Source organism: Malania oleifera, chromosome 5 (assembly GCF_029873635.1).
Source record: "Malania oleifera isolate guangnan ecotype guangnan chromosome 5, ASM2987363v1, whole genome shotgun sequence".
Taxonomy (NCBI): Eukaryota; Viridiplantae; Streptophyta; class Magnoliopsida; order Santalales; family Ximeniaceae; genus Malania; species Malania oleifera.
This window is the reverse complement of record NC_080421.1, coordinates 15776005-15920183: the sequence shown is the minus strand read 5'-3', so window position 1 is coordinate 15920183 and position 144179 is coordinate 15776005. Positions and strand designations below refer to the sequence as shown.

General features: G+C 36.4%; 5 protein-coding genes across 11 annotated transcripts; 4 read left to right on the top strand and 1 right to left on the bottom strand.

The window, feature by feature from the left end:
• The first annotated feature begins 9714 nt into the window (after positions 1-9714).
• Positions 9715-15710, top strand: LOC131156051 (protein disulfide-isomerase SCO2). 2 transcript variants are annotated; one of them, XR_009136916.1, is made up of 4 exons: positions 9755-10226; positions 11780-11906; positions 14263-14812; positions 14903-15710. XR_009136916.1 is itself a non-coding variant. In XM_058109502.1 (3 exons), exons 1-3 carry the CDS (start codon positions 9798-9800, stop codon positions 14334-14336), a joined length of 630 nt encoding a protein of 209 aa, XP_057965485.1. In that variant the 5' UTR covers positions 9715-9797; the 3' UTR covers positions 14337-15710. The 2 variants fall into 2 exon arrangements, 1 of the variants encoding a protein (XP_057965485.1); XM_058109502.1 differs by having other exon boundaries at positions 9715-10226; positions 14263-15710.
• On the top strand, positions 14873-15710 carry LOC131156052 (calmodulin-like protein 30). The gene has a single exon (XM_058109503.1). The coding sequence runs from the start codon at positions 14873-14875 to the stop codon at positions 15431-15433; it is 561 nt and encodes a 186-aa protein (XP_057965486.1). The 3' UTR covers positions 15434-15710.
• A 9486-nt stretch (positions 15711-25196) lies between these two features.
• LOC131155384 (protein CHROMATIN REMODELING 25) lies at positions 25197-61545 on the top strand. Of its 2 annotated transcripts, XM_058108470.1 has the most exons (22): positions 25309-25507; positions 26145-26525; positions 26801-26887; positions 27038-27278; positions 27344-27469; positions 27593-27649; positions 27763-27849; positions 29061-29156; positions 29405-29455; positions 30012-30086; positions 30197-30283; positions 43157-43248; positions 43327-43459; positions 45206-45325; positions 45503-45616; positions 45720-45803; positions 45913-45990; positions 46121-46179; positions 58880-59066; positions 59254-59352; positions 60211-60478; positions 61097-61545. In XM_058108470.1, the coding sequence occupies exons 1-22, from the start codon at positions 25335-25337 to the stop codon at positions 61105-61107; spliced, it is 2706 nt and encodes a 901-aa protein (XP_057964453.1). In that variant the 5' UTR covers positions 25309-25334; the 3' UTR covers positions 61108-61545. The 2 variants fall into 2 exon arrangements, with proteins under 2 accessions (XP_057964452.1, XP_057964453.1); XM_058108469.1 differs by lacking the exon at positions 61097-61545 and having other exon boundaries at positions 25197-25507; positions 60211-60671.
• Positions 61546-88907: 27362 nt separating this feature from the next.
• Positions 88908-90147, top strand: LOC131156369 (uncharacterized). Its single transcript, XM_058109999.1, has 2 exons — positions 88908-89453; positions 89669-90147. The coding sequence occupies exons 1-2, from the start codon at positions 89010-89012 to the stop codon at positions 89720-89722; spliced, it is 498 nt and encodes a 165-aa protein (XP_057965982.1). The 5' UTR covers positions 88908-89009; the 3' UTR covers positions 89723-90147.
• Positions 90148-90816: 669 nt separating this feature from the next.
• LOC131155349 (autophagy-related protein 2) lies at positions 90817-136637 on the bottom strand. 5 transcript variants are annotated; one of them, XM_058108409.1, is made up of 14 exons: positions 136168-136637; positions 134043-135136; positions 133038-133186; positions 118999-119174; positions 115638-118880; positions 115429-115541; positions 105457-105658; positions 104930-105043; positions 101948-102055; positions 101724-101856; positions 94172-94374; positions 92188-92384; positions 91777-92104; positions 90817-91185 (listed from the first exon to the last, which is right to left on the bottom strand). In XM_058108409.1, exons 1-13 carry the CDS (start codon positions 136363-136365, stop codon positions 92032-92034), a joined length of 6003 nt encoding a protein of 2000 aa, XP_057964392.1. In that variant the 5' UTR covers positions 136366-136637; the 3' UTR covers positions 90817-91185; positions 91777-92031. The 5 variants fall into 5 exon arrangements, with proteins under 5 accessions (XP_057964392.1, XP_057964396.1, XP_057964395.1 ...); XM_058108413.1 differs by having other exon boundaries at positions 92188-92293; XM_058108412.1 differs by having other exon boundaries at positions 115638-118877.
• Between the last annotated feature and the right edge of the window lie 7542 nt (positions 136638-144179).

Here is a 144179-nt window from a genome sequence, read left to right as displayed (position 1 = left end):
CCGAAAAGCCCTTGGAGCCGTGAGGATGACGTTGGCAAAGTCTGTTGCCTTCAACATCAAGTACTTGACAACCACCAAGTCTCTTATGGATGCGCTATCTAACATGTATGAGCAGCCATCAGCCGCAAAAAAAGGTACATCTAATGAAGAGATTGTTTACAATGAGCATGTCTGCAGGTAAGAGTTTCAGTAGGCATTTGAATAATTTCAACGAGTTGTCAGATCAACTCGCTTCGGTCGGGATTACCTTTGACAATGAGATCCGTGCCCTACTAATTCTCATTCAGCTACCTGAGAGTTGGAAAGGTATTGTCACTGCGATCAGTAGCTCTGCAGGAAAATTGAAGCTGAAATATGACAAGGTTATCAGCATGATTTTGACAGAGGATATCAGAATGCAGTCGAACAATGACTCCACTTCAAGTTCAGCTTTAAATGTGGAAAGCCGAGGAAAGGGAAGCGGGCATGGACGATCTAACAATCGTGGCACATCCAGTACCAGGCGGTCCAAATCCAGAGATCCCAGAGGCACTCAGGACATAGGTTCCTGAAGCACAAAAGTTATTGAGTGTTGGAACTGTGGAAAGACTGGTCATTACAAGAACTAGTGCAGGAGTCAGAAGAAAAAGACGAGGGCAAAGATAGAAGCAAATATTGCTTTTGAGATTGATGAGATGTTGATCTGCTCTTTGGAGAGCAAGCAGGAGTCTTGGGTCTTAGACTCTGGAGCCTTATATCATGCCACATGCTGCAAAGATTGCCTAGAGGACTACACACCAGGTGATTTCGGTAAGGTGTACCTTGGCAACGATCAACCTTGCGACGTAATTGGCAAGGGAGTTGTGAAGATCAAAATGAACGGGTCATTATGGAAGCTAAAGGATGTCAGATATATTCCAGACCTGAGAAAGAATTTGATCTCAGTTGGTCAGCTGGCAGATGAGGGATGCACGACGAAATTCATTGACGATGAATGGAAAGTTTCAAAGGGTGTACTTACGATTGCACGAGGTAAGAAAAGTGGAACTCTTTTTCTAACCTCCAATGCCTCCATGTCTATTTCAGTTGCTGCAGGAAATGACGACAGCAACACCTAGCACCGACGACTTGGTCACATGAGCGAGAAGGAACTCAGGGTGATGCACTCAAAGGGAAAATTGAGTGGCCTACAGTCAGTGCAGATTGACATGTGTGAGGATTGTATGGTCGGAAAACATAAGAGGGTCAGTTTCCAGATAAACACCCATGTCCTAGAATGTGTCGGGACACAACAACAGAATGCCGAGAATCCTCAGGCGGAGGAACCAGTGGAGCAGATTGTCGCACCACCATCTCCTACTCCAGCTCTAGAGCTTAGGAGATCTATTTGACCTCATATACCAGACGGAAGGTATATGGATGATTTACTTCTTACAGATGGAGGAGAGCCCAAATGCTATGATGAAGCATGTCAGGCAGGAGATGCAAGCAAGTGGGAGCTTGCAATGAAGGACGAGATGAAGTCCCTCACCTCCAACAGAACGTGGAAGTTGCCTAAAGGTAAGAAGGTCTTTCACAACAAGTGGGTGTACAGAATTGAAGAGGAGCATGATGGCTCCAGAAGGTACAAGCCTCAGTTGGTAGTCAAAGGCTTTGAGCAGAAGAAAGGGATTGACTACACCAGCATTTTTACACCAGTTGTGAAGATGACAGCCATCAGATTAGTCTGTAGAAATCTAGCAAACAGGAAGGTGGTGACTAGAGAGAAACTGAAGTTGTGCTCAATTTCAGTTGGTCTTCATGCTTGAAGACAGACATGAGCACATCATTCGTTTATACACTGGTTGAGATGCTGCCTCCGTCTCCAAGTGGGAGATTGTTGGGAATTCTGGTATGGAACCATTGGCAGCAGCACCTCCCCATGCAGCCTATGTTGACGTTGAAGAATGGTGGCCACCTGCTCTGCAGACAATGCTGAAAACTACAGCCTCCTTCTTTGAATTCTTTGCTCCCCCTTGAGTATATATATATATATATATATATATATATATATATGTGTGTGTGGAGTTGTGTGCTGTGATGTAAGAGAAGTGCGAGTGTATGTGAGAGTTGCAGTGTGCAGAGAACAAAGAGTAGAGAGTTGTAGTGAGAGAGAGAGAGAGAGAGAGAGAGAGAGAGTAGAGTTAAGCAGTGTGGCTCCTCCTCCTTGTAATATTTCTCCCAATTTATAGTGCAGTTGTGTGTGCTCCCGTGGATGTAGGTCAGTTTGGACTAAACCACGTAAATCCTGTGTTCCATTGTGGATGTGCTTATTTATTTTTCTTCGTGTGTGATTGTTGCTCCAGGTTTAATAATCCCCAACACTGTAATCCCAGCTCTTTGACTAAACCAGTAAGCCATAAGGCTTCCTTTGTAGCATCAGCAACTGCCATATATTCCACCTCAGTCGTGGATAATGCTACTAGAGACTGTACCATAGATCTCCAACACACCGGTCCTCCTCTAAGGGTAAACACATATCCCGTTGTAGACCTTCTGTCATCCATATCTCCAGCATAATCAGCATCAACAAACCCCATAACTGAAGGACAACCCTATTGTTTGTTGAACATGATATCATATCCCAATGTACCCTGTAAGTATTTAAATATCCATTTGATGGCTTCCCAATGCTGCCTTCCTCGATTAAAGAGAAACTTAGTTACTACACTTAAGCCAAATATGGCCTCGTACACACCATGGCATACATCAAACTCCCTACAGCACTAGCATAGTGGACCTTTGACATGTCCCGAATTTTCTCATCCGTACTTGAGCAATCTGCAGTAGACAACTTGAAATGATTCGCTAGAGGTGTACACACCGATCTTGCATTAGCTATGCTAAACCTCTCCAACATCTTATGTACATAACCACCCTGAGATAGCCATAATCTCCCTACAGTTCTATCACGGTGAATCTTCATCCCAAGTATTTTTTTGGCCGAGCCAAGATCCTTCGTGTCAATTTCTTTATACAACAGGTCCTTTAACTGATTTACCTCAGTTAAATCTTTTGCAGCTATCAACATATCATTGACGTACAATAATAAGAAAATAAGAGAACCATCCTCAAGCTTGTTCACATATACGCAGCAGTCATACTCACACCTCTTGTAGCGTAAGAATTAAATCTTTTATACCATTTCCTTGGAGACTGTTTCAGCTCATAAAGAGATTTATTCAATCTGCAATGTAAGAACCCGATTTGTGTTGTACGGGTTAATTATTTAAAAGAGGGATAAAAAGGGAATTCTGTAGACTTTGTCGATGAGGCCCTAATTCGTTGATGAAGGCAGAAGGTTTATCGTCGATGAAATTCAGAGGTTCGTTGACGAGGAAAAGCCGAGAGGTCCAGGAAAATTTAAATATCAAGGTTCGTCAACGAAATTGCTGCCTCACCGATGAAATCTCTAAAGACTTCATCGACGAGGACACCAATTCGTCGACAAAGCCTCTCGGGTCAAAGGTTTATAAAAGGTGTTTTGGGATTGCTTTGGGGCTAAGTTTCCCCAAAAGCTCTCTCTCTCTCTCTCTCTTTTTCTCTTTCTCTCTAGAACTCTCCCTCCACTCTCTCTCTCTAGTTTTCTTTGTCGTTCGTTGCCGGATTCCTAAATCCAACAAAACTGCGAGGATTAGTAAAGGATTCTCTACATTTCTACTGGATCGGAATCTCATTTCGAAGGATTTCGGGTTTCGGGCCAAAATCGAGGTAAGGCTCAGTTTTCATTTCTGATTCAGTATATGTATAGTAGTACAGATTGTAAGTATGTTTTGTATTATGGTTTGTAGATTTCAGAGTCTCGGTTCGTAGTTTTGAGGATCGTAGAGTTCGTAGTTAGATTTCGGGTTAAGGTAAGGGGATTCTATTTATATCAGTCCATTTTCGAAATCAGGATCGGTAAGCCTGTAGGCTACGATCATATGTATGTTTTGGCTGCTTATTTGGGGAAATCTATCAGGTAAAAATGTGGGATTACAATTTTCGGGAAAATTGAGGATTTTGGGTATCATCTCTATTTTGCTTAGAAAACTGTTGGTTACATTAAAACTTTATTATTGAGGTGATCGTAATCCATATTTGCATAAACTGTATACTTGAAATTGTAATTGATATGATTTGCCATAAACCAAATAAGTGTGGTATGTATGAATGCATGTATTTGTTCCAGATATTTGCAAAACAGCTATGTGGCGGCTAATTACCGTAGGCTGAAATGTATAGGGACGTGAGTTCCAAAATGATTCCAAGTTTTGTGAAATCGGCTAGGGGTAGCTAATTACCGTATATCGAGAGTGACCTACTCTATATCCGAGGGTGTGAAATATCACTAGTCTAATTCTGGTTGGTCACCGAAGTGGTGTGAGCTATATGCTACATCGTATGTTGCAATGGATTCACTATTGGGCCTAGGTTGTCGCAGCATAGTCGTGTATATGGCAATGTAATCGTGGTGAGACTAGGTGACCTTGTGTAGTTGCGTATGTAGCAATGGATTCACTATTGGGCCTGAGTCATAGATCTTCGTAGTTGCATATGACAATGTAATCACTGTGAGACTAGGTGACCTTTATGTAGTTGCGTATGAAGCAATGGATTCACCATTGGGTCTTGATCGTCACAGCGTAGTTGCATATGTAGCAATGTAATAGCTGTGAGACGAGGTGACCTGGTGTAGTTGCGAACTAGTGTGACGACACTAACTGTATGTATGTTGGGTATCGTATGAACTGGAATGGTTTTGTGAAAATACTGGAACTGTATGGAATATTATGAAACTGTACGAATTGTTTCAAACTGTATCGTATGTATAGTGTTATGAAGTATGTAAAATGACACTGGTATGCCACACATTGATATAAATTGTTTTCTTCCACACTGAGAGGTGTCTCACCTCGAATGTACGTATAATATTTTTAGGGCCTTCAGGTAGTGGTAAGCAGCATCCTAGCATTTGGGAGCAAGGGTGTCGTAGCTACTGCTAGTACCTTTTTAGGTATGAGTTTTGGTATCTAGGTTGTCGGGTTAGTTTTGTAGACACCTGGGGTATGTTTTGTAATAGGGGAATGTATATCCTAGCTTATATGGTATAGACTCTGGTATGACACTAGTTAGGTATGAAAGACCGTTTTTTCACTGTGTATTCTGATGAGTATGGATGTTTGTATGTATGTATATAGGGTATCCGTTCACCCCACGGGGTCGGACCCTTTTTGTATGTTGTTTTATGTATGTTTTAATTGATACAAAGACAGGTTAAGTTACTTAATTCACCCCTGGGTCTCATTTCCGGGTTCAGGGCGTGACATGCAAACTAAATTTTCTTCTCCTGGTTCAATGAATCCCTCCGACTGTACCATATAGATTTGTTCCTCCAAGTCACCGTGAAGAAAAGTCGTCTTCACATTTATTTGTTCCGAATGAAAATCATAATATGCTACCAGTCCCAACACAGTTCTGATAGAAGTATGTCGGGCCTCTCAAAGAAAAGATCTCATCATAATCTATCCTTTTCTTCTGTGAGTATCCCTTTGCTACTAATTGTACCTTGAATTTCTCTTTTTTTTGTTTTTCTGAAATTGCTTCCTTCTTCCTATACACCCATTTGCAACCTATCGGTCTTTTCCCATCTCGAAACTCCACCAAATCCCAAGTTTGATTCTTATGTAGTGATTCCATCTCCTTAATCATCGCACCCATCCATCTATCTTTCTCCTGACCATGCACTACCTCTTGAAATGTAGTTGAATCGTTGCAACTAGTAAGGAAAACATAAGATACTAACTCTTCAAATCCATACCTTGGTGGAGGCCTGATAGTGCATCTGAATCTCTGTATAGGAATATCGTTGACTTGTTGGTTTCCCGAACTAGAACTCCCTGCAACCATAGGACCATGATAATTTCCATTGCCCTAAGCTTCCAACTCCACCTGCACAACATGTTCATCACTGCTCCAGATTTCTAGCTCCTGTTTCTGTTCATCATACTCTTAAGTACGCTTCACTGTAGCCTTTTCATCAAAGACTACATCCCTACTGATCACTACCTTATTTGACATTAGGTCTCATAGCTTATATCCCTTTATACCCTCTAAATATCCCAAAAAATAAATGCAACAACGAGACTTTGGGTCAAGTTTAGACCTCTCCTTACTAGATACGTGAACATAGGATGGACACCCGAATACCTTCAATCCGGAGTAGTCTACTGCATTTCCTGTCCAAAGCTCTCCTGCCACTCTACCCTCTAGTGACGCTCTTGACGATCGATTTATCAGAAAACAAGTCATAATCACTACCTCGGCCCAGAAGTTTTTTAGTAGCCCTGCATTTAATTTAAGACACCGAGCCCTTTCAGAAAGAGTCTGGTTTATCCGTTCTGCCACACCATTTTGCTGAGGTGTCTGGTGAACTGTAAAGTGTCTTTTAATGCCTGCTTCGCACAAAACTCCATAAATCGAGAATCAGCGTGCTCAGTCTCATTATTCGACCTTAAGTATTTGATTCTCCTCCCTGTCAAAATTTTCACTTCAGCCTTCCAAGTCTTAAACTTGGCAAACGTATCTGATTTATGACGCATGAAGTAAACCCAGACCTTCCTTGAGTAATCATATATAAAACTCACATAATACACATGTCCACCCTTTGATGCAACTCTAATCGGACCCCACACATCTGAATGCACATAATCAAGAATACATTTTGTCTTGTGTATAGTTGTTTTAAACTTTGCCCTGTTTTGTTATCCAAGAACACAAATCTTGCAAAATTCCAGTTGACATGATTTCAAGCCCTTTAACAATTTCCTTTTGTATAGTTCTTTCATGCCGTGTTCCCCCATATGCTCAAGGCGCATATGCCACAAGACGGTCTCATCTGATTCAACATCTATGGCTGTAGCTCCATCTACAATGATAGTTCCTTACAATGTGTAGATATTCCCATCTAGTTGATGCCCTTTCATTACAGTCAGATTACCTTTCCATATCGTCATAACTCCACCTTTGGACTTGTAATTAAAATCATTACAATCCAACGTTCCAAGTGATATCAAACTCTTCCTCAATTCTGGTATATGTCTCACATTACACAACGTTCTTATAGCACCATCAAATATTTTTATCTTTACATTTCCTATGCCAATGATTTTGCAAGAAACATCATTACCCATAAGAACTGGTCCATAATTCACTAACCTGTAAGTGCTGAACCACTCCTTGTTCAGAGTCATGTGATAAGAACATGCTGAGTCAAGTATTCAAAAGTCTGTTAGATTATCCGACCCCGTTGAAACTGATAGAACATCACCATCACTGCACGCTGAACCTCCTTCTTAAATAACATTCACAGATTTTGAAATACCCTCATGTTTCTCAAAATTTCCCTTCTTTCAATCCAGATACTCCGGTTTCACATGCCCCCCTTTACCACATTTACAACATCGGATTTCTTTCTTCTTCTTGAATTGATTTCGGGATTGCTGACTTGATTCATGTTTGGATTTTCCTTTGCCTCGCTCGTTATTACCTTTTACCACAAGTCCTTCTCCTTTATCACATATCTTCAAACTTTGATAAAAATTTAGCAAAACACTTGTTACTTCTTCTAGATCAAGATTTTATTTTCCCCACGCAAAAGTGGTCACAAGATTTTCATAGGAATGAGTCGAGGGCAAAGAATTTAACAATATCAAAGCTTTGTCATCCTCATCAAAGTTAATATTAACTCTCATCAAATCACTAATAATTTGATTGAAAGTATTAATGTGTTGATCTAAGCTTAATCCTTCAACCATCTTAAGCCAATACAAATGTTTCTTAAGAAAAAGTTTATTTTTGAGAGATTTGAACATCTACTGGTTCTCTAAATTTTGTCACAAAGTCATTGGAGAATCCTCCTCCATCACCCGATAGAGTACCTTGTTGGCCAAACATAAGCGTACTGTAGAAGCATCTTTTGCTTGCAATTCTCACCATGTTGCCTCATCCATTCCATCCGGCTGAACACCAAGTAATACCTTTCTCATTCCTTGCTGTACAAGAATGTCTTTCACTCTCCTCTGCCATAAACTAAAGTTCCCAGTTCCATCAAATTTGATGATGTCAAATCTTGCAGAAGATGATCCCGATGACATGAAAACAATCACTCCGATACCAATTTGTTGTGATATGGATGGGATAAATACGAAGTACAACAGAATATATATACAAAAAGTAAATGAAACACAACCAGAAATAAGAACAACAACGAGATTTATGTGGTTCGGCAAAGCCTACATCCACATAAATAATGACACAAGAATTTCACTAAAGAAATCTCAAAGTACACAATACACTTCTCAAATGATCACTCTCTTTATCAATATATGCCCAGAATGACATATATATTAGTCCATCGGAGGTTTCCCTCCGATTATTCAATCACCCAACGTTCTAAATTCAAAATTTAGAAAAACTGCTCGCAGCCCAGGCACATTCGTCGACGAGTAAAGGGGATTCATCAACGATCCATAGAAGACCATTCGTTGATGAGAACAGGGCATTCGTCGACGAGTCTAGAACTCTAAGATTTTCCTACTCTAGAGATCTACTCGTCGATGAGTACTGGGCACTCGTTGACGAGTCCCTGCTATGTTGCCCCTTTATGTTTTTCTTCATCCTTCTTTGTTTAAAAAAACCAAAGTATAAGAGTCACACCTCAAACAATAGATATTGAGAAGTAAGGGCTTGTGATAAACTCCATAATCCATGTAGCAAAAGGATGAGTATTAATAGCAATAAACTCTCCATAGCGAAAATGTTATGAATAGAATAAAAAACTTTTCTCAAATCAACTTTAAGACTAAGCATTAGACATCCTTTGCAAAGATGATAGTTACGAAGCAACACTTAAGGGGCAAATTATTCTAAATGTATCAACCTTTAACAAAAGCAATTTGGTTAGGACTAACAAAGTAATAAAGACAATTTTATAACCTTCTAACAAAAAAAATGGTGATGTACTTATTTCTTTTACACAACTAGGCTCATCTAATCATTGAAGATTGGTTTACAAAATTCTTTCATTTTTCTGGAAAGTTGGGTCTTTCAAATTTACAAAAATGAATATCTAATCCTTTTTGCATTAATGATGATGAGTTGCCTTTAGGAGTAAAGGGACAAGATTTCTTCTATGGCGAAAAAATAAAAGGATAATCATTGTATGGTGTTGGCCAAGGTCCTCAGAACTCTCAAGGAGTTTAAGAGCATAGGTTCATGCTTTAAACTCTTACAAAAGACTAAGAATAAGGATAATCTTCCCAAATGAGAGTATTCACGAAGGTTAGATCAAGGTTAACTTTCATTTGCTTTTCATCCTAACAGAAGCTCTGTCACTCATGCGGCGAAAGATCATAACTGAGATCATATCTTATCTGCCTTTAATTAGTGTTATTTATTGATCATTGCCAAATCAAGCCCTTGCAATGATATTACCAGCATATTGTTCAAAGAGAATAAGTCGGAATAAAGTCACTTTAGTGTGTTATGATGGAGGCATTATTAAAAGAACTTTAAAACAAACGCACCTTTATAAATTTGTTTTTACAAAAAAAGGAATCTTGTTGGAATCAAATCCTAGCAAAATACGACGCCGTTTTCACTCCCATGAAAGTTCTTCGCGACATTTCAATTTTCTCCCGGGAGCAATCTATTGTATAAACACGACGTTCTTTCCCATCCCTTCGGATTCAGATAATCGGATCCTCTCTCTCTCTCTCTCTCTCTCTCTACATTATCATATGAAAAGTGAAAACGGTCCATTTTGCCGCATGTTGCCGCTAAACCCTAGCAGTGCCATCTTCTGTTGCTCAAAACCCTCATTCCTCTCGTTCCATTCCCCTCCTCTCACCGTTCGCTGCCACGCCTCCGACCTCCCGTCTCGCCCATCGTTTCCTCGCTGGTTTCAGCTTCCTGCGCCCGCCGACGTCTCCAGCGGCCTCCGGGTCGGCCCGGACGCGGACTCCTCCGCCGTCGACAGCTCCTCCAGGCGGAGCAGTGCAAACGGCAATGTGAAGGTGAATGCGAAGGAAAAGCGATGGTCCCGCGACCGAGAGAGCTATTTGGCCGACGACAGTGATGCTCTTCCACTTCCTATGACGTTTCCTGATTCATCTCCGGTATCGCAGGACGAGATCGATCGTCGACTCCGTTGCGACCCGCAAGTTGAGGTATTTTTTCCCCCCTCTGGTTTCTTGAGTCATTTAAGTTCAAGTCTTTAGATTAAAATACCTTTTGTTGGTCCTATAAAATAATGGAAAGAGTGAAATTATTGGAGTAAACTACAGGTGTCTCTTCGGAGATTTTGACCGTGACTTTGAAAATTCTTTGATTCGTCCAAAAATGCTGGGTTTATTATGCGTGCAGTGCTATTGTCGATGCTAATGACACAGTGATATGAATTCCTTCCGGAAATTAATGTGGAAAGTGTGGAAATGTCGTCAGTGTGCGTGGGAATTCTCTGATTGTATAACATCCTACTGAACGAAAATTATTTTGTTCCTAGTTAATATTTCATTAGTAGCATGTGCATTTGGTTGATTCATTGTTCATCTAGAGACCCATTTGCTTGATCAATACAAATCAACTATGCCACATTATATCTCAGTCTTACCTGAGTTCCACTTTAGGTAGCATTTATTAACTAGGTTATATGGCTACTTGTAATTTGTTATCATGTAGCTTTTTAGAATAATTAAGCTAATTCCTTTTGCCAGTGGTAAGAAATGAGCCATCAATGCCACCTCTCTCTCTTGATGCCATGCCTGCATCCTTTGCTGCAATTTTTTCAGCTATTTTGTTAAAATAATATCAGCTAATCAACTAATATGTGAACACCAGTGCTCTGGTCCAATAACTTATGATCTAGCCCTATGGTAGCATCCAGGGATCAAATTCTTTTAGGGGAATTTTTTTTGCGGGTGCACAACTGCACGCCCTATTTACCTATCAGAAAAGAAAACAGAAAAGTTTGTGGGTATGACTCACATAATCTTTCGACTTATCTACTCCTTGTTTAAAGGGCATGTGTATAAGGTTTGAGCTTGCTTGGGGGTCCTGAAACCAGTGGTCTAAAGTCTTCATATATTTCTTTTAATATAGTTTGTTTAATGTGCCAAAAGAAAGTATTTATATTGCATATTTTAGTTTTATTGATCTTGTCCTGGCCCTGCTAGTTTCACATAATGTGGAACTGCATATTAGTTAAATAAGTTTTTTTTATTTAAGTGCTACATGCCGTTTTGCTACTTCTCTATTTTATTTTTAATATTTTATTTCTGTTTTCTGATTTTTATTTTTTGGCTGGAACATTTTTTCCCCTCGTTTGTAAGTGGATAAGCCATTGTCATTTGTTGTTCCTAATTCCTAAATAAGATATCTATGAGTTGGAAATAAAATAAAATAAAATAAGGATGACCATATAATTTTGGACCATGTTTGTCTTGTTATTTTGGCATTTAGGGATTCTTTATAAAAATACAAAAGCTTGATTGCCACTTCTAATTTTGTTAGCTGGGGTTGAATATAGCCTAATGATCCTACGCACTGGTGGTTTTGAGACTACTGTGCATGCATTGGTTGTGTTGGATGATGCTAGATAGTTAGATGTGAATCTGATGGGGTTTCTGTAGTATATACTTCCTCGCTGCCCCCCTTTCCCCAAAACCACTTTCACTATTTGGCCTAATTTTATGGTTTCGATTGTTTTTTTGGGGGGTTGCAGGATTGTAACGAAATGGTTTATGAATGGACTGGAAAGTGTCAGAGTTGCCAAGGATCAGGATTTTTCAGTTATTACAATAAGAAGGGGAAGAAAAGTGTCTGCAAATGCATACCATGTCTTGGAATTGGTACTTTTCTTCTTCAAGGCATTGATACTTATGCAGCTTGAGTTGTTAACTTGGTTTAGGTTGCATGAAAATATAGAGATGCATGTGCCTGTGCAGAGAAGCACACACTTTGTCTACATATTGCACAATGCTGCTCCTTTTATTTTAACCATAAATCCTACTGCAATACTTTTTGGGAATTTTAATTAACAGAATCATTAAAGGACTTGGGAAAGCTTAATAGCAAATGTCTTTGTCATGTACAAATATATAAATTAGAGAAGGAAAGAAGTTTCTTGTCAGATTGGGAATCATTGTTTTTTTTTTTTTTTTTTTTTTTTTTGTATTTTCTATAAGATGAATTGTTTATTGTAGATTATACTGCATGCATATTCCATGAGCTCTCTGGAAGCAAAGGCTTGATAATTGTTTTGTTACTAAAAGTTGTATAAGTATGTTCTGTAAAAGGCTTACAGCATGGAACAGTGAAGACCCTAGATCCTCCCTTTTATTTTCAGTTTTGTCATAGTGAATTAAAAACTCATGTCAATTTGTGTATATTCCTCTCCCTCTCTTTCTCTCTCGAAAACTTTTAGCATACATCATTCTGTGTGTTTATTAGGATTTTGACAAAAAAATTCACCTTAACTCGTGGAGTAGGTCCAATATAACTTAATTCTTAATTTGAGCAATGCCCCCCCTCCAAAAATGGCTGAAATTGCTTACATGCAAAAATAAGAAACATTTGGAAGAACTTTTCCAATACCTATAAAAATACTATGAAAAAGTCTATAGATAAAAAAAAAAAATTCCCTAGTTCTTGGGATTGTTACAATTTAATTCCTTAAATATTTTTAGATGTTTTTGTTGCCTTCCCCTTGGCTAAACAGCATATTTTGGTTATAGCCCATTTTATTTTCCCATAATTGCTTTTAAATTGATTCTAATTGCCAATAATCAAATTGTGGGGGTCTATCTTGTCATAAGATGATGTAGTTTGACATACACGCACATCTATCCAAGTGATCTCAAAAACTTCTCACCATGAATACTTGCCAATATACAAAACCAAACAATGTCGTCTATTCCCTATATGCAAAATCATTAATAAGATAATACAATTGAATAATACAATGTCCAATTAAAGGGGACATTGCAACTACCCAAAGAATTAAAGGGGATTGTTTTGTCAAAATAATTTAAAATTCTCTAGGGATAGTATTGGTGTTTATATAACAGAATGTTTCACATGTGGCCATAAAATTTTTGATTGCATGAGAAGTTCAAAAAGCTAAACTACAGCATGTGTATCTTTTGTTGCCTTAGCACTCCTCTTATTGCCCTAGACATAAATGGACTAGTTGTCACCCAGCCACCTTGACTCTATTTCCAAGGGATTATACTTTTCATCAGCTTCCATTTATCGATAAAAAAATATGCACATTTAATGAGCCCCTATGTCCTACCAATATGGCAGCTGTGTAGATGAGCTTTTATGCTTATGGAATATTTTTAGAACAGACTTTGGGGGACTATTTGGTATCTTTTTTATTTTGTTATTTTTATTTTCATTGTTGTACCATAAATAATGAGAGTGCATTTTTTAAGTTATTAGTTTTCTCTTTTTGTCAATTTTGTCTAAAATTGAAAACAGTTTTTCAACTGTTGCAGCAACTTGTTGCTACATTACTTTGATAGATAGAGCTGAGTTTTGGGGATTAAATTATTCATTCTATACAAAAAATTCAGTTAACTTTAAAATTGAAATTAAATGACCTTCTGAATTTAAAATATAATAGAATAGAAATATTTATTAATTTCCTAAAATTTGAAAAAAAATAATAATAAAATTCTTTTCAAAAAATTGTTTCAGCCATTTTTCAATTATCATGTACAATATAGTTGTTCTTGTAACACTGAAAAATGATTTCAAAATAATAAAATAATTATAATTAATCTCTGTTTTTTTACAGTAATTTGTGTTCTCTTGCATTTGTTATTGTTTTATTCATATTTAAAATTGTTATTTGATTCAAGGACAAATATGAATGTAAGTTTAATTAGGTCTGCAATTTGTTTTAGTTCTGAAAAATATTAACAAAACCCATGGCTGGTTTACAGTTCTTCGTTTGTATTTCTGATTTTTAGTTTTCATTTGCTTAATATTTTATGTCAATACAAAACAGCTACTTAATTTTCAAACTTCTTGGACAACATCTTCAATTGTCTTGAATGTCGTAGAGAAATTTTCCAAAATGACTAATGCAACATCTTTATGGCATGCTGCACCTGATATCTGTTTCTTCTTTCCTCTTATGTAGTTGGATTACATTAACCTCAAACCTGGACTTCACGCTTGATACTGTCATCATTGCAGGATATGTGCAGAAGATAACAACCCGTACAGATGTTGAAGTGATGGAGGATTTAGATAATGGGAAACCGCCTTGACCCAAAAAAACATTGACATTCTTTCCTAAACTGGAATATAATTATAATAATTTAGATGAGCCCGATCTCCTTTTTGTATTCTCTTTATGTATCATTTGGCCTCAATTTTAATAAAATTTAGCTCCAAATAATATATTGATATTGTAATGTACTGATGGATGTGGAAGAGAGCAACCTACCTAAAAGCTGATGTTGAGGGATTCCTTCTAATGTATCCATGGAATTTATTCTTATCATCATGCATCCCATCTTTCCTTCAAACACCTCTCGTTTTTTATTCTTATTTGTAACTTTGGAATACTTTGTTCCATATGTGGCGAGGAAAAGTACTTCGCCTCCATGTCCCTTATTCCTTATTCCCCTTGCTTCAGAATCAAAATATCTCACCTCTTTTGTTTCCGACTCGCCCAAATAGAGGATATAAAGGCGGAAGATATCTGAGTCTGCCATTCTAAGATAGAAGCCCAGGTGCACTGGTAATTTTCATTCTGACCCAGTTTTTTTTTTTGTTTTTGTTGTGATCATCTAACAGAAAAATGCGGCACATGAGTTTTCTTGATTTCCAGTACAATATTTCAAGAAGGAGCTTCTCAAGAAAACCATCTCGACTGTTTTCCTTACGTGATAGACAAAATTCTGGTTTGACACCACCTGTTGTCCAGCCAAATTTGGAGGAGCTAAGGAAAGTTTTTGATAAATTTGATGCAAACAGAGATGGGAAGATATCCCGAAAGGAGTACCAGGACATACTGAAAGCACTGGGAAAGCCTAGCACTGCAAGAGAGGTGGGGAAGATCTTTGAGGTTGCAGATCTCAACGGAGATGGTTTCGTTGACTTCAAAGAGTTTGTGGAAGTACACAGAAAGGGAGGCGGGGTGCAGGTGGTGGACATACAGACTGCTTTTCAAACGTTTGATCTTAACAACGACGGGAGAATAAGTGCAGAGGAAGTGCTGGAGGTGTTGAGGAAGCTTGGAGAGAGTTGCAGCCTGGAGGATTGCCGGAGGATGGTGAGAGCAGTGGATACAGATGGGAACGGAATGATTGAGATGGATGAGTTTACTAACATGATGACCCGCCCTGTGGAGCTCCATTAATGGCTTTTCCTTAAAGAGTATAATTTCGTCTATTTAACCCGCAGATGTTCTAGTTTCAAGCTCCTTTCTTATATAGTTTTATCTATATATACACACGTCTCTTTTGAGCATGTGTACCTGTAGTCTATAGGCTCCATGCTATTGTATGGATAATTATCGAGGCTCAGTTGTGTGTGGGATTATAGGTTTAAGTCTTGAATTTGAATGAGCAGGTATGTATTCGTGAGCATGACTGTTAAAAATTACATTAAAAATGAGCAATTCATTCTTGGAAATATAGAGGGAGCTGTCTTTCGTGAGCATGCATGTGAAGTTGGGTTTGCTTGGTGCATCCATCATACATCAAATGGACATTCAAGGCCTATCCACTTGCTTCCACCTAATACTCAGCCACGCAGGGCATGCATTTTACCTTAAGCCTTGAGGATTCTGCATTACTATCTAAAATTACAAATTCTACTTTAACTTGATCTCTTAATTTGTAATTTTAACATAAGTTTTGAGTCTCAAATTTTATTTTATTTTCAACTGTCTTGATAAATAAGTCCTATAGTATCTCTTTGGCTTTGACAAATTTAAGTTGAATTTCTAATTTATATTCGAGTTTCCTACTAAAGAGATGAGGTAATTTAGGGGTTGTTTGGTATTACTGTTAAAAATTACAGAAACAAAAAATTAGAAACAAAAATAAAAAATCAGAAATAGAAACTAAAAATATAAAACTAATAGAGTTTTAATTAAAAAAATGTTCATTTTCATCTTTAAATCAAAATATTATAAAATATGATTAAAATAATAAAATTACAAATAATGCACATTAAAAATTACTATTATTTTACTTAATTATTCTACTTTCAAAATTTACTCTACAATAAAAATTTTATTGAACATGACAATTGAAAAATAGTAAAAGTACTTTGTAATTGACTTTATTATTATTTTTTAAAATTTATGTATATTTTTATTTTTATTATATTTAAATTCATATGATCATTTAATTTTTATGTTAATTTAAAAGTGTATAAAATGAATAGTTTAATCCAAAAATACTATTTTTAGATATTAAAATCTCTAAGAACAAGTTGCCAAAGCAACTAAAAACACAAAATCTAGTTTTCAATTTTTTGGCAAACAACCGAAAATCAGGAAAAAAAACACAAAAAATTAATAACAAAAACAAAGGCATTTTTATAATCTATTTTTTCACTATAGAGAAACAGAAACAAAAAACAGCAACAATACCAAACCTACCCTTAATATCATACAATAAATAATCGTGGGAACATTTTCTATTTGTTGTACGTCAAAAAATACTAATCTTAAACATACGATTTGCATTCTCAAATATTCGACTTATTTGCAGTAAAATACGCATCATAAAGTGCTCTTACAATCATCATTGAGTCTGCCCAATTCATTTTCATATTCGTATAATGTAAAATTCTAGCTCTTTAAAGGAGTAATATTGTTAGGTTGCTGCATAAATTTTGGAATCAAGTTGACTATATAAACAATATATTAAGCAAATAGCTAGGCTTATTTATGTCTTTTCATCAATCTTTGTTGTTCTCATTTGCTGTTAGTGGGGTAGAAATTGGACTTCAATCCTTACAAAACTTTTTGTATGTTATTGCGTTATCTTCTTTTCGGATAGGCTTCTTCTTCCAATTTTCCATTATCAAATGTATATTTGATAAAAATTGAAAACTAATATTTATTCTTTGAGTTGCCAATGTATATATGATATGAAGTTGAAAACTAGTATTTCGTGTTGAGTTGCCAAGGTAATAATTATTTTTATGGTCTCTATTCGAGCTACTAATGCAAATTTTTTATTAAATTATATTTGAGGTTGTTGTGAATAGCCTATTACAAATTAACGAATCTTGTGCTTTTCAATTGTGACATCTTCTTTATACTTAATCTCACAAACCCATTTTGCTCCTACATTACTAATATAAAATTACAAAATATATTTTAACATGCAATATTTCGAAAGCGACTCACAAAAAATATAATACAATCTATTTTTTTCACGGCACAGAAACAAAAAAAGAAGAAGAAGAAAATCAATAACAAAATTGATATTGTTAGCATATCTTCCTAAGTTATCCTTGTATACCCTTATAACTTCCTAAGTTACCCTTGTAGTCTGCCTCCTTTAGCTATAAAAGGATGGCCCCTTGTATAGTGTTTAAACAATCTAGAGTTTCTCCCTTTTAACATGGTATCAAAGCCTAGGGTTTTTTAATCCATTTTTTTTCTCGTTGCCTCTATTCCTCCTTCTCCGACATCTATTCATGTTCCATTCTCAGCAGCAGCTCTCCTCGGCTCTCTCCTTCTCCGGCATCGTCTTCGTTCTCCGACTTCTTATGGACTCTATTGCTGCAACTCTCAGTTCTTAGAGGTCTCGGTCTCGTGGCCTTCTTGACTTTCCGGCGGCATCCTTCTTGATTCTCCAGCAACGTTCTTGATTCTCCGGCATTCTTGATTCTCTCGTCCATCAGTGTCGTCTCATCGGCTTCGTCTCTCCAGCAGCAGCAGTACCTCCGCATGGCCGGCTGTGAGCCACAGCAACCCCACCGGCACTAGAGAAGCGCCCCCTTTTTTTTTACTGTGCTTCAATTTTTTCAATATTGTCCTTGCCTCTTTTTTTTCTACATGACCAGTAGGATATAGTTACCTCTCCACGCAGTGAGCTGCCTCACCTCTCAGTTCCGTATTCGGCTCTCTCTCGCAGCATTTTTTTTTCGGCGTGGTATCTTTCAGATTCGTCTCTCCGATTCCGTTAATTTGCTCTATGCTCTACATCGTTCAGTCTTATCCATTTTTTTAATGGCGTCTTTAACTGATGTTGCTCGCCCTATAGAGATTGTTTTGAATTACTTCAACTACAATGTGTGGGCTCAGCAAAAGTTAGCTTTTTTTATTGGTCGGCGATTTTGGCGTTTTGTCACTAGAACAAAACCAAAACCCACCAAAACTGCCACACAATCTACAAAGGAATTTGAAGAGGTTCTTGATGAATAGGAAAGTACTCACTGTAAGATCCTTTCCTAGTTTATTAATATATCAATTCCTACTATTTAGAGTCTCCTTCCTAAGTTTCGTAATGCCCAACTTGCTTGGGATTTTTTCGCAAAACGATACAACTTTGGTAGTGATGCTGCTTTCGAGTTTTAGTTAGAAACTAGGCTTTCTTAGATGCGTCAAGAACCTGGACAGTCTATTGCCGAGTTTCATGCTCAGGTTAGTGGCATTTGGGATCAGCTTTCTCAAGCTGACCCTACTTTTTCTAATGAGCAGTCAATTAAGCTTTTTGCTGCATATCGAGATCGTCATCAATTCCTATACTTTATGATGCATATCTGGGATGAATTTGAGAATGCTCGAGCTTCTTTGTTACATCGATCTCCTCTTCCTACACTTGAGGTTGCTCTTGCGGAGTTCATTTCTGAGGAGACACGACAACAGACTCATCGAATTTTGGCTACTGCTCCGTCTAGGTCCTCTACTCCTGTTGCGGCTGTTACTTCTTCTAGACCGCGTCGTTTCAATGGTCAGTGTCACTATTGTAAGGAAGACAGTCACCGTATTTCCGATTGTCCTAAGAAGAAGGCCATGAATGCTAGGGATGCTCTCAAGGCTAAGGCATCTTCCTCTTTAAGGCCTGTTGTTGCTGTCTCCACTAGCTCCTCAGTTTCTGCTCCATCTTATGCACTTCCTTTGTCGTCTCTTTATGCAACTGACCTTAAGGCAATTATCACTTTGTTTCTCTCCCGCACTTCTACTACCTTATCAGTCTCCATAGGTGCCTCTACACCTTGGTTTATTGATTCTGTCTATTGCAATCACATGGCCTCTGATTCCTCTTTAGAGACGCGTAAGCAATCTTTAAATCTTGTTCCCTTAATTTGTACTGCTGATGGTTTGCATATGTCTATTAGTCATCTTGGTCATGTTTCTACTCCTACTTTTTCTACCTAACATATATGTTGTGTCTAAATTGTCTCTCAATCCCCTTTTTGTTGGTCAACTTGTTGAAAGTGGTTTGATCTTAACCTTTTTCTCACAAAGGTTGTGATGTGCAGGATCCAAAGACGGGCCAGCTTGTTGGGACTGGGCATAAAGTTGGTTGCCTTTTTGAGCTCATGTCTCTGCATTTGCCTCGTTCGTGTTCTCCTTAGTCTCATTTTTGCTGCCGTGTTTTCCCGTGTTTGGCATTCTCGTCTCAGTCATACCTCTTTGTCTTATGTTTAGTCTTTAGCTTCTAGTGGTTGCTTAGGAAATGTTAAGTTTGAACCTTTTGATTGTATGCCTTATCAACTTGGGAAACAGAAAACTTTACCTTTTAATGAAAGTAATTCTTTGTTTTCTGCATCTTTTGATTTGGTTCATTCTGATATCTGGGGACCTACTCCTGTCCTTACTAAGGGCGGGTCTCGTTACTTTGTTATTTTTATCAATGATTACTCTCGATATACATGGATTTATCTTTTGCATTATCACACTGACTTGCTTAATGTTTTTTGTGACTTTAAGCAAATGATTAAAACTCAATTTGATCGCACTATTAAAGTCTTTCGGTTTGACAATGCCCTGGAATATACTTCTACGCCTTTCATTGCAGAACTTCACGAGGCCGACACCCTATCCCATCGATCCTATCCATCCACCTCCCAACAGAATGGTCGTGCAGAACGTAAGCATCGCCACATTCTTGACACTGTCTCTGCCTCTGTAACGTCCTTAATTTCTTAATATGAAATGTAACATAATAAATGGAAAATGGTCAACCCGAATCCGTGGGTAACGGGGACACCTGTCAATCACAGTGGAAACCTAAGCAGCAACAAGCATAAAATCCAAATCATCCATCAATAAAAACATAATACCAGAGTTATCTACATTCCTAAAATACTGTATTTATATACATTCTCATAACATCAAAATAACTTTAGGATCAAACAGAAAATAATTCTGACCCTAGTAAAAAATCTCACCCTCCTAGCGGGGTAATAACATTGACTCAACGGCGGCCACGACCCGCCGGTCACTCAGGGTCTCCTAAAAAATACATTTAGTTTGGGGGTGAGACACTTCTCAGTAATGGAAAATAAACTAAATACAGCTGTGTGGCAACATGAACATTTAGTGCAATTATACATATATAGTACATTTCATATATCGGTGAACATTTATCATAACATACTAAATTCTCATAAACTTTCATATTTATTAATAAATCATAACGTACATAAGCATCTGTTATAACTGATAATACTGAAAACATACCCAGGATGAATAGCTAGCTGGTGTCATGTATTACGCCCCATGACGGTTTGTGTAGCCCGAAAGCGGGACCCGACAATGGCTGGTCGACCACTGCCAAGTCAAATATGTCTGTAAGTACGATGAGACCGCCACACCCTGGTCCGAACTACTAAGTGGATGTCCACACTCTACTGAAAGCCACATCAACTATCCATCTCCCACCCTCTCGTGAAGTGGTTAGCACTAATCTGAACATAGATATCTTATCTATATAGCTACGGTATCGAGCTCCTGAACTGAACTAAACTAACATCCGGGTTCTGAACATATAGTACATGATTATATAGCATCTTTCATAATTACAGCCTCATGCCAAACATTTCATAATTACATCTCATGCCGAACATATCATAATTACGGCCTTATGCTGAACATATCATAATTACGGCCTCGTGCCAAACATATCATACATATCATTTTGAAAATAAATCATTTATCATGTAATTCGACATTGTAAAGTACTGTATTATTTCATAATTTCTCAAAAAAAATTTCATTCATATCATCGTTGTATCATGATATTGTTTCATGGAAAATAACATTCATGCCACACATTTGTTGTATAAAACAATACATTATATTTTAAAAATCTTAATTTCTAGCATCTCATACATATATGTATACTATAACGACCTGCTCCTTTTTCACACACATATATATATATATATATATATATATATTTTATAAATAAATTATCATCACATCATACATTCCAACTCAGCAGGTCACAATCCACCTAGGCCCGTGAGCACCAAGGATATAACAAAACATACAGCAGAAGCCTACGCAGCAGAAAGTATAAAATCATATACATCTCATCATAATGTGCATAACATATACCAGAGTCACTACAATTACTATCTCACAGTATATACATCTCAAAAATGAAATCTAGGGACAATCCCCACAAAACCTAACTGTCCCTACCAAAAACTTACCCTTCCAAAGAGGGCAAACAACTGATCTAGATCAGCGGTACTTTTCCCACTCTCCTATCAGGGGCTCCTAAAAAATGTATAAGATTTAGGGGTGAGACACCTCTCAGTAAGGGAAATAAACTAATACCAGTGTGTGACAACATGAGTATTCTGTATTCTACATATATCATACATAACATATTCAATACTGTTTATCAAATATGGGAAAACATATGCATATCAAAACATGGCAGAACATACTGCATTTTCATAAACATTTCTCATCTCATATCATAATAATAATAACATAAAAACAATCCTGGTAGGTTAGCTGGCTGTTGTCATGTATTACCCCCACATGACTGGGTTGTGTGGCCCAAAGGCGGGACCTGACAATGGTTGGCCGACCACTGCCAAGTCAAACAGTAGTCCGTAGGTCCGATGGGTCTACCCAGACTGGTCCGTACACCAGGGGCGATAACAGCACACTTCTTGAAAATAACTACATCGACCATCCAATCTCACACCACTTCGTATAGCGGTGTTAACACAGATATCATGATCACGAGGACCATGGACACATAACAACGGTACCGTGCAAGTGCTAGCTTAGACCAAGCCAACTAGGTTCTGATATCATATATATATACTAAAATCGTGATATATGGATATCTCATATCAATAATTATCAAATCAATCATATCATTTTTTACATATACATATTTCATGAAAATCATCGGCCCGTACGCCGGAATTACACATTTTATCATAGATCGGTCCGTATACCGGCAAATCACATAACACAGCCCGTATGCTGGCAAATCACATAACTCGGCCCGTACACCGGTAAATCACGTAGCACAGCCCGTACGCTAGCAAATCTCATCCACATAGCATGGCCCGTACGCCGGCAAACATATCCACATAGCACGGCCCATACGCCGGCAAATCACACACACACATATATATATATATATATATAAATATCTCAGCCTGTACGCCGGTTTTCCATCATAGAAATCCATATCGTCCCCATTCCCAGAAAACAGTATTTCACAACATTTTTATACTCATGCCACACTAAACAAATTTTTCACGTATTCAACATATCATTATTTAAACAGTATTTTTCAAATATAAATTATATATATAAATATATTTATTTTTCCTGAAACCAGATGCTACATATATATATACATGCATTTTCTCAAAACAAACTAGCTTAGTTTATCCCCTTACCTGATTCCTGAAAAGCCCCTAAGAAAATCTTTCCCGTACCCACAAGGTTCTCAACTCAATACCCTGAAGCAGAATTAAAATTTAGTATTTTAGTACGTACAACATTTTCTATAACTACCACTAAGTCAAATTTGACTTAAAAAGTCTTACCTCAACTTAGGGATGATTCCCAACGTTCCCAATCAACACCCCTTGAACTGAAAATTTTCAATATTAAAGTTTAGTATTTTTATGCGTATATCACTTTCTTCAACTGTCAAAAATCCAAATATTAAATATAAAGTTTTACCTTGGATTTGGGATGAAATCCAACTTCGTTTCCCTGACGATCCGCTCCGGCAGACTTGTAGAGAACTTCGCCAGGAGTGTCGTGGTGGCTTCGGTTTGTCGATCCGGCGTAAAACTAGCCCGAAATCGAAGAGAGAGAGAGTCATAGGAGAGAGAGAGAAGAGAGAGAGAGAGAGAGCACTTCCAAAAAATCTAAGCAAGCTTCTTGAAGAAGCTTAAGTTATATTTTATATATAGTAATCATTAATTAAAGTAAAGCTTCTTGAAGAAGCTTTCACACTTTCTATATATATATATACCTTTAACCTATATATTAAATGCATATCATAATAACTTACTTATACACACACACACACACACACACACACACACACACACACACACACATATATATATATATATATATACATGCTTTAATATTTATATATATATATATATTTTCCTTATCATTCTATTCATTTTACTTGTTAATTTAATTAATTAATTTTATTTTATTATTTTATTTTATTATTTTATTTTAAATTTTATTTTTCCCGATTACTACATATACATTTCATCACATTAGTAATATTTTTCTCAAACGTACATTTATTCCATAATATTCAAATACCGTAAATACTTTCAGAAAATCAAGTTACTCATAAATAATAATAGTTTGCATGAAAAGTAACTGTTTTAGTTTATTCTCTTACCTGACTACTAAGAAAACCCCTAAAATATCCTAACCTAACCCCCGTAAGATTTCCTGATCAATACCCTGAAACTGAAAACTCACAGTACTAAACTTCAGTATCTTCATGCATACATCATTTCCTATAATTATCATAAAATCAAAATTGACTTAAAAAGCCTTACCTTAACTTAGGGATGATTTCCAACTTACTTTCACCAACGATCCGCTTCGGCAGATTTGGAGAGAACTTCCCCATGAGCGTCGTGGTGATGGAGTAGAGGTTGAATTAGAATTATGGAGAGAAACTTTGGAGTCTAGAGACTTTAGAATAAGTAGAAATAAAACAGAATATATGAAATGTAATTTTAGTAATGTTAGGAGGAATATTGAAGACGAAATTAAACTTGATGATAAAGAAATAAATAGCACTTGTAGATTTTGATACCTTGGATCTGTTATGCAAGCTGAAGGAGAAATTGAAGATGATGTAATGCATAGAGTTAAAGTAGGATGGTTAAAATGGAGAAGTGTTTCAAGTGTGCTATGTGATCGTAGAATACCCTTAAAATTGAAAGGGAAGTTTTATAGGACAGCTATAAGACCAACTATGCTATATGGATCGGAATGTTGGGTGACGAAGAAACATAGCATCCAAAAAGTAAAAGTTTCAGAGATGAGAATGTTTAGATGGATAAGTGATATAACATTGAAAGATAAATTAAGGAATGAACATATTTGTGGTAAGTTAGGTGTAACTCCTATAGAAGATGAGATAAGGGAGAGACGACTCGGATGGTATGGACACTTGCAACGTAACCCTTATAGTGCACTTGTGAGGAAGAGTGACTTAGTTATTATGGGGGACAGTAAAAGGGGTAGGGATAGACTTAAAATAACTTGGGAGGAGATAGTAAGTAAGAATTTAATATCCTTGAATCTATCAAAAGAAATGGTCCATGATCTCATAAATTGGCGGAAAATGATTCATATAACTGACCCCACTTAGTGGGATTAAGACTTGATTTTGTTATTATTGTTGTAGTTACGAAAACAAATGAAAATTATAAAATTTGATTTTTCGATTTTTCTGCAAATAGTTGAAAATTGATAACAAAAATAGGTAATTGGAAATATAAACGTATTCATTTTTTATAATATGCACAGAATTAAAAATAGAAAAAAATAGAATGATCCTAATTTTTTTTTTAATTATCTAAATCAGAGTATCCAAATAAAGAATTTTAACAATATCACATCTTTAATACTTTAAGTTTTTACAAATGAAATACCAATGCCAATTCAGACGTTGCCTTTTTTGTTTTTGGCTTAGCTTCTTCACGAAGCCGCTTTAGTTTCCCGCTACATTTGGAGATTTAAAACCGCAAAGCGCAGAGCGCTCTCTCTCTCTCTCTCTCTCTCTCCTCGCACTGACTGTCCGAAGGAGGTTGTCATGGAAGACGACGAAGTTCATTCGTCTCCTGATAGTAGCGACTCCCGAGATGACTACTCTGGAGAGATTGACAATGAGGACAACTTCGTGGACGACGGCGATGAAGAATACACCCTCGATTCACCTCCGTCGAGCGCTCATACAAAGTCGCAGAATGTCGCTGCTCTGGTGAGGTACCTTGGATTTCTCAATCAAATAATTTTATACTTTGCCATATTTTGCATACTTCTGCGCCCCTTAATATGTAAGGAAAGTTCTTTCAGTTCAATTTAGGGTTTGGAATTCTCGCAAGTATTATCACGGTCTTGTATGCTGTATTCTAAATTATGTGTATGTAATGATTGCTACTTACAATTGCTTACATCCCGTTTAAAAAAGATAACTCAACCGAGCTAAATCGTTGCACTCTTCTGACTAAACAACAACAGCAAAACCAAGCCTAAATTCCCACTAGGTGGGTTGGGCTATATGAATCCTTTTTTGCCAATTTGCTCTCTTCTGACTCAGGTGTTATTAATTTCCTGGTTGCATCTGGCATCCTTAAATAAGTAATTAGAAGTTCAATCCTCAAAAATGAAATTTCCAGTTCCTTCATTTGATAATTTTAATTTACAACCGGCTAAAGCATTGGTTGAATCTATGTATTCATGAAAATTTTCTTACAATCTCCCGTGCTTCATTTGTCCAATAATTACTGTTAGTTACAGGGATAAACAAAAGGTTCTAGTCAGTATCATTTGATGGATAATTTTTTTCCTTCTCAATTAGATCTGCATGAATTAAAATGAATTTATTGTTGCAAATTATCAGAGGCAATCTAGTTGTGAAAAGACAGTCACTTCTTCCTCGAGTGCTTTCAGTGACAGATGGAGCAGCTGTTGCAAGAAAACCTTTCAAATCTCCATGCCTCAAGGGCTACAGTGATCACAACGAACAGCTTGTTCGTCGTCTCTGGGCTCGCAAACGATTTGTCCCATGGGGCTCCTCAAGGCCAGCATTGGTTGCAATAACCAATAGGTTCAATGTCCCTCTTGAGACTGAGAAAGATGTGTCTGAGGAGATTGTGAGTCTGCCACCTGGGATTGATCCTTTAGTGTTGTGGGAACCCGAAGAGCCAGAAGAGGGAGCTTGTAACTTGACACCAATTGTGGTGGACCCCTTGCTGGTTCGTTTCCTCCGACCCCATCAAAGGTATGCCTGTGAGATAGAATTTGGAACACATGTTTAATATTTGTTCAATGCAACTTTTATTTATAGATTCATTGCCGTAAGCCTGTTAATTAATCAAATGGAACTACTCCTTATTTTATTATATTTTCATTGAATTATCTCTATCTTTTTTCACCTGGTCCAATTTGGATCTAATTTGAATTTTTAGGAGTTAGATATTCAGTAATTAAATTTTATATATATATATATATATTTGTTTTATTCACTGTCTGAAGTTGACCTTTATTTTCATGCAGAGAAGGGGTTCAGTTCATGTTTGACTGTGTTTCTGGGTTATGTGGCTCTGCCAATATCTTTGGATGCATTTTGGCCGATGATATGGGGTAAATATTTCTTTGTTTATCACTTTTTATTTATTTATTTATTTTAATTGGGATGATTTTTGTTAGAGGGTGCCTGTATTTTTTTTTGTAAATATATTTGCTTTTTTGAGATTGTTTTCATGGTTTTTGTTCTTCATGTTATTTTTGCAGTTTGGGGAAGACTCTGCAGTCAATCGCATTGCTGTTCACTCTTCTTCGCCAGGGCTTTGATGGGAAACCAATGGTTAATAAGGCAATCATTGTCACTCCTACAAGTCTTGTGAGCAACTGGGAGGCTGAAATTATTAAGTGGCTAGGAGGAAGAGTTCAGGTTATTGCTCTTTGTGAAAGCACCCGAGATGATGTTGTCTCTGGAATTGATAGTTTCACAAGGCCTCGGAGCCCTTTTCAGGTAAACTGGCATAACTATTTTGGCAATTTCTGAGAACATTTACTGATTCACTCTATATTTCTTAGGTATTAATTGTTTCATATGAAACATTCCGAATGCATTCATCAAAATTCAACCAAAGTGGTTCTTGTGACCTTCTTATATGCGACGAGGCGCATAGGCTGAAAAATGACCAGACATTAACAAATCGGGTAAGGCATTTTGTAACTTAGATTTTCCTTTTCAATAGATGTGCATGTATGCCTGCACTCAGATTTATGTTTTTAATGTAAATGTCTAATATTATTCTGAGATTTTTATGAATTTTGGTTCAGGCATTGGCCGCGCTCCCATGCAACCGCCGTATACTATTATCGGGAACTCCAATGCAGGTGAGAGGCATATGTAGATCTTTTTTTTTTTTTGTGCCCTATGATAATATATTTCTGGTTCTCTAGCATAATGCATTTTTCTTGTTCTCTTTCAACTGTATTTTGCTCCACAGAATGATCTAGAAGAGTTCTTTGCAATGGTTAACTTTACAAATTCTGGAATCTTGGGTGATGCTGCATATTTTCGCCGTTACTATGAAGTAAGCTGTTTGCTTTACATTAAAGTGTTCTTCTTCGTCAGTGCCTATATGTGTATCTCTGTGTGTGCTTATTTGGTGTTTGTTTTTGTGCTGGAGTGTGTGTGTGGTTTGATATCATATAACTAGTTGAAATTTAACTTTTTAATGGACTTTACAAATCCTGGAATTTTGGGTGATGCTACATATTTTCACCATAACTCTGAAGTAAGCTGTTTGCTTTACATTTAGGCTTCTTGTTATTCTTCTTCTCCTTCACTCTGTGTCCATAACTCTGAAGTAAGCCGTTTGCTTTACATTTAAGTGTTCTTCTTCTTGTTCAGTGTCTATATGTGTATCTGTGTGTGTTTATTTGGGCTGAGGTGTGTTTTTGTGCTGGAGTGTGTCTGGTTTGTTTTAAAACTAGTTGAAATTTGGAGTTGTTCATCACCATTTTGAATGCAATGAATGTGAGAATTTGTTAGCAATAAAATGATTGAACTAGCACATAAACATATGCTGGAAATTTAATAGCAGTTTGATCTGTTGACACACAGTTTAAGGTGCCTCTTGCTGGCTTGCTTCTTCCTCTTTTGGAGCCTCATCTGCAATTTTTAATTTTCCTGATCTAACAGAATCCTTTTATTTTACCAAGAAGCAATCTGTATCTGCTGGCATGTAATTTCACACTACCCATTTGTTTTTTGCTGTCATTGATTAGGTTAGTAAAGCAACATTCCTTCTTAACCAAGAAATATCTGCCAGACCATTCCTAACACCGTTGTTATTCAATTTTTTGAGGTTGCCATGTCTGCCTTTGATGTTCCAATTAGTGCCCTTGCTACTTTCTTTATGGGAGCGCTTATGTACATATGTGTGTATGTGTGCGTCCGCGTGTTTGCACACATACGTATGATTGCGTGCTGGATAACTATTATTTTTGATATTATTTGTTTTAAGTAACTAGTTGTTGTTTATGGAGTAGAAATAGGGATTTCATAAGTAATATTTATATTGTCGACACTAAATCTTTTGATAGAATAGTGAGGTCTTAAGAAGGACCATCTCCAGAATATTTCTCTCCTTTACAAATCTTTTTTCGAAAAAAATAGTTATTTTCCATATTTTGATAGAAGTATCTTCAATGATAAGTTGTTTTTATTTTATTCTATTTTCCTCTTCATTAACACAAATTTAGTGCCCATTATATTTTTCTAAATTGTTACAAAATGAAGGCACCAATCATTTGTGGAAGAGAACCTACTGCCAGTGAAGAAGAGAAGCAACTGGGGGTTGAACGCTCTTCTGAATTAAGTGCAAAAGTAAATCAGGTAATATTTCTTTCTTGCGAGGATGCATTTGTGGAAGCTGGCTATACTAACTTAATGCTTCAGCCTTCGGGAGAGTGACATGTTAGCCACAGAAATACAGAATTAAACATTGTTCATAATGAATAATTGGCCCAATGCTATTCTTTTGTCCTTTGGAAGTTGGAAGTGACAAGTGACTACTTATGAGAACAGCCAGGTTTGCATTAAATGTATTTTATTTCCTTCTAACTTGTGGATTTGTTTTTCAGTTTATATTGCGCAGGACAAATGCACTTCTGTCGAATCACTTACCACCAAAGGTATTTATTTTAATCCATATGCCATCATATTGGTTGAAAATTGAGACTAAAGCAGTGCTTGCACAATGTATCTACATAATTTGCAAGGCTGATCTGAAAAGTGAGGTGAAAAATTTGAAATAGGAAATAAAACTGTTTTATACAACTGGCGGGCCCTTAAGTATACAAGATGTATTGTGTATTTTCTGCCTGATACAGATGTCAAGTTGTTTGTTGCTCTCCTTTTACATAGCATACTAATTTTTTTTTTTATATTCAGCTATCAAAAGTATAAATAAGCTCTTCTATTCAAGATATAATTAAACCCCTACATTCAGTTATCATATGATGATTCATATTGACCATCTTGATACTTACACCTACTTTGCACTGCAACCAGACAGTTCATTGACCCTAATAGGATGATGGTCAGTTCTTGATTGATAGTTTGAAATTTTTATACAAATTTAATTTCTTCCAGTATCAATGTCAATTGTTGTGCTGTTTTGATCAATGTATGGTTAATATTAATAGATTTGGGACTGAAATTTTGCCATTCTGAACATTGCTGTTGCAGATAGTTGAAGTTGTTTGCTGCAAGTTGACTCCTCTCCAGTCAGAACTTTATAACCACTTTATTCATTCCAAAAATGTAGGTTCTCTTGTTGATTTATAAGGGGTATCTGTAGTGCCAATCAATTGCTATTGCTTACAGTGAGATTGGTTGACTGGATGGATCACTTTATTTGCTCTCTAGTGCAGGTTAAGCGTGTAATTGCTGAAGAAATAAAGCAATCAAAAATATTAGCTTACATTACAGCTCTTAAGAAGCTCTGCAACCATCCAAAGGTATAATTCTTTGCTGATCCAACTTTGGGTTACGTGATCCTATGGATCTATTTTGAGGAAATTTGGTACATTCTAGAAGTATTGGTGGTTACAAATTTGTGAAATAGTGAACTGTATACATGTTCTGTAAAGATGATTTATTCTACTCTGGTAAGTATTGAAAGGCAGATAATTCCATTCAGCAATATGCATATAGTTCAGATAAAGCTTTGTTACATTGAATTGAGAGTGAACTGAAGGTAGAAACATTTGTCTAATTGTTTCCTTTTTTAAAATAAAAGCTTATGGATTTTCATCAGTAATAAACGAACTCATAACTGCTGCCATTCTTAGGCCAGTAGATTTCGGTCAGAACTTCTTTATCTTGGTTTGGTGCTTTTTTGGATTCTATAAAGTGAGGAATTGCTGATGATAGATAGGCTGACAGTGCGGCGGATAGACGTTTTGTGAGAGGGTTAGGTGTGGGAAGTGGGGGGGTAGACTGGGAGTGGTGTCTCATCTTCAGTTTGCTGATAACATGAATTTTTTTTTTCTTAATGATCATGAAAAGTCTTTTCCACATGTGCTATCTATCTTACAAAATTTTGAGAAGATGTCGGGCTAAAAAATACATTTGAGTAAGAGTGGGATGACTAGTATTAGCTTGAGTGGCTCTAGATCTTTGTATTTTGCCTCTTTAGCTGATTGTGGTATTCTAAGGTGGGTTTTGACTTATTTAGGGGTTCGTTTTGGGGGTAATCCTAAGTTTGTTGGGTTTTGGGTTCCTATGGTGGAGAAGGTCTCTAAGCAGCTTGATGCAAATGTGGGGATAAGACATTCCCCTGAGTCCTTGGAGGTGTATTTCTCAACTTTACTCTCCTCTTATCATGTTCACTAAATTTGTTCTTGGTAATGGGTCTCTCATATTCATTTTTGGGAAGATATTTGGGTGAGTGATTCTGCTTTCTTCATTTCTTTTTTCCTCGTTTCTATCGCCTATCCTCGTTCCACAATATAAGATCAAGGTTCTGCAGCCATGGAGAGAAATTAGAAGAAGTTGAAGAGAAGGAAGGGAAAGAGAGGAGAGAGGGAAAACTCACGTTCACTTCAAATTCAAATTCAACAACCAACTTTTACATGGTTTTCACACACTATTTATAAGAAAGCCTATACGCATTGAAAAATTATATTGGATTTTTTCTTATCCAAATCTAATACAAATCGAAATTCAAGGCCCCTCCAAACATAGGGTTAGTATAAATGGAATTTAGTTAGTGTAAATATTGCATAATTTCAAAATCACGAGAAATTAGCTAGGTTTGATAATTTTGAATTGGAAAACCCTTTTTTAATAAGCTAATTATGTATTTGGTCTTTATACCCCTAAAATCACATTAATTTAAAATTATACCCCTCATATACACAAAAATTGCAAACAAGCCCCCCAAAAATACATAATCCTAATACAAACCAACTAAATACACATAATTAAATGACCAACTAAGTAAGAAAATTTGGGTTTGGGACCCAATAAACCATTGACCCTATTCTTTGACATTGGCCTCCAAATTGGGTCAAAATGATCCATCCAAATACCTGCTTCTTGTCTGGCATTAGGTTCTCTCCTCTCTTTTCATCATTAATGGGGAAAACCTTTCTTGGGATTCCATTTTCGTAGGTCTCTTAATAAAGGGAGGTGGATGAACTCTTAGCTTTGTTGGGTTTGCTTAAGGGTTTCTGCCCTTCTAATGGGAAAGTCACTTAATTGTGGACCCTTCATTCTTAGGAGGAGTTTTTTTGCAATTTTTTTTTTATTTTTTGATAATTTGAATTAGTTAAATGTGCTATTTGAGCTTATGGTTGTACTCGGAAGGCCAAAATTCCCCTGAAGATTAAAGTTTTCATTTGTTTGGTTGTTCTTAATAGTGAATGCCAACAATTTTTTGAAGAGTAGGAGGCCTTCTAAATCTTTATCTTTGGATGTGTGCTCTTTTCATTTTGTTAGATCCTGTTTCTCATCGCTTTTTGCACAATTTTTTTTTTTTTTTCTTGAAGGGTTTGGAATCAACTTTTTTGGTATGTTTGGGGAGAGCTGGGTGTGTGACTATGTTTCTGTTGGTCCAAGTGGCAACCCAAGAGAGAGGGGGGGGGGGGAGCTTGAATTGTGTTTAATGAAAATTAAATGCATGATACAAAATCTAAACAAATTCAACAAACCAAGTAAATCATTCAAATATTAAAGCAATTTAAAAGGGTAGGGAAGAGAGATGCACATGCTTTTTATAGTAGTTCGACTATGTTTGCTTACGTTCACTTTCTCAAGGCCAACCACCTTGAGGTTCCACTAATCCTTTGCTTTAATAGTGGCAAGGATACCAATACACCCCGTATTCTATACAGAGACAAGGTAACCAATCACACCAATTACTTACAACAAAAATTATCCTCATAAGGATTGATTTACAATTTGAAGCACAAGAAAATAACTCTCGAAGAAATATGCAAATGATGACACAAGATTTTTGGAGAGCTCTCTCAAGAGTGAGCAAATTGAGGCACAAAATAGATTAAGAGAGAAGAAAGAGTTTGAGCACTTAGAAAATCAATATCAATAGCTTCTCTAACATTCCTTGGGCTTAATATGGGCATATATGTGGAGTTAGGAGCAAAACCAGCTGTTTTCTGCTTGTTAGAGTTAGTTCTCTATTCAGACTGGTTGACTTGTGTCATAGGCTAGTCGACCAAGCACTAGCCATTAGAGTGCAAAACAGACTGTTGGAGTCTCTGAAAAGCAAGACTAGTCGACCGCTTTCTTTGGCTAGTCGGTTGCTTGAGCTTTTTGCCTAGGTTGGTTGACTTGCAACTAGGGGTGGTTGACCACTTGGCAATTCTGCTAGGACCAGTTGATGCCCTTCTAGCTGTTGACCAGTCGACTGCCATAGTAGGACAACCCGGAACAATCTATCTATTTTGTTTGTTTTTCCCACTTAAATTGCTTTTGATCCATGACCTTCATATTCTTAGAGATATACAAGTTATAGATCAATACAATATGAGAAAAAAATTATATAAATACAACAAATAAAGTCTTCTAATATTCTCCCAATTCTTCAACTCTAGTGGTTTGAAACCTTGTTAAAAAACAACTTAAACACAAAGCCATTAGTATAAAGTAGTTTGTTATCATCAAAACTAGGTGATGCAGGGGCAGCATCAAGGTTCTGCAGCCATGGGAGAATTTAGAAAAAAATAGAAGAAAGGAAGGAAAGGGAAGGGAGGAGAGAGGAGATACAAGGGGGAACTCATGTACAATTCCAATTCAAATTCATCAATAATTGCTTACATCATGGCTTTCACACATTATTTATAAGAAAGCCTCTAAACGCATGAAATTACAAACATACTCCTAAAACTACATTGCATTACAAACATACCTGATACCCCTAGAATACACAAATTACAAACAAGCCCCCAAATATGCATAATTCTATCTTAACTAAACTAAACAAATAGTAAACTACTAATTAAACCCAACAATTATCAATCCAATTCTTCTTAAGTAGTCTCCAGCATGGATCTTCCCAAGGACTTGCTTCTTGTCCTACATCAACTCTCCCATAGTTAGGAAAAAATTTGGCCTCAAATTTTGAAATGTTGGAGGATAAAAAAAAAGGAGAAGCAAACTTGGACTTTTTGAAAGCCAACGCTTGAATGAGGTAAGAAGTCATGTTTTATTGGCAGCACCATAGATTTGAATTGAAAATTAGCATCAATGAACAATTGGTATGTCTAAAAGACATTGGATATCTTCATTTACATTCATTTCCTTCTTTGTAGTGTCTCCAGGTTGAGTAATTGTATCTAATTCCTTTTCTTGGTTGATTGGTAGAGCGGGCTTCAAAATGATCTTCTTACCATTTTAGTGGAAGACATATTTGTTCTCATGCCCTTGAGTCACACCCAAATCATCCAACCAAGGGGTACATGGCCAATCTTCATAGGTATGATATTACACCATACACTATCGAAAGAGTCGCCCATTTGTATAGGAACCAAACATCTTTCATAAACATGTAAGGTAGAGTTATCAACCCAAGATATCACATAAGGCTTTGGGTGAGCTTCCGCATGAAGCTGCATTCAAGTGACTCCATTATAGAAACCACATTCATTGGACATCTTTTATCAATTATGCTTTTGTAAATCTTTTCTCCGCATTTGAGAAAGGTTTCGAAAAGATTGAAATTATACCCAAAGTTCAGCAAATGGCATTCCTTTTTCTCCTATAATTTGTCACCATGTTGCTGAATTAATGCATATATATGCTGCAGCTATATATCACAACAACCCTTTAACACAATTTCCCACAAGTCTTACTCCTAGTTTCTCAAAAACTATCTTTAATTCACCTTGATATTGATTGTCCTGCTGAAATGAAACAAATTCACAAATAACAGCAACAAAACCTGATTTTTTATGCTGGCAGCGACAATTTTTTCTAGGGTTTTGTGTCAAACTATTGCGCTTGCTTGCAGTATATTATGTCCACAATCAATATATCACTTTGCAGGTCAAATTGTGGATAAAACCCAAAATCGCCTGGCTGAAGCAATTTTTTGCGAGATTGGAAATAGCAGAACACTGGAAGTTTCCCAGTCTCAGACGCCGCATGTTGGGGCCTGTGCGCCACTGGTGAGGCACCTTTGGTGATGAAACTTTGGTCGAGGGGAGATCAGGGGATGAGGAATTTATTGGTAGTGTCCAGTGTGTTAAAAAAATCACCAAAAGTAAGGGATTCAAGGGGGCCGATGGCTGGAATCCTTTTGGCCGGTGCATGAGACTGTTCTGGTGATCAAAAGGGGATGAAAATATAGGGGAAGGGGCGTTGGTGTGTTCTGTCTTTGATGGTGTAGGTGGTGTTGCAGGATGGTGGCTGGAAAGTGGTGTTCAAACAAATGGGGACATGGCTGGAATTTCAGAAAAAAGTTCAGAAACTGCCTTTCGTGTCTTTTTTTTTTAATACTGAAATTTCAGAACAAAGATGATGAGGTGAGAGACTAACAAAGAGGGAGAGTGATTAGTGGAGAGAATGGTAGATGAAGATGAAGAAGAATTGAAGGAGAAGCAGCAGCAGCAGAGGGACATAGAAGTTGCAGAAAATTGGGGGAGGAAGAAGAGAAGAAGGGGGGGAAGAAGAAGATTGAAAGGAAAAGATGGGGGAATTGAAATGGAAGAAATATATTTTGGTTAGTCTCTGATACCAAATGATGCTGGGCAGCATCAAGGTTCTGCAGCCATGGGAGAATTTAGAAGAAATATAAGAGAGGAAGGAAAGGGAAGGGAGGAGAGCGGAGATACCAAGGGGGAACTCACATTCAATTCCAATTCAAATTCATCAATAGCAGCCTACATCATGGCTTTCAAACACTATTTATAAGAAAGCCTCTAAACACATGATATTATACACATACCCCTAAAACTACATTGCATTACAAACATCCCCATAGAATGCACAAATATTACAAACAAGCCCCCAAATACACATAATACCATCTTATTAAACTAAGCAGATAGTAAACTACTAATTAAACCCAACAATTATCAATCCAATTCTTCTTAATGAGTCTCCAACATGGATCATCCCAAGGTCTTGCTTCTTGTCCTACATTACCAGGTTAATAAACAAGAGTTTTTCTGTTTATTCAATGTTGAATAGAACATGAATTAAGCACCTTGGAACATTAATTTGTTTAGAGATGTATTGTTACTATCTCACTTTGTTATTAAATTGATAAGAATTTGGAGGAATTGTTTAAATAGTAATGTTATGACTTTTAAATCATGTCCTTCTATTCCTCTTGGTATTATTAAAGAAGAAATTACACGCTGGCTTATTAGATTAAACGTGAGACTTTAGGATTACTAGATGGATTCCTCCAATAGGTAATTTAATGAAATTGAATTTTGTTGGATCAAAATATGCTATTAAATCAAATAAGCTTGGTATTATAGTTCATGATTGTTTAGATCGACCTTTGATTGCCCAAACTCAATGGAGAATATGAATTGTTTTGTTCCTTATTTGGAAGCTTTAGAAATGAGAAATAGTATTGTTATTACTAAATGCATATAGTTAAGTAACTTGCATATTGAGAGATTCTCAATGGATTTATAGGACTTGGGTATCTTGGAACATCTATAACATGTCATTTGACTCTGTTAAAGGTTATTTATATCCTGATTAGTTTTGATTGTTCTTCTTTGATATTGGTGCTGTTGCTGATTTGTGAGTGTTTTATGGAATCTATGAATCCTAAAAATTTGTTTCCTACATCGCTGCCACAAATTATGAATCAAAAGTTGGGTGGAAAGAACTATGTTCAATGGTCTAAAGCTGTTCAGGTTGATTTAGCAGGATTAGGAAAATCTGACCACTTGTTCCAATCTAATCCTTCTGATGAGAAGAGAAAAGATGTGTGGGTTGATTGTTGCCCTCTTATAGAATTCAATGGAGCCACAGATTGCACGGACGTGTATGCATCTAGATACGTGCAAGGAGATTTTTGGTTATCTCAAACTTCTAAACTCTAGTAACATTATATGTATATATGATTTATCCCAGAAGTACTTTTAGCTACAATAACGAGATAGAAGGGAGCCTTAGATTGCACGGATGTGTATGCATCTAGATACGAGCAAGAAGATCTGTGATTATCTCAAATTTTTATACTCTATTAACATTACATGTGTATATGATTTATCCTAGGAGTACTTTTAGTTACAACAAGGAGATAGGAGTATTGCAGATTATTTTGGAAAGATGAAGAATATTCATGAGGAGCTTAATGTCGTGTAACCTATAACTGTCGACGTATGTGAGATGCAGAAGCAGAGGGAGCAAATGATAGTTCTGTGTGTTCTAGCAGGCTTGAGACCCGAGTTTGAGGCAGCCCAGTCCCAGATACTTAATAGTGCCAAGCTGCTATCTTTTACAGATGTTTATTCTCTTTTCTTTGTGCTTCCTTTAGCACGCATTCTCTTGCTCTTGCATCTAGTTTTGAGAGGACAGCCTTTGCTTCATATGGTGATTCTAGTTCTTTACCAAACAACCACAAAAGTTATCGAGGTGGTTTAAGTGGTCGTAGTAGTTGAGACAGATGAGGTAGAGGTACTCCTCGTAAGTGCATTTATTGTGGATGGAGTAATCATAATATTGAGCAGTGTTGGGATCTTTATGCTAGACCTTCACCACTGCCGATTTCACACCTTTGGGGGCAGCCAATGCAGCCATCATCGACTCCTTACCCTTGGGGCTGAGTGGGGGGTAACATACTGTATTCATGTCAGAGAAAGAGTATTCCAAGTTCTAGTAGTATCAAGCGTCACAACAAGCTTCTCTTTTCATTGCATCTCTTGCCCAAACAAGTAATCCCGTAGTATGCCTATCATCCAGTACTTCTCGTCCTAGTCCTTGGGTAAAAGATTCTGCACAGGTATACCTAGCTTCTTCTCCACTCTTCAATATCCAGCAAATTTACCTTATGTTACTCTTGATGATGGATCCACCATTACAGTAAATGGATTTGGGGCTGTAAATCCCACTTCGTCTATTTCTCTTCCTTCGGTTTTATATATTCCCAATTTTTTTTTCAATATTATGTCCTTTAGAAAAATTACTAAATCCATGAATTGTTAAGTGACATTCTTCCCTGATTCTGTGGTTATTTAGGATTTGAAGATGAGGAAGACGATTGGCAGAGGGCGTGAAGATGGTGGTCTCTATCACTTTGAGCCGCTATCTCCTTTTGTTGCCTACACTACCGCTGCCACACCTTTTCAAATTCGTTGTTGCATGGGTCATCATTCATTGGAAAAGTTTAAATGTCTTGTTCCTACTTTGAGTTCTGTGTCTAGTCTCGATTGTGAGTCTTGTTAGTTGGGAAAGCACCGTCGTGTTTCTTTCACTTCCCGAGTCAATAAATGGGCTGCAAGCCCTTTTATGTTTGTTTATTCAGATGTCTGGGGTCCTAGTAGGGTTGTTTCCAAGTTGGGTTTTCAGTACTTTGTAACCTTTGTGGATGATTCTTCGTGAATGACTTGGTAATGTTTACTAAAAATTGTTTTGAGTTATTTCATGTATTTTGTGCCTTTTCTTCTGAAAATAAAATTCAATTTGGTTTGCTAGTTCGTATATTTCGAAGTGATAATGCTAGAGAGTTTTTCAGTGCACAATTCACTAATTATATGACTCAGTTTGGTATTGTTCATCAATCATCTTGTGCCCACACTCTCCAACAAAATGGGGTTGCAGAGTGGAAAAATAGGCATGTTATCTGATCAATCATCTGTTCTTAGTGATAAAATTCCCTACTCCATTCTCTTTCCTAATTCACCTTTATTTTCTCTTCCGCCTCGTATATTTGGGTGCGTGTCCTTTGTTCATCAACTAACTCCTAGGGTGGATAAGTTGGATACTCGTGCTGTAAAGTGTGTCTTTCTAGCTACTCATATACTAAAAAAGGGTATCGTTGTTATAGTCCTGTGCTGAATTGCCTTTTTGTTTTTGCCGATGTTACCTTCTTTGAGTCTACACCTTACTACACCTAGTCACTGAGTGCTTCTGAGCTCAATGAGTCTCTTCCTTGCCTAATCTTCTAGATTCTATGTTGCTGTCCTGGTCCAACCAACCATTTGAGTCTCCATGTAGTTTGAGTCCTTCTCATCGCCTAGATCATCCTAATTTGTAAGTGTATTCACGATGGCAGCTCCAAGGAAGAGAGTCCCCTCTAGCTTCTACTACCACACCTTTGGTTTCCTTGTCTGATGATTATACTTTCCATGATGTTGATACTCCTATTGCTGTTCAGAAACGTAAACGCACATGTACTCAACACCCCTTTTCCAACTATGTTTCTTATGACTCCTTATCACCCTCTTATTATTGTTTTGCCACTGCTTTATCATCTACTACCCTTCCTAAATTTGTTTCGGAAGCCTTAGCCCATTCAGGGTTGAGGCATGCTATGGTTGAAGAGATGAATGCTTTATATGACAATGGTACTTGGGACTTGGTACCTCTTCCTTCTGACAAGCCTGTGGTTGGTTGTCGCTGGGTTTACACTGTGAAAGTCAACCTTGATGGTTCTGTGGCTCATCCAAAGGCTCGTCTTGTTGCTAAGGGATACACTCAGGTGTATGGTTTAGATTTTTTTTTTGATACTTTTTTTTTGATTGCCTAATTTACGTTAGTACATCTATTCATCTCCTTGGTTACTACTTGTCATTGGCCTTTTCATCATTTAGATGTGAAAAATGCCTTCTTGCATGGTGACCTTGAGGAGGAGGTTTATATGGAGCAACCACTTGGGTTTGTTGCTAAGGGGGAGTTAGGCTTAGTGTGTTGACTCAAGAAGGTTTTATATGGTTTAAAACAGTCTCCCATAGCATGGTTTGGTCGTTTCAACGCTATAGTACTTGAGTTTGGTCTTCGACGGTGTGCTATGGATCATTCCGTGTTTTATTGTCATACTTCATTGGGTAGGATCCTTCTGGTTGTTTATATGGATGATATTGTTATTGCAGGTGATGATGACAAAGGTATTAAGAGTCTCAAACTTTTTCTATAGACTAAATTTTAGACCAAAGATATGGGACCCTAGAAACATTTCTTGGGTATAGGAGTTTCTAGATCTTGTATGGGAACTATTTTTCGGAGAGGAAGTCTGTTCTTGATTTGTTGGATGAAACTGGATTGTTGGGATCTAAACAGGTTGATACACCCATGGATCCTAATAGCAAGTTAGTACCGGATATGGGTGATTTGCTACCTAGTCCTGGACAATACGAGAGACTTGTTGGAAAGTTGAATTATCTCACAGTCACTTGGCTTGATATATCTTTTGCAACAAGTGTTGTGAGTCAATTTTTAGATTCTTTGAGGACAAGTCATTGGGATGCAATAATTTGCATCTTGAGATATCTCAAAGGTGCATTCGAGAGAGGTCTTTTATATCATGATTAGGGTCACACTTATATCCATGGATACATAGATGCAAATTAGGTTGGATCGCCTTCCGACTAGAGATCCACAATCGGGTACTGTATCTTGGTTGGTGATAATTTGGTTTCTTGGAAGAGTAAGAAACAAATTGTGGTGGCAAGGTCAAGTGCTGAATCAGAATATAGAGCTATGGCTCACACTGCTTGTGAACTTGGTCTGGTTGAAGAACATGTTGGAGGAATTGGGTATTTATCATTCTCCGCCTTTGAAGTTGATGTGTGACAATCAAGCTGCTTTTCATGCTGCCTTCAACTTGGTCTTTCATGAGCGGACGAAGCGCAGTGAAGTTGATTGCCACTTTGTTTAGAAGAAACTTGTGCAAAAGCTCATTACTATGGCTTATGTGAAATAGAAAATGCAGCTTGCTGATTTGTTTACCAAAACGTTGTGGGGTGCTTGTGTTAAATTCATTTGTAACAAGCTAGATGCATGTGACATTTATGCTCCAGCCTGAGGGGGAGTGTTAGAAGTTATTTATGTCTTTTAGTATTATTATTATTATTATTATTATTATTATTATTATTAAGTGTGTTAGTATGTTAATTAGAGAGATTTAGTAAGGGTATTATTGTCATTAGAATGTGTTTAATTTGTATTATAAATAGAGGGAGAGACCTATCTTCAAGTTAGGTCATTCATTTTAATAAAATCTTAACAGACTATTAAGGATTTACTCCCCGATTGGTTTGCTTTATTGGAATTGAAGTAGGAAAGGAATTGAGGGAGGAATCAAGGCTAGAATGTAATCGCTGTTGAAATGCAATTACTGCTTTTGGTCAGTAATGCAAAATGGCTGTTGTATCATAGTTTTGATTCCTTTCAAACTTTTAGTATTCTTGAATGGTGGCTATAATGGAATGAATGATAATTCATTTTTCAAAAGTGCCTCTAATATGGAACTATTCTGTAAGTTTTCATATATACGACTTCAATTTAACATTATATTTTAGTGAAAATGATAATAAAAAGTATAGATATTATTTTGTTTTCTTTGTTTTTTATTTTATTTTATAACAATGATAGTTATTATTTATTATTATTATTATTTTTGTAATATTATTATTCTTTCCATTGTTGTTGTTTTTTATTATCATTTTTATAACCATAGTTATAGTTACAATTACAATTACTATTACTATTATCATCATCATCATCATCATCATTGTTTTTGTTTTTATTGTTGTTTTATTATTGTTGTAGTTTTATATTTTTATTTTTCTATAATATATTATTGTTGTAATTAGTATTGTTGTTTTTTATTTTTATAATAATTATTATTATTCTAATAATTATAAATGTAATTATTTTGTTGTTGTGATTATTATCTAATGTTGTTACTGTTTTATTTTTGTATTATTATTGTCAGCATTGGCGTTGTCATCATCGTCATTATTCTTGTTATTTTTATTATTATTATATAGTGGTAGAGTCTGATGGTCAACTTTTTTTTTTGGGGAACTTATTATTTAATGAGGTTATAATTGTCTTTTAAAATAGAATTAGGAATGAAATTGCAAATCAGCATTCAGCCACAATGAGATTCCATCTCACTTGTGCAAACCTAACATGGGATTGGGAATCAGTGTCAGTTTGTCAGAATTTTGATTCCATTCCAGCCCTAATTCTGTGAAGGTGTGAACCAAACCCCTGCTGGGGGGTGGGGGTGGGGGTGGTGTTGGTGGTTGGGTTTGTCAAGTAGGAAACCCAATTATGTTATACATGTAGAACATGTTATATGGCAGCTGCCCACTTAGAACATATTGGACATCCCTTAAGAAACAATCATGTGGGGGTAAATGGTTTTCCTTTTGATTTCGTAAAAATCTTTTATTCTGAGAGTAAAGGTAGAGCAACCAAGAGAATGTATATTATTTCTGCTAACAAAAAAATTTGGAGGGGAGTGAATTATACAGAAAAATGAGATGGGAGAGGTAATTTGGTTTAAGGGATAAGTAAAACTTGCTGAGGGGGAAAAGGAGGATGGCTGTAGAGCAAGCCATGTCATGGAATAATTCCTAAACTTTAAAAAAGTAATGGTTTTTCCATTGATGATTCTTCATAATGAGGACATTACAGCCTTGCATATGCAATTTGTTGTGTTGAGTTGTGGAGTGGTGTAGCATGCAGACTGCTGTGTATTGTTTGTAGAGAATCAATGCAAGGCATATAGGCGGTAAAGCTTCCACCTGTGTGGTTGGCATTTATAGGGCTTGCTGTTGGTCTGGAAGGTAGTTTGGATGGCTTTTGCATCATTGGTGGCTATGTTATAAACTGTGCATCAAGTCTCAATAATCACATCCATTTCCCCTCAAAATATGATGAAATGGCAAGTTTTGCTTGGATGAGTTGCTGGCACTCAATTGCCGTAGCAAAAGCTTCTAATTTGGTCACCAAGTTAAGACCTTGTAATCATCCCCCCATTACCTTATTGTGTGGAGAAGATTGTGCATCAATAATACTATTTTGAGCTTTCAAAACACTGATATATGTTACCATAAATTACACATCAATTATATAGATTCTACATCAATGAAATATTGTGGGTAATAGAATTTTGAAAAGTAATTATTTGCCAAATAGGAAATTCTAAAAACTAAACAAAATGGAGCCGAAATCCTGCACGTATAAAAGAAGAGTTAATGTTTTCAGCGTGCACACAGAATGATATAGAGGGACAGAAAGGTTGGTATTGATTGAAGCTGGAAGAAGGGATTAATGCCGGAATCACTTGGTCGAGACAAGACATCCACATCATGCTCCCAATTAATTTACCTAGTATTTGTGCTAGCTTTGAGAAATTAAAGCTGTTTTCATGAAGGATGCTTTTTGTGCAGCTCATTTATGACACAATAAGAAGTGGTAGTCCAGGAACTTCAGGGTTTGAGGATTGTATGCGCTTTTTTCCTCCAGAAATGTTCTCCGGAAGGTTAGTCAATTTTTTAATGCAAATTTTTTTATTATATATTTCTTGTCCAGTAATAATGACACAATTTCTTTTTGTTAGATCTGGGTCTTGGACTGGTGGCTTCGGTACGTGGGTTGAGCTATCTGGGAAAATGCATGTCTTAGCCCGGTTGCTGGCACAACTACGTCAGAGAACTGATGATCGTATTGTTCTTGTATCAAACTACACTCAGGTAGTTCGGGATAGGAGTTCCAGCTAATTGAAGTAGTTAAGCATTATGCAATTGAATTGGTAATATTATATACTGCATTGCGTTTTCCTTTTTTCATTTGGCATGAGGACAACATGTCCTTGACATGCATGCACCTTATTGAGAGGAAGTGTTTATGCTAGGGTTTAACCTGACAATGTGTATCCTGGTGTTGGATCTAATCCTTGCCTTTTGCACAGTGTAGAGCAATAGTTTGCTTGGTCATGTACAAGATCTGCTTCTAAATTTTTATCACTTAAGGCTGCTTCTTTTGTGAAACTTATAGAAGAAGATAACACACCATGTGTATGAATGTACGCTTTTAACTCAGTCATCTACATTTCTTATTTATTCCTTTTTTTTTTTTCTCATATGTGATTGTGTGTGTGTGTGTGTGTTTTTTTTTTAATGAAGTCTGGAGTAAGTTACTACAAAAATGATTGGATTGTTTTGCTGAAATTTTCTCATTATTTCTTCATTGTTAATCTCATCGAAGTTGTGCATTTTTCATTTTGCTCTTTTATATTTAGTTATTGTGTTTCTCCTGGCTTTTGGCATTGGCATATATTACTTTTATTTTTCTCCTATTGTTGCTTCAAGAAGTTGCTGGCTACTCAATTCTTCATTTTTCATTTGATATCTTATGATGTCTGTAGTTCAATATTATTGACACGGATGCATATCATGACTGAAAATGGTTTTTATAATGGTATAATTATTATTATTATTTGTGCAATTCAAATTTGCTTGTGCAGTGCATGAATCTGATCATTTGGCATTCACATCCTGTTCTGTTAGGAACTTACAGCCATTGTTTCTCCTTAAGAAATATTCGAATTTATTTTGTTGAATAAAAGAAATGTGATTTTGTAGACACTGGACCTTTTTGCTCAGTTGTGTCGTGAAAGGAGATATCCATACTTGAGGCTTGATGGAACCACAACAATCAATAAAAGATAGAAGTTAGTTAACCGTTTTAATGACCCATCAAAGGTTTAACCTGACAATGTGTATCCTGGTGTTGGATCTAATCCTTGCCTTTTGCAGTGTAGAGCAATAGTTTGCTTAGTCATGTACAAGATCTGCTTCTAAATTTTTATCACTTAAGGCTGCTTCTTTTGTGAAACTTATAGAAGAAGATAACACACCATGTGTATGAATGTACGCTTTTAACTCAGTCATCTACATTTCTTATTTATTCCTTTTTTTTTTTTCTCATATGTGATTGTGTGTGTGTGTGTGTGTGTTTTTTTTTTTTTTTTAATGAAGTCTGGAGTAAGTTACTACAAAAATGATTGGATTGTTTTGCTGAAATTTTCTCATTATTTCTTCATTGTTAATCTCATTGAAGTTGTGCATTTTTCATTTTGCTCTTTTATATTTAGTTATTGTGTTTCTCCTGGCTTTTGGCATTGGCATATATTACTTTTATTTTTCTCCTACTGTTGCTTCAAGAAGTTGCTGGCTACTCAATTCTTCATTTTTCATTTGATATCTTATGATGTCTGTAGTTCAATATTATTGACACGGATGCATATCATGACTGAAAATGGTTTTTATAATGGTATAATTATTATTATTATTTGTGCAATTCAAATTTGCTTGTGCAGTGCATGAATCTGATCATTTGGCATTCACATCCTGTTCTGTTTGGAACTTACAGCCATTGTTTCTCCTTAAGAAATATTCGAATTTATTTTGTTGAATAAAAGAAATGTGATTTTGCAGACACTGGACCTTTTTGCTCAATTGTGTCGTGAAAGAAGATATCCATACTTGAGGCTTGATGGAACCACAACAATCAATAAAAGACAGAAGTTAGTTAACCGTTTTAATGACCCATCAAAGGTATGTGATTTTTCTTCTGCATTCTTTTGCATGTGCGTGTAGCACATGTACATATATTGCATTAGGGTGTGCATGAGCATGCAGACACCCGAGGGGAAAAAAGAAAGAAAGCATGTGCAGATGCTGAACGCAATGTAAACTTTTTATTGATCAATAAGTTTAAATTACATCTTGCAGGATGAGTTTGTGTTTCTCTTAAGCAGCAAGGCTGGTGGTTGTGGCCTCAATTTGATAGGTGGAAATCGACTGGTCTTGTTTGATCCTGATTGGAATCCTGCCAATGATAAACAAGTAATTGCTTATGCTAGACTCTCGATGAAAAACGTTGATGTATATTAGGATGAAAAACTTTGATGTGTATATTTCTTCTGTTGTTTATGTTATCTCTGGGCAGGCGGCTGCAAGAGTATGGAGGGATGGACAAAAAAAGAGAGTATATATCTACAGATTTTTGAGTACTGGAACCATTGAAGAGAAGGTTCTTGTCTGACAGTGTTGCCTTTTTGTTGGTTTTAATTTATGCGTGGTAGTTTAATTGTCATGATTTTCTGAGTTTCAGTTCCATGAACTGTTTTATTTTTCTATAGGTGTACCAGCGTCAGATGTCAAAAGAAGGGCTTCAAAAAGTTATTCAGCAAGAGCAAACAAACAGTCTTAAGACGCAGGTTGGGGATTTGCTGCATTTAGTTATTTATTTATTGGTTATTATAATTTTTTTGGGGGGGTGGGGGGGAGAGGGTGTAGTGCTTTGCATTTGCTCTTGAATGCCTGGTATATGAATAGTTTTTATTGCAGGTGAACTTTCTATCAGCAGAAGATCTACGTGATCTGTTCACTTTTCATGAGAATGCGAGGTAATGCCCTTTCCTGTAATACAAACTTCGTACCTTATTGGAATATCCTATACATGTTGTAGCACCTTTAAGGTGCGCAAAATGCTCATGCTCCAGAAGCACAAAAATGTTTCCATAAAAATAGCTATTTATTTATTTTTTTAGATTTTTTTTGAATGAACTAGAATTGTATTAGAGAGAAAGAACACTACAAAAGAGGAAAATAAAAACAACGGGAACAATATATCTTCCTGATACTAAAGGGAAACAGAATTACTAAAAAGCATAAAAGTACTAGACAATTCTAATGGAGCAAAGCAATCCAAGCCGGCTGTACTTCCAGAGATTCGTGCTGAAATAAGCCATTCACTATACATCCACTAGCATGCCCAGCACTTAAACCACTAATACAACTACCACATATTTACAAATAGGATCCAACTAAACACATAATTACAAAAACTAAAAGAAGTCTCTAAAAAAATATGAAGAGGTCCTCCATACGCATCTTTCCTAAATCTTCTTAAACCTACACCTAAAATACGTGTGCTGAATGGGCGGTCTAGGGGGTCAGGAGGTCCTCCATCATTAAAGCTTGTAAGCAAATTTGTTAGAATCTTACAATTTACGATTCAATTCATATCAATTCCCCACTAGATTGACTTGAATCTTACTAATGAATCTAAAGAACAACTGAATCATTGCTGATTCTATCATGCACCTCATGAATCTAATGAATCAATCCGAATCCATTGATTCACACGATTTAGGCATATCATATCTTGACCCGACCAGTGTAGAACCGCGAAAGCAACAATATATTTTTTTTTTCTTTTTTATTGCTTTTTTTACACATTACCTTCCATTCCTTGCCCATGTCAGTTTTATGCTAAAAAAGAGGAAAAAATAGAAATTTAGGTCTTATATTGCCTTCACAAAATCATTCTTCATTTTTGGATGAGTATAGTGCTCTGCCATTGAGAGGAAGGTGCAGAACACTTATTGACTAAGCTGGTACTCATGTTCGTTGTGTTGTTAAGATTCAAGTGTTGTTGTTTTTTTTTAAGTGGTTTGTTCATTATTATCATTTTATAAAGGTAATTATTTTTTCCTTTTGAATTTGAGAAAGTATGTGCATGAAATGTTATTTTTTAAATTATTTATAAACACTAAAAATTCAGTTATTATTTTTTTCTCAATTTCTTCCCTTAAACAACATAAAGTTCTTTAATATTTCTTGATTCATTTCCTTACTTTTCATTTGTTTAGGGAAAGCATGCACATGAAATATGATTTTTTTTTATTGTCAAAATTTAAATGTATGTTACTACTTTGCTTCTTCATATAGCAATATATGCATGTCTTTAAGAATTGATTTTGGAATTTGTACCGAATTTTACAATTTGAGTTGATTCTCAATTCTTGATTCCCAAAATTAGAATTTCAATTCACAATTTGAATCTTGATTTGACAACTATGCTAGTAAGTATACCCCAGTATATATTGGCATAGTCCATTAAGAGTCTTAATTGTGGCATACTTACAGTTACTTGATAAATTTGGCAAAATATGTGTTATTTTGATCTAGCACATGAAATACAATCCATATTGGTATATCTGTTGCTGTTTGGTAAAGCTGCACATTGGTTAGTTTGGGTTGACTTGACCCTACATTGCCAACCAAATTGCCAACTCTTGGGTTGGCCAATAACCCAAGTCATCACCATATCCCAACTCCCTCTTGTCTGCACCAATAAGCCTACTCTTGGCTACCAACCCATCCCCCCTCTACTGTGATTCAATTCTCTGTCTCTCCTCAAGGTGCAATCGCCGCCACAAGCATGTTATATAAATCTTGATGCTGACACTCTAGCATAATTGTCAACCTTGATTTGAGAATTGCTAACCCTATTGTTGGCGATATTGACATCGAGGGAAGTGCGGAAAAAGGAGAGGTCTTTGGGGCAGTATTCTTTAAAGACACGATCGAAGAGATCAATGAATTTAGGGTTTGGTGGGACAATGAACTCGATGGTGTTGGTGGAGAGTACCTTGCCTTGGAGGCAGTCAAGGAGGGTCTTGCGATTGGGGAGGGTGACGGTAGGGAGGCGATGGGTGCGGGCGTTCAGGAGACACTCGAGGCTGCTAGTTTGGGTCCTAATTGTTTTGATTATAAAGGAGCTGAGAACTGATTGATGGGCAGTCCGTTCACTACTTCCTAAACCAAAATTGACCATGAACTTGTCTTTAACCCACCCGCTGGTTCTCAGTTTGGTCGGGTAGGTGGGTCGGTTTGGTTGGTTTTTGCACAACCCTACTGTCTGGTGATTGATTAAACCCTTTTTTGATTGTGGTATCAAGGAAAATAACATTTGTAAGTACACATCAAGAATCCTCATGCACTTAATAGACCAGAAAGGTTTAACTTCTCTAATTACAAACCACAAACAAACATAAATATGGTACTTGAACAATGCAAGCTCCTTTCTTTGTTGTTTGAATTCCTACTAGTTAGTATGCATTAGTGTGTTTGCACCTGGGCCAAAGTCCAACCATGTGCCAACCCAAATTCTAGAAATAGTGCATCACTAGGCTACTAGATATTTACTTAGCTATTTAGAAAACCTATTACAAAATTTGATAATACTTGTGTGCACAACTAAAATACCAAGTTAAAAAGCTAGGGGGGTATTGATGACTCTAGATAGCAATGTAACTTCAAATAAACAAAGGGTGTATAATGCTTTGTCAAGCCCATTGGCCTCCAAATTTTTCAATGTATTTAGAAATAAGGGTATAGCTAACCAATTAAGCACACTTGTTGCTAAGATTTTAATATATTCAAGAGGCATCTCTTCACTTCCACTTTTAGAGTTTTAGTATTTTAGTTTCTGTGATGAACTTATGGCCCTTCTGACCATTCAATTTCCGTAAAATTGAAATCAATAGGAGTTATTGACCTGCAAGTTAATAAATACAATCTAGAATTGTAGGAGGATTTCTTATTTGCCTTGCTTTTCCTTTTTTCTTCATTAGTTGTACATTCTTCTCTTTTTCTAATACAATTTTTTATTTTATATATATATATAGATAGATAGATAGATAGATAGAATCTAGGTTCTCATTAAAGGTTGATGTGTTGTGTAACATTGACTAAAATGGCCAAACAGGGCACCTAATGAACTCCTTATTTAGCAAAAATGAAATAAAACTAAATAAAATAATGAAAAAGAACTAGACGCTGAAAAAAGATTCTATAGTTCCATGAAATGGCATTATTAGACTAACTCTACCTTGTTTGTACTTTGATCATATTGTATAAGCATGCCTTGGGAAATGGACGGTCGAGTCGATAAGGTGACAACAAAAGGAGATTTTTACGTGTGCGCACCCTTAATTGTGTGTTTTTTTTTTTATAATCAAGATTGTACCCACTCACATAATATGTTTTGAGCTCTATTTTTATATTTCTCACTCAATGTTTTAAAAGGTTTAATTGAGGCTTGCCTAACAGTTCATCTCAAGATGAGGCATGCCCAAAACTTCTTGAAGCAGAGTGTAAAATGCCAAATCTCTAAAACTCTTTAATCTAAAATTTTAGAAAACATTTGTGAGTTACATTGTAGATCATGAAAACAATTTGAAATTTGTAATGTTATGGTTTTCACCTAGCATGATTTACTCAATGAATTAAGTTAGTATTCTTCTTAGATTGTGTTGTTGACTATTTTCGGCAATGATTTCTAGTTTCTTGATTTTGATTGATGCTTCATCTGATGTTTTTATACACATTATGGTTTGGGTTCGAGTGACTACTTGCTATAGTAGCAAAGAAATTTGACATCTTGGCCTTTGCCTACCATCCCTTGTTCTCTTCCTTCTCTCATCGTCGTTCTGGTGTTCTTCACGGTGGTTTCTTGTATGAGTTTCTTCATCATCTTGCAGAGCTTCTCTCTCTCTCTTCTCATCTTTTCTTCGTCGTCTGGCTTGTCAAATATGAAATCTTGAGTTATATACACTCTCACTTCTTGAATTTTCTTTTCTTGGAAGTGAAGAAATCAAATCCTCAAAATTTTTTGTGCTTTCATGTTTTTTATCTCTTTAGAAATACCATATTCAGAGTTCTTTGAAAGGATTGGGCCAATAGAATTTCAATTGAAAATATGCAAGATCGCACATTTTTTCTCAAGATTGTGTCGAGAAAGTACATTCAACTTTGATCAAGGTGGTTACGTGTTAGGGGTGTGAATCCAATGAGAGGTTATGTTGACATGATTGACAACTCAACTCCATCACCAATCATGTCAACATAAGAGTAGTAGTATATTGCAAGAAACAAAGAAAGAAAAAACAGAATCTTGGAGAGGGAAATGTATCTCAATTGTATTATTTCTTGCATATCTTATGTACATCAACAGACTTTGTATATATACACATAAGAATGATAACTGACTAACCAAATAACTGCTAATTAACAAGAAACTAACAGAAACTGACTCAACAGATTGGCAAATCGTTGACGGTTTCAGGCAGAGAGCAAACCGTCGATAAATTCATTTGCAGCTGTCGACGGTTTTGTGTCCTGAAGTTGACTTCACTAGGCTAAAGCATAAGTTTAATACTCCCCCTCAAGATGGAGTGTAAATATTGATAACACCCATCTTGGAAAAAATATTAGAGAAAAGATTGTAGCCAAGGGGCTTAGTCAAAATATCGGCTAACTGACCAGAGGAAGAAACATGTAATGCTTTCATAGTGTCTACCAACAATTTTTCTCTAACAATATGACAATCAATGTGAATATGTTTTGTACGTTCATGAAAAATTGGGTTGGCGGCTATATGCAAGGCAGCCTCATTGTCACAAAATGGCACGACTGGTTTATAATGGGTGACAAGTAAATTGTTCAACAAATGTTGTAGCTAACTAATTTCACATGTAGTCGTTGCCATGACACGATATTCAACCTCTACTGTAGACCTAGACACTGTATTCTGCTTCTTGGATTTCCATGAAATGAGGGATTGTCTAAGAAACACACAAAAACCAGTAATGGATTTTCTAGTGTCTTTGCATGCAGTAATGATTGTAAATCATTTGCTGATGTAAAGAATGACCCTTGACCAGGATTGCTTTTAATGTTCACAAAACACGATGAGTAGCAGCCAAATGAGCTTCAGTGGGATTTGCAACATATTGACTTAATATTTGAACAAAAAATGACAAGTCAGGTCTCGTAATGGTCAAGTAGAGAAGTTTGCCTACGAATCTTCTGTAACAAAGCGGATCTGAGAGAGGCTGTCCTCTGTTTTAGAAAATCTCAAGTTCTGGTCCATAGGAAATAAAACTGTTTTACATGCCACATACCCTGAATCAAATAATATTTCAAGAGCATACTTCCTTTGTGAAATTGCAATGCCTTTCGTGGAACGAGCAATCTCAAGACCAATATTTCAAAGGTCCGCGAGCAATCTCAAGACCAATAAAGTATTTCAAAGGTCCGAGATCTTTGAGCTTAAATTGAGAATGAAGATACTTCTTTAAATCAGTTACAACATCATCCTCATTACTAGTAATGATGATATCATCTACATATACCAACAATGCAATGACCAAATTATTTTTCTATCGAGTGAACAACGTGTGACCAGTTGAAGATTGAACAAAACCATGAGCTGGCAAGGCAGATGAAAACTTAGAGAACCACTGTTTTGATGCTTGCTTAAGACCATACAAAGATTTATGCAGTCTACACACAAGCTGGGAGTTAGTAGAATCAGCTTGAGTAAACAGTAGAAACTACCCCTGAGCAAATGTTCCCTTCAAATTGTAATGAAAACCAGGAAGTAAGGACATGTACACCTCCTCTTCCAAGTCTTCATGCAAAAAAGCCTTATTGACATCCAGTTGATGCAAAGACCAGTTTTCGGATGCAGCTATGGCTAACAAGACTTACGGTAACTAACTTGGCAACTGGTGAAAAAGTTTCCAACTAATTCAATCCTTCTTGTTGTGTATAGCCCTTAGCAACTAATTGTGCCTTGTATCTTTCCAAAAAACCATTAGAGTTATTTTCAATCTTGTAAACCCATTTACATCCAACAACTTGTTTGTTAGGAGGTAAATGAGTTATAGTCCAAGTTTTATTATTGTCTAAAGCTTGAATTTCATCAGCCATGGAATTACACCATTGAGTGTGTTGAATGGATTGTCGAAAAGGCGTTGGTTCTTTTTTGCAAAGTAATAGAAAGTGTGAATGCTTTATGAGAACAAGAAAGATTAGAATATGACAGAAGATTAGAAATTGATATTGAGTACCTGAGAGAAGATCATTACTCATAAAATCAGATGATGAAGTGGCATTTGCAATATTAGCTATGTTGCAATGATAATTTGCAAGATATGATGGATTTTTGTGAATTCTAGTGAATTTTCTAATCTTAGGCTGCGAAGTAGTTGAGTCAAAATTTTGTTGAGAAGTAGTTGGAGCTGAAATATTTACTGGTTCATTTATGGAGGTGGAAATAGTATCAACCGGATCTGAAGGAATGTTTTGAGTAGTCTGAGTCATAGGATGTCTGAATATATCAATAGGAACGAGATCATCTGTTTGAGGAACTGGTATGACTACTGATGGAGTGGGAAAATCATGACAAGTTTTGAATGGAAATATATATTCTTGAAAAATTACATCTCTGGATAAGAAAATGGCATTGGTTTCTAAATCATGGAGTTTTTATCCCTTGGTGCCATATGGATATCCAAGAAAAATGCAAAATGAGCTCTAGGTGCAAATCTAGAATGATTATGAGACATAGTAGATGCAAAACAGAAACAACCAAATACTCTAAGATGAGTATAAATTGGTGGTTTTGAGAATAACACCTCATATGGTGTTTTATCAGACAGAATAGGAGATGTTCTATTGATTAGGTAAGTTGCTGTGAGAACACATTCACTCCAGAAGACAAGAGATAAATTGGCATGGAATCTAAGAGATCTTGCCACATTTAATAGATGTTGATGCTTACGCTCAACTACACCATTTTGTTGAGGTGTAGCAACACATGTTTGCTGATGCAAGACTCCTTTGGAAGAGTAAAATTCTGGCATATCAAACTCAGCCCCTTTATCAGTCCTTATAGTTTTGATATGAATATCAAATTGTGTCTATATGAGCTTAAAAAATGATTGAACTAGAGAGCAAGTGTGAGATTTATTTTTCATTGGATATACCCAAGTATAACGTGAATGATCATCCACAATTGTAAGAAAATATCTAAAATCAGTAATTGACTCAACAGAGAAAGGACCCCAAATATCACAATTTATCAAATCGAAGATTTTATTTCTAATGGAATGACTAGTATTGAATGGCAATCTTTTTTGTTTTTCCAATGGACAAACATTACAGTTGGAATTTGAAGAAGTATATATATCAGGCAACATCGTGTAGTGTTTGAATCTTATGAAGAGAAGGATGGCTTAATCTAAAATGCCAAAGATCAAAAGAAGGAAGATTTACAGCAGAAGTAAAATTTACAGCAGGAAAAACACTAGAATTTATAACAGATGCTTGTAGCAAATATAGTCCAGCTACTTGCTTAGCCACTCCAATCGTCTTCCATGAGTGTAGGTCCTGTATAAAACAAGAATTAGAAAGAAACAACAAACAACAAGAATTTTCTGTGAGTTTTTTGACTGAAATGAGGTTAAAAGAGAAAGATGGAACATATAGAACATTATGAAGAACTGATGAATATGAAATTTTCGTAGTTCCAATATGTGTAACATGAATGCATGTTCCATTAGGCAATTTAACTGATGTGTTTATAACAGAGGTAATTGTAGTCAGATGCGAAATAGAACTGACCATGAGATCAGTAGCACCACTATCGATTATCCATAAATTTGATTGTTTAGAAACAAAATCAGGTAGCATACCTGATAAACTCAAAGAGTTTGAAACAACAGATGATTTGCTCATAACATTCATGGCTGTGGGTTGAGGGCTTTGTGAAGAGGATTGTAGAAAAGAAAGAAGTTGTTGGTACTGTTCTTTGGTGAAAGGAAATTGAGGATTTGTGGAAGAACAATTTGGGTCATTGGAAGATAATGAAACTTGATGCGCATAAGATGTTTGGGTTCTTGGATTCTAATGATTTCCAATTGGATATCCATGTAACTTGTAGCATCTGTCAACCATATGCCCTGTGAGACCACAATGACTACAAACTGGCCTAGGAGGTTGCTTCTGATGATTCTTGACCATTGTTCTAGGAACATTATTACTGAATAAAACAACAGTCTCAATCATCAAAGATGATCCCACCACCTTTCTTTGCTTTTCTTCTTGTAAAGTGAGAGATAAAACTCTATCAATGGATGGCATTGGATCCATAAGTAAAATTTGTCCTCGAATATGTGAAAAGAATCATTAAGACCCATCAAAAACTGAACAACATATTCCTTTTGATGTTGCTCAATTACTGTTTTTAAAGCTCCACAAGAACATCCCGGATTACAAGTACAGCTGGGAATGGGTTTCACAGTAGAAAATTCATCCCATACAGCTTTCAACTTTGTATATTAAAAACTAATATAAGATTGATCTTGAACTAATGAAGCAAGATATTTCTTGAGTTGAAATAAACTGGGGCCATTACCTTGTGTGAATCTGATTTTCAGATTCCTCCAAACTTCTTCAGCAATTGAAGTGCTGATGACATTGGCAGCAATTCAACTTTGTATAATAAAAACTAACAAAAGATTGATCTTGAGCTAATGAAGCAAGATATTTCTTGAGTTGAAGTAAACTGGGGCCATTACCTTGTGTGAATTTGATTTTCAGATTCCTCCAAACTTCTTCAGCAATTGAAGTGCTGATGACACTGGCAGCAATTTCTTGGCTGAGAGAATTCAAGATCCATGAAAGAGCCATGTTGTTGCACCGGAACCATAGAATGTACAGCAGATCAGATTGATCTTCAGGCTGAGAAAATGTTCCATCCACAAAACCTGTCTTGTTCTTGGCATTAAGAGTCGTCAACATTGATCTGCTCCACATATAGTAACTCTCACCATTTAAAGGCTGAGAAACCAAGATTGAACCAGGGCTTTCTCCATGATGAAGAAAATATGGCTTGGAAAAATCTTCAATCAAAAAACGACAACCTTGCTCTGATACCATGCCAAAATAAGAGAAATAGTATATTGCAAGAAACAAAGAAAGAAAAAACAGAATCTTGGAGAGGAAAAAATGTATCTCTCACTTGTATTATTTCTTGCATATCTAATGTACATCAACAAACTTTGTATATATACACATAAGAATGATAACTAACTAACCAAATTACTGCTAAATTAAAAGAAACTAACAAAAACTAACGCAACAAATTGGCAAACCGTCGACGGTTACAGGGCAAACCATCGACGATTTGAGGCAGAGAGCAAACCGTCGATAAATTCATTTGTAACCGTTGACGGTTTTGTGTCCTGAATCTGACTTCACCATGCTAAAGCATAAATTTAATAAATCATGAATTTGAATCTTGGATTTGGATCGAAGAATTATTGCAATCCCGCGTTGCTTCAGTATTCTCCGATTGATTTTTGTTTAGTAGCATCCAAATTTTTGACATCAAAGGGTACTTATGCTAGTATCTTCAGTCGATCGGTTGTCACTGCCCTATAGTTTCAGTCAACGGTGATATTTTCTCCTATATTGTTATTTCCTTTTTTTTTCTTGTTATTTATTTTTGTTAGTGTTATTATTATTTTTTTTTTCCAATTTTTGGTTAGTAGAGTAGATTTTATGTTTATGATCTTTAGGATTAACATGCATTTTTGTGTACAAAAGGTTCACCTTTTATGCCTTTTTGGTTGGACAATCTCTAAAACTCTTTAACCTAAAATTTCAAAGCACATTTGAGAGTTACATTGTAGATCATGAAAATAAGGTGAAATTTTTAATGTTATAGTTATTGCCTGACATGATTTACTCAACGAATTAAGTTGGTATTCTTCTTAGATTGTGTTGCTGACTATTTTCAGCTATGATTTCTAGTTTCTTGATTTTGATTGATGACTCGACATAGTAGCAAAGAAATTTGACATCTTGGCCTTTGCTCATCATCCTCTATTCTCATCCTTCTCTCGTTTTTGTTCTGGTGTTCGTCACGGTGGTTTTATGTACAAATTTCTTCATCATCTTGCGGAGCTTCTCTCTCCCCTCTTATTTTCTTTGTCATTCGGATTGTCTAATCTAAAATCTTGAATTATATACACTCACTGAATTTTATTTTCTTGGAAGTGAAGAAATCAAATCAAGATTTTTTGCGCTTTTATATTTTTTGTCTCTTTGGAAATGCCAAATTCAGAGTTCTTCGAAAGGATCAGGCCAATAGAATTTCGTTTGAAAATACACAAGATCGCACATTTTATCTTAAGATTGTGCCGGAAAAGAACATCCAACTTTGATCAAGGTGGTTACGTGTAAGGGGGTGAGAATCCAATGAGAGGTTATGTCGACACCATTGACTACTCAACTCCATCACCAAGCATGAATTTGAATATTGGATTTGGATTGAAGAATTCTTGCAATCCCTCGTTTTAATATTATTCAATTGATTTTTCATTAGTAGCATCAAAATTTTAGGCACCAAAGGGTGCTTAAGGTAGTATTTTCAGTCGATTGATTGTCTACCTCGTAGTTTCAGTCAAGTGAGATCTTCTCCTATCTTGTTATTTCTTTTTTTCTCTTGTTATTTTTTTTATTAGTATTTCTTTTTTTTGAATTGTTGGTTAGTAGAGTATATTTTGTGTTTATGATCTATAGGATTAACATATGCACTTTTGTGTTTTCCATTTGCAAATCTTGGAGTATACAAATTTGTTCAAAAATTACTACGACACGAGTTTTTTGAATTTTAGTCTAGCTTGGTCCATGATCGCATAAATTGGCGGAAGAGGATTCATATAGCCGACCCCACTTAGTGGGACTAAGGCTTGGTTTTGTTGTTGTTGTTGGATTCACACGCGAAAATTGTATGCTTTAGATTTTTAATTGCATTGTGTTTGTGTGGTTTCTTAGTGGTTATAGGGTGTGATTTAGAAAATTGTCTATAGGAAATAAGTTTGCATTCCAAAACAAAAAAAGCCCTCAAACCTTTACTTCACCTGTATAACACAAATTATCTTTGTACATACAATTGGTCCGAAGCTCGGATAAAAGAGTAGGGTTGTGTTAGGTAGTTGAGAGTCAACATAAAACGTTATTAGATTATATCATAAATTCTTACCAAATCCACTTGACCCAAGGGAATATTTCGGGTTAGTGTAGAAGGGATAGGACTAATAAGTTAGTACAAGAAATTAAGATTAGATTAGCAACTTGGAATAGAGGGTCTCTTATATGGAAAAATATGGAGATAATGGAAATAACATTTAGAAGGAAAATTAACTTAATTTGCCTTCTAGAGATGAAATGGGTAGGGGAAATGCTATAGAAATTGAAAATTTAGGATTTGAACTTTGGTGCACCGGAAAAGAGACATAAAAATGGGGTGGAAATTATTGTGAACAAAGACCTAAAAGATAATATAACAAATGTTAAAGGAATAGGGGATAGGATCATTAAAATCAGGATAACTCTAAGCCTAGAGATGGTGAACGTCATTAGTGTGTATGCTCCTCAAATTGGCTTAGCTAAAAATCTTAATAGACAATTTTGGGAAGATATGGATAGTATTTTACAAGGGATACCAATGTCTAAAAAGACATTCATAGGAACTAATTTGAATGGATACATTGGAAAGGATTATATAGGCTATGAGAGGATACAAGGAGGCCATGGTTATGGAGAAAAAATTAGGCCGGTGATACAATTTTAGATTTTGCGATGTCTTATGATTTGGTTATATTGAATACTTGCTTTATAAAAGAGAAGAAAACTTGACTTTCAAGGCTAACATGTCTCAAGGCTTATGCCTCGCTCCAAAAGGGTTAAAAAACCTTGCCTTATGCCTTTGCCTTTCAAAACATTGCTCTCACCATTTTTCCCATTCTAAAGCTTAGAAACTCAATTTTGAGTTAATTTCATTTATTTTTTAAATGTTTAAATATTCTTAATTTCTAACCTTAAATTTCAAAAATACTGAAAACGGCAAATATAAAGCATATATTTTTGCTTTCAAATGCTATGTAGAGCATAAGGACAATTGTTTCTCTTCGGATAACCAAATGCACCTCATAAACATTCAGAACAAGAGAAGGAAGGATTTTGGCTTTTCTAAATCAAAACCTGAATGTCAAGAAAAATCCTGCAAAAAATATAGCAAAAATTTTCATTTGAAAGCTATGTATGCCACACATCACTAAATGGCCAAAATGCTAAAGAGTGTTAGCCAAATGTCGGAAAACTAAGCGGCTGTTCATTGTTTCTATTTTTTGTTGTACTACGATGGAGTATGGGACTATAACAAACTGACTATAACAACAGAAAACTATCAATCCAGGCAAATTCCTCGTCATCACATTTTTTTTCATTGTAGTTATGTAGTGCAACAAAAACAGAAATTAGAAAACAAAAATCATCCCAAACCCAAGAAACCCCTCAGGTAATGTCTAATTCTAAGATTTATTGTCATACATCGTACATATGAACTTTGTATTTTATATGCTGATCGTCCTTTTGAGGTTTAGTTCAATTTGATTCATGCAGGTCTGAAATTCATGAAAATATGAGCTGTGTACGTTGCCAAAATTGTGATGATATGATGGGTTTAGGAGAGGGAGATGGTGTTAAATCAACAGATGAAGGTTGTAAATCTGATCAAGAGGATTCTGATATTGGTGGATTTGCAGGTGTTTCTGGTTGCTTTCATAAGTTGAAGAGTTCAGAGAAACAGGTTGGCTGCATAATTTCATTTGCTGTGCTAGTCTCTTTTTCCTGTTCAAGAGTTTGACATACTGATCACTATGAAATCAATTTTCTTGACATACTGATCTCTATGATATCAATTCATTTGAAATACTGATCTCTACTCTATCTGGATGTTTTATTATTATTATTTTTATTTTTGAGGCTATTTTCAGGTGGGGGCACCTCTAGAAGAAGATTTAGGCAGCTGGGGGCATCATTTTTGCTCGACATCAGTACCTGATGTTATTTTTCAAGCTTCAGCTGGTGATGAGGTGTGTTATAAGTTCAAAATTCTGCCCTTCAGCATAATCGTTATTTCCCTGGAACAAGCACCTTGATTGCAAAGCATGATTGGGCATTGACAATTCTTGATCCTGTTGAAATATTCTTATTAGGAATTTATGATTAATTCTGATCATGAAATTTATGGTGGGCAAAATAAGGCTGGCCAATGGCCTTAACGGCTGGTTAAGAGTTGGCTAGTCATTTACAAAAAAACCCAGTGTATGGGTTCAGTACAGCAGGATATAGTTATCTATTTAAAAAGTATTTTGATGTGTAGAACACTGAAATGAATTTATTGGGAAAAGTCAAGGCTACTTGTAATCATATTTGTCAAACTGATTAGGGGTGGGTAGACGATGGCCTTACTGGCTCTATCCCATGGGGCAGGTAGTTATGTAGGTAAAATATGATAAAAACTATATGTTCGTAGTATGCATTACAATGTCAAAACAATAATCAGTTGGTTTTTTTTATTGGCCGTTTGGTTTGCCTGATAAAAATAACAAAGAAAATTTTGACATTGAATATTCTCTTCTAATGTTGTGGAATTTGAGCAGAGAGCAGTGAAAACATTAGTAATATGCTGTAAATATATGAAAACAATATGGCAAGAAAACAGCATTTTAACACTCAATGTGAGGTTGATTTCAATGCATTGTAATGAACAGAGTAATGCCAGTCATGCTTGTTCATTAAAACGAACACTAAGGCATTGAAACACATGTAATGTCATTATCAATTAAGCTGTTGTGCAAAGTGTTGACCATGGTATTTTTTTCCCTTCGGTCTTTTTATCATCCACCTCTAGAAACCAAGCCATAATGCTTGTGCTTTTGTCATTGCAGGTGACATTTGTTTTTACAAACCAAGTCGACGGGAAGCTTGTTCCCGTTGAATCAATGCTAGCCCCAAAGAAGCATGAAGTGGTAACTAATAAAAATCACTCCTGCTCAGGAGAACTACCGAGCCATCAATCTGTACCATTACTTCAAGATATGCAAGCAGTTCCCTCCATTTTGGCCGATGGGGATTCCAGAAAAAATACAAATACAAATTCAATACTTGCATCTTTGCCGAGGATTCCAATGAAATCAGCGAGAACTTCTTTAAAAGGTGCAGTTCATGCAAATTTAAACCCTAAACCCTCTCTTGCAAATCGGTTACCCCTCAAAAGACCCTCCCCTGATACCACAGATGATGATTTTCAATAAAATTTTTTCAATTGCATTTGTGTATCTTTTATTTCATTATTTTAATAAATTACAGCTAACTCGTCATCTCTCGTCTATTGACAAGTGATACACAACTTTTTTCCTCTGAAGTGAAGAAAATATGGATGCTCCCAGGAGCTGGGAGAGGCTGAGCTTGGTGCATAGGAATGGAATAGATTCGAATTTATCACTTATTAAAATTTTTTGCTCTATTCCATTCTTAACTCATTTAACTCTGCGCACCAAACATAACCTTAAGTGAGAGAGGGGCAAGTTTTGGGCAACGTTCAAAGCACCTATCCGGAATAGAAACAAAATGGTTTACCTCTTGATCTGGCATTGAATAGCGTGCCGCTAACACAAGCGTATAATATTCCAAGAGGTCTTTAGATTAGAAAATGGTAACAAATTTTTTGAAAAAGCAAAGAGTTATGCTCAGTGAATGGGAGACAAACCAAGAGGACAACAGTGCTTTTTAGCTTAGCTTTTCCTAATATTCTTGCTGGATGTTTGTCCAAAGGAGACTTCTGATGGGCGTCTCTCTAGTGGTAGTTCGGGAATCATCCACGTGTTGTATGCCCAAAGAAGGAGCTGCTTAAGTTCATCCAAGAAGGATGAACCATGTGGGCGCCAACATTTTCATTTAGTTCGAAGTGGAGACAACCCCTTGTATTATATATATGCATGTTTGTCAAGATAAGAATCTGGATCAAGGTCAAACAGCATGGAATTTGCACTGTTCACTAAAGGGAAAAAGAAGAGCATGTTGTATCTCTACATGGGTAGCTGAGAAGAAATGACATTTGTGAGCACTTTGTCCTTACCCGCTGTTTATTTTTTTTCCTGCTAAATAATATATTTAATTTTGAGATAGATTTGAACTTCGGCATAAAACAATCACAATGCTTACTTGCTTAGTCAACCAGCGTAGGTGTTGAACTTGATCAGCATTTCTATTCATAATGCACATTTTGTCCTGTACTCTATGCTAGCTTAAAATTGTTCATTGAATTATTGTAAATGTACGAGTTTTGCTTTGACCAAAAAATTTTATTAATTTTTTTATTTTATTTTTTGCTTTGGTATGTAAGCATGAGTCGCATAAAAAAAGAAGGGACTACTTTTATTCATGGTTTTGCCTGCACCAAACAAAGGGTTGAGTGTGTGACTCAGGGACTAGATTCAAGTTGCATCCTCAAAAGAAAGAATAGGGTGAAAAGAGGCGGGGAGAGCGAGAAATCAAGAGCTCTTGTTATGAACAAAAGTTATGTAGAAATTAAATAAATAATATTGATATTTTTTTTTCAAAATAGTCTCGTCATTCAATACAATATGTAGTTAGTGATAATGTTCATCTTTATCCTAGCATCCCTCCTTTGATCGATCGCGTTATATATTCTCCATTGGTTGACCATATGATCATATTGCAATAAGTGATGATTACTTCACAATATCTTTCTGAGCACATGATTGGTTACTTAATAAGCTTGGCGAACATTTTACAAAAGCCCCTTTCTCGAAGTGGCTGATTATCCTTCAATTGGACTCGAATTGGGAAAAAAATAAATAAAAATATTACACTCCAATGAAAAATTGTAATACAAACAATGGTCCTCATAACTCCTCGTTTAATTTAAGTTTATTGATGATCCATTTTTGACATAACAAGTTAGCCCTTTAAACCATCCTCTCTTGTTGGTGTAGGGCTAGTTTTGTGCCCTTAGATGCCTTATTTAGGGTCACTTCTTTTGTCCAGGTAGGCCTTTTAAGTCAATTCCCCTAGAAAAGCAATGAAATTCTAAAAATGGCCCTTGAATCCCATGTAATGAAAAAGGGAGAAAATCAAAAATATTTGCTTAACATTAGAAAGGAGATAAATCAAGGGATAATTGATCTATTCTATAAGGAAAAAATATAGAGAATCTTGCCCCTCATAGAAGTAAAAGGTTTTCTTTTTAGGAAAGGTTGCTCTCCCAAAAGCATTTACACTAGATTCCACCCCCTTTGCACTATGGTAAAACATTTCCTCTCCTTCCTTGCTCCTTCTCTTCTTCCATAGCCCCTTCATGAGAGTGTAGATAAGGTCTAAAAAAGTTGAAACTTGCAAGGTAGTCTTCCTTCAATCTATATTCTCTTTTGCTTTACTTTTGTATGATTTTTGTTTTCTTTTGATGTTTAAACCTCCATGAATGAGTGTTCCCATTGCTTGACTATGTGTAGCATGTTAGGATTTTTTGTTTATGTCTTTGTTTTTGTTGTTGTTTTTGTTTTTGTTTTTTTAAAATTCACATAAAGAGAGATAAACAGAGAGGGATGGTCGAGAATTTTAGACTGAGAAAAATATAGGGTATAGAGAGATAGGAGAGAGGGCTTAGATAGGGAAGGTTATAAAGGTAGAGGGTAAGGGATCTGCATAAGAGAGGGGGGTGGATAGGAAAGAGTTAGAGAGAGGGTGTTCAATAGAAAGAAAATAGTAGAAGAGGAAATTGAGGTGTATGTATGTCATGGCACAAGTAGCAGTTTTATGTAGAGAGGTTTGGAGTGGTGGCCAAAAGGGGTGGGGAGATCAAAATATGAGAAAGAAATTTTTTTTAAAAAAGGAAGGCTATGGACCATTAGAGACGGCGACTAGAGGTGGTGCCTAGCTTGTAAGTTGTTGCGGGTGAAAGAGTGCCACTACGATCGCCGGTGCAATTGCAAGAAGCTAGTATAGCACTAGCTGTGTGCTAAATAAGACAAAAACACATTCGAAAAATCCTAGTGTGTGACACATGCCCCCCCTTTTCCTTGTATGTATCACATGCTCTCTTTTCCCCTTTTATAATTTGAAAAGTAGGTTGGATTGACTTAGTTTGACCTAGGTGAGTTTGTTGAGTTGACCCAAGTTGATTATCCCTACGTTGCCTTTTGTTCTATTACTCATAATTCAACTTACTTTTGAAAGACTTGTTTTGGATGTGATAGTTGAAATATCTTATTGAATGGTATTTTGTACCCATTATTGAAAGTACGGTGTAGTCCCAAAGGGGGGGGGGGGGGGAGGTGAATTGGGTATTTTAAATTTTATTGTGCTGAAACTTGACTTATTTTAAACCTTTTTAAACAATCTCAATAACCACAAATCAACTAATCAGCGAACGACTATACCAATGAACAATCCTAAGTATATATGTAATTTAAAACACAAGTTGTAATTTATTTTCAGCGAATTCAATTATCCACTCTGAATTTAAACGATGAACAAGTATATCTATAAAGCGAGATTCAACAATATTAATCAAGCAAGTATCCTTCTTATACTTGAACAATTAATCAAGTAAAATTACTTAACCTCAACCAATTGATTTAATTTAGAATTTCAGCAATTGTCTGATTTTCAACCAGAAGATTATATCATCCAAATCATTCATAAATCCAGTTAATCATTCAAAGTACGCCCAATCTAATCTCAGCATTCAACAAATTTTCCGAAACAATTTAAATCATACACAATAGATAATAAGGAAGTAATAAGTGTAGAAATTTAAAGAGAGTTAGAGAAAGAAGAACATAAGGATTTTTTAAAAGGTTCGGTGTCCAGCCTACATCCTTGCCCTAAACAACATGCAGTAAGGATTTTCCTTACTCTCTTCGTTCAATAGGTGGAGTTCCCTCTCTCCGTTGGTAGGTGTAGATCGACCTCTCTCTAGCAAGAACAACCATCTCCCTAGGCAACGACTCTATCCCCGAATTGTCAGATTTCAAAACAGCAATACAATTGTGCGTACAAGCAGATTACTCTCACAGTAGAGAAGATTTGTACAATGATAAAATCAATATGCACACTTAAACAACAATTTGCAATGAAGCTCACAAATAAATCAAGGGTTTTGTTGACTTTTTGAGTCTGATCTCTATTTTGATGTTGATAAAGCATAGACTACTTATGTGTATATTTAGCATGTGAATAGGTTCATATTTCAAATCACACATAAGAGATAGGAAAATGGAAGCCAAGACGGATCATAAAGCCTATTTCATGTGGCGTTCTCCAAGGATGGTAGATGAGCAAAAGAAGAAAGAAGAAGACAGTTAATTTTATTGTAATTGCATTTGGTTTTTCGGATCTATAATTATAATATGGTCTGTAATATTTGCATACCATGCATAATAGATATTTATGCTCACGAGGCCTTAGAATGACCATAGGAACCATCACCCTTCAAACTTAAATGCCATATGCTTGTTCACAAAGGGTTGATGAAGCACAGAGACCAAATAGGACTTAAATGCACAATTTTAAGTGGTCTCGGTCGACCGAACCCTTGGCATTATAAATACCTCAGTTGACCAAACATGTTAGGGGTCAACAGTTTGACCAGGCCTCAGCCGATCGAACATGATTTGAACACATTCTCCTCAGTCAACCGAACCTTAGATGGACCATCTCCACCTTCCTCCTCAGCCTGCCAAACTGTTAGTTCAAATTAACCTCGGTCGACCGAAGTTCAAATGTCAGCAAACCGAACCCTCACCGGGTGACTGAAACCATGTAGCTTTGGAAAATCGCCTGGCTTAGTCGACCGACCATTGGCCACGGTTAACCGAATTGGAAAATTGCCTATGAGCTATTGTGAATGTTCGGGTGACCGACCTTAAGCGTCGGGCGACCGAACCTCTTGGGTTGGCAAAATTTTACCGCAGATAAATAGGGTTAATTTTAATTAAACCCTATTAATCTTTCTCCAAAAATTCCTCCACGTCCCCAACGACTATTTTTTCATGGATGTCTTTATATACTCTCTCATTTGTCTTAATTAAGGTGAGAATAGCAAAAATCATTAGCAAAAAATTCTTTGAAGTTTTTTATACTTATACTCCTCTTATTGCTCATATTCTTTCAATCTTTCAAAGCATACTACTCATTCTCCTTACACTTTAATTTGAAAAAAAAAAAACTTTCTTTGAGGAGAATCATTTGTTATACTTCTTGGTTGCAAACTAATTGCAACTTGAGAGGGAGTTTGAATTTTGATTGTTGTGCACATTTAATATATCTTCTTGAAGCTTACAACTCTATCAGTTTGAATTATCTGAAATTGATTTTTAGAGAGTAAGCTAAAGTCACTCCCATTGTATTTGATTGATAAATATCATTTGGGAATAACTTATTCTTGCTTCTGAGTCTTGACATCCTTATTGCCAGATTCAAGGGCTTGCTTGTGTTATTTGATAAATTATATTTTTGCAAGCTTGATCCTAATTTCTATTGTGCTTAATACTGAAAATATATTTGTAAAGATATCTGATTAGGGTTTCAACGTTCCTTTGATTGTTCATATATTATAATATTATATTGAATCAAAGAACTCACTCTCTTGCACATACATATATACACATAGTATTGAGAGCTGATATATAGCTTGACCAATCTCACTTTGAGCATAAATACTTATCATTTGTGCGCGCATTGGTTGTTTTGTGTGTATTGGTATGTATTTGCTTATTGGAGAAGCACATAAATTATACACAAAATTTGTATTGATTATTGTATACCAGGCGTGGCCTGAAGAGGGTGTACTCTGCCCTATGAAGGAGTGGATTGTAAAGGTTGGGGTCAGCCCTGTTAATCTGACCTAGGGTTTCCCTTGCCTAGTAAGGAGAGGGAGGTTGTAATCGGTGTCGTTCCACCCGCAAGTGAGTTTTAGTGGAATCCTCGGGTTTGCGAGCTAGAGGCAGGGACGTAGGTAGTATTGGCCAAACCCCGATAACATATCGTGTGTCACTTTCTCTTTCCCTTATCTCTTTACTTTCGGTATATGTATGCTTGCACTTAAATTATTGTGAATGTTTTATTTGGTTTGAATTTCTGCATAAAGATCTACTTGGGAAATACTGCGTTTGCTATAACTGTTATATCTTCTGCTCAGTGTTAAATTGTTGGGTGATTGGTATTTGTGTAGACATACCCTAGGTTGTGAAATACTGTTTGTGATTAATATTTAACCTAGGGAGAATTTTAAATTTCCAATTCACCTCCCTCTTGGGAATACACCAATTCCAACATGTTTTCTAATGTGTAGAATGAGAAATTCAGAAGAATCAATTAGAAATCAGTTTAGGGTGTAAGTTTGAGCACAACAACTTTTCAAAGAGTAATTCAGAGTATAATCAATGTGTTTCGGTACCCTAATGCACATATAATAAGCCTTGTATAGATAGGGAAAAATTCTTACCATTTTTACCAAGTTTGGAAACCATATCTTGCAAAAATAGGAAAGAAATTGCGCAGTTCACAAGTTTAAAACATATACTTCAGTTGCCTGAACCATTTATATTGGCTCGGGTGTAGAGTTAAGAGGGGGGAGGGTGAATGGACTCTTTCGCGTATATTGGGCTTTCACTACAAAATAAAAAATCTTGGCAAGATGCAAACAATTATATCACAATATATAAAATAAAATCACACACAAGATATAAACAATGGAGTATAGGGAGAGAAAGCTCGTCACTAGTATTTTAACGTGGTTCAGCACCAAGCTTACATCCATGCCTTGAGACCAACTCAAGGATTCCAAAATCCACTAAAAATACTCCTTCACCAGCGGAGAAGCCTTACAATGAGAGAACCAATCCCTTGACGCTCACCAAGAGCCTTCACATGGGAAAAAATCCCACCGCTCACCAAGAAGCCTTACAAGTTGGTTCACCAAGAACCTTCACCAATTGGTTCACAAAGAACCTTTTACAAGAAGAAGATGAATTATAAAATAAAGCTCCTCAAATGAGGTGATATTAATTACAAAACAATCCTCACACTATTCTCTTAAGGAAGTGAATCAAACAAGATTAGAGAGCAAGAGAGAAATTGAGCACTTGTGAATAAGAACTAAAATGCAAAGTGCTTAAGGTTTATGTTTAAGATATTTTTTTCATTAAAAACTTGTAAACCCTAAAAAACTTGTTTAATCAAGTCTATGGACTTGTATTTATAGCCAAAAACCCAAGCTAGCTGTTATCTGACCGTTGGGAGTGAATCCCATTTGATTTGCTTGAGAACTAACCGTTTCTAGTCATTGGTGTTCAGATCACGATGTTAATCATCGACAAGTGCCATCCAATCGTTGACGAGTCACCCTCAGTCATCGATGAATTACCCATTTTCCTCGATGAGTCACATGGGCTGAAAACTCATTTGGCTATTGGAAAAATTCGTCGACGAGTCAAAACCCATTCTTCGACAAGTCCACCCAATTCGTCGACGATTCAATGCCATTCGTTGACGATTCGATTGGGCAGAAACTCAATTTGTTGGAATTGGTGTATTCCCAAGAGGGGGAGGTGAATTGGGTATTTAAAAAATTATCTCCTAGGTTCAACTAAACCAGCATCAGTAATACACAACCTAGGGTCTTTCTAAGCATATACAAATTGCGTAGTTAAATTAATATGCAAAAATTAAATCATGGGCAACATTCACAATATATCGAATATAACATACATATGCAGGAATATAAAGTGCTGGAAATTAAAAGTAGACACACGATATGTTATCGGGATTTGGCCAATACTGCCTATGTCAAACTCACAAGCAAGAGGATTCCACTATGATTGCTCACTTGCGGGTGGTGCGGCACCTAATATAACACCTTATAGGATGGTACACCTAGTTCTCTTAACAGGGTCTGAATCAGTCCGGTGCTCTCCTAACCGAGTATGAGCAAGTCTAGGACTATTCACAGGACTAGTCTCTCTTTTCCGATCATACGTAGGGAAATACAAAAAATATTCAAATGAAATATTTCCTACAATCAGATTGCTTCAAATACAAGCAGATATGTACCACTATGCACAATCAATCAATACACTCAAGTATGATATGAACATAAGCTCGAGTGAATATGTGTTGTTGATTTAGGTGTAATCCCAAGAGGAGGGGGGGGGGGAGGTGTGTTGGCCTTACAAGGCTTAACATCTTGTTTCGATGTTAACAAACAAGTAGAACTTAACATGCTTTGTTTAAGTGATGTATTTTCAGGACTCAATGATGAATGCAAGGTTAAAGAATTCATGAAAGCTTGTACTTCAAAGAAGGATGATTATCAAGCTTGAGGCATGGATTAAAACTTGAAGATCATGAGAGCATTGATATAAAAGAAAAAACTTCAAGAATGAAAGCCTAAGTGATCAACATGGAAAGCTCAAAGATCAATGAAGCTCAAAATCTAAAGTAATATTGAAAGATCAAGAGGGATAGATCTTAAAAGCTCACATCAAACTCAGGATCATTGGTGCTCAGCAATAAGAGGACTCAAACCAAAGAAGAGTCAAATGAGTCTTTAGGACAATCTTTATAAGTACTTCAAATAATTTCAATATGGATGCATGAAACTCTTAGGTTAATTTATTGGACCTAGATACCTTTTAAAATACTTGAAAAATATTTTTATAAGGTCAAAAATTGTTTCAAAAAGGTTATAATCATTTTTGGAATGAAAAGTACCAAAAAGAGGATTTCTCAAATGTTGTCAATTTTTATACATACGCATTGATGTACATTTTTATCCATCAAACAATATTTATTTTAAAATGTGTTCAACATGAAAGTTTTGGGATTTTCTCTTAGCTTTCATTTGACACCAAGAACGTCAAATTTGAAGTTACATAGAAAAAGTTATGATCAAACGCCTAAAGGGTGCTTGAAGCTGATAGCCTGACGGACGACTGTCAAAAACTGGACAGCCGACTGCCAGTGCACTTTGAGGCATCTGTTCGTGTTTGGACAACCAACTGCCACCTTACTGTCCCTTTGGTTTAACTGGATAGACGACTACCAAAAATGGATAGTCATATGTCACGCGGCTGTTTTGAATTTTTTCATAATGGTCAAATTTTTAAATGAGGTTGTTTGGGGCTCAAAATTTATGGAAACTTGGGGAATACTCCAAGTCACTTGGGGATCAAGTTACATACCTTTTAAAGTCTATAAATAGGTCTCAAATGTCATTGAATCAATGGAACCAAGAATTCAATTCAGCAAAAATTCAAAATCTCTCTTAATTACTCTCAAATTCTCAAGGCTTTCTCTTGTTCTCAACTTGCACGAATTCAACTGAGTTTTTGCTGATCTTCTTCCACCGAAATTGTGCTGCAAATTATAAATCTTTCAATCATTGAAAGAATTAATCGATGATATACTTCATTGAGCTTCAAGTTAATTTTCATATTATTATTTACTTTGAAGTATATTATGGTTTTGAATTGTTGTACTAACCAGCTTTTTGTGTGAGCAAATCTTTGTACACAAATATTTAATTTATTTTTTGAAGATTGACGATTTCAAGGATTGTTTGGATCATTGACTAAGCAAGGAGATATTGCATAGAGAGGCGGACTCTAGCCTAGTTAAGGAGTGACCGGACGAGGGGATATCGTTTGGAGAAGGCGGGCTCTAGCCTTAACCAAGGAGTGTTGTAAAGGTATTGTTCTACCTGTCAAAGGAAAAGGTTTAGTGAATCCTTTGGTGGTTTTCCAAAGGTGAGGGCGTAAGCTGGGTATAAGCCAAACCTCGTAAAAATCTCCATCTCACTCTTTCTTTCCCTACTCTTTATTTTCAGTACATATTTAAATTGTGTGAACGGTTTAAATTGAAAATCATATATATTACGTATATTTGGGAATCAAGTAAACTTAAAGTTTAATTTTGATTTGGGCTGCGGAAACCGAAAGGGAGTACGTTGGTTAAACCATATCTTGCGGAAACCATACGGGAGTACGTTACTTGGTTAACATCCCAAAGATAAATCAACTGAGAATTTATTTGAATTCTGAATATTGGGAAGAGTCTGGATATTGTGTTGATTGGATTTCATATTACACATCATATTAAAGAAGCAAATCCATTACTATAGGGCTTGATTCAAATTTACAACCAGGGCTGACAACAAAAGCTGAAAGTTGAATTTAATATATTAATATATTGTGGTTGAATGGTTTAAAGTTTGAATGTGTTTATATTCCAAAGAGTGTTGAATCTTGCATACTTTCATTAAACTAATAGTGCTGCTGTTAACTCAAACTTGGCAAATAAATTGGTTGTTTGGTTTGGAGATTGTGCTTAATTGATTGGTTGTTTAATTGTGTTGTTGATTGAATAGAGGAAATTAAGTTCTTGTGTGATTGACAAATTAAACAAACAAGTCAAGAATTAGTTAAAAGAAAAAAAAGAAGTCTAAAGGATTCTTAAAAGGAATTAAAAAGAAAATTTTAAAATCCAATTTACCCCTCCTCTTGAGACTACACCTTTCTTTTCAATTGGTATCAGAGCGAGGTTATAGAAAATCTTAATTAGTAGCTATAAAAAGATCTAAATGGCTCAATTAGGCGTAGCTCCCTTTGGAGAGGGACAATCTTTCACTAGGCCACCAATCTTTTGTGGACAAAACTATACATTTTGAAAAAAGAGAATGCAAATATACCTTCAAACCATGGATTGGAGAGCTTGAGAGGTTGTCACGAATGGTGATCTAATTCCTACCACATTAGTAGATGGAAAAAAATACTTAAGGAAAAGAAAGACATGATTGAAAGAGATTATAAAATGTTGCAAATAAACTCTACTGCTATGAATGCTCTATATTGTCCTTTAGATGCCAATGAATTTAATAGAGTAATGACTTGCAAATCAGTTAAGGAAATATGGGACAAGCTTGAAGTAACATATGAAGGAACTATAGATGTTAGGGATAATAGGATCGATATGCTTATAAGTGAATATGAAGCTTTTAAGATGAACCTGGATGAATCCATAACTAATATGTTTACTAGGTTCACTCATATAATCAATACCCTAAATGCACTAGGAAAAACCTACACTACTTATGAGATGATAAGGAAAAGGGCTGCCACCTATATGGGAACCAAAAGCCACTGTCATAAACGAAGGAAGAAATTTGAAAAATACTTCCTTAGATGAACTTATAGGTTCTCTCCTTACATATAAAATGACAATGAATGAAAAGAATGGAAAAACCAAAGCCCAAGAATCAAGAGCCTTTAAAGCCTTAAAAAACAACTCAAGTAGTGAAGAAGAAATGGATGAAGATGAAGTAGCCTTCATATCTAAAAAGCTAGTAAGGATACTAAGGAGAAACAAATTCAAAAGAAGAAATCAAAACTCTGAATCAGAAGAAGAAGATATTAGCAAAAAGAAATCTAAAAATAAAACTCCTACATGCTATAATTGCAACAAAGTTAGACATTTAAAATCGAAATGTCCTCTACTTATGAAAGAGTCTAAGAAGAAAAAGAAAAAGGCCATAAAAGCCACTACTTGGGACATGATGAGTACAAATAGTTCGAAAAATGATTCAAGTGACCAAGAGGTTGCTTATACGTGCTTTATGGCTTGGGATGATGAAGAAAGCTCCTCATCTAAATCTTCAAATAATTCTTGTAGTGATGAATCCAGTGATGAGTGTATGCCATCTTATGATGAATTACAAAATGATCTATTCAAAGTACACAAGATGCTGATTAAAGTAACCAAACAAAATACATCATTAAAAAACAAGAATGAAGGAATGATGAAAGAACTAGAATCTCTTAGAAATGCTGAAAGAGAAAAGGATTCAAGAATCAAGAAAATAGAAAGTAAGAATGAAGCTATAACAAAAGAGTTAGAATCCAAAAATCTTGCTGAAAAAGAAAACAATTAAAAATTAAAGAATTAGAAAGTAAGAATGAAAAAAATGATAGAAGACCTACGATCCCTATCATTTATAGAATATAAGAAATATATATATATATATATATATATATATTTCTGAATTAGAGGATAAAGTAAGAAAATTATCTCTAGAATTAGAGAAATCACAAAAGAAGGTTGATAACAAGAAAGACATAGAGTTAAATGATCTTAAAAATCAGATTAAAGATAAAGAAAATATCATTTATAACTTTACAAAAGGAAAAACAAACTTTGACAAAATGATAGGCTCACAAAGGATGACTTTAAATAAAGAAGGCATTGGATTTAACGGGGTTGAAAATAAAAAGAAAAAGAATCTTTACATGGGTAATTTTTCGAAAACTTCCAAAGATTATACTAACACATCCTCTAATGCCTACACTAACACCATATGCTATCAATACAAGAAAAAGGGGCATATAAAGTTTGAATGTCCATTTAAGAGAAAGGATGTAAAAACTAAACAAGTATGGAGAGTAAAAGAAACATCCTTTATCAAACCAACCGGACCCAAGAAAGTATGGGTACCAAGATGAAAGACTAGTTCATAAATGAAAAACTCCATGGATTAAGACATTTCCCTTTAAAAATTGAGAAAGTAACTTAATTCATGATCAACAAATGAGTTTAAGAGTTTATTATAATAAATTCAAAAATGGCATTGTTGGCAAAATCATAAGATGATTTTTACAAAACTTAACTTAAGAAAATATTAAGAAAATATTAAATTGAGCTTATTACATAAGTACTTCAAGTTGATTCAAGTATGATTTTTCATTTTTTAGCTCACTAGGCAAAGAGACTTAGAGACCTTAGTTTTAAGTCTTGGAACTTATTTTTCAAAGAAGAAAAAATTGAGATTTTAAGTCTAAATAAACAAAGAAGAGAGAAATAAAAAATGTCTTGAAATGAGGAACAACTGGTTGACAGACGACTACCTGTCATGGTGTAATGCCCGAATAATAAGAATAGTATTTAAATGGAGAGGAAGGGAAATGAAAATAGAAATAGAAGGAGGCAGCAGACTTTGTCGACGACATTGCATTTTGGGAGCAATAATTGAGGAAAACTTATCAGGTCCTCGTTGACGAACACAGGGGATTCGTCAACGAGGGTACAAGAGGGCCTCGTCGACGAAGACAAGTTTCGTCGAGGAGAAGATACTGAGAGAGGATTTTGGAGAAATCTGAAATTCGTAGACGAGGGTGTAGGTTCGTCGACGAACTTTCTACAGGACTCGTCGACGAGGTGATGTGTCTCGTCGACGAATTCGGCCTTATAAATAGCTGAAATTCAGTTTTTTAAAGTAGAAAAATAGAGATCACACTCTCTTTCTCTCTCCCTACGGTTTCTCTCTCCTCTCTCTTCGATTTCGGCTCCGTTGTTCTCCAAATCAATGATCTGAGGCCACCACGAAGCTCATGGGGAAGTTCTCTCCAAATTTGTCGGAACGGATCGTTGGTGGAAGCAAGTTGGAATTCATCCCTGAGTTGAGGTAAGACTTTTTATTCGAAATTTGGTCTTTCCACAATTGAAGGAAATGATGTATTCGAATAAATACTGAAGTTTAGTTTTGAGAATTATCATTTTCAGAGTGTTGCTTAGGGTTTCCTACGGGTGCAAGACTAGTATTATAGAGAGGCTTTTTAGTTGCCAAGTAAGGGGATAAATTAGAATAGTTAATTTTTCATTGAAATTACTATTATTTAATAGTAGAATTAATTTCAGAAAGTATGTGATTATATATGAGTATAATTGAGGAAATGTAAGTTTGGGAAAATAATGCAATTGTACAGGAAATGTGATTTTAGAACGGAATATACGGTTTCATTTAATTCGTGTGGCATGAATATTATTTTTTATATATTATACCATGTTAAGTTACATTTACAATGTAAAACATGTTGATAGATATTTTCAGGAATAACATGATAAACACAGTAAATTATGATTTCAGAATATATGATGTGACAACCCGAATAATAATGGGTTTTAAATAATAAAGAGGAAGGGAAATGGAAGCAGTAACAGAAGGAGGAAGTCGACATTGCACTTTGGAAGGAATAACCGAGGGAAATTAGCAGGGCCTCATCGACGAACACAGGGGATTCGTCGACGAGGGTATAAGAGGACCTCGTCGATGAAGACAAGATTTGTCGACAAGAAGATACCGAGAGAGGGTTTTGGGGATATCTGAAATTCGTCGATGAAGGTGCAGGTTCGTCGACGAACTTTCTACAAGACTCGTCGACGAATCCAGTCCTATAAATATCAAAAACTCGAATTTAAACTTCAAAATTAAGAAATCTCTCTCACTCTCTCTCTCTCTCTCTCTCTCTCTCTATCCCTTCGGCTTCCTCCTTTTCTCCCTTCGATTTTAGGCCAGATTTCCATCGATTCGAGGATCTGAAGCCACCACGACGCTCCTGGGGAAGTTCTCTCCAAATCTGTCCGAGCGGATCGTTGGTGGAATTCCGTTGAAAATCATCCTTGAGTTGGGGTAAGACTTTTTATACCGAATTTGGTCCTACTGTAGTTACAGGAAATGATATTCGCATGAAAATACTGAAGTTTAGTACTGAGAGTTTTCATTTTCAGGGTATTGATTAGGAAATTCTACGGGTGTGAGTCCAGAATTTATAGGGGTTTTTCTTAGTAGCCAAGTAAGGGAATAAACTAAAGTAGTTATCTTCCGTGCAGATTATTATTATGTATGAGTAAATTTATTTTCATAAAAGTATGTATTATATCTGTATATTACAAAGGAAATGCACGTTTGGGAAAATACTGCTAGTATGTTGAAATGTATATATATATATATGTATGAGATGCCAGAAATTATGATTTTTAGAATACAATGTATGACTTTATACAAAAAATGTATGGCATGAATATTACTTTACGTGAAATGTATTACGAGGTGACTTTGTTACGAATGAAACATGTTTTCAAGAATATGAAATATTACAGTACAAATGATGTTGAAAATATATGATAATTGATTTATTTTCAGAATGATATATATGAAATGATTTCGGCGCGAGTCTGTATATGTATTTATGAAATGTTCGGCGAGAGGCTGTATTTATGAAATGTTCGGCGTGAGGCCGTATATATGGAGTGATTTCGGTGCGAGGCCGTATTTATGAAATGATTTTCGGGGCGAGGCCGTATTTATGAAATGATGAAAAATACTATAATATCATGTATTATATGTTATCAGAACTCGGATGTTAGTTTAGTTCAGTTCAGGAGTTCGGTACCGTAGCTTATAGATCAGATATCTATTATCAGATTGGTGCTAACCACCCCACGAGGGGGTGGGAGATGGATAGTCGGTGTGGCTTTCAGTAGAGTGTGGACGTGCACTTGGCAGTCTGGACTAGGGTGTGGCAGACCCATCGTACTTACAGACATTTTTGACTCGGCAATGGTCAACCAGCCATTGTCAGGTCCTGTCTTCAGGTTGCACAACCCATCATAGCGGGTAATACATGACATCAGCTAGCTATTCATCCTGGGTATGTTTTTAGTATTATCAGTTATAATAGACGTTTTATCTACGATATGATTTACTAGAAAATATGAAAGTATATGATTATTCAGTAGGATATGATGAATGTTTATAGAAATATGAAATGTATTGTATATGTATAATTGCCTTAAATGTTCATGTTGTCACACAACTGTATTTAGTTTATTTTCCATTACTGAGAAGTGTCTCACCCCTGAACATTAAATTATTTTCAAGAAACCCAGAGAGACTAGTGGGTCAAGGCCACCGTTGAGTGAGTTGAGCTTCCCTACTAGAAGGGTAAGCGTTGATCTAGGATCATGAGATTTTTGTTGTATGATCTTAGGGTTATTTTGATGTTTTGGAGGTTGTATATAAACACAGTATTATGGAATTATAATAGACTCTAGTATTATGTATTCTATGGCTTTGAGAATGTGATTTATATTTACTGCTACTTACGTTTCTGCTGTGATTGACAGGTGTCCCCGTTACCCACAGGCTCGAGTTGACTTTTCTATTTATTATGTTTCATTTTATATTAAGATTTTGAGGTCGTTACATATGATATGTTCGGCGCAAGGCCGTAATTGATGTTTGGCGCGAGACCGTACTTACTCAAGTTATTCGATGCGAGGCTGTATTTATTCATGTTTTCAACGTGAGACCGTAATTATTATGTTAATGTAAAATTCAAAAAATTCTATTAGTTGATTTATGATAAACAGTATATGTTTATGTACTATATGTTATTAGAACCCGGATGTTAGTTTAGTTCAGTTTCAGGAGCACGGTACCGTAGCTTATAGATCAGATATCTATGATCAGATTGGTGCTAACCACCCCACGAGGGGGTGGGAGATGGATAGTCGATGTGGCTTTCAGTGTATAGTGTAGACGTCCACCTGATAGTCTGGACCAGGGTGTGGTGGGCCCATCGTACTTATAAACATTTTTGACTCAGCAGTGGTTGGCCAGCCATTGTCGGGTCCCACCTTCAGGCTGCACAACCCATCATAGGGGGTAATACATGACATCAGCTAACTACATCATAGACAGTTTTCAGTATTATAGATTATATCAGATAACACATGATTAGTATTATTACTTTGAAGTATGAAATCGTATGTTTATCTAATCATATTACGATTTATGTTTATGGTATGTGAAATGTACGGTATAAGTATTACAACATTAAATATTCATGTTGCCACACAGCTGATTTTAATTTATCTACCCTTACTAAGAGGTGTCTCACCCCGAATATTAAATGATTTTTAGGAAACCTGGAGAGACTAGCGGGTCAATGCCTCCGCTGAGTGAGTTGAGCTTCCCTGCTAGGAGGGTAAGTTTTGATTTAGGATCAAGAGATTTTTGTTGTAAGATCCTAGGTTTATTTTGGTATTTTTAGGAGATTGTATATAAACACAGATATTTGGGAATGTAGTTAACTCTGGTGTTTGGATTTTATGGTTACGAAATGTGATTTAAATTTACTACTGCTTAGGTTTTCGCTGTGTTTGACAGGTGTTACCAATACCCACGGGTTCGAGTTGATCATTTTATTTATTATGTTTCATTTTATATTAAAATAAGCAGGTCGTTATAGTTTGGTATCAGAGCCTAGGATACTAGGTTCTGTAGACTCTAGAATGCATCAGTAATAATACTAGAGTATAGGATAAAGGAATTTGAGATTTGATTTTGTAGTCTAGATGCAGGACTTCCATAGTGGTTTGTGTAATTTTCTTGGGGTGACGACTTTAGGAAAGTCATGGTAAACTATCGTCGAGTTGGGTATCTAGGTTGCATGATTGAATCTTGAATTAAGATTAGAAGAGATGAATTAATTTGGAGAATATATTATATGGGTTGGATGATATGTATAGTGAAGGGGTTCTGAGTTAAGTTATTTGTTTTTCAGGATGGACCCTAGTGGCAATAGTGCCCACGCCAGTGGGAATGAGGGGGCTGGGCCCTCAGGCGCTACGGGTAGTGATTCGGATGCCATCTTATGCAATGTGGCACAGTAGGTTATGGCAAAAATTGCCAGGAGTTTGAGGGAATAGGGTGGTCCATCGGCAGGCCATAGTAGCACGATAGAGAAATTTATAAAGATGAATCCTCCGGCTTTCTCTGGGGAAACAAATCTTGCAGTCGCTAAAAATTGGGTGCAGAAGATAGAGAAAATATTTGCAGTGCTGCAGTATTCTAAGGAGTAGAGGGTGCTATTCGCTACCTACAGACTGACTGGAAAGGCTGAGAGGTGGTGGACAGCGGTGAAACTTTTAAAGCAGCAAAGGATAGTACCTGTGGAGATGACATGGGAGCGGTTTAAGGAGACATTCTTCGACAGGTATTTTCCAGCCTCGTCCAGGGAAGCGAAGATTGATGAGTTCCTGAATCTGAAGCAAGGATAGCAGACCGTATAGCAGTACGCGGTGAGGTTCATCGAATTATCTCGCTTCGCCCCGTACATCATACCAGATGAAGCAAAGAAGGTATGATAGTTTGAGAGAGGTCTAAGGAGAGAAATACATAAACTGGTGTGGATATTGAAGTTACAGGATTTTATTGAATTGGTGGATAGGGCCACTATAGTAGAGATTGCAGAGCGGTTGGAGGCTGAGGAGCAAAGATAGAAGAAAAGGTTCGCACCTTCCAGTTTCTAGCAGGGATTCGGTCGTGGTTCGTGGAAGAGAAGTGGCTATTATAGAGACCGGAGACAGAAGACCGAGAATCACGGTTTTCAGGGTGTGCAGCAATCTCTAGCTTGCCTGTCTTGCGGGAAGAGACATCTAGGAGAGTGTCGTGCTGGGCAAGGTGTCTACTACCGATGTGGGGAGCCAGGACATATGATAAGGGAGTGTCAGGCTCAGATTGGTGCTGCTCCTACTCCTAGACCTGCTCGAGGAGGCTACCAGGTGCCACGTGGAGGCCAGCAGCTGAATATGGCCCCAGCCAGGGTTTTTGCTTTGACGCCGGGTGATGCTGAGACAGCCGACGACGTGGTGACAGGTACGGTTAATATGCTTTCATTTAAATTTATTGCACTTTTTGACTCAGGAGCCACGCATTTGTTTGCATCTGTGGAATGTATTAAATTGTGTGGGACTGAAACACAGACATTAGATATTGAATTATTAGTAGTTACACCGACTAGGTCAGTAGTGAGATGTAGTAGGGTGCTTCGTGGTTGTCCAGTTGATGTTCAGGGGAGGATTCTATCTGCTGATTTGGTGGTGCTGGATATGCATGGATTTGATATCATCTTCGGCATGGATTGGCTAGTAGCTAATTCTGCCATTATAGATTGTCGAACGAGAGAAGTAATCTTTAGACCGCAAGGAAAAGTAGAATTCAGATTTATAGGGTCACGAGTGCAATCTCTACCTCAAATGGTTTCATCTGTTCAGGTGAGGAGATTGCTCTTGAGTGGTTATCAGGGATTTTTGGCCTTCGTGAAGGAAACAATAGGAAATGAAGTGAAGCTCACCAGTATGCCAGCAGTAAAAGAGTTTACTGATGTGTTTCTAGATGAATTGCCGGGTTTGCCACCTGATTGAGAGGTAGATTTTCCTATTGATCTACTTCCAGGTACAGCGCCAATCTCTAAAGCACCATACCGAATGGCGCCAGCAGAGTTGGCAAAACTGAAAGATCAGTTACATGATTTACTTGATAAGGGCTTCATACGTCCTAGTGCATCTCCTTGGGGAGCTCCAGTATTATTTGTGAAAAAGAAGGACGGGTCTATGAGGATGTGCATAGACTACAGAGAGATTAATAAAGTTACCATCAAGAACAAGTATCCTCTACCCCGTATCGATGATTTGTTTGACCAGCTCCAGGGTACACGGGTGTATTCCAAGACCGATCTCAGGTCAAGCTACCATTAGGTAAAGGTGAAAGCAGAAGATGTATCGAAGACGGCTTTTAGAACCAAATATGGGAATTACAAGTTCCTTGTTATGTCATTTGGCATGACGAATGCTCCTGCGATATTTATGGATTTGATGAATAAGTTTTTTCATCCATATTTAGATCAGTTTGTGGTTGTTTTTATTGATGATGTACTAGTCTATTCAATAAGCTATAAAGAGGACGATATACATTTAAGGCAGGTTTTGCAGACACTACGGGAAAAGAAATAATAATAATAATAATAATAATAATAATAATATGTTATTTGACTCGGCCATGCAGCCGGGTCATTCTCCTCGTGTGGCACTGGGTAGGGCTCCCCAAAAGGGAGCTTTAAATTTCTTTTTTTTTTTCTTTCTTCTGGAAGCACCCTCTCCTCCTCGAACTCCCCATTCTCCCAGCCTCACTCCCCTTTCTCTTCTCCCTCTTCTCCCCTCTCTTCTCTCCTAAGTCTCCCTTTCCCTATCTTCTCTTCCTCTCTTTTCGTTTCTCTTCAACTCCTCTCTCGAATTCTCCTTCTCTTTCTCTTTTCTTTTTCCCTGGCTACTGTCTTAGTCTCCCTGTGCTGCTCCTCCTTCAACCTCTCGTCTCTTCTTCCGGCTGCTGTGTTGAAGGAGGAAGATGAGCCCTTTGTGTGCTTCATGGTGTAATGCTCATGAAGGTTACTCTCGCAGCTGGGCAAGGCTTGATAGAGCAGTTATGAATACAAGTTTCTCTAACACCTTCCCTAATGCTCATTTGGAGTATCTAATGAGGAAGTCGTCGGATCATAGTCTTATGGTTATCAATTTTGACAAATTAGAGATGAGGTATGGCTTGTCACCTTTTCATTTTCAAAATATGTGGTGTTCACATGATTCTTTTATTGACTGTGTGACGAAGGCGTGGGTTGAGCCGGTATAGGCCCAGGGTATTTTGAAGCTTGCAGCCAAACTGAAAAAACAAAGATAGCTCTTAGAGCATGGAATATGAAGGTTTTTGGGCATGTAGATCAGAATATTAAGGAGCTTTAGGAAAGTTTGGAAGTCCTAGAAAATCAAATGCTATGTGATTCTGACCCGAGCATTGAAATGGAATATCTTCTCACCAAGCTAGAACTGGAAATATGGGAACAAAGGGAGGAGACTAGATTGGCACAACAAGCAAAAAATTCTTGGGTTAAAGAAACCAAAATTCAAATTTTTTTCATGCAGTGTTAAAGCAAAGAAGGAAGAATTCTATGATTTCTAACATGAATCTTGCGGATGGGAGTATGTTAAACTCACGAGAGAGCATTCATTTAGCAGCAACTTACTTTCAAGATTTTTTAACAGAAGTAAGAAATCATGAAGTGGCCGACTTATCAACCATACTAGACTAGAGAAGGTTATTGCTGAAGAGGAAAATGAGCTTCTTTGTCAAGATCTGTCAGAGGAAGAGGTAAAAACTGCACTTTTTTCCATTCCTAAAAATAGTAGCCCAGGTCCTGATGGTTTTGGTTCAGCTTTTTTTATTTCATGTTAGGATGTGGTTAAAGAAGACCTATTAGAGGCCACCAAGGATTTCTTTAATGGCACTAATCTACCAAGGTTTTATTCCTCTTTGTATATAGTGCTTATTCTGAAGGTGTAGGATCCAAGAAGTTTTGATAAGTTCCGCCCCATTAGCCTTTGTTCTGGTTCTTACAAGATTTTTTCTAAGATCATTGTACCGCACATGACTAGTTTACTTACCCGAATAATATCGCCAGCGCAAGGGGCGTTCATGCTAGGCTGAAGTATATTTGAAAATATTACTCTTGTTCAGGGGATGGTGCACTCTTTGAAGAAAAAAAAAAGATGTAGGTGGTAGTATTATAGTGAAAATTGATACGTAAAAGGCTTATGATTGGGTCGACTGGATTTTTTACTTCAGGTGTTATAGGGTTTTGGTTTCTCTTCACATTTTTGTAAGTTGGTGGCTGAATATATTCAAGCTCCTTGGTTTTCTATTATGATAAATGGTTCTTACAAAGGATTCTTAAAACCTACCAGAGGCTTAAGGTTGGGAGACCCATTATCGACTTATCTTTTTATTGTCATGGAGGAGGTTTTATCTTGATTGCTGCAGAAAAACTTCGAGGAGGGGCGTATTGGCTGTTTTTCTCACCCTTTGGGGGCTTTGATTTCACATTTACTCTATACAGATGACATTTTGATATTTCTTAATGGGGAGAAACAATCCATGCGGCGTCTTATTAAAGTTTTGGGTATCTATGAGCAGTGATCTAGCCAAATGATTAGCAAAGAAAAAATAGCTATCTTCTTTTCAAAGAAAATTCCAATGTGGCAAAGGCAGAGTCTGATAAGATTAACGATATTTGTGGAGGGTGTTTTCCTGGTCACTTACTTAGGTGTCCCACTTGTTTCTGGGCACTTTATGATTAGATCCTTGGATCCATAGGTTCGAAAAATAAAAAGTAAGGTGGCGGGGTGGAAGCTAAAGATGCTCTCGCAAGGTGGTTGTCTAAATCTTTTAAAGCATGCATGTTCTCACTTGTATGGCCACTCATTTGTTGGCGGTATTGGATATTTCAAAGGCAATCCACAAGAAGATTAATCCTATCCTCTCAATTTTCTTTTTGGGTGAGATAAATGGAAAGTCGAAAATGAAGTGGTGCTCGTGGTCTAAACTGTGCAAGCCCACTAGTGAGGGTGGATTAGGTGTTCATGATTTTGGTGAAGTTAAAAAATTTCTACATATGAAATTTGCATGGAGGCTCGTGACTTTAGACTATCTTTGGACAAAATTATTTCGTGCTAAATATGTGAAACAAGGACATATCTCCATGGTGGTTTCTAAAGACTCGAGTTCTCGATTTTGAAAATCATTCATGCGGGTCTTACCTCAGGTGATGGAGAGCGTGCAACTGAAGGTAAAGAATGGCAAGGGTTCATTTTGGTTTGATAATTGGTTGGGTTTGCAATTTAACAATATTCAAAACCCTCTGCTTAATATTAAATATGTGTGGGTGGATGGTGCCTGGGATAGGCAGCACTTAGCGGAGTTGGTTGCTAATGACGAAGCCGAAGAAGTCATACAGAATATTGCTTGTGGGAGACTAGGTGAGGATATTCTAATTTGAAAACTCAATGATAAAGGAAGTCCTCAAGTGCATGGGATTTAATTAGAGTCAAAGGGCCACATGTAAGGAATATGGATTGGTTGTGGCACAATCTTTTGCCAAAGTACGTCGGCATATGTGCTTGGAAAGCTCGTTTTGACAGCTTGCCGTTGGATGAGAAAGTTCAATCCTTGGGAATTGCCCTTGCTTCTCGGTGTAACTGTTGTGAGCTGGGGCAAATAGAAACCTTGAATCATGTGCTTTGCTCGAGCAAGATTGCTGTGAAGGTTTGGGATTTTGCCGTTACAGCCTTGGGGGTTCCTTGTACGAATGCAGTTTCTTGGATCTGTTGTGTTCAACAATGGTTTACTTATGCTAAGAAATTGACTCAAAGGGGTGTAATCATTGGTATCTTGCTGAGTTTAATAACTTGGAGACTTTGGGTGCGTCGATGTAGATTCCAAATGGAAGGTGCTAAGGAATCGGCTGAAGGAGTTTGGTTGGCAATCAAGGTATGGCTTAGGAGGATTTCGAAGAATATGAGATCAAGTAGATCCCTTTCAACTCAGGATAGCAAAGTTCTAAGTGCTCTTGAGATTCCAATTATCACTCTAAAGGCACGGACTCTTTGTGTTGTTAGGTGGGGGAACCCTCGGGTTGGGTTCGTAAAGTTGAACGTAGATGGTAGTTGCTGTGGAAACCCAGGGACATGTGGAGGGGGTGGTATGATTCGAGATTGCAGCGGGGCTTTCCTAGGTGCTTATTCTTCCTTCTTTGGCTAACAAAATTGGTCTTCCTAATTTAAGAGTCTAATGTGTCGTTTTGTTACGTTTCGTTTTAATCTATTTGTAACTTGTTTTGCTGGAACCACGGTATTATTTTGCCATAAGTGAGGGGTTTTCTAATAAAGAAAAGAGGTGCCGCCCTCTTTTACCCAAAAAAAGAAAAAAACATCATTAGTGACGGTTCTAAAAATTGTCACTGATATAAGACTATAGTGACAGTTTTTCTATACCGTCACTAATTACAGACTATTAGTGACGGTTTATAAGAATCGTCACTAATATTTTGCCATTTAAAATCGAACATAAAAATTTTGTACCAATGACCAGTCTTGCAAAAAATTACTACCGCAATGCAGCTTTGACAATAACTACATCACCCAAGCCCCATCGACTTGAGAGCCAAAAAATTCAGTCAACATAATTTCAAACATAAAAAATGTCAAACAAGCATGCAATAAATGGTAAAACACCATCAAACTTCTAAACGAATATCAACAAACATGCCACAAGTAAATTTACCTATAGAATATTATTCTGTAAGGTTTGTGCCCAGATGATCTCTTAAATGCTATTAATAATTCCCTCGGAAAAAAATTGAAGTACAATTGAGGCAAAGGGGGGAAAGAACAATACTAAACAATTGAATTGATAAACCTTTTATATTCTTACCGAATCATATCACCATGAATGGCATCCCTTTGGGGATCTTGAATCGACTTATAGAGGTCAAGGATAATTTCTTCTCGGTGAGACTGCAAAGAAACGAATCCTCTGTACTTGGTAACCTTTGGCCAGTCCATTGAAGTCATAACATGTTCTAGTTCATTAAAGAATTTAACATATACCTATGATTAATGAATCAAACTAATATAAGACTATTAGTGACGGTTTTTCTAAACCATCACTAATAACAAACTTTTAGTGACAATTTATGGGAACCGTCACTAATATTCTTGACCTTTTTCCTCGTCAATAAATGCATTATTAGTGACAGTTCTTAAAACCGTCACTAATAGTATAAGTATTAGTGACGGTTTTTGTTGACGAAATTGAAAGCATCACTGATATTTTCGTCACTAAAAAATAATTTTTTTTGTAGTGTGTATGTATTTATATATTAGTATATATCCATTTATTTATATATGTGTATTATATGTATATGTAGGTGTGTGTATTTATGTATATTCATATATGTGTGTGTGTGCGCGCGCGCATGCATGGATGTGTGCATTTATATATACACACACACACATATAGGTGTGTATTTATATATGTATTAAGTTTATATAGTATATATATATGCATGTATTTATCTATGTATGCATGTAAAAATATGTATGTGTGTGTGTGTACGTAAAATATATAAGTGTATGAGTGTGTTTTAGTGTGTGTATTATTTATTTAAACTTGTCATTATATTGGAAATCCCAAAAAATTTAAAAATTGTGAAAATTTTTAAAAATATGAGTTTTCGTCTCTTGGTTCCCAAAGTCTAATTCTAGCATATGATAAAATAAAAGGGAGGATTTTTCTGTATAATGTTTTTCTCTCCTTATTTCTAGGCATGATATGAGTTTTTAACCTTCAAAAATTGTATGATTCAAGAAAGAATATGAATCTAACCAACAGGGTTAGGTCAAACGAGCCATGATTGTTTGTTTGTCCAGTGTCAGAATCTTTTCTTTTTTCTAAAAAATGCTTTCAAAAAATTCAAAAAACATGTGTTTTCCTTTAGTGTTTTTCTTAATTTTGATAGATCGATGATGAAGCCCTAACTTTTTCAAAACTCATGCATCTCATTACACTTTTCAACTCAAAACCTCTTTTCAAAACCCTTTGTTTTCACTCCTTTTCATTTAAAGACCGGTAATACAAGTCTTGTGACCTATTTATTAAACTATGATTTTTGAATCAGTAATACAAGTTTAACTTTTTCCAACCAACTGTTTTCATCATCCATCATTATAGTCATCATCATTACCATGTTTTCATCAATATTTAGGTTCTATGATCAACCCCTTTTAGATTAATTCTCTAAGCTCCTCAAAACCATGATGGAGTGTTCGTATAGTAAACACTAGAAGACCAAAAGGGGTCTTTTCTCTTTTATCTTTTTGTTTCTTTTCTTTTTGAAGACAACACATATATAATTGTGATCACTGTTCTTTGAATGGGTACCGATAAGGCCGTTCGTTGGCTAATCAGCACTAAGATGGTTAGTTAATCATCTTCCCTATGCATAAATATACTCAACTCAAAATCTGTTTTTTGCATACCTTTTTCAGGATTTTTTTTTATTTTCCCTTTATTTTTTTAAAAAAAATAATAATAAGGTGATGACTCTGTATCTTGTATTTTTATTTATTTTTTCCCTTTTTTTCAAATTTATTATTGTTTGGGAACCTTTTTCATTGACAACTCAGACAAAACCTGGTGTTGACAAATATCCTTTGTGAAGTTGGCAATAGTGACATATGATTGACATGATGTTGCCCATTGGAAGCTAGGCTTGACAGTGACATCTACTTTTTTTTTGGCCACAACCATTTCATCATAGTAAGGTTCAATGAATCTAAAAATATTACTTGAAGAATATTCTTCTTCTTGTTTTTGGGACTCATAGTCCTATTGAGCTGAGCAAGCCAAAATGATACTTAAAGAAAACTTTCAAGATAATAACTTGATCAAGAATGCAATTGGGGGACTAGATTTAAATTGCATAGTTAGTAGCAAGAACAATAATGACTGAAGAACGGAGGATACAAAATGAAAATAATTAAAGAGGATGAGAAACAAAGAGAATTTTGAGAGAGAGAGAGAGAGAGAGAGAGAGAGAGAGAGAGAGAGAGAGAGAGAGAGAGAGAGGGAGGGAGGGAGAGAGAGAGAGAGAGAGAGAGAGATCATGAAATGAATTTTGCAAAAGAAAAAGAAAAAAAAATTACAAAATCACATCTACCCTCAGTACAAGAAAAACAATCTTAAGCAAAGATGATGACAACCTAATATAACAAAATGATTGTAACATAGGAAGATTACAAACATCCTTTTATCTCAATTGTTTTCTAACCTTTGACAAATTGTATATATATGATTTCATTTAGGAATAGTCACTATACCTTCGCCCAAAAATATCTCTATGACTAAGGATTTAGTTAGCACTGTCTGGGCAAAACTTTCTACAAACACCCTTTCTTAGTTAATTATACTTAAATTTTGATTCTAGTCGGTCAAATAACTGTCATGTCACCTCATGTGAAATTCAATACAAACACCACTCTAACCCAACCCCAAAAAACCTAAAAGATATATAAATAAATAAACATTAGAGTATAAAAAGGGGGAATTAAGATAGGCCTCCTTCAAATAAGCAAGATAAAACAAAGGAAAACAATAAATTAAAAGACCCACTCTCCCATAGTTGGTTTCTAGCATGTGCATGATCAAAGATTGTCTACAAAATGGTTGCTATTTTGTGGAATATGCAAGTGTCTGTTGCCTTATAATGTGCAAGAAAAAGCCTCCACGTGATAGATATCCCCTGCGAAGTTGGCAATAGTGACATGTGATTAACATCATGTGGCCCATTGGAAGCTAGGCTGGATAGTTGTTGAGGATTCCACTTTTGAGTTTATCTCACATTGGAAAAATTGAGTGGATGGGTTCTTATATACATGGTTGGGTCCAAGACCCAATAGGCTTAAGCTTTTGGGTCAAATTGGTGCTCACCCATATGTATCAAGCCCACCCATAGGTTCCTCTAGTGCTAACAAGTGGTATCAGAGCCAATGGTTCGTAATTCTGGGTGCGCAACATTGTAAAAAAGTTGAGATGTGAAGCTAATTCTTCTGACGTGCTAACAGTTGGAGGACCAATTGTGTGACCAAGACCAATAAGGATCATTTAGGCCTAAAAGATAGATCCGAATAGGGTCAAGACATGGAAAGTAAGATTGATTTAGAGGCACGTAGAATGCAATTCGAGACACATAAGGCGCGGTGGTAAGGTCCACTTGAGCAACTATTGGAGAGTTTGACTTACTCCCATGAGGGAGACGGATTATGTTCAAGGGGAAGCAATTAGAACTCACAAGTGAATGAGAGATTGTTGAGAATTTCATCGGAGAGTTTGTCCTACATTGAAAAATTGAGTGGATGATGGATGTTTATATACATCATTGGGTCCAAGACCCAATAGGTTTAAGCTTTTGGATCAAATTAGTGCTCACGCATGTGTATCAAGCTCATTCATGGACTCCTCCGGTGCTAACAATAGTGTCATCTATTTTGCTTAACCAAAACCATTAGTATGAATCAATGGAGAGTTTGAAATTAGTTCCTAGAGAACATTCTCCTTGTTTATGATACTTTATAACAAGACAGTCCCATTAAGCATGCCAAAATGAAATTCCAAGAAAAACTTTTCGAGATGATAACTTGCAAGGAAATGGTCAAGAATGTAATTAAGGGAGTGGATTTAAGTTGTATAGTCAGTAGCAAGAATAATAATGACTGAGGAATGAAGAATACAAAATAAAATAATTAAGAAGGATGAGAAACCAAATAGAATTTGGAGGTGAGAGAATGAGAAATCATGAAATGAACTCCGCAAAGGAAAAAGAAAAAAAATTACAAAATCTCATCTACCCTCGATACAAGAAAAATTATCTTAAGCAAAGATGATGCAACCTAATATAACAAAATGATGATAACATAGTAAGATTAAATATATCCTTTTATCCTAGTAGTTCTCTAATCTTTGATGAATCACGTATATATTATTGCATTTAGGAATAGTTGCATTAATACCTTTGGCCCAAAATATCTCTATGACTTAGCACTAGCCAGGCAATACTCTCTGCAAAAATCCTCCGTCCTATCAATCAATTATGCTTCAAGTGGGATTCTAATGGATTAGATATATGTCACATCGCCTCATGTGAAATTCAATACAAACCAAAAAAACCTAAAAGATAAATAACTAAATAAAAATCAGAGTATAAAAGAAGGGGCAAAATTAAGACAGACCTCCTTCAAATGAGCAAGATAAAACAAAGGAAAACAATAAACCGAAAGAGCCACGCCCCCATAGAGTGTCATTTACGTTGTAGACATTCACATGCCTAACAGGTTCGGTACATTTATCACGCCAATATCAAAATGGTTTCATTGGCGGTTTTCTACTCGAGAAAAGACAGATGTAAAATTTAATAATGATATAATAATAACACAAAGAGACAAAAGTGACAGTAACATGAGATGACTACTTACCAATTAACAATGTGGGAACATGCAGTCACGTAAAACAAGCTACCTCTCCCCAATTTAAATACAACCATCTGCATGTGAAGTGATGAGAGTGCGCTCAGATTAAAAAGCATATATGCATGCTGCTTAATTAAACATGTTCAACAAAGACCAACACACCCTCTCTTCCTCTTCTTTGAGCCCTAGAATCTCCTTTTCCAATGATTTTGCGGACACCCAGCAAATTTTCAAGCCCGAGTTCAGCTACAGAGAAGCTCCAGTTTCTTCGGATTTCGAATTCTCTGTGAGAAATGACTCCATGATGTCTGCAGATGAGCTTTTCTTCAAAGGAAAGTTGTTGCCTCTCAAGGAAAATTGTACCAATAGTAAGCAGATAAGGAAGAAGACCCTGAGAGATGAACTCCTCGTCGACGACGATGGCTTTGAGGATGCGCCAATGAGCATGGCGAAGGGTTCAGGCCGCCGGAAGGAGTGGTTGGGTCTAAAGAGAGTCCATAATTTGTCTAAGAAAGCAAATGCTGAGGGAAAGGGGCGTGGCATGTTGATTCATGAGGAGGTGCAGCCTAGCAGGACAGTGCAGGTGAGTTTAGAAAATGTAGATAGATTGGAAGCAGCAAATGAAAAAATCCATTCATTTTTTCGTTGTGTTAGTTTTTTTTTTTTTTCTTTTAAACCCACTTTTATTTGGTTCTTTATTTTTTTGTTTCAGGAACTGTTTAGTGAATTCATTTTTTTTTTTCTTTTAAACCCTCTTTTTTTTTGTCTTTTATTTGGTTCTTTATTTTTCGGTTACAGGAACTGTTAAGTGAAGGAGGATCAAGCTACCAAGAATTGGGGTCTGGAATGTGATGACATCGTTGATGATTAACAAGGTGAAATCGACACTTTGGAAGCATATTGGCAACTTCAGGGACAGAGGGAGGGAGAAAGGGTACACATTTTTCTGTCCAACATAGAAAAATTTAGATGCTATGGAGATCCAAAACCCAAAATATTTTGGCGTTTGTTCACTGTTGTATTCGTCTTTGAGCCCATGTGTAACCTATCCAGTGATGTTTAATATGCAGTAACGAAATGAGTTAAAGCCAAATGAAGTGAAGTAAAAATTGTATGATGAAGATGTAAAAATGAAGTAATCAAATCCAATTTTATTCCTTCTGATTCTTAGATACCAAACCTTTAAGAACTCTAGCTTGGTTTGGAACTTCTTTTTTTTTTTTTTTGTATCTTGTCTCCTTGAATAAAATAATAAAGATTAGTCATTTCAGATGCCACCCTTCATCTAGATTTTGTTTTCATGTACCGAGTGCATATCTTATTAGTACCAATGATTCCAATTTCTCTCCATTGGATATGGATTGCAAGAAATCTAGGGTTGGTGTTTTTATTAAAGTCATACCTAGCAAGAAAAGTCATATTTTAGCACAGTAACCCAAATATTTTATATATATATATACAAACATAAAAATTCATTGAACAAGGTGGCATCAGGGTAACAAATTCAAAATTGTACAATCACTAGGCAGGATGTTGAGAGTTTTTTCCTTTTCTAGTACCGCAGTGTTTGAAACCATCTCCCTGACCACGCCACTGCTTCAGAATGTGGTAGTGAACTGGCATGGATGCCTTGTGCAGGCATCTGGGTTATGACTACATGGATTTTCTTCCCTAGTTCATGATACTTTTTAACAGATAGTTGTGATTTTATTTGGTATACGTGGTGTCCACGGATGGCTATAACAAAAGACGTGATTCAGAAATGCAGCCAGTTCCCTCAAGCAATTTTCCTTCTGAGAAGGCATGATTGTCTAAGAAAATGACCCCCAACTGGGAACCAATGGTCTGATCTCTATAATTTCCATCCAACTTCCATAGGATAAAGTACAAAAGAACATTAGTCTAATCCCCTGCCCGCAGTTCATCAAATTCTGAGTAGGCAAATCTTTCCGAAGCAAACAGTGAAAACATTCCAGTAACTAATCAGCAACGTCACATTATCCCCGTAAGATTTTACAAAATAACAAGGAAAATATGACCACAGAAGAATGGCTATCAAGAAACACTGATAAATTTTGTACAACAAACAAGCAGCATACATTATAATGGAGGCTTCTAAAAAAAATGACTACACTACCAATCTGTTTGTAAGGATAAGTTACAAAGGCCTACCAAATCAATATAATTACAAGGCTCATCTATTCGAGTGACATATCTGGAGTGATTCCTATGTACACTATGTACAGGGTTGCAGAACACCGTCCTCTTTGCTGAGACGGAAAAGAATCTGTTCAATAATTCTTGGAATTGTACATCTGCAATCAATCAAAATGCATTGAACGTTCAGCTTTCAAAAGAATTTGGGAATGGTAACAGTAGAATGACAATAATAAAACAAGCAGCTCAATCAGAAGGAATCAAGATGATTTTCAAGGCATCATTATGCAAGGCCTACTTAATGATGTTGACTCAAGAGGTTGTGATGTATAGGCAGCTACGGGCATTATAAAAGGTGGTGACTTTTGTTACCCATACTTTCAATTACCATATTAAGGATCTAATTTTCAAAAATAATCTGATGTCACCAAAATAATATTCAAAAACAACACACACTATACACACTATCTATATCTAGAATATCAGCTGCTATTACTACTTTATGGCATTATTATTTTCCTTGACAAGTTACTAGTGCCATTAACAGTTTCAAAATAACAGTTAAGAAGCCACAAATATAACCAAGGGATTTTTCCCCCTATTTGTATGATTTTTTTTCCCCTTCTCCTTTTTGCATTTATGAATATAACAACAGCAGCCTGTCCCACAACTACTAGATAAGATATGTTCTCCAATAACTTAGCCAATGCATACACTAATGTACAGAAGTCAGGCAAGGTTAAACTCACATTTTTACAGGAAGCTCCAACTCGGCAACCAGAAAAGGCTCTTCAGTAGTTCTTTTTGCCTTCTTTTCTTTCTCAAGGGAAGCAACAACTCTTCAATATTTCAGTCATGATTCCACTCCCCTGGACACTCTTTTAACATCACAAAACGTGTGAAACAGACAAGGGAGGAATCGTTCACAGAAAAATTCAGGTTGCCAACGCCAGAGAAATTTCAACTAAATGCAAATAACAAATGCTATACAGGCTAATGAACCATTAACTTTGTTCCCAAGGCTGAGCGGGACCCAAATATTTCTCAATGGACTCTCTCTTATGCTCAGGATCAAGGCTGCAGCGTGATTAGCACCAATTAATCTTAAAATATTAGAGTCAGTTAGAAATGAGCATTAAAACAAATAATGGAGAACTGACCTGTTTCTGACACCAAGAAGAGCAAAATGTACAGCACCTGCAGCAGCAGAAGCTGGAGCAATAGCAGCAGCCGGAGCAGCCCGAACAGCAGTTGCCAAAGCAGATCCTGCACCAGCACCACGCTGATATGATTTCAAGGGTGCTTGAACTAAAGCAGAAGCTGATCTTCCCAGGCCATCACTGAGACTCTCACAAGCCTGTCAGCTTAAGAAAATTAATACTTTTTGAAACAGTTATGCCCCACAGGAATTAAAACACCTCCCCCCTTGGGGCACATCTCTGCCGCCCTCCCCCCTGGGGGCACATCTCTTGTTCAATGACTTCACACAATTAACATGCCGATGAAATGCATTGTAGAAATCATTTCCAGGCATATAGCAAAATCATTGTGCTTAAACACATCATGCAACCTTTAAGTACCAGGGGCCTATGAGAGACTTCATTGACAATTGCATATTTAATAATGCAATATGAAGTCTCCATAGAAATGAACTAATATCTTCTGGAAGTGAATTCTTGATTTTAAAGCTCTACTTTGCAAGCAGTAACCCTCAAATCAAGATAACTCTCAACACGTGTCCAGAAATTATGATTATATATTGAATATTACAAACAAGAATCAACATTTTAATCTGTGATCCTCCATTTCAAATTTCATAAAACTGACAACATCTTAATTCCAGATTAATAACAGAATGCTTTCAAAAGACCAATATGGTACTCAAAAATACTTCCCAACTGAATCAACAATGACAATTACACATTTAAGCTCATAAATTCAGGCAGATGCATATTTGTTCATGCAGTAGAATCAAAACAGGGAAAATACCATACAGGCCATCAAAATAAGAACAAAGCAGCATTGAACCATAAGCTATATCTTCAGGTGTATGCAAAGCTTCTCTTCAAAAAAGATTATGTTGCAGAAACCTGCTCAGCTGGGACTGAAATAGAATGTGGCTTCCAGAAGTCACTCCAGTAAATGATGATCACCACACCACATTACTGGGCATTTTTGCTTTAAGAATCACAATTTGAATAATTGGTCGAAAAATAGCAGGGACTAACAGCTAAAAACAAAAAATAAAGAAAAGGGAAAATTTTATAGAATTACTGGATGTTGGATAAAAATTTTGGACTACAAACAAAATTGCAACTATATTTTGAGAAATTTCAATCAACATTGAAAAAATTCAACAAAAAATTTCAAAACAGAACACCTTTTTCAACAATTTCATGAAAAATAAAAAAACAAGCAACATTAAAAGAAGTAGAAGAAATACTAACAAGAATGGCCAAAAAAAAGACGGCAACACAGAGAGAGAGAAAGAGAGAGAGAGAGAGAGAACTTGTGTTCAAAAATGCAAATTACATCTTAAGAATCCACATACTCATTGATCTTATATTATAGTAAAATAAAACCTTACCTCACGAGTTCTCCAATTATTATTTTTTTATTTGGTATTATATGTAATGAATTATAATTTTTCATTTAATTTGCTTTCCACCTTTTCTATACAAATGTTGGAAAAACAGAAAACATGGTGGTCTTTTGTAATTATTTGGAAAATTAAAATAGAAAATGAAAAATGTTTTCTACAACTGAACAGGCAGCTAATGCATATTAAAAAAGCCACCTGAGCATTTAAAATCCTCAGATTATAGGGCCTGCAGTGACAGACAATTGCCATTAAGGAATGATCATTCATCTCAATGATGTTTATCATGATGACTGAGGAAAACTTACTGTGTCCAATCAGTTGACAGAAATATACAAGTTCATTAAAATTTAAAAACATTTCAAGAAAAAGCATTCCACAAAAACATTTCCATCAAAACGATAAGGCTAACTGTGGCCAATCAGCTGACAGAAATATACAAGTTCACTACAATTTAAAAACATTTCAAGAAAAAGCATTCCACAAAAACATTTCCATCAAAACGATAAGGCTAAGTAAAGATAGAAATGTCCTAAAGCATGTACCTGTTGGAGTCCTTGTTGAGCATCTTTAGGCTGATTATATCTCACATCTGTTTTTATTCTGCTTGTTACTGGCCATGACACAGTTGGAGGAATGCTTGCTAGAATACATTCTGCTTGAAGCAAAATGTCATGAGCTCCTGCTGCCAAATGTAATCCCAATCCAACAGCTTCAAGAGAAATACTTCGAAGAAATGCAATTGTGCCTAGAAAGAAAATAGCTGCACCATTATTACCTTCAATAACTACCTTGTTAAAGATTAAAGATGGTGTGAGAGAAAGCTAATGACCAAAATGCTTTCTCTTGCAAATATTTCCTCACTCATTTGATTCATGTACCTGAGGCTATTTCTTTTCCATCACAGATGAAGATTCCACCTAAAATAAATACTTCCACATGGATTACAATCCTTAATGGAATCAACTCAAATGATTTTCTTAAGAGAGGCTCAAATAATGCATTATCTCTAACGTGGGTGTGCTATACTAATGGAGTGGGGGAATTAGTTCACATTATTTTTGTATTGTTCCAATCCCTGGGATATTTAAAACAACTTGTTTGTGATTCTTGGGAAGCATTAAGCCTGTCCTCCCGAACATATATATACTTTGATTCAGGGGCTTTGAGAAAAAGAAGAGGAAGGCTTTTTGGGAGTGTGCTGCTCATGCAGTAATTTGGTGTATTTGGTTTGAGCATAATACAAGAATCTTCAATAGATCTAATATTTCTGCCAGTTTGATTTGGTATAGGTTGGTCATCCATGCTTCACTTTGGTGTTCTACCAATGAATTTTTCTAACTGAGTTGGAGAGAGATGGGAGAGCTGTGCCTTACCAGTCTTATGATGTTGTTTAGTTTATAATTACCTGTGTGGTACTTCTTTAGGTCATGGCACAGGTGCGAGGATGGAGTACAAACACTTAGTTAGGTTTGCGATACACAGTGGGTAGGCTTAATTTTATGCTATTTCAGAATTCAAATCATCGTGCATTTAGAAACATTTAATTGGGCTCCATAGCTGGCAGTGCCTGGTACACTATTTCAATCATTAGTGTGTAGAAGAAAATCAAAATTTGTATTAAACTATCAGTGAACAAATAAGATTTTTTCTGAATTTAGTTTTTAAAATACATTTTAATTTACACAAACATAGCCTAAATCGATTAATCAATCAAAAGAATCAATCCAAAAATTAGTCACAGTTTTCAAAAATAACTCAGGGAGGAACAGTCAAAACCAAACCCTATGACAACAACCAAACCAAGTGGGTATCTAACTCATTTTTCCAAAAAAAAAAAAAGTGCAAATATCAAAAATATATCAACTATTAGTAACCTCCCCCTCTGTTATTTGTTTCCAGTTTCCACTCTAATCCTTGGTGTTTTCACATGGTCAGAAAATCAATAATCTAAAATATAATAAACAAAATATGACAAGGCAGAAAATTTCATTACTAGTCGTCTCGCTCCCTGTTCTCCCTCTACAAACAACTCCTAGTGTTTCTCTCAGCAACATCTTCTGCAAATTTCTAGTGGCAACAACAGTTCATAAGGATACATCATGATCCCAATTGACAAAGAATACAAATGCATTGTGAATTGAGTATGTAGTTATGTATGACAGATTGCAGTTTAAGAGGGTTGCTACGACACTGATTGCAGTTTAAGAGGGCGGCTGCAGCAATCCGGGTAACTATAAGTTAAAGGTTGTTTGATATCTGAGTCATATCTCTATTAAAAATTTATGGAAATCAAATCATAAATGAAAACTAAAAACTGTAAAAAGAATCTTCTCATTCTTTCCTGCACAGCTGCACCATTCTTTCTCGTGAATGGTATGGAATAAGTTGTTTGTTTATTTTGTTTTTATTTATTTATTTTTGGGTGGGGTGGGGTGGGGTGTAGAGAACTGGTTTTGCTTGCAATTGGTGAAGTTGGCTATTTCCTCTACAGGATTCTGTTGGAGTAGAGATGGCTCCACTTGGTATAGATGTGCGTTTTTTCACTGTTTAATGGGGTATTTGGTTAGAAATGAAAGCACCGAGAAGAAGATGATGTGTTCTATGCTCTAGGATAAGATTCACCATATGGATTTGCTTCGTGCTTTTGCAAGAGGCTATTTTGAAGGAGCATGTTTTTGGATTGGGCAAAAAACACTCATCTCCCCTGAGGTTTGGTAGAAAGACAGAGACCTTCCTTGAGGTTTCAAAATTTCCATTGACCTCTCTTGAGGTTTCAAAAATGCCACTTCTCTTGAGGTTTGCCAAAAAGACACAAACCTCCCCCCAAAAGACTTGTCTTTTTGCAAAATATAAGGGGAGGCTTGTGTCTTTTGGCAACCCTCAGGGGAGGTCTGTGATATTTTCGAAACCTCAGGAGAGGTTTTTAGAATTTTTGAAGCCTCGAGGTAGGTCCCTGTCTTTTTGTCACCTTAAGGGAGGTTAGTGTCTTTTGCCCTTTCGGATTTACAGTGGGACTGGTTGTCTGTGTTTTTTTATGTTATTTTGATTTTAAATTTTTTTTCTTTGTTCTCTTTTCTTCAAAGGAGGATTTCTTATCCTCCCTTTTTGTAATTTTTTTATTCTTAATGAAAAAAAAATCCATTAAGAAAACAAAAACAAAAACTGAAAACTGAAAACTAACAACCTGTTTGGTTAATACTTTTCGAAACTAAAAAATTTTAATCTTAATGTTGACCTTATTGGTCATATCCTGTTTTGATTATGACAAATACACTAATATTTAATGGTTGATGAGTTTGTGTACAAGACCAATCGGAAGTATCATATGGTGCACGCACATGGCACATAAAGTGAGGACTTGAAGACCCTGAAAATTATTTCATGTTGCATTGTAATTTAATCTTTTATTTGTGTCTGTAATAGTAACATAGGAACATGGTTTGTAATAATTAATGTCTTACCTGCATGGTAGGATGGATAAACTCAAGACCATAGATGGATCTTAGGAAACACCATTCAGTTGACCCGATCAACCGACGCCGGATTTTTTTGGTGTCCTAAAAAAGGACTTAGAATGGCTCTAGGACACCCACACATGCATATGTATATTTGGTTAAATGGAATGGGTGATCACATGATTAAACAGAACCGAAATGCACTTAAGATGCATCTTCGGTCGACCATACTGCTCAAGTACAATATCACCCGGTCGACCGAACCGGGACCGGGTCAACACTTTGACCACTGCAGGGTCGACCGAACGCGGCCAATTCATTCACACCAGGTCGACCGAACTCTCTCAAAGTCAACCGTTTGACCATACGGTCGACCGAGCCAAAATTGTATGCCAATCACCTGTTCGACCGAGTTCCCACGTGTGAGAACTCAACACTCCAGTCGACCGAACTACTTAGTTCAAAAGCTCCCGGTCGACCGAACCGCGAAGAAAAGAAAAATCGCCTTTGGGACGCCATGTTTGGTCGACCGAACTGTTAGTTCAAATTATGCCCGGTCGACCAAACTTGCACAACTCAGTCAATCGAACCTGTCTTTGGTCGACCAGTGCTCTCGGGTTGTCCTATTATTTTTACTGTGGTTAAAATATTTAAACGGGATTAATTGTATTAAAATGTATTAAAACATTTATAATAATTCCCTATGTGTCCTGGACGGCCTTAATCATAGGGAAGTCTATATATAGTATATACCCCTTCACTTGCAAAAATTAGCATAAGATTAGTAAATATAATTAGCAAATATCCTTTGAATCTCAAAAGGCCTATATTTCATATTCAAGTTTTATACTCTCACTCTTACTCATCCATATTGCAAATATCACTTAGTAAGAGTGCTCTTGTGTTCATCTCACCAAGCTTAAACTCTCACTTGCTCGTTTTGATTGAAATTAATTTTTCTTTGAGAGTAAGCTTCTAGTTTTTCTAGGGGGCTTCGCAAATAAGTCTTCCGTAGAAAAACTTCTTAGAGCTTCTGAGTTTTGCATTTTCATTGCAATACTCAAGAGTTCATATTGTGTTTTGATTGCTAAAATATTTTAGAAATCTTTTTCAAAATAACTCTTGAACTCATATTTGAGATATATATATATATTGAGATATTTGCTTGAGTGCTAAAAAATCTTTGTTATACCTTTTGATTGAGATTATCATCTTGATACAAAGATCAAATAAATTTTTACAAACCATTTTTGAATACCTCTTGTGGTTTATATTAAGAAAAATTATTTATTGAGATATTTGAAGTGTGCTTGTGATCTTTGTTTATGCATTATGATTGAAATCATTATTTGACACAAAGATCATATCATTTACACTCTCACACTCTGATTACAATATTTGCATAATTATTTGAGAGTAGACACTTAGACTACACTGAGCTTATCAAATCCTATCTTTTGGGTAGTACATTGATTATACTGTGTGTATTGTAGTACATATCTGCTTAGTTGAGAAGCACATTTGTTGTACACAAATTTTATTGAGAAATTTGTTGTATTCCAGGCGGGGCCTGAGGGGGCGATAATCCAACTAAAAAGGATTGTATAGGTTGAGGTCAACCCTGTGTTAATTGACCTGATTGTAAAGGTTGAGGTCAGCCCTGTGCTAATTGACTTGATTGTTTAGGTGTTGCTCCACCCGTTAAGTGAGCCTATAGTGGTAATCCTTGTACTTGTTAGCCAAGGCGGGAACGTAGGTAGTTTGCCGAACCTCGATAACATTTCTGGGTGTCATCTCCTCTACTACTTTATTGTGCATGCTTGGTTATATTTCATTTGCAGTTTAAATTCCGTAGTATATTTACATTGATTTACTTTACATGCACTAGATTGACCTTAGGCTTGTGTAATACTATTGTTAGTGGATTGACCTAGGGAATAAAATTTTTAAATACCAATTCACCCCCCCCCCTCTTGAGATTGCACCAAAGCTAACACTTAATGAAACAAACGGTTTCTTTCATTTTTGTCTTAAATCGAATAACAGTTAAAAAATATGAAATAATAAAAATGCAAAAAGTAGAAATTAGAAAATAGTATAATAATAAATAGAAATTTAATTATTATATTTTTCAACACACTTTCTAGTACTTCAACAACAATCCTGTTGTATTGAGACAATTGAAATTTGGTAAAAATATTTTTGAATGATTTTTATTATTTTTTCAAAATTTCAGAAACTTCATGGACATTTTTCACATGGGCTTTTTATTTAATTTTTTTATTATAAATTTGTGTATAGAATTAGTTAATCCACCAAGGTGAATTCTGAATATTAGATTGTGGCAACAAGATTGCCACAGCAACTGAGAATCATAAAATCTGATTGTCAATTTTGGCCACAACAGCTAAAAAACTGACCAAAAGAAACAGAAAATTAGCAGGGCAGACAAATGCGCTGTAAACCTGTAATTACAAGTTTCTTCACTACACTGCAATGAAAACAGCAAATACAAATAATAACAAACAGCCCCTTAGTTTATGATCTTTTTTTTGTTTCTGGTTCTTGTATGCCTGAGGATGCCTTGTCCTTGCCCCACTGTGTTCTCTATTTCTTCTTTTTGTAAATTGTTTGTTTATAAAATAAAATAAAAAATAGTGCATGATGGGCAAAGAAAATGCATAATTAATCAAAAATTTAAGTATAAAGGTGATCACAGAGAACAGATCCTTAGGCAAAAGGTTTTGTGGATCAAACTGGACTGAATAGTATAGGACTGATTATCCTATTATGTTTGGCCAACCATCTATAAGGAACAGGATCGGGGACTGGTGGAATTTTTTTTTTTTTTTTATGCCATCTACTAGGGGTGGACATGAAAAGCCAAAAAACCGAATCGAACCGTAAAATCAAACCCAAAAACTGGTTAACCGTTTTTCCAGTTCTGTTTCGGTTTTGATAGCTTCATTAACCGCAGTTAACCGAACCAAACCAAAACAATATAAATATATAATATTTATTATATATTATTTAATTTTTAAATAATTTAACATACATGCTAATGCTACAGCTGGAAGCCTGGAACCCACTAAGCCAAAAGCAAAAATCAAATCTCAAATCTTTCTTTCAAACTTTCCCTACACATGCCATTCTGTGCTGTGGTACTGCCTCAGCCTTTATTCCTCTTCAATCTTCCCCTAAGCCCAAAGAAAACCCTACTCCCTGCAGATGCAAACACACAATCACCACTCAGAACTCATACAACTCCAGTGCGCCATTGCCCATTGGCTGCCATCGCTTGCTGTCGCCCATTGTCGGCATCGCTCGCTGTCACCCATCACCCTCCTCGCTCACTGTGGCCTATTCGCCACCCATCGTCAGCAAATGCCACTCGCAGATCCAACAAGGTAGCACTTCGCACCAAAGTGCAAACTACAAACCATGGTAACCTATCTCCCTCTCTCTCTCTCTGCAATGGCCCACTGCCATGGTTTAAGATTCATCCGCCATTGCTCATCGGTTTTGGTTTTATGTTCACTTTGTGTTCTTGCAGCAAGGTTCAAGCTCTAGTAGAGTACATTAGCTATTAGCACAATAGCACTGGACCAGATCCATAAGTCCTTTATTCTCGGTATAGACTTTATTGTTTGGTTTTAAATTTGCAGTATTTTTCTTGTCATGACCAGATCTCATTTTGTCCTAGTTTTCATTTCTTCCTTGAATGTTTATTTAAAATATTATTATTAATTGTTATTGTTAGGATAATTATGCATGTAACTATTTGGTTATCTGTCAATGCAAATTCCATCAGTTCTGGTAAATTTAAAATTTTACTTGAATTTAACGGTTCAGTTAGATTAACCATTGGATATTCGTCCAAAATTCGGTTAACCGAATTTCAGCTAACTGTTTCAAACAGTTCAATTTCTGTTCACATTTTCTAGAGAACCAAAACTTCGGTTCGGTAACAGTTTGGGGGTCATGGTTCAGTTAACTGAACCATGCCTACCCCTACTATCTACTCTCTTAGCCAATACATGTGGCATTCAAAAGGCACTATATGCACATAAATCCCTTGTTGATATTATGAAGAGAGATCGTTTGCCTGTTCAGTTCTTCTTTGATTGTGCTGTACATGGGCAGCACCCGTTCGTGACTATGCATACAAATACTTGTCCAAAGCTGAAGGTCTATTAACTTGAGGAAATCAAATTACTGCAATTTAAACAATCAATCTATTCTGGTTTCTAATATTATTTTTGCATACACCTGGTTAACATTATCCATTTATCCCATGTGACAAAAAGAGGAGTATGCCTATCGGCATAAATCTAAACTGTGCTCATACAACAAGAGATATCAGGGTTTTTGCTTCCAATACAACTTTATTTGCATGTTTACCCTTCTTTTACTTTTAAATTGAAGCAGTAACAGATTTTAGTAGCTATCTACTGAAGAAATATCTATCATTACTTATACTGAAAATCCCACTGATGTTCTCTAACTTCCAAAGGAGCTTAAATGCTAAAGCTCCAAAAGAAGTTCAGAATTTTTAAGATTTCATGCAAAAGAATCAAACATTAGCTCATAAGAGTGATGTATGGTAGTATATATAACATTAGCTCCAACCAATGTTTACCTCTTTGCATTCCCTTGAGTAATCTGCGGTCCTTCCTGTAGCTTTTAACAGGCAAAGAAACCAGCTTTGCAGCACCAGAACTGACAGCAACCAACGATCGAATGGTTGGAAGGCCTTGCAGCAGCTTATGAATCTATATAATAGAATATCTCGTTCATAACATGCATGCAGGATATAGAGAAGAGTAAAGAGAAATCATAACATTCTCAAAGAGTAAACTGAACCTGATTCTGAGAAATATCTTCTAACCATTCACCTACTATGGTTTCAAAAATGCTGCCCCAGCCATACACACCAACAGCATGAACATGTTTTAGCTGTAGTTCAATCCCCTGCATTAAAATTCAGAGAGTTATGTCAGAACAGTTTGTTCCAAAATCATAAACACAACTGGCTAAATAAAACTGCTAGTTTATATCACCAAGAAAAGGAGAGGGAAATTGTGAGTTACCACTTCATCAACACACAAAAAAAAGAGCTAAAATGCTGCCACCTTGGAAAGGATGACAAACAAGCAACAAAAGTTAGATGCTGCACATTTGATGGAATCAGCAGTCTATTTGCATCAACAGTTGAACCCAGTATCTCAAAGAAAATCCAATCTATCATGTCGATTTATGATATGACTTCACCTCAAGTATTAAGTAGTTAGAAGAATGGACCAATAATTTCTATTAGGCTATGAAGAGTGAAAAGCTTCTTACATAACTACTGATCAAAGAACTAGCTTTTAAGGCCTATACATGCTCACGCATACCTAAAGGTGCAAGAGTCACTGGCACCTCATTCACACCTCATTCACAAAACTAAGTTTCAAAATATTAAAAGAAAAATGCAGCAAAATATCAGGAGAATTTGAACAATAGTATAGCACCTATTTCTTCTTTACAAACAAACTGTACTACAAAGAAAATTATTGGTGTCGAGGAAAGAGCACTCATCAAAATAAATTAGTGGATAGATGAACAGATAATTATTATATTATATGTAGAAAAGAAGAGAGAAGAAAAAAAGGAAATGCTGTGTCAAGTTCTAAAGAGCTTCAATATTGTGTTGAAACTGAAAAATTAAATCAATGGAACTTACAAATTATTTAATTTTCTTTTTCAAAGCCTCACCATTGAATAAAATGTTTTTTTATAATAAAAGAACAAATTTATAAAGAGGAGAGAGAGAGAGAGAGAGAGAGAGAGAGAGAGAGAGAGAGAGAGAGAAGGAGGGAGAGAGAATAGAAGTGGCAACCTCCTAATCAACAAAAACTAAAAGAAAATAGGAAAAATCAGTACAACAATACTTTCCAATCTCACTGAATGTAAGTTAGGCAGAGTGCTTCAAAAGCCCCAGCAGCAGGGGACCATAAAGAAGCAAGAAAGATGATTTTAGCTCATACCATTAAATGAATTGTCAATCAGTTATTCCCCATATACCCTACATCTTGTTGCACCAGAATATGAAAACAAAGGTATATCAATTTTCCTTCAGCTTCCACACTTTCCCCTACCACCACTAGTTTGAAACTATTTCCATACAATTCATCAGATTTCAATAGGCCTTATCAAAGCTTTTATAAATAATGTAGCATCATTTTTTTCATTAAAAAATGAATAATAATGTAGCATATTTTGGAGTCTCATTCTCCTACAGCCTTTATATTCTTAGAAAGGACCAAGAGAACTCATGAGAAACATTTAAGCTGTTCTGGATTTCAGCATCAAAGCATTTCACAATCCTTGAGAATTTATGAATCTACAACCATTTATTTGAAGCAGCTTTAAGTTATTGAGGTTTGAGTTTGTATTGCAAGTGTGAATTCTGCAACATCCAAGTTTGAGTCTGATTGCATGTACAAGAATCTGTACTTGAACCAGAATTCAACAGATCTGTAAACATAATATTCAAGTTCAAATTTTATTATATATTCAAACATCCAAATTGAAACAAAAAATAACGCCATCTAATTATATTTATACACATAATAAAAATATATTATAATGCATGCATACACAAACATAGCGACATGAAGAAATTATCTTAACAAAAATATGATATTGTACATAATGCTTAGTGACATGAAGAGCTTACCTTAACAAAAATATGATATTGTATATAATGCATGTCAAGTTTGGATTTCCCAAATACAACCAAATATGCCTAATTTTTTAGTTCAGTCCAATAATAACAACTGTGTTTTATAAACTTAAGTTGTTTTCAAACTTATAGATTTAAATCTATATCATAACATAATTGTATATCAACCTTGTATTTTTTATCAGCAAGAAAATTATCTTGTTTACAATAAATAAAACCTAATTCATTCAACAAGAATGCAAGTAAACTCTGAAAAACAAAAGCATAAAAGCCCCACAAACTCATCAAGGGAGTCCTACAAAGGGTTAAAGGTGACAACTTTAACCTTTGGCAACTTCTCATGAAATGATCATCCCTTTTATCATTGCACCAAGCCCTACCTAAGAAAGAAACAGGAAAATAATATTTGTTTGATTTTAAGAAGTGCACATACTGAACATGCACACGTGGCAACCAAGCTGACATGTTCAAAGGGTTTTTCCATACCAATTGGATTTGGATGACATATGTTCATTCAACAGGCTTTCAAAAAGATGAAATGTTTAGAGGATGCCCCAAGAAAAAATCAGATCATGTCACAATTTGTGTATGTGCATGCTTTTTGCCTGATTTTGATGTATTTGGTTTGAAAAGAACCCTCATATATTTAAAAGGAGATTTTTTTTCCTCTTACAGTTGCTTTGCAAGAGAATACTTCTGTGGCTTCCTGATGATCACATGCTATTGGTTTCTTCAAGAGAGTGACTTTCTGGTGTTCAGCGAGATTGATGAGCATTGTTGGCTTGACTTCATTTATTTTCTCTTATTGCTTTGTTTCCTTTTAAAGGTCGCATTGTCCTCCTCTTGTACTTTTTCTTAATAAATTTATTCTTTTAGCTTAAAAAAATAAAATAACCCTTTACCTTAATGATTCTTCAGAAGCAATCTGTTGCTTCACTTGTACTTAAATTTTTATTTTGGGTGCAATTTAAGGATTCTTAATTATCAAGATCAGGGTTTCCACCACCAGCATCAGACATGAAAAAATTGCATGCTAAAGCATTAGCACAAGTTAAGGGAGTAAACTGAACTTGCTCCATGGAAAGTTGCAATTTTCAACAAAATAATAAGGAATTTACCTTCCAGGGAACTAGGTTAACAAGTTCTACATATTTCCCGCCTCTTAATGCTGCCAAATCAACATGGGAGGGAGTGTAATCAATCCGAATGAGTATGGGGCATATATCAAATTTCTGCAACAACGTTTTTTTCCCAAATTAGGCCATGAAATTTGACTGAATAGTGAATAATAAGTAACCAAAATATCCCCCTAAGCACATCATAAGTTAACCCTAAGTTCCAAAGCAGAACAAAGAAATTAGTTACTACAAAGAACCTTGATCAAAAGCATGTAAATAATGCAGAAGGAAGCAAATACACTAATTAAATAATGGCATGATATTTTACTATTATTAGGAAAATGTGGGATCCTATTTGCTTCAATGTGAGGCTTTCCCCAATTAATAATGAACTCTTACTACTGAACAAAAACAATGTGAACACAAACATGATGAATGTTGGATGCACAACTCCAGTTGCAAGACTTTACTAGAGAACTGTGGTAGAATTGAATATGCACCAGACATATGAGGCAATAACCACTTGCCTGAAAATAAGGAAGCAATGCCTCATCTGTGATAGTATGCCCAAAATTACTACACTTTGTTTGTGACATTTTCGACCCACCAAAATCTTGAGGAAGGCTAGAAGATTGTACTGCCGAGTTTTTTCCCCCAAAGAAATCAATGAGAAAATCAAGTTGCACCTGATGAAGATGCAACAGCATAGGAAGAAAAGCAACGCGTAATCTGAAAAAGGGAAAGGGACAATAAATTAGCACCTCAAAAAATATGATTGTGTTTTCTCTCCAGAAAAAAGAAACATGAACAAAATGCTGACCAGGAAATTCATGCTTCTTGACAATTTTAAAACCATGTAACCCATTTAACAATGAGAAAAAAACTCAAATGCAAATATAAACCACAAGGACAGTCGGGTGTCACCTTTTCCTCTCCCCAATTTGAGCTTGTTGCAAGAGACTCAAATACACAAAATAAATTTAAAAAAAAAAATCTAAGCATTAGAATTATAACGTAATCCAGTAAAACTAATGCAAGAATTTTCCAAATGTCATAATCCTAGTATCCTCCCACACAATTTGTTTTCTTTCGATTTTCAAGGTTCGGCAGGGGATGGCTAATATGATTGAGAAGATTATGAGAGATTGATTGTCGTCAGGCGTAGGGGATAGTAGGGATCATTTGGTTAGTTGGGCAGTGGTGGGTAGGTCTAAACAGGAAGGTGGTTTGGGTATTGGAAATCTGGTGACTGAAAACACAGCCCCTTTGGCTAAATGGCTTTTGCGGCTTCTGCTAGAGAATTCCTCTCTATGGCATTTGGTTGTTAAAAGCAAGTTGGATTAGACAAGAATGGGTGGGATACTATTTTGAGATTTAGATGTTCTTTGGAGAGTTTGGGGAAAGCTATCTCTTAAAGTTATCCCCTCTTCATTCCCCATATTAAATTCTTGATGGGTAGAGGTAGAAATTTCCAGTTTTGGAAAGATCCTTGGTTGGGGGACGTAGTTTTGTCCACCTTTTTTCCACGCTTTTTTCCCCTAAGCTCAGGGCAGGATGTAGAGGTGAGCATAATTCAGTTAAAACCGAATTAACCGAGTAAATTCAATGAGTCTCGATTTGGTTAAAAATTTATTTGGCTCCGTTCGGTTTTCATTTTCAGTGAATTTCAGTTTTCAGTTCGGTTTTTGAGTTTAATATATTCAGTTAACTAAATTAACCAAATAGTATAAATTAATAATTATATATATTAAAATATTGTATATATTATATATATACTAAAATTTTACATATATTTTTATATATATTATATGCATTTAAATTTCATATATTATATACATTATTTATATTTTATATATATTAAAATATTAATTTGGTTAAAATCAGTTAACCGATTTAACCAAAATTCGGTCTGTTCGATTTTGAGTTCGGCTAATATGAAATTTCGGTTCAATTCGGTTAATGAGATTTTTTAACCAGAATTTTTTGGTTAATTCGGTTAATTAACCGTACCGACCAAATGCTCACCCCTAGCTGGATGAGTCCATTTCTTCTTTTGTTGTTGATCAAGGCGGTCCTTTGCCTACTTGGATTTCCACTTCCATAGATCGTTAAATGATAGAGAGATGGGAGAGCTATCCTCTTTGCTAGTCATGTTGAATAAATGTCACTTTTCTTTAGAGGAGGATAGGCGGTGTTGGTCTCTAGATCCTTCAGCCGTTTATTCGCGAATTCTTTTTTTTTTTTTTTTTGTGATTTTTTGAACAGGTCAAATTTATCTTTCCCTCTCTATAGTTCCATTTGGAAGGCTAAAGTAACTTTTAAAATTAAGGCTTTTAACTGGCTGGTTGAGCTTGATAGAATTAACACCAATAACTTGCTGCAGGTTAAGGGACCTTTAAAGGCTATTCTCCAGAAATATGTGTTCTCTACTTTAATTGTTCAAAATTGTCATCACATTTGTTCATTCATTGTGACTATGCTTGGAGTGTTTGGAACAAGTTATTTGGTATTTTAGGCGAACGTTGGGTGAGTTCTAAGACAGTGGAGGATTTTTTGGCAGTGTCTAGATTTGGCAGGAGAAAGGAAACGGCAACGCTTCGGAAATGTGCTTTTTTTTTGTAGTCTTTTGGGAGTTGTGGATGGACTATTATGCGCGAATTTTTTCTAGGGAAGAAGTTGGCTCAGTTGCTGGTTTGGGAGAAGATACATTATTTGGCTTCTCTTTGGTGTGTGGAATGAGGGACTTTTAAAGGGGGTGAGCTTTTCTGACATTCAGTGCGATTGGCGTTATGTGTTGGAGTCTTAGTTCATGATGGTTTTTTTCTCTTTTGCTCTTTAGTCTGTAGGTTGTTCCTTCGTGTTTTTTATCTGGATTTTCTAGAATTTGTTAAGGAGATGTGTATATTCTTATTCTATTAATAATTTTTCTTTCACTATCAAAAAAATAAAAAGGAAAAGAAAAATGACCTTCTGCATACTTAACAAGGAACAATTGAAACTATGGTTTTAATTATTGCTAGGATGTATCATCAGCCCTAAAGGGAAAAATAACCAGTAAATTACACAGACGAGCTTCAAGGTTTGACAAAATTAAAGATTTCTCTCCTGAGATTTGAAACTTTACTCAGTCTCCATTAACAATGCATTTAAATAGAAAAATCTACCCTTATTAATTAAAACGATAGGGATCAGCTTTCAAGTTTCTTGATTGTACTCAATAGCCTCTTGATATAAGCCGGGTTCTTAATGGTTCAAAGTTAAGTGAACCAGTGCTGTTTGGTTGAAAGTCTTAATAACCCTCTTAACAGCTGTTAACGATCCAGGGCTTTAAAACTCTCTTATATGGTCAGATGTATTTTCAGATGCAGTTTTTCACAAATGCACCCCTAGAAAGCAAAAACATTCTCCAATCATCTCTCACACAATTGTCTCCCTCTCTCTGATGAAAAATCCACCACCACCTCCCTCTCCTTTGTCTCCAACAAATCTGCAAGCCATCTGTCACATTCAACAAACAAGATCATTTTGACCCCATCTCCAGGGATCAAATGCTTTGCTTAGAGAGACCTTTTGAGGAGGAGGAGGTGAGGGGGGTTGTGTTTGGGGTGAATAGGGATAAGGCTCCAGGTCCAGATGGTTTTAATTTAGCATTTTTCCAAGACTTCTGGGATACTAGTAAGGATCATTTGCTTAAATTTTTTGATGAATTTTAGGGAATGGAATTTTGAATAAGAGCATTAACTCCACTTTTACTACCCTTGTTCCTAAGAAATCAAGATCCATTAGTACAGAGGGCTTCAGACCTATCAGTTTAGACTCAGTGTTTATAAAATTATGACCAAAATTCTAGCTAAAAGGCTGAGTGCGGTGCTTGATAAGACCATTTCTACAGCTCAGAGTGCTTTTATGAGGGGCAGGCATACAGTGCATTCCATTGTGGCGGCTAATGAGGTGGTGTAGGATATTCAAAAGAGAAATAAGAGGGGATTCATCTTCAAACAGGATTTGAAAAGGCTTGTTTGGACAAAATTTTGGTGAAGAAGGGGTTTTGGTGTGCGTTGGCGACGACAATAAAAGGGTTGTTTATCTAAAGTACGGTCCTCAGTGGTGGTGAATGAGGAACCTAAGCCTTGGTTTAGGGCTTCTAGAATCTAGAGGCATTAAACAAGGGGACCCACTTTCCCCTTTTCTTTTGTCCTAGAAGCTGATGTGTTGAGTAGAATGGTGGGCAAGGTGGTAGATTGGGGATTGGTCAAAAGTTTGAAAGTGGGGAGAAAGGGTGTGGTGGTATCTTATCTTCAGTTTGCATATGATACTATTTTCTTTCTAGAGGATCATAGGCCACCTTTTAGATGTATTTTGGGTATCCTCCATGTCTTCGAGAGGGTGTTGGGGCTTAAAATAAATTTGGGGAAGAGTGGTCTAGCTAATATTAATGTGCCTTTTGAGCATGCTAGGGAGCAGGATTCTGAGGTGGGTTGTGGCCTTTTAGAGTGGCCTTTGACTGACGTAGGGGTCCCTTTAGGGGACAATCCTAGATCCATGGATTTTTGGAACCCGATTGTGAGGTTGGATTGTTGGAAGGAGGCAGACTCGACTTTATTCAAGCTTCTTTATCTAGTATCCCCTTATATTATTTGTCTATTTTTAAAATCCCAGTGGGGATTGCAAATAAGATTGAGAAAATTATGAGAGACTTCTTATGGTCTCAAGTTAACTCCGCCTGTGATGCACTTAATGTCCTAATTTTTTCACACACAGCCGGTCCCAAGCGCGGGTAAAGGAGGAGGGTTGTGTTAGGTAGCTGACAGCCAACGTAAAATTGTCAGATCACTATGATATGAATCCTTGCCGAATATTTGCTAGGGCGTCCCCTACGAGCGACGCGTTGCACTTGAACCACCTGGGTGTAGCAAAAAGTGGGCGAGGGTGGGCTAGGTCGTCGCCCCGAAGCGACGCGCCGTGTCGGCGCCCGGGTACGGTGTCAAATATGCAAGGGTTCCTGCATCATTCTGGACGTGGGCAAGTAAAGACGTTAGTTCAGGAAACTAGGATTAGATTAGCAACTTGGAATATAGGGACACTTACGAGTAAAAGCATGGAAATTGTGGATACAATGATTAGAAGAAGAATTAATATAATTTGCTTTCAAGAAACTAAATGGGTGGGGGAGAAAGCTAGAGAAATTGATAAATCACGATTTAAACTTTGGTACACTGGAAAAGAAAAACATAAGAATGGAGTAGACATTATTATAGACAAAAACTTAAAAGATAGCGTTGTGGATGTAACTAGAGCAAGGGATAGAATTATAAAAATCAAGATGGTATTAGGACAAGAGATAATAAATATCATTAGTGCTTATGCTCCTCAAGTTGGCTTAGCAAAAAATCTTAAGAGACAATTTTGGAAAATATGGATAGTATTATACAAGGCATACCAGGGACTAAGAAAATATTTATAGGAGGAGATCTGAATGGACACATTGGAAGAGATAATAAAAATTATGAGAGGATACATAGAGAATATGGATATGGAGACAAAAATGAGTCTGAGGAGATGATCTTAGACTTTACTATGTCATATGATTTTAGCATAATGAATACTTACTTTAAGAAGAGAGAAGAACACTTAATAACTTTGAAAGTGGACAAAATAGAAGTCAAATATATTTTTTTTTAACTAGGAGGGTAGATCGTTTATCATGCAAGGGTTGTAAAGTTATTCCAGGTGAAAGCCTAATCACACAACATAGAGTCTTAGTGTTAGATATATGTATTAAAAAATGAAAGAAAAAGTATAAAATAAGTCAGTGTAAGAGAACTAGATGGTGGAACCTAAAAGGAGAAAATATAATAAAATTTAAAGATAAAATGATCAAAGATGGGGATTGGACCATAGAGGATGGGATAGATACAAATACTCATTGGAATAGATTAGCTAGCTCTATTAAAAAGATAGCAAAAGAGATTTTAGGTGAATCAAGGGGAAGATTCTTGAATAGCAAAGAGAGTTGGTGGTGAGATAAAGATGTACAAAAAATCATAAAGACAAAAAGAATTTGGTATAAAATGTGCCAAAAATGTAGAAACAGGGATAACTTTGAAAAATATAAGGAGGCAAGAAAAGATGCAAAAAAGGCCGTTAGTGAAGCTAAATATAGATCATTTAATAATTTGTATGCTAGATTAGGTACAAAAGAAAGGGAAAGAGATATATTTAAACTTGCTAAAGCTGGAGGAAGGAAGAGCAAGGACTTAGAAAATGTAAAATGTATAAAAAGTGAGGATGATATTGTCTTGGTTAAGGACGAAGATATTAAAGAAAGATGGCGAAGTTACTTTAGTAAGTTGTTTAACGAAAACCAAATAGTAGACTTTAACTTAGAATTGTCAAATGAGGAAAAGACTAAAAATATAACATTTATTCGCAAAATTAAAGTTAACGAAGTTAAGTTCGTACTAAAAAAGATGAAAAATGGGAAAGCTATGGGACCAGATAACATCCCAATTGAAGTTTGGAAATGCTTGGGTGATAACGAAATTATATGGTTAACTAATTTATTTCATACAATTGTAAAAACTAAGAAAATTCCAGATGAATGGAGGAAAAGCGCTTTAATACCTATATGCAAAAATAAATGAGATATTCAAAATTGTAATAACTATCGAGGAATTAAACTTATGAGTCATACAACGAAACTATAGGAAAGGGTAGTTGAACAAAGAGTAAGGTTAGAAACGAAGATCTCAGAAAATCAATTTGGTTTCATGCCTGGGAGATCTACCACAGAAGCTATTTATCTTTTGAGAAGATTAATGGAAAAGTTTAGGGAAAAAAAGAGGGACTTGCATATGATATTTATTGACCTTGAGAAAGCATAGGATAGAATACCTAGGGAAGTTCTATGGTGGGTTTTAGAAAAAAAGGGTGTATGTTGTAGGTATACCGGTGTCATTAAGGATATGTACGATGGAGTAATGACTAATGTAAGGACTATAGATGAAGAAACTAGAGAATTTCCAATTACCATAGGTGTACATCAAGGATCTGCTTTGAGTCCTTATCTTTTTGCTTTAGTGATGGACCAATTGACTAAGAGTATTCAAAAGGAGGTTCCACAGTGTATGTTGTTTGCAGATGATATAGTATTAATTGATGAAACTAGGGACGGAGTAGAGGCTGAGTTAGAATTATAGAGAGAAGTTTTGGAATCTAGAGGCTTTAGGATAAGTAGAAATAAAACAAAATATATGTAATTTAGTAATGCTAGGAGGAATATTGGAGACAAAGTTAAACTTGATGATGAAGAAATAAATAGCACTTATAGATTTCGATACCTTTGATCTATTATGCAAGCTGAAGGAGAAATTGAAGATGATATAATGCATAGAGTTAAAGCAGGTTGGGTAAAATGGAGAAGTGCTTCAAGTGTGTTATGTGATCGTAGAATACCCCTAAAATTGAAAGGAAAGTTTTATAGGACAGCTATAAGACCAGCTATGCTATATGGATCGGAATGTTGGGCGACAAAGAAACATAATATCCAAAAAAGTAAAAGTTGCCGAGATGAGAATGCTTAGATGGATGAGTGGTATAACATTGAAAGATAAATTAAGGAATGAACATATTCGTGGTAAGTTAGTTGTAACTCCTATAGAATATAAGATAAAGGAGGGATGAATCAGATGGTATGGACACTTGCAACGTAGGCCACATAGTGCCCCTGTGAGGAAGAGTGACTTCGTTACCGTGGGGGGCAGTAGAAGGGGTAGGGGTAGACCTAAAATAACTTGGGAAGAGATAGTGAGTAAGGATTTAATATCCTTGAATCTATCAAAAGAAATGGTACATGATCGCATAAATTGGCGGAAAAGGATTCACATAACCGACCCCACTTAGTGAGACTAAGGCTTGGTTTTGTTGTTGTTGTTGTTGTTCTTATGGTCTAGAGTTGGGGGTTTTCAAGATTACTTAGTTAGGTGGGAGGATGTCTACAAGTCTAAAACAAAGGGAGGCTTCGATCTTGGAAATTTGGTGTCTAAAACATCGCTCTCCTAGCTAAAAGGTTATGACATTTTCCCCTAGAAGATCATTCCCTTTGGCATAAAGCGATTTTAGGAGTAAGTATGGGTTGGGGGTCAATGGGTGGGATATCACTGTTAGCATGCAATGTTCTTCGAAGAGTCTTGGAGATATATTTCTCATATTTATCCATTATTCACTCCTCACATCAATTGTATGGTGGGGAGGGGTTCTCTGATATGTTTTTGGAAAGATCTGTTGTTGGGGAATTATTTTTTTATCTACATCTTACCATTGTCTCTTTCGATTGAGCTCAGGGAAAGATAGTATCATTTCTTTTCTTTGTGGTTGATTTGATTAGCTCTCTGGCTTCTTGGAACTTTCATTTCAAAAGATTTCCGAATGATAGAGGGTTGATGGAACTTTCCTCCTTCTTGTTATTGAATAATCGTCATCTTTCTTCAGCTAGGGATACTCGGCCTTGGGCTTTGGATCATTCAAGGGTTTATACTTGTAAATCTATTTTTGAGTTTTTGACTTGTTCCCCTATTCTCATGTATTTGAAAGGCCAAAGCCCCCTAAAGACTAAGGCCTTCATTTGGCTGATTTTGCTTAATAGAATCAATATTAATAATCTCTTGCAAACCAGGACACCTTTAAAGGCCTTATCTCCAAATGTTAGTGCGCTTTGTTACTTGAATTCTTAGTTCGCATCTCATTTGTAAGAACATTGTGATTTTTCCTGGAGCAAATGAAATAAACTATTTGGTACGTTGGGAGAAGCTTGGGTTTGTCCCGCGTCAATGGAAGGAATGTTGGCTATTTCTTTTGAGGGTTTTGCTAGAAGGAACGATACGGCTGCTCTTCAGAAATGTGGAATATTTGTGCTGCTATGGGGTTTATGGTTGGAGCGCAATGCACAAATTATTTCAGGGAAAAATTAAAAGGCAGTTGGTTTGGGAAAAGATTCATTACTTGGCCTCTTTATGGTGCATTGGTTGGATGCTTCAAGGGAGCAAGCTTTTCAGAAATTCAGCAAGATTGGAGGAATTGTTTGCTTTGATACTTCATTGCATTTTTTTTGTGCTTTTAGTTTCTTTTTTTCTCTCAATTTTTCCAGAATTTTGATGGGAGATGTCTCATTCTCCTCTTTGTAAATTCTTCTCTTTCTAATGAAATCTCTTCTTTTGCTATCAAAAAAATACAAACAAGACCATTTCTTTCCATTTTCTATCAAATCAAGAGCAAAAAAAATCCAAAACTCAAATCAAAGCTCCAATCTTTCTGCCTCAAATACATTCTGATAGCACTAGGGCTTGTGATTTGACCTATTTGCTCCAAAGACCAAATTTCTCTCTAATTGTTCTCATCGTACTTGAACAAAACAATGGGCAGACATCTTCCCTCTTCCACAATCTAACCCACCAGCCACTGGTGGTGAGGCAGCAAGGCAGCAACAACAATCTAACTCAAGCCTTTCTGGTCATCAAGGAAAGGGCATCCTGGTGCAGCTATTGCGGTTGCACAATGGTGACACCTGGCCAAAAGCAACCAAGCATCTGTGCATGAATGGGCAAATTGATCTTCAAATGCTCACTTCTTTGCTAGTGTTGATGCATCTTATGGTCTTCCTCTCCTAGTTTGACTCTCCATTTGGATAAAGGTTGATGGCTTAAGGTCTCCTGTTGCTGTGCCTGGTATTTTCAGTTTCTTTGCTATTTTCTGTTCTTGCATGTAGCATATATGTACCTATGAAGTAGATACATACACAGATGTCTGACAAAAGCTCGGCCATGCCAAGTCTTAAAAATTCAAGACACTACATGGCAAGGGTGCAGGGATTATAAGCAAGTGCACATACACACTATGAAGCTAATAACAATTTTTTATCCAAATATAGTTCATTAAAAATGTAAGTCAAGCAACATCAAAGTTGCATCAACCCTTCATAAATATTATCTGCTTGATTTTCAAACTCTTAAAAAAGTAAAATTATCCTTTTTAAAATATCCTTAGTAAAAATATATTCTTTAAAATATAAAGAATCTCTCAATTTTGACAATATTACAACTTCTCTGCAAAGAAATTTTTTTTTTTTTTCCCCTTTCATAATGCTTGCCAAGTCCTGTAAGTGTTGAGACAATTTAAGGGCTGTTTGGTATCATTTACATTCTCTGTTTTTTTTATTTTCTTCCTGTGCAATGAACAAAGAGATTATGACCATGCATTCATTTACGTTGCTAATTTCACATTTGCATTGATGGTTTTCAAGTGTTATGAGAAAAACTGAAAACCAGATTTCATGGTGTTCAGCCTGATGCGACATTACTATAATATCCAGAATTAACTTTCATGGATGATATCATTCATTTTATACATAAATTTTAATTAAAATTAAAATAAAATGACCATGTGATCGTAAAAATAACAGAAGAAAAATAGGAAAATTAAAAATTAAAAAAAGGCATGCATACCGATACTCCTCAAGAGGGGTTAATGGATCTGGCCTAATAGCCTCTAAGTCCAGCTTGAATGCTTTTGAAGAGGATTCTCGAGGATGTTCTTTAGAATCATAATATCCTAGCACCTACCAAATCAAACAGAATGAAGATATTTAACTGAAATCCAGTTTTTGAACAAGAATGAGACCAAAAATAAATAGTGGCTAAATGTCTCAAAATACCAGTTTCCAAGGTGCATCCTTGCTATTGTCATAAAGATGGACATCCTTAACTGAAAGAGAAATTTTAGACACACTAATTTGATCCTCGGGGAAAATGTCATACTGAAGGTTCATCCCAAATAATGCCAGCTCTAGACATACAGTTGTATCCCTGCCATGAATACTAGCTGCCTGCATCTTCCCCAAATCAAGCCAGTCAGATCCAGCATACATTCTCCATCTGACATTAATGTTCTTAAGCAGTACCCGTCCCCTAGCCCTCTGAAAATCTTCAGGTTTTATACAGTCTTCAGATGACAGCTTGCCTTCTACAAATTGTTTTACACCATTTGGCTCTCTGACTTCTGATATATGGTTTTCCACAATTCTCAAGGAGGTGTCCCCATACCATCCACTATTTTCTCTCCTAACATCTCTACTCTGCACAGTGTTGGATTTAAATTTAAAAACCTCATCTGACAATTTGTTGGTTGTAGAAAGTGGCAAGCATAATTCCGGTCTGTAATAACTTTCTATAATTTCTGGAATGCAACCTGTTTCTAGAAATGAAGTTTGACTACTCTGGGAGAAAACTTCAGCCCTAGTACTAACATTGCATGCCTCTCCAAGAACCCTTCCATCAAGTGAAATGCACTCCGACTCACAGGAATCAGAAGCAGGAATTTGATCTCCATCACAGTAAAAAGCATTCTCACATATCTCATCCATCAAGCCAAACACAACAGGTTTATTCTCTGTGTAACCAGTTGAAGTGGATGCATGAGAAGCTGAGGGAGAAGAACCACAATTTGAGACCCTTCCTTCATCATTAAGGTTATTCTTTTCTTGTGCCTGCTGAACATTATTCCACCTAGCCTGCAAGTGCACAATTGATTCCTCCACATCAGGTGCAAAAAGTTGTTGAAGTTGAGCAACCAACCGAATCAAACCAGAAGTAGTGTCATGGCAAGTGTCAAGGACAAAGTGTGTGAGAGATTCAGAACATTCCAGTTCCCAAAGAAGGCCGTTTACGCAGTTTGTTCTCAAAGTTGCTCCAACAAAAGCCTCCCCAGCAACTTTAACATAGCCATTTTTCTGAAGATTTTCTACACTATATGAGCCAACAAAAACATTTTCAGGCCTGAAGACCACAGAAAGAAGCAGCCCCAGGTCCTGCACCCCAATTCTATAGTCATTGCCAGTGGAATCTGCCATGGCTAGATTAGAAAGGTTCAAGGACGAAGCAGCTAAAAGACAGGCAACATGTCTGTCCATTTCTTCTTGGACATCAGAACTGGAGTTAGAATCAGAAACTTCACCGCTGAAAGACAGATGCCTTAAGTAGGGTTCATAACTCAAACCAACATCTACCAAGTTGAGAACGAAAGAAGCTCCAAAAATAGCACTTTCCTCAGAATCCCTCTTTTGCAAATTGCTGTCATTTACTTGATCACTTTCAGCAGAGACTGAACTGAAGAAAGAAGATATTGTATCCAACCAATCTAAGCGACCTCCTATTGCAACAATTGTGCCACATCTGACAGTTACAGATGTGGAAATGTTAGAACTCTCAGGATCCCACAGGTGTATAATATCAGAACCAGCATGCCCATAAGACAATGCATTTGAACCTCCTCCATCACCACGTCTCATTGTCGAGTTGCTGCATGAGATCAGAAGGAGCTCTTTATCAGGAACCCCCGTTATTAATCCCCACAATTTGCCTTCCCCATGTCCTACCCAAAGAAAATTTGCACCCATAATTCCTCCAATATTGGAGACAGACAGCAGCTCAAACTTCTGAATTTTCAGTTTTAGACAATACCACAAGCCAGGAAGTTCATTCTGCAAAGAGCCTTTTATATCCTTTGCCAAATCTGGATAAATTAATATTTGAACGGAATCAGACTCCACTAGAAATGATGTTTGGGAGACAACAGAGTCTTCCACAGTATTGAGCGGATTACTTGGTACACATAACCCATCTATAAACTGATTTATAAGACCATATAATTGTTTACACTGTGAACTATCAAAATTGACCGTAACAGGTGGTAAATGGACATGTAGGAAAAATTCAGAGCCCTGAATCATCTCTTTCCGCAAGCAGAACTTTGAATCTTCCACATCTTTAACAGTAGCAACTGATGCAAACTCATAACCTTTTCCAGTGACTTTATTTCTACTCAAATTCCCTGAAGCAGCTATATCCTTAGCTTTCTTTGCCAATAAAGGCTCAAGCACAGGGCTTTCTTGCCAAATCATACTAATCAGAGAAGATGCACCAGTTTCATTGGCAACAGACAGAATGTTGTGAGCAGAAAATTTCCTTCCCTGCAAGGCGCAGAAGTTACTTTCACCATCATCCTTCCGATTAGCACTTACAAGGAAAAGGTCAAGGTTGCCAACATTCAAATGCAAGGAACGGAAAGCTCTTAAAGAATATCTCTTCTGAGAAGTAACATCTGAAATGGGGCTCAAACCTTGAACTTTTTTCTCACTCAAAGTAAACGGTGAGGAAAGATTGAACGCAATAAAGTGATCCCAAGCAGAGTAGCTTCTAAAATTTCTACCATTCTTGAAAGGAAAACATAAAATGACCCTTGCATTAGGAAGGTTTATGTTACCTCTCAGCCTCTCTTTTGAAGATGAGTTTGTAATACATGTCTGAGAATCTCTTTTCCCATTCCCGTGACATGAAGAAGGATGTTTCACATTACTAGCCTCAGAAGCAAAACCATCACACGAATTAATCATCTCAGAGGAACTTCCTATGTCCTTTAATAGATCCAATAACATATTTACCAAATTAAGGTTTACCCATAGAACAAATGGTGGCAGCTCCAATGAAAAAGAAATTGATCCTGTTGAAATGCCATTGGAAGAACTTGAATTCACAGAACATCGAAGACAACTGACACCTGGAGCCGTAAGAAGTTTAACCTTAACCAAACTATCCTTCTTAATACTTTCACAATCAGTTTTGCTCATGCAATCAACTGTGGAAGTTAGACCAGAAGGAAGATCTGGCACAGCTAACCCTTTCGAATTTACTAAAGAAGAATCTTCAGTAAAAGAGGCAAATGGAGGGAGAGCACCTTGAATCTCAGCTTGCAGATGCTGGACCAATGACGTCGTGTTATGGAAACCACTATTAATACCACTCAATCCAAAATCCAAGCCTTCATTCCCATTATTGAAATGATCAGCAAGCTCAATATGCTTAACCAAAGCTTCAACTTTCATTTCTTGAGGACATACCTGCTACCTTATCAAATGTTTACATTAGTATAAAGGAAAACCATGCAACTGTGCAAGACCAATAACCATACATAAAAAGAGTAATATTCACTATGGGACAAACAAAAAGCAGATTTATCACCTGTAAAACAAGAATGATGTCTTGGCATTTTGCACCCAAAAAACGAAAATTTGACCCAAAATGAATCTGATCACCCTCCTGAACATATGATTGCTTCATATTTCCATCATCAAAAGTAAGGACAACAGAAACTCCTGCAACAGTTGCTTTAAAATTTGTCTGAACATGCTGCTGTTCTGTAAATATATGAGGGGAAAAAAAAAAAAACCATGGTTACATTTACAAATGATAATTAAAAAGTTGCATAAATGCTAAAAAGTTCAATTAAGACAGAAGATAAAATCTTCCTACAAGACAAATCCTAATTCAAATCCACCTGTGCATGATGGATGTAAACTGGCAACTGACTTCTTTACAAACATAAACTTTCTTTTTTTCCCCTTCTTTTTATAACAAAAGACACAAGGGTGTACATGCTTATGCTTATAGCTTGGTTATCAGAGGAGTGTGGGCATAACCAGCACCACATCAATGTAGAGTGGCATGGGTTGCCAACAAGGTGCCAGCTACATGGAAAATTAAAAATTGGTGGTTTTCTTTTTCTTCCCTTTTTTTTTTTTACATTAACCTTCGTGCAAATGTAATTTCAGTAATAGTAGGAGGAATTATTGGAGGATTAAGGCTAGAAACGAAGGTCTTAGAAAATCAATTTGATTTTATGCCTGGGAGATCTACTACAGAAGCTATATATCTTTTAAGAAGATTAATTGATAAGTTTAGGAAAAAGAAGAGAGACTTACATATGGTATTTATTTGACCTAGCAAAAGCATATGATAGGGTACCTAAGGAAGTTCTATAGTGGGTTTTAGGGAAAAAAAAAAAAAGGGTGTATCTAGCAGGTCTACTACGGTCATTAAGGATATGTACGATGGAGTAATGACTAGTATAAGGACTATAAGTGGAGAGATTAGAGAATTTCCAATCACAATATGTGTACATCAAGGATCTGCTTTGAACCCGTATCTTTTTGCTTTAATGATGGATCAACTTACTAGGAGTATCCAAAATGAGGTTCTATAGTTTATGTTGTTTGCAGATGATATTGTATTGATTTATGAAACTAGGCGTGGAGTAGAGTCTAAGTTAGAATTATGGAGAGAAGTTTTAGAATCTAAGGGCTTTAGGATAAGTAGAAATAAGACCTAATATATGAAATTTAATTTCAATAATAGTAGGAGGAATATTGGGGACAAAGTCAAACTTGATGATGAAAAAATAAATACCACTACTAAATTTCAAAACCTTGGATCTATTATGCAAGCTAAAGTAGAAAATTGAAGAGGATGTAATGAATAGGGTTAAAGCAAGTTTGGCAAAATGGAGAGGTGCTTCAAGGGATACAATACATGAGAATAAGGAAACCTCCAAGAAAAGATTAAAAAACAGAAAAACTAAGGTAAAAAAACAAAACAACTAATACAAAACAGCAGACAAATCACACAAAACATATTCAAGACATAATCCCTTGAAATAAACAGCAGCAACAGCACATTAAGAAGCCAAATACTGAATCTTATCCCAAACAAAACCCAAGAAGTATTTTCTTCCCTTAAAAATGCAATTGTTTCATTCCATACAAATTCCTCCTCTGAGCTCCCCCAGATCAAAGAGCAGAGTTATCTACAATTTTTGGCCATTTTGAATTATCGGCGACTTATTTACTATTTGATTTCTGCCTCCAATTTATCTCTTCCAGATTAATAACCTCAGCCAATTCTTTCTTAAGCAAAAATCTTCTAGCCTTCCTTTGAAGTTTGAAGTTTCAAAGTTGACTTAAGGACAAAAAAAGTCTTGAATATTCTCATTTATTGACAAAGGTATGATTTTTAAATTTTTGTCTTAACTTTCAAAGTTGCTTTTAGGAATAATTCCCTAACCATTTATTCTTTCCTTTCTCTCTTGCACTCACATTTTATTTCTTTTTAAATATATTTTATAGAAGAAAATTTTATTACAGAAATAAACAAGGTATAAAATAGAGGACAAGGAGTCCTCCCTGTTCAACAAAAGATACAAAGGCACTTAAACTACTAAAGGAACCAGGAACAACAGCAAAAGTCTCAATTAGACGAGCGCAGCCCTCCAATCTATGGAGTTCAGGCAGCGGTAAATTGATTATTTCTCTTTAAATATTGACTATATTATTTTAATATTGATTATAGAAAATATCTTCCATTGAATTTTTGAAGGAAGGCTCTAGAATGTTGGAAGAGCTCTACAAATATCTCTGATTGAACCTACCAACAACAAGAGAACACAACCTCCATAAGCAAAAACACATGAGAATCAACACACTTTCAAAGAGAACTTATCATTGAGAAAAAAAAAGTGTTAGCCCTCTCAAACTCTCCAACTGAGCAAGAAAGTTAGAGAGAGCTCCTGAGAGCTGAGGGTGCAAGCCTTCTACTACATTCATCTAATTCTTATGAAGGCATCAGTAGTCATTGAGAAGATTGTTGTGACTTATTTTCATATCTTTATCCATCTTCTCAATAGGCTTGAAAGCACAAGCTTCACCAGTCAACTGAATTAACAGATTCATCTTTTGAGTTGACTCAGTAAAGAAGTCTAAGATACATGAAGAAGTCTAAGATACATGCATTGTTCATTGAAAGTCTTATTTTTCATGTATCTTGTGGTGGAAATAGGATCAAGTGATCCATGGACGGTTGCCCGATTGTTGTTGGCTTTGATAGCCATAATAGGGCTCTGATAACCTCATTGTATTAGCTTTGACAGCCAGAATAGGGTTGTGATTACCTGAATTGTTGTTGGCTTTGATAGCCATAAGTTGGTAGTGATACCCAAAGTGTATTGGCTTGATAACCAATTCGGTTGTTGCCCGTTGAATTTTGGGACAAAACTGTCTATTTGTCTTAGGCACAAATTGTAAGCTATTGGAGGAGTGTGTGCTATTGTTTGTACCAGGTGGTTATTTTTGCTTCCGCACTTGATATTTGTTTTTGAATTTATTTTTGCATTAACTTTTAGAACACCCAATTCACACACCCCCCTGGTGCCATACCTGGAACAACAAAACGAGACACTCTGTCTGGACCTTTAAAAAGGGGAATTGAAGAAGGGGGAAATTGGATCTCCGGGTGGACTGGTGATATTTGAGATGGTGAGATGTTATAAGGTGGTGGGCAGCATGATTCCACTTGGATCTAAATGGTGGGACTTCCAACAAATCTCTGGGATGTGGAAACTTTTAGAGCCATCAGCAGTGCCCACAGAGGCTTCTTGGAAGTTGAGGAAGCAACTAGGAGTCTATCTCACTTGAAGTGAGCAAAATTTCCAGTAAAACCAAATAAGAGACAAAAACTGACATCCGTGGGAACCAAAGTGGGATCATGGGCTGAAAATGAGAGTGATGGAGGAGTCAAAGAGTGGATGATTCACTCTGCAACAGGAGCAATACCTTTCAAAGGTCTAGCGATCGTTCAGGTGACTTTCAAAATTGACAAAGATCCCAATCTGGACACCACTGGAATGGTGGACCCCAACGAGGGGAACTTCAAAAGAAATGATGCAGAAGTGTGTAAACCATACATTTAGGAGGCATAAAGATGGGTTAGAAACAGACTTGAGAGTTTTTGGAAATTTGTGGGACTGTCTCAGGCTGTGAAAAGGAAGTAATGAACTTGTTAACGATGATAGAAAAAAGATGAGGAGAGAGTGTGGTAAGGAGAAAAGCAAATGCAGAAGCCCTAAACAGAAAAGGCAAAGAAGATAAAAAGGTTGGCTTCTTGGTGAATTACAATGGGAAAAGTTGCCAGAAAGGGGGATAGGTGGCAGTAGAGGAGAAGCAAACAAAATACCAAAGAGCCTCTAAACTACAAGAAAATAGCATTGAATTTGGGCATTAGATTACCCTGATAAGACGATTGTGATTAAAGGCTTACTAAGAAGATGAAGCCAGAGGGGGCACTTCTTTCCAAATTGGAAAAATGTCAAACCATCAATCTAAATGTGGTGGGTTGCACATCTACCATGTGGCACTGCAGGGCGGTGTTTTGGTTAGTGTTGAATACGAGTTAAATCAACAAGCAGGGTGCAAGAATAGAGGAGCATTCAATGTCCTGGCTGCTGGAGTTCAAATGTAATAATAAACTAGATAGGTGCTTTTGGCATCTCTAGGCCCATGGATGATGGTAGAGGGAGGAATGTTTCTTTCTTCTTCTTCTTCTTTTTTGGGGGGGGGGGGGGGGGGGGGGGGTGGGGGGGGTTTGTGGGGTGGGGGAGGATGTTATCGACAAATAACAGGGAGGAGGTGGTTGCTTCTAGGATTGACAGGTTTTTTTGTAACAATCCAAGTCCAAGGGATCAAATTAAGCACATCACAAATTTGAGTACACAAACAACCGAGCAAATACCATCAGTCAAGTGTTATTGTGCTATTCTAACCCACTATTCGTCCTGAGTCACATGCTTTGCCATTGACAATTCACCTACCATTGCATATGGGTCTATAGCATGCTACATACGATCTCTACAGAATGGAGGAGATGTTTCAGACCTTGTGCAGATACTCCTCTTAAGCCAGGGTGTAAGTGAGTCAAGCTTACTCGCGAGCTACTCAAACTCGACCCATCCCCTAACTCGATTCTACTCGAGTTTAAGTCGAGTTCGGGCTACTCAAGTATTTTAACGAATAGAGTTCAACCTTAATAATAGTACTCAAGTCGAGTTTCGAGCCTAATCGAAATTTTTAATTTTATTATTTTTATATTATATATATCATATAATTTATATTTTATAAATACATTTAATATTATATATACATTATATATACTTATATATGTATTTAATATTAATTTATAATCGAGTCAAGCTCGAGTTTTATGAACTTATAGTCAAGTCGAGTTCGAGTTTAACAATTATGAAATCAATCGAGTTCAAGTCAAGGTTCAAGCTCAATATTTTCGAATCAAGTTGAGTTCGAGTATTTTACTATGTCAACTCGACTCCACTCAAATGCACCCCGACTCGTAAGACCCACATCTGATCATGTTCCTTTACTTCTCAATTTTGCACAGGATATCAAAAGGTAAAAGGTTTTCAGGATTGAGAACATGAGGCCCAAAGAGGATGTTCATGTTAGATTACCACTTTACCTAAAAGTTTAAACTGTTAAGTTGTGGGCCAACAATGTATATCAAGCTTTAACACCCCCCGCCCCACATGTGCAACCTGATAGCACACGGAGAGAAAAACACACGATAACAACACCCATTACAAGAAATACAATAGTTTTTTAAATATCACAAAATAAATGCAGGCAACAAGACTAGAACCCAGGACCTCCCAATAACCAGCTCTGATACCATGTTAGATTACCACTTTACCTAAAAGCTTAAGCTGTTAGGCTGTGGGCAAACAATGTATATCAAGCTTTAACACTTCTAACGGACCAGATTAAGAACTGGTGGAACAGCTACAAGGTTGAAGTTATACCCGGTGTCTGCTTGGCTAGAAAATTAAAATTGCTAAAGAACGACTGAGATAAAATGGAATAGGAAGGTTTTTGAGGAGCTGATAATCGATACAGACGAATACTGGATAAATTAAGATGCTAGATAATAGAGAGGGGGGACGTATGCTATCTATGGAAGAAAAAGACCACAGGGACAGCCTAAGGATTCAAGTTGGTGGATTACTTCCAAAGGAAGAGATACCCTCAATAGCCAATACACAAGTTCAGGGCGCTCTATCTAGAAGGGGAAACAGCAATACTAAATCAATTCACATAATAGCTAACTTCAACAATCTTATCAGGAGAGAAAAAAAATAGCTGAATTCCACAGAAGGACCAACTACATCAGGAAAATTTGCATCAAAGAAGTCAGTTTCTGCAAGAAAAGGATTGCAGAGAAAATTGTTGACTTTTACACAAAACTCTATTATGTTCTTCTCTTTTTTTGATAAATAGAAAATTTTCATTAAGAGAAAAAAGAATATACAAAGAAGAAGTTAAGATATCCTCCAAAAAAATTGAAAATTACACAGAGAGAATAGGAAAGTATAAATCACATCAAATAGCCAGCCAATCATGCTGCAAGTTCAAAATAATAATAATAATAATAATAATACAAAATAAAACAACACCCTTTACAGCAACCAGCAGAAGAAGACCACAGAGATTTCAAAAACCAGATTCTATCCAAGAGTAACGATAAATAACCCAACTCTATCCAAAAAATCTAGCCAACAATCCACAAGCAACCGAACAGTGAAAGAAGAAGAAGAAGATGATGAAGATGATGATAATGACGACGACGACGACAAGGAACTGTCTCAGAACTCTGACCACTAAGAGCACACATATCTGGGGATAAAGCCTTGTAGGATCTCCTATTGTTGGTGTCAACTCTATTAACCAAATAAATGACTTAACTTTAGATGGAACTTTAGCATTCTAAATACAACAATGAAGAGGGAAAAACCGCGAAAAACAAATCAAATAATCAAAAAAATATTTATTAGAGAATTTTCTCAAAGCATCCAAAATCCACATATTAACTCCCTCCTATTTGAAGGGTGACCAACCTCCGACAAAAAAATCAAAGATGAATGTTTCTCAGGATGTCCATTTTCTCATAACACAAAGCTCTATCCTGAATCAGCTAATTGGAGGAAGAGATGGCTATAGCTCTCAGAGTGAGTCAAGGGGACAAAAGGCACAGGCTCATATGGTTGTCTCTGGCTTCCACTAAGCACAGTTGAGAAATAATTAAGGATGATATCTTGGCTGCTTTTAATCATTTTTGTAAGAAAAAGCAGATTCGAAAAGAGCTTCTATTCTACTTTCCATATCCCTGAGATGGGGAGGGGCTAAGGACATTTGGGATTTTAGGCCTGTATGCCTGGTAGGCACAGCTGGAAAAAGTATTAGCTCATAGGCTAAAAGAGATGATTGGAAAATAGTTTCAAAAGATTAGAATGCTTTTGTGGTAGGGAGGCAAATCTTGGACCTGATCCTTACAGCAAATGAATGTTTACATTCCAGAGTCTGAAGGATAAACCTGGATTGATTTTCAAAATGGATATAGAGAAAGCTTGTGGTCATGTTTGCTGGGACCTCCTCTCTGTGTTATATAGCATAGGTTTTAGCAATAAGTGGAGGAAATGATTTCTTCTACTCATTTTTACCTGATTATTAACAACTCTCCGAAGGGCTTCTATACCAGTTCAAGGAGGATGAAACAGAGAAGGGGGGGGGGGGGGCATTCTCTTACCTGCTTACTTAAGTCATGAAGACACTCACCCAACTGCTGAATAGGATTGTGGAGGGAGGTTTTTCCAGAGGCTTTAATGCGGCAGTAAATTCTCATTCCCATTTGCAGGTAACCCACTTACTAGACTTACCTTTTTATTGATGTACCATCATTTTCTGCAAGACATGGAAAAACAACTGTCCACATGTTCCTGCAGCTCCTGTGGCTTCTGGGCTAAAAGTGAATGCGAACAAGAGTGAGATCATTCCAATGGGGTATTTGGGGCATGTAGGACACGAAATCTACCAACTCTGCATTTGGGAATGCCCTTGGGTGTTACCTTCAAAGCCAAAACTGTTTGCAGCTGTGTAAGGCATGCAGATCAGATCGGAAGACGCACTACTGGTCAAAGGGTGGACGGATCACACTGATAAAGATTTTAGTAATAGTCTTTCCACTTTTATGTCTTTATTCAAGATTTTGGTGTCGATAGCCAAGAGAATAGAACAGCAGCATAGCGATTTTTGTGGAGCTGTGATGAAGAAGTAAAAAAAATTCCATTTACTGAACTCGGAAGAGGTGCGACTCCTATCAGATTAGGTGGGCTGGGGGTAAAACGCCTAAAAGAATTCAATCAGACCCTCCTTGCCAAGTGTCTGCAGAAACTTGCAGTGGAAAAAGTGGTTACTGGAGAAAAGTAATTGACAAATTGGGCAGCCAGGATGAGATGGTGGATTACCGAGGGTAGAGCTTCTCCTATGGACTTGGTCTGTGGAAAAGTTGTCATGAAAGGTAAAGAGATATTCTAAAAATTTATTGGTTTTGAGATGGGCAAGGGGAACAGGATTAGATCTGGTTAAACAAATGAAATGGAGATACAGCTCTTAAAGAGTCATTTCCATTTTTATACAGAATTGCTAATGATAAAAACGATACTGTGACCTTTTAGGGTCCTATGATTGCGAGGGTTGATAGGAAGTTGGAGGGATGGAAGAGGGCATACTTTCTCTTAGAGGTCGTATTATTCTCATTGGTGCCTCGCTTTCCAATATGTCAATTTATTTCTTATCTATTTTTAGAGTTCCCTCAAGTGTCTGCTAGGGTTCTTGAAAGGTCAATGTGTGACTTTCTTTGGCATCGCTTTGGGGAGAATAAGAGAGATCCACCTAGTTAGCTGGGGAACTGTTAGGAGACCCAAATCAGTAGAGGACATGGGCCTTGGTAATGTGATTTCTCGAAACATCTCTTTAGTTGGAAAATTGTTGCCTGTTGGTTCTTTCACCCATTTCAGGGTGGGTAGAGGCAAATGGTTTTGGTTTAGGGAGGATGCTTGGGCTGGTGGAGATCTTTAGACTTCGAGTTGATGATCCCTAATCCTTCTAAGATTTCCACTCTTCACAATGCACCTACTCTTTCTTTTCTTCAAGGGCTGGTGAGAAAATCTTTGGAGTTGACGATGCTCTCTTTCTTGGAATTCTAGTTTTCCTAGGAATCTTAATGAAAGAGAGATTAGTGTATTGACTACCTTAATTAACATTCTGAATTTTCTTTTGTTCCTTCAAACTGGGGTGACAAGAGGTTTTTCTTTTTTGTTTTTTAAAATGGCTGAGGGTGGATTCTTCAGGTCTATTTTGTATTAAATCCTTTTTACTTCACCTTTTCTTTTTTTTCTTTTTCTTTTTTTTTAATAACAAAAGAAGATGAATTTATCAGAAAAGGAAGAATATAGACAAAGGAGAACAAGAAATCCTCTTCAACAAAAGAAAGAAAACGAAAAATGAAAAAAGAAAAAAAAATACAATCAAAACAATAAACCAAAAACACCACCATCAGACTAACAAAGCCAAGCAGTCCCTTTGGATATAAGAAAACCTCACTCCTTTAAACCACGAGCAGAAGGAACACCAAAGCAAAGCAAAACAATGATCTTCTCCCATAACAAAGATAAATTCAGCTTTTCCTCCATAATACTAGCATTTTGATCAAGCCATAAACCCCACTAAACTGCAAAATCCACAAAGCATGTGCATGCTTCCTTTTACTAAAACCAGAAAATGAAGTGGCTAAAAACCCTCCCACCAACTCCACAAACCCAATTTTCTCCCAAGAGACCAAAGAGCCATCCATAATCTCCAAGCAAATGAGCAATGCACGAACAAATCAGGCACTACAAAGAGCCAAAGATAAATGAGAAATTGCCACTGAAGGCATACTCTGCAACAGGTTGTTATATTAACTCTATTAAGAACAACCAACCAAATAAATCCTTGATCTTTGGGGAAACTTTGGCCTTCAAAATAATTTTGTAGGGAGGAAAGGAAATATTAACCTTAATCAAATGATCAAAAAAGGATCTGCAAGAATAAACCCCCGAAGAGTCTAACAATCAAGAATGATCATCCACGATAAAGGAAGGAGAGCAACTCCCCAATAACATCAACAAGGAAGACAACTCATCCACCTAACCATCATTAATAGTTCTTGGGAAATGGAAATCTGATCAGAAATCAAAAAGAAGGAAATAACCTCATTATATCCCAAACCCAAATGATGAAGACAAGGAAGGAATTTGTTAAAGCAACATTACCCATCTAGATGTCTTTCCAAAAATGAATTCGAGAACCATTACTCAAGGCAAAATTAGTATTAAGGAACAAACAGGGGATAAATTTGAGAAATACACCTACCTAGGACAGCTTTTCTGGCACTTAAAAGTGGATACTGTAGACAGGCAGTGGCAATATAGTAATTATAACAAGCTACGGTGGCAATTTTGTAACTCCTGGAAATTCTCCATGCCCGTCTAGACTGATCATGCGTGCAGCTCCACCTCCCCTCCCCTCCCCCTCTCTGATCCCTCTCCTTCAGAGATGTTAGATCTGGTGGTGCACCTGCAAGTTGTGTTCTGCGACCAGTGGCCAACCAACCACAACATCGCCACCAGAGAGCCAGAGTTGAATCCAATGAAAAAGAGGAAGACGTCATGCATCCACAGCATAACCATTGTCAATGCTGATACTCCGGCCAAGGCTCATCTGCATTCTTCAGCACCCCCAACCCCTTTCCCTGAAAAAACCTACTCCCTGGGGTTTCAGGGATTTCTCCTCCCTGGAATGGTGGTGATGATGATGAAATCAGCAGCCAGTTCATGTTAATAAATGTTGGAATTTTTGTTTTCAAGAAATATAAATTAATAAAAACATTACTGTTAACTAAAAAATAATAATCATATATTATTTTACTTGATAGAAATTATTTTAATGTTAATTAAAAATTTGATATAAAGACTAATTAAATTGCTAAATAAAAAAAATTAATGATCTTATTTTAAAATATTAATTAAAGAAATAATCATATATTATTTTATTATGTATGTGTTATGGCATATTAATCATATGATGAAATATAATAATATAAATTCATTAAGCACCTCTAAAAGAAAGATTATCCAAACGTCACTTTCATCTACATCTATAATCATTTAAATACAGCCAAACAGTACTTATGGTTTTCAGCACTTCTCTACTTCATCACTTATTATCGGCACTTATTAAATTCAACACTTTTTCAAAAAAAAAAAACACTTCTCCATAAGTGGTTCTAAACGATCCACTAATGACTTAATGCAAGAGAGAAGTCTCCTCTTTAAGGGAAATCACCACAAGCATTTAACCAAAGGAGCAGTATTTTTAGACACCAACCTACCAAGACCAAAAACCATGGTTTTGAACCCAGACCAGAGCAGCTGGTCCAACCCGGCCAGACCGGAACCGTCCACTCCACCAGTCCAAGTAAGCCAGAGAAGCAGAAATTTCACAAACTAGTGTCAAACTCGGTCCGACTCAGGCAACTCGGTCTAAACCAGTCAGACTCCAGTGGAGTTGACCCAGCCGCTTATGCATAAATAAAAAGGAAGCCAGAAGTTGTCTCCATCATGAATTGAACCCCAGACCTCAGGGGAAGAAAGAAGGGCATTTACCACTGTGCCAGTGTTGCTTCAGTGCTAGGGTTAAACAAGTTTATTTATACATTTTATGTATCTCAATACATACATACATATATAGTCGAACATATCTGAGTGTATTATCTATATACATAAATAATATAAACTGCACACTTAAATACATACATACATATACAGTTGAATGGTATATGTGTGTGTATCAATAGACTCAACAAATAAATATTATTTTTTTTAAAAAATATAAATAATATAAACTGCACACTTAAATACATACTTACATATACAGTTGAATGGTATATGTGTGTGTATCAATAGACTCAACAAATAAATATTATTTTTTTTAAAAATATCCTTTTCAAAATTAACCAAGTAATCCTTAATATCTGACCTTAGATTTGGATTCATCTGAATTTAGGTAAAAATGAAATACAAAATTTGTATTAAGTTTCATTTAAGTTCATAAAATTCAAATGTATGAGGCATAACACAAAAACTTGAGTAAGTTTAATTGGATCAAATAATCTCTTAAGATTTACTCTGTATTAATAACTTCTAATAATAATAATTCTCATCATCACCATCATTAAATTCTAATTGTAATACACATATACAAATATTACCGGTTCAACCAATGTAACAGGGCCAACCAAGACTGCTTCAAGTCTTCTAGAAACATGACAAAAACCCATTTGCCGACACCCACAGCAACACAAGAAATAACACTCTACTCCAAAGCAAACTGGTAGCAGTAGACATGCCTTTGAATATTCTAGAGTTCCTTTCCAACCAAACACAACAAATAATGGCCATAACAGTCAACGCCAAAGAGCTTTCCCATCCTTCCTTTGACAAAACCCCTAAAAATAATGGTATAAATGGCCCTCAAAGTGTATAGATAGACCCAATTTTAACCAAATACACCAAATAATTTATTCCAAATAGCCAATGTTAAAGGGCAATGAAAAAACAGATGTACACAAGTCCCACTCTTCATACAAAGGACACAAATGTCAGGGGACAAGGCCTTATTAGGTCTCCTCTTCTAAAGCAAATCATTGGTATTAATTCTTTCAAGTATCACAGTCCAAATAAAAGCTTTTAGTTTTTAGGGAGCTTTACCTTTCCTCACCTGTTTTGGTGAAACTTGGGCGGCCCCTTGGGTCATGGAGGACCCCTGCAAGTGAAATGTTGGTGTTTTGGCCAAAAAAGAGAGGGACGAGCTTTATGAGGATAAGCAGTTTTGGCTACCTTGTGGACCTTTTGGATTGAGAGAAATTCGAGCACCTTCAAGGATCGCACAACCTCCCACTGTCTGTCATGGGATAGAGTTGTGTCTCTTGCCTCTTTTTGGGCTCATTTATTCGAGTTTTTTGGTGGACGTCGCTGATCAACTTGCAAAGAGATTGGAGGGCAGCTTTTTTGTAATTGTCCATAACTTTTCTCTTGTTTGTTATGGAAGATGAATAGAGTTGTGCTTCTTGCCTCTTTTTGAGCTCATGGATTTTTTGGGGATTGCTGCAGCCCAACATGCAAAACAGATTGGAAGGCAGCTCTTTTGTAATCGTTTATAACTTTTCTCTTTTTTCCTTTGAAGGTCTATTAAGAAATAGTTTCTTATCCTAAAAAAATGCTACAGTAGCCATTATACTCTCAGAACATGGAAATGGTGTGGTCAGCAATAATGCATTCAGAAGCTAAGTGCAAGATTGGAAGTTGGATGAGGTGGAAAACCTGATGAACAAACAGTACAATACAACAATCAGCACAGAAATGGCAAGCACCATAACAATGGCTTGGAGGAAAAAGTTAAAGAGTTCCACAGTAGAACAGCAATACAAATTAATCCACTGCAAAAAGTTCCTCTATCAAGCAGTTTGCAAACCTAAACTTCCATGAAAACTTGGAAAGGTTTTCTTTTCTGTTCTTTTTCTTTTTTTCTTTTTTTTTGCCATGGGAAGCATCCTGGAATCTATTCTGACAGAGAATAACTTGAGAAAGAGAAGGGCAAAGAGGATGGGGAAAGCTCAAGCCACATTTTGTTGTGCTGCAACTTTACAGAGGGAGTCATAGAGTTTTATGTGGAAATGGCTCAATTTCCTGGTTCAGAGTTTCTTCGGCAGAGAAAATAATCATTTTCCTCTCCAGCTCAGGGATAGAGATAACAATAGCCAGGATGGCTATAGACTGTGAGAATTGGCCCCCTTGTGTGTGTTCCAGTATATTTGGAGGTTGAAAAATAGGAGAGCTTTTGAAGGGAATGAAGGAAATGTCCACAAGTTGAAAAGAATTTGATTTTGCAAACATAGTTTTTCTGGTTCTGGAATTCTACGTACACCTCCCTCGAGTGGATCAAATTTGTTTGATTATCTTTGACTTTTATGTGGCTTTTTTATACGTGTTTGAAACTCCCTGGTGCCATGTTGATCCAATTTTTACCTCTAAAGGGTGCCCCTGAGCCAAAAGGCACCTTGGACTCGAATCTGTGACCAACCAGTCACAAAGGAGCAACTTTACCATTGATCCAAAGGCCACCTTCTGATCCATTTTCTACTTCTATCAACCCCCCTCCCCCCGCCCCCCAAAAAAAGGGAGGGAGGGGAGCATGGCCTACAAACTGCATACGCTAAACTATACAAGGTCCAGGTGCCTCCACCAATTTTAACATACACATTGCAAGATTGCAATAACAAACAGTTATGGGGTAGGAAAGGGCAAAAGAGTTTTTGTTTTAATTAGAGGAAGAGAAGAAAAAGTGCAAAATACAATATAAATTTAAAGCAATTTAAGAAATAATGACTATATGACCCTGCTTTTGAGCAGGAAGCAGTGCGGATGATGTGTGTTATGGAGAACATACCAGATGTAATATGCAGAGACCCAGAAGCAAGACTGGAAGCAGCTGTTATTGCACTGAAAACAGAACTCGTCCAGTTCCATATCCCACTACTACCTAGTGCTGATTGGGAACTCCTCATTTCATCAAAGCACTCAAAAAATTGATCTAAGCTGCAAGAGAGTCAATATCACAAAGACAAGAAACATTAGCAAATACTAATACTTAAATCTATGATAGTGAACCACAGTGAAAATTTAAATTAAAATGTCTTGGAAGCCTTACTGTTGCTTGTGTTTCACACAGTTATAAATCATGCATTTAACAGGTAATATTCAGTGCTGATTAGGGGGAAAAAAAAAAGATCATTTTTTATGCCTAATGCTGACTAGAGACTTCCGAAATTCTATGGGGCAAAAACTGAAAAAGTAATTCAGTGCAGACCACTTGTTTTTATAAACTAATAGATGGAATGATACAGCTGTTCTAAAGCTGAAGAAGTAAAACATCAAGCCCACATGTCCACTTGTCAAAAAGAAACTTGATTAAAGAGATAAACATTATGTTCCTTCTCCATATTAGCATAACAAATATTCTTTAATACACTGTCCAAAAGAAAAAATAAATAAATATACTCCAATATTATCCTTCATACACATGCTTTGCATAATAAATAATCTAAAATTAGGAATTGTAAGAATCCTAAATTTTAGATAAGCAATGCACAAGATTGACAGCATAGCATAAAATTTTCTCACTACAAATTACTAGTGTAATTAAATTACGTTTTATCAGACGTTTGTAATCTTTCAGTCAATTTAATAAACTTTGTATGAAAACAACATAACAAATTCCAAGTAACACTAAATTAGATTTATGTAAATGGTTCTCACACTGCCTGTTTATAAAGAACCAGTAACATCCAAAAGGGCTTTGATTTGCCAGAGATTCAATGATTCATCAATTAAGAACCTGAATGGAGTAATGCCATTAATATATGTTATTGCAAGCATGAAAAGGGATACCAACCTTGCCCCAAAATCTCCTTCTTCCGCTTTATCCTTTTGAATTTTATCAGAAAATGGTACCCAATCAATGATAAGATTTGACCCAGGAAGCAAAGTACTTGTTCCAGTTCCTAGAGCCCTGGGAGAAGACAGATCCACAGACGAACTTCCACTATCTGGTAAGACCTTATCAGTAGCAATCACCGAAGACCCTGAGGTTGATGAATGAAAGTGAGATGCCGAATTATAGTAAACAGAGTCCATTGTGCTGTAATGCGTATGACATGTGCCATCACTGCCCACAGTTTTAAGAGATTCATATACCAATAACAACCATTTTATAGTTCTCGGTTGTAATTTTAGTTCTACTGGATCAATATACACTTCTGAATCCACTTTGCAGACATCTAAGGAGCCATTTCTCCAAGGAATACTCAATTTTAGTGTACCAGAAAATCCATCATGTTCTCCAGACAAAATTGGAATTGATGTAGCTAACGGACAGCACTCTGAAAGCCATTCACCAAAGGTTGACCCTGAAGCACTTGGGTTTGGAAGAAAAGTTTTATTGACAGTGCCATCCATCTGAAGAAGTTCGAGTATTGCCCCTCGGAATTTGACAAAGTTTGTTAGCCTACTTATGCCAAGAAAGTTCTCAACCTTTTCATCACTGATAACATCTTCAGAAATACATGTGCCACATTCTGTTTCAGTAATTCGAAGGACCAAAGTCATATGAGACTTTGTTTTCTTTTCATCATTCTCTAAACAGGGATCCAAGGCAACAATTAGCCTTTTTATTTTTACATGGAAGCTTGTGAGTAACCATTTCACCAGCTTGGCAATCGTCTTTACTCCTTCATGAACATCAACCGAAGCAGATGTTGTAGCATGATCCATTTCATGTTCAAGTGCTCCCAATTCATGACTAATACAGCAATTACCACCTTGCCTTGAACTTTCAGCCTCCACATGTGATTTTTTCCCCACACGAGGAGCAAGAACAACCTCAAGTTCATCTACCTCAATTTGACAACCTTTACCATTCCAGGGCATCTTAGCTAATAAATAACCAATTGATCCTTCTTTCATAATCACTGCTGAAGATGTTCCAAACTGGAAAACACAGGCACAAGAAGGTTCCATGACTACAAAAATAACTATGAAGAAACGGTAAGGAAGAAGAAGTAGCTACAAAATGCACTGCATGGACAATCACAATGGTATATATAGCAAATCATATACCAAAAGATAATGCATGCTACTTAATTTTCTTATGGTTATGGCACCAACAAAAAAAAAATATTGTCTTGGTAAGACGACAACACAAAGTACCATACATGGAGTAAAACCCCAGCCATTTTCAATGGAACAACAAGGTAAGGGATCGGGAAAAGGGCCAATGCTCCAAGTTAACCACACCTTAAATTGCAGAAAGATCTCTTAAAAAATTATTGAATATGATGTCATGGTTTTTGTACCCTTCATTTTATCAGCGATAGAAATGTCTTCAAAAGAAAGGCACAATTTTGACAAATACAAATGAGTTCCTGTCATTGCCAGCAAAATACAAATTCAGAGATAATGTGAACCAAAAAGGCATTTGAAGCCCTCTGAAGTTTGAAACCCCAAAACCACGCATACACAGTAGGACATCAAATTGACAGAAAAATTCTGTCAACCCCACACATGCAATATAGATACATGTGTGTGCGTGTGTGTGTGCACGCACACAATTACCCTGTATATTTCAAAACAAGAATGAAGTGAAATAATATGATCAAGCCACGAAAATTTTAAATTAAAAGGAAAAAAAAAATTCAATATTTGATCGTTTTCACTTTCCGAAAAAAATAAAAACTAACTTCAACCACCCCAAAAGAAGCCAAAAGTAGGCCTAGATGAGTGAAAGTTCTGCATTCTTGAGTCTAAAACAAGAAAATTTTAAAACTTAGAACTTTTTATCGATTATCATTTCCTGCCTTTTCTCAGCAACAAAATTCTTGCGTTATCCAACCCATGAAAATATCTAAACAAATCAATTACACAAAAAATTCTTCCAATACACCAAAAATCCCTTATCCCCCAAAAATTTAAACCCTTCAAATAACCCTTAATTCAAAATAAAACAAGAAAACCACGCGTACCTTCTGGTTGATATAATCCACATTGAGCGCGAGATCAGAGAGCTGGATGGTGCCGGCGCCAAGCTGCACATCGAGCTGGTCGAGATCGATGTCCCCGAGAATGAACTGCCCTAGTTTCTTCTTCAGAAAGAACTTGCACACGCGCTTCACGGCCCAGCGGGAGAACATGGCCTCCGCAGACCTGGCTATGCTCCACATCCTGCCCGGTCTGGTCCGGCCTTCGGAGGTGAAGCTATGAGTTGGGCCAAACTAGGGTTTTGAATCGGGGTGTACCGGGGAGGAGGGGGTGCTCGCTGAGGAAGCTCGCACCTCCATCCAGAGCACAGAGAGAGGCAGGGAGGGAGAGAGAGAAATTGGCGTCGTCCGATGGCGCAAGACGGCAATAGATAACAGGTGGAGTTACAGAATTGGAGTTTCGGTAGACTTGGGAGTCGTGATGTTTCTTGTTTGTTTGCTTGTCCTTCAAAGTAATCTCGTCTGGCGTGCGCAATTATTAGTCCAACATAAAATAAACGATACAAATCGAGACTCCTTAAAGATCATTCCAAAATAAGCTCACCCTGCGAACTTAACGTCGTGTCGCACGAATTTAATAATTTGGGGTATAGATTTTGAATTAAAATTAAATTTGAATAAATTTATAATAAATTTTAATAATTTTATATTATATCTTATTACAACTCAATACAAATTTTAGTATAAAATTTCACTAAATATATGGTTATTAATTGGAGTTATAAAATGGAGGACAAAGGGGAAGGAAAATTAATTAATAAAAGGAATATTACCTTACCTTTGTCTTCTCTCAACCCTGTACGAAGTTGTATGAGATAGCTCTTCGTTTCCCTCTATTATGCTTGGTGCCTTTTCGGAACCTTTACAAGCCTGCGAGCTTCTTTAGGCTTCCTTAGGACTTCAACCTTCACACAATAGCGTTTGTAATGGAAAAAACAACTCAAAAGAGAGATCTTTGAACTGAATATGCTTCTATTAATGGTTCTTAATTTTCTCTCCCCGGACATAAGGGTCCGAGTACCCTTATATAGACAACCAACTGCGAGAGGATAAGTACAACTTGCTTTCTCAAAAGCACATGCCCATCAAACAAGATATAAAGAAACAGCATAAAGTAAAGGTTACTTTAATAAAAGAGGGGACAACACATGTTTTTGCTGACTCATCGTCTAAAACAAACAAAATACTGACATCTTTAATAAATTAACTTTTGACTAAAACATATAATTACAAAAGATATGACCCGTCGAATCGTCCTTTCGGCGAGGCCTGGGATATGACACGACTCTGGACTAGTGTCTAATATGACCTTCTTGAGTAGCCCACTTAGTCTAGCCCTGGATATGATGATTATCTAGACTATCATCTAATCTGTACATCTGTCAACAAATCTCGTTCTTTCTTCAGAGATCTCTCAGGGTACTAATGATTTCTTCATCGTGCTCCTTTCTTGTTAGCTCTGTAAGTACTATCTGAAGATCACTCTTCATGCCCTGGGTTGAAGGAAGATGATGCTCCCAATCTTTAATCTGATTAATAACTTTTCTAACTTCAATAGCGAATTCTGCTAAAGATGCTTCTTCAAATTTCTGGAGAAATTTTCCTTCAATAGCAATCAAAATTTCATGATCCGTGAAGAAAATACAATCTAAAGCTATCTTGGCTTCGAGAAGATAGAATCCCCATAAGGTCTGAACCAAATCGAAAAATTTCCTGTGTTTCTAAAAATCTTCCCAGTCTGGTTCTTCTTCATGAAAATTTGAGACCACTCCGTCTTTCCAATCTTTTGGAATAAGATTCCAAAACAAAATCTTTCATGATTTCAACTCAATAGGTTCGATGTAGCCAATCCACCATAACCATCCTGGATTAGTGAAATTTAGCACATATTTTACCATGGATGGAAGAAATTCAAAAGCTTGTCCTGTTTTGCTGAATCCAAAAAACTGGACTTCTCCCGTCCTTAAGGCCTTTGTACTACTATTAGCAACTCAGGGTTAATATTTCTGGGTATGTGTAATTTTAGAATACACAAACCACTCCTCATCTAAAACTTCTTTAACTCGAGATATTCTGAAATACCTACTATCGCTCTAGTAGTAAAATTATATTTCTTTAACTGAATATCCATTTCAACTTTGAGTTTAATCTGCTGATGAATGAGTTTGGATGTATTTTCCCTGCTCACAGTTCTAAAGTTTTTCGAAATAATGGATTCAAATTCTTTCAATATTTCCACCACTTCTCTTATATTAATTGAAAAAAATGTATTTGCTATAACTGCTGGATTATTAATTAACCCTTCTAGCAAATCTCTTTTTCTATTCGTAATTTCTAGAATCTTTCCTAGAAAATCTTCAATAACAAAATCAACTTTAGTTGTTTCTCTATCCTTCCTAGATTCTGAAACATTTATGTTGATTGTAACTAAGTCATTTCTTTGTTTGCCTTCTCCTTTTACCTTCCTGGATCTAGGGTTTTGAACACACTGGGTGTTGTAGTGTCCATATTGGTTGCAGACAAAACACTGAATATGACTTTTGTCGCCGGGCTTGTCATCCTTTCTAGACAAAGTTCCCTTCTTCATTTGGTTTTGTTCCATAACTTGAGCTGGATGTTCTCTTTTATGAGAAACACTTCTTTTTTCTTTACTACTTCCTTCTCCTTTTCTAGAGTTGAAAGTTATCTGCCTATGTTTGGCAACTGGGCAATCTGCTACCTTATGCCTTTCTTGACAAATTGGACATTTGAACTGGCTGCTACTGCTGCTGCTGTAGCTCTATAACGACCCAGCCCTTTATACGAACCAGCACCGTTAACCTAAATACAAAATACGTGTACCTGTTCCAGATGCATAGACAGCATGCCCTAAACAGGGACATACGGGTATAAATCATGCATAATTACAATGTAAATATCACGGAAAAACATAAACATTCATTGGAATTTCTACTAGACTTATACCAGAGCTTACTATTATATCCTCACTTTCATAAATCCAGACATAGAATATAACCTATTATTACAACTCTCTAAAAAAGAACTTCAACTAAGTTGAACACATGATTGGAATGCTTACGTTGCACCAAACCAAAAACAATCTCTCATGTCCCTCTAGCTACGAGGACCGACGACCTGATGGACCTGAAAACAAAGGTTGTATAATGGGTTGAGACACTTCTCAGTAAGGAAAAAGATATTACAATAGTGTGTGACCACATACACATATTTTCATAAAAAAAACCATATATATGTATACGTAGAACATTTCTTTATAACATTGTAACATATAAAATTTATCTGCACATTCAAGTATTAAAATCATACATATGAATATTAGAACAACTACCAGCTTGGTATGACAAGTTTGCATGTTTACCCCATGGCACGGGTTGTGCATTGATACTTCTGACAATGTCCTGTTTGTGCAGACACTGTTGAGCATCTATCTATAGTTCGACTGCCCCCTGGTCTATTATTTCACCAGCAATTACAACTCCAACGCAAGTCGACTATTTAAAGTACCCACACTGATCCCTCATGTATGGTTGCACTGTACTGCCAACATCTGAACCGTGCTTATAATAGTTTAGAGTATTTTTCAACCCCATCACTAAAGTTTTTTTTTCAACTTCTTTTGGTAGCAAGTTGCGGTTCCAGTATCATATATACAATCTATAACAAAATATAGTAACCTGTGCAATTCCAGTATTTTCACAAATTCAGATAATCACATCGGGTATAAACCGGCACATATCCTCTCGGTTTACCTTTTCACACATACATCTCGGCGTATAACCGGCATCTATTTTCTACATTTTCAGTCTAATAAAGCGGAACTCCAGTTCCCATATCTTATATACATAGTATAGAAAATTCATACATTTCCGTTTCAACATATATCACACGAGTTTAATAAAAAAATCCGCTAAATGATAAAAAATTCAATAAACAACATTTAAATGAAAAAGTAAAGGATTCAAGCATCTCCTACTATAGTATACATGCAAATAAGTGATTTTCGAAAATTTGGAGATTATACGCCAAAATCCTCATTTTTACCAAAAACCGTAAAATCAGCATTTCTACTCAATGGAATTTAGCAAATAAACAATTAAATCATACATATTAGCATAAACTAACTTTTTAGCGGTTTAGTTCTTCCAAAAATACTATTGTAATCAAATTCCCTTTACCTTAAACTTGAAATGAAACTTCGTACAAAAATGGTCCAAACCAACAACCCGGGATCCTCGAAACCTAAAAACCACAGAACATAACCTTACTATAATTTCGACTACTATCCAAATATTCAATTGAAATTGAAATCAAATCCTTACCTCAATTTTTGAGAAAACCCGAAAATCCCCAAAACAACGATCCGATCTGCTAAAGTTGTAGAACTTTCTCCTCTGATCCAGGCAAGAACCTCCATTTTTAGAAACGAATGTTGAACGGAGAAGAATCTTAGAGAGAGAGAGGATTTTCGCTAGTTTAGAGAGAAAGAGAGAGAGTTTGGAGAGAAACTTAGCCTCCAAGCAACCAAAATAGATATTTATAGAACCTTTGACCGAGTCAAACTCGTCGACGAGACGGCGTCTTCGTTGACGAATCCACCACACAAATTGTCGACGAAGCCATTCCTTCGTCGCCGAGCCCAATTCAGGTATTTTCTCTAACCCGCTCCGTATTTGCTCGTTGATGAGGGTTTGAAGGACTTCGCCGACGAACGTGACCCCATCGTCGACGAACCCAGCTTATACGGTTTTGGGTCTCTACAGTATCCCCTCCTGATAAGAATTTCGTCCTCGTAATTTACTAACAATTGCTAAACATAATATTTTCTTATAATTCCACTCTACAAAAGAGTCGACAATCACCTACAAAGCGACTTCGGCCCAAATTCATTACATATCCTCACATATGGCGGAGGAATACCGTGGTTACACAAAAGATACTTCGGAAGATTACATACATAAACAAAACTTTCCCGAAGATCATGTTATTTAATCTAAACCATATACACTACTATATACCTACGTACTATCAAATAACTGTGGGTACTTCTAGCGTATTTTAGATTCTAATTCCCATGAAGCTTCTTCCACTGTATGGTTATGCCCTAATACCTTCACGAGAGGTATTTCCTTAGTCCGTAACTATAATGACCTGCTATTTAACTGGGTTTTTTTTTTATTTTTTATACTATAACATTTAAAATGCTTTGATACCATACTGGATTAAACCTAATCATCAACCTAAGTAGCAAGAAGCAGAAATCAAATAAACATAACCATATATAATTATATACAATACCAGAATGCTAAATTGTTTCCCAAAATATACATATATGGCTGTTCCCTGGAAATATCCTCAACTGGCTAGGGCTATACAAAAATACTCCAAAAAATACTCACTTTAATATTAGGGTAGTACTGAGGCCCCTCTATCTGCGAGCCTGATCTGCTTGCCTACTCAGATCACCTGAAAAATGTTAAAGAAATTGGGACGAGTCAAATCTTAGTAAGACGAAATATGCTATTGCTAGTGTGTGGCAAATGAGTTACAATACTGTGAAAATTTATTACTATATAATCATGTATCACTGAATATGTAAAGTACAATATTAGTAATATAAATCATCATCTTTTATCTGTTGCTCAACATTTCTATACTTTAGGTTTCTACTCAAAATACTTATAATAAATATATATATATTTTCTATCTCTGTAAATCTGTATAAACATAGTAATAACTGAAAACTTCCCTATGGATAACTGTGTGTCATGATTTAACCCCTAATGACAGGGTTGTGCGGCCCGTAAGCGGGATCTACCCTAGCTGGCCAACCAAGAATAGATCACTATACTCCATAGGTTTAATCAGCCCTCCTCTACCCATATCTGATGGGGAGCCTGTCCACTCGTGGGTTCTATGTGATCGACCTTTATACCACGTATTATCTGAATAGGTGGTTGCACTCTATATACTGTATGTAGCTACAGTATCGTGCTCTGTAACTGTATGGTTCAACAGGATTTGATACTATATAATACATCTCTATATACAACTATCTGTTTTACCATGATTCTGTAATAACTGTATAAACCATGACGCTGTAGAAAACTGTATCTATATCAACTGTGTTTCTCTAATTGACTGTAAATCTGTATGTCATGGTACTGTAAAACTATATAATCATGGTATCTCTGTAATTACTGTAAAATACATTCACTGTCTGTATATTATGTAAAACACATCTCTGAAAAATACTGTAAAGCATGTTTCTATACTATATATATATTCTCAAGCCACACAGTAATTTTAAAACATATTAATCATACTTGATAAATTGTATAAATCTCTGCTGTGAATAATACTTTGGTAGAATATATATAATTTTATACTGAAATCATACTCGAATAACCTAGCATAGCATATTTCCCTTACCTAATTTCTGCTAAAATCCCCCTACTATAGCGGGTCCTACACCGCGAGGTTCTCCACTCAACTCCCTGAAAACCTTAAATCCCAAAACAAAACATTACTATTTCTATGTCTATTACATTTCTTACAACTGTTGGAAACCCAAATTCCAAATAAGACCTTACCCTAGATTTGGGATGAATTCTGACTTCGTTCCACCAACAATCCGCTCCAGCATACTTGAAAAGAACTCCGCCAGGAACGTCGTGGTAGCCTTAGATCGTCGATCCGGTGACTGATGGGACCAGAATCGAAGAGAAAAGAGAGAGAAGCCGTAGGAGAGAGAGAGAGAAGAGAGCAGCGCTGATTTTCTGTGATTAAAATGAGTTTAAGGCTATTTATACTGTGGGCTTCGTCGACGAGCCACGTCATCTCGTCAACGAGTCCTTAAGTAATTTGGTCGACGAACCTTACCCTTCGTCGACGAAATTCAGAGTAGCCCAAATTCTTCTCTTGGTATTTTCTCGTTGACGAGGTCCTGAAGAACCCTTGCTGACGAAACCCCTGTATTCATTGACGAGACCTGAAAATTTCTTGAAATTATTATTACCTCCAAAGTGCGATGTCATCAACTGCCTCCTTCTGTTACTGTTTCCATTTCTCTCCCTCGTTATTATTTAAATACTATTATTCTTCGAGTCACTACAGTAACTGCTACACCTTCCGATCCAATACTTGCACTGGTACTTCCTCATATGATAAGGCATCACTTATCTCTAGAGGTTCATAACTCAGTACGTGCAAACGTACTTCCTCAGTACAGACACGTGAAATACATCATGGACTCTGGATAGAGCTAGAGGTAGAGCCACTCGATAAGCAACTGAACCTATCATTTCAAGGATTTCAAAAGGCCTGATATACCGAGGATTTAGCTTCTCCTTCTTCCCGAACCTCATCACCCCTTTCATCAGAGCAATTCTTAGGAATACCATATCTCTTACCTCAAATTCCAACTCTCATCGACGTCCATCAGCATAACTCTTCTATCGACTCTGAGCTGTCTTGGTTCTTTCCCTGATCAACTCGACCTTTGCAGAGGTCTGTTGAACTAGTTTTGGACCCAATATCTGCCGCTCACCTACCTGATCCCAGTACAACAAAGATTGACACCGACGACCATACAAAGCCTCATAAGGTGCCATCTTTATGCTAGCCCGGTAACTGTTGTTATATGCAAACTCAATAAGCGGTAAATATCGTATCCAACTATCACCGAAATCTAGTACGCAAGCTCGCAACATATCCTCTAACGTCTGAATAGTCCTCTCCAAATGTCCATCTGTCTGCGGGTGAAAAGGCGTACTGAACGTCAATCGTGATCCCAAGGCATCCTGTAAACTCTTCCAAAAACAGGATGTAAAACGCGGATCCTGATTTGAAACAATAGAAATAGGGACACTATGGAGTCGTACCATCTCCTGCACATAAAGTTTTTCCAGCCTATTTAAAGAGTAGCTGACTCTGATTGGAATGAAATATATAGTCTCCATCAGCCGATCCACTATAAA

What these genes read in the sequence shown, in the direction of transcription:
- LOC131156051 (XM_058109502.1), top strand. Translation starts at nt 9,798, where the DNA reads ATGAAAAGTGAAAACGGTCCATTTTGCCGCATGTTGCCGCTAAACCCT. An exon ending in GTTGCGACCCGCAAGTTGAG is followed by an intron (nt 10,227 to 11,779) that starts GTATTTTTTCCC and finishes GGGGGGTTGCAG; the next exon opens with GATTGTAACGAAATGGTTTA. An exon ending in CATACCATGTCTTGGAATTG is followed by an intron (nt 11,907 to 14,262) that starts GTACTTTTCTTC and finishes TCATCATTGCAG; the next exon opens with GATATGTGCAGAAGATAACA.
- LOC131156052 (XM_058109503.1), top strand. Translation starts at nt 14,873, where the DNA reads ATGCGGCACATGAGTTTTCTTGATTTCCAGTACAATATTTCAAGAAGG.
- LOC131156369 (XM_058109999.1), top strand. Translation starts at nt 89,010, where the DNA reads ATGTTCAACAAAGACCAACACACCCTCTCTTCCTCTTCTTTGAGCCCT. An exon ending in AGCCTAGCAGGACAGTGCAG is followed by an intron (nt 89,454 to 89,668) that starts GTGAGTTTAGAA and finishes TTTCGGTTACAG; the next exon opens with GAACTGTTAAGTGAAGGAGG.
- LOC131155384 (XM_058108469.1), top strand. Translation starts at nt 25,335, where the DNA reads ATGGAAGACGACGAAGTTCATTCGTCTCCTGATAGTAGCGACTCCCGA. An exon ending in CGAATCACTTACCACCAAAG is followed by an intron (nt 29,456 to 30,011) that starts GTATTTATTTTA and finishes TTGCTGTTGCAG; the next exon opens with ATAGTTGAAGTTGTTTGCTG. An exon ending in ACTTTATTCATTCCAAAAAT is followed by an intron (nt 30,087 to 30,196) that starts GTAGGTTCTCTT and finishes TCTCTAGTGCAG; the next exon opens with GTTAAGCGTGTAATTGCTGA.
- LOC131155349 (XM_058108410.1), bottom strand. Translation starts at nt 136,365, where the DNA reads ATGTGGAGCATAGCCAGGTCTGCGGAGGCCATGTTCTCCCGCTGGGCC. An exon ending in TGGATTATATCAACCAGAAG is followed by an intron (nt 135,137 to 136,167) that starts GTACGCGTGGTT and finishes TGTGTTTTCCAG; the next exon opens with TTTGGAACATCTTCAGCAGT. An exon ending in ACCCCTCTTGAGGAGTATCG is followed by an intron (nt 105,659 to 115,428) that starts GTATGCATGCCT and finishes TCCCTTTTTCAG; the next exon opens with ATTACGCGTTGCTTTTCTTC.